This window comes from Gossypium arboreum, chromosome 11, assembly GCF_025698485.1.
Source record: "Gossypium arboreum isolate Shixiya-1 chromosome 11, ASM2569848v2, whole genome shotgun sequence".
Lineage (NCBI taxonomy): Eukaryota > Viridiplantae > Streptophyta > Magnoliopsida > Malvales > Malvaceae > Gossypium > Gossypium arboreum.
Window position 1 is genome coordinate 123,037,134 of NC_069080.1, and position 118,489 is coordinate 123,155,622.

The following is a 118,489-nucleotide window of genomic DNA, read 5'->3' on the forward strand; positions in this document are numbered from 1 at the left end:
TCAAATTCAACAGTTTGAAGCAAATGAACTAGAGGAGCAATAATATTAGCTTCAATTATAGCCTGTAAAATTCATACCATTACCCATCTTTTCATTGTACAAGTCAACGCAGATAAAACCTTAGGTTCAAAATTGATACCTGTATCTGCTCTTCATTTCTTGCTGTGATATTTGAGATTGTCGAACAAGCAACCACCTTGATGCTTCTTTCATAATTATTTGTCAATAGTTTTAAAAGGCATGGCAATGCCTGATGACTTATAACACACTGTGTAGCAACAAGGTTTGCCCATTAATGAGAAAAAAATATCATCTTTAACAACTAAATCCAAACAATCTTTAGTCCAAGTAAGAGAGGGTATAAATGTGGTTTTAGTGAGAAAACTAGTTATTAACAAAAAAAAAAAAAAGATACGATAAATGACAAAATATACATGTTTTAGTAAGATCATTTAAAAGGGAAAACTAATTAAACAAAGTGTCTAATACCTGAGTTTGCACATTATCTCCACTAAGAATATTTCTAACTGTATAAAGAGCAGAAGTTATCACTGAAGGAGAAGGGTGCCTGTAAAAGTCCAAAATTTTACGATTTGGGTCAAGAAACCAAACAAAATAGCTCAGAAATAGAATAGATTTCAGTCAATCAACAAAAAAATAGTCTAACTCACATTAAAAGTTCAACCAGACGCCCAAGTACACCTGCTTCAATAATAGTTTGGATTTTGTCATTTGTGCCATCAGAAAGATATGAGAGTGCCCTACATGCTTTAGCTAAGACGACTTCATCTTTTGAATGAATAAGACGGGCTAATGTTGGGAGTACAAGCTTAACCTGAATAGTAAATAAAGGATAACCAGTAAGACAAAAATCAAATTTAAACTAAACATTCGTAAGAGCCTCCAAGCAATAAATCTCGCTTTCTAGTTTAATGTTAGTAGTGGATAGCAATGCATTGTTTAGATATCAGACAAACAACCCACCAGATTAGATTTGAAAGATTAAGGACAATGATTTTGCCCTGTAAAGCAATAAATCTATGATATCATTTGTGTTAAATGGAAATATGCCCACAAGTTTGCATCCGAGGCTGAACTGGTGTGAAAACAAGGTCCTCGTCTTTGGAAGCTGTGAAACTATTATTGATAGTGGGAGTTTGATTGGCTTAGCATGGAAGGTACATTGGTCGAAAGTGTGTATTATTGCGTGACAGTTAGCCTTGCTTAATCTACTTTTGGTCCAAAGTAAAGGATTGTGAGGGTGTTTATGTTGTTTGGCTGATGATTTGTTTGAGTGTTTGTGGTTTGTGTAGGTATTTGGTTCGTGGGAATGCTCCCTTACTTATGATGGTTTTCTATACCGGTGTTCAAATAATTAACCGAATGATTAACCGAATCAAATTATTATTAATTTAATTAATTAAATTTTTTAATCCTTAATCGTTACTTGAATCAAAATTTTTTCAAAAAAATTAATCGAACTGAAATATTTCGATTTATTCGATCGATTAACCAAATTAACTGAAATTTATATTTTTTTTTGTTAAAACAAGTATAAAATATATCAAAAAAATAAATTGATAATATTCATTTGACTAAATTAACCGAATTAAAATTACATGTAATTTGTAGTATTAATTAATAAGTTTTGTTAATTCGGTTAATTACTCGATTTCAAACCGAATTAATCGATAACCGAACTTATAAAAAATCATTAACCGACTTCCAATCAAGTCAAATCAGTTAACCAACCGATTAACCAAATTAGATCGATTCGATCGATTAGTTTGGTTTTAACCGAAATTTGAACACTTAAGTTTTTTATAGAAAACCACCACTAGAAATACTCCCAAGCATAAGGCACCTAAGCACCAAAAATAAATTGTGAAAACAATTCTGTCTAGTGATATTTTTGAGTGTGTAGAAGATTTTAGTGATTTTTGTATAGCTAAATTCAACGACCTCGTTAGTGGGTTAACGTGCTCGAAAGTGGAGTTAAAACATTCAGATTTTAACATTTGATTGAGACAATAGCTGGAGGTATTTATATTCGATCTTTCCACTGCACTATATTATAAATTGATATTTATTCTTGCAGTTTGCTCTGTTTTAGTTTCTGACTTGTAAATTGTTGCTGCAGTTGCTTTTAATATATTCATGATTTAGCAAGTAAAAGAGCATTGTACTAGAAAAAAGGACTTAGGGTCAAACCTGATCAAAGGGGGACTTACAAAACCTTGACAGTGTCCATGTAGCATTTCTCAGCATAGAACGTGAAACAGGTTCATTCAACAGAGCCACTAAATGGAAGCAAAGCACCATGGCCAAGGACAAAATCACGACATCTAAGAGAAACAGCAGCAATATTTCCCAATGCTAGGACAGCCTGAACTTCCAAACAAAAATAAAAATGATATAAGATTACAAAACATTCATACAAGCTTTTGCCAAGTAAAATTAAATGATATTAGAATAATTTCGTTTCATATGCATACCTGCTAACGGACATAATCACTTGGGGAACCAAGTAACTCAACAAAGCGAGGTACCACTCCAGCTTGAATCACTTCCTCAATAGATGGTCTACATTCTGTGATAAATTGCAAAAGATATCAAAGTAAATAATTTAAACTTTATATCACTATTTAAATAAATTTTATTACAAAATAAACTTCTCACCATTTGAAAGGAACTTCATGAACCTGGCAACCAAATTTTCCAGCTGCAGTCAAGTAGTGGAACATGATAAGAACAACCCAATGCTCAATCAAGTCAGAAGCAGAACCAATCAACATATCATCCAAATAATTCATGAAGATGGTGATGAGGTAAAACTATGACATAAACAAAAATTAAAGAAATAAGCATGTTAATTATTCATAACAACTCTACTTTGAAATAAAGGATCCCAGTTTCACTACACTATTGCAATTACTTTTGCTTCAACTATCATGCACATCCCAACAACTAAACTGACCTTACAAGAACTGAGAAAATAAAATATCGGTAATGACAATATATATAGCAAAGAAAAGAAAAAGAAAAACACACAGATTTTACGTGGAAACTCTCTCGGGAAAAAACTATTCAAGTCACTTAATTCTAGCAAGAACCAATCAACTAAATTTTTAATTTGGAAATGTTTACAATAAAAATGGAAAACTTACCTCTTTTCGAAAACGCTCTTCGTAAATGTTCTTCCTAATCTCTATGTTATCCTCTACCTAACAGCAAGAGCATATATCATGTTAGAGCAAACAAATACTGGACCTTTATATTTAAAAAGTTAAGGATGTAATTAACTTACTTCAGCCAACACGCATTGTATGTGAGCGATTGTTTGACCATTACACTCTTCACAATAATATATATCATCATTAGGATATCTTTCTTCCTCACAAAAATCACAATAATACTTTCCAGAGTAATCTTCTACAAAAGAATCCTTTAAGATTAAAGGATGAATATGATTTTTGGATTTCACAGTATATGGTATACCAACACATCTCAAATGGAAATTGATATCACACTTTAGACAACCATAAAAGGGCTCTCTTTTACAGCTTCCATCACATACTTCACAATTGAGATTTATACTGCATGTTGAATCCCATATTGAATCAAAGAGTGATTTATGATTTCTTCCAAAATAATAAAGATCATTGAGGTGAAATTCACATTTCAATGGTCGCATGAAGGAATTAGCACATATAACATGGAGGTTAAAGTCACAATATTCACAGCTATATACAAATTCACCTGAGTGTAATTCCAAAGTGCAAGCATAACACCGTTGAAGTGAATTAGAATACGGGAGCAGGCGACTAACCAACATGTGATTTGGATGAAATGGGACTCGAATATTTTGTGGCAACCTAAGGCAAGATTCATGAAGTATATACTCACAATATCTCACAGGACAAAAATAGGCTCGACCTAAGATTTGCACTCTACAAATGTTGCATTCTCTTTTACGTTTAAGGTCATTACAATTGGTAAGGACAAGTTTATGGGGGTGGGTGAAATGGTGCAACTCAGTTACTCTACCCCTCATTTTCTCTTCTAAAACCCTAATTTTATGCGTTGTTAGAGCTGCGCATTTCATATTGTTGCGCGGAAGCGTGTGAAAGAGTAAAATTATTGTACTGAAAAATCACACCAAGTTCAATTCCCAGGAAAGAGAGGTAGATCACGAAGATCACTTAAATACCAAGTCTTTCCTAGCCAGAATATCCCTCTATCGTAATTTAATAGCACAATAAATCACTACAATCACATTCACAAAATATGCAAAACAAATAATAAAGAACACGAAATTTTAACGAGGTTCAAAAATTTTGCCTACGCCCTCGGGCACTACCAAATATATTTCACTCCAAAATTACAAGTGAAATTTACAAATAGAGAGAGAATAATGCCTTAAGTAGAGAATGGCAATTATGGATGAAGAAAGTAAGAAATGGTTAGGCCTATTTATAGTTGAGGTTCAAGGATCAACTTGCAATGTCCCTATACAATTAGGGACCAAAATTGCAATTATCCCATGCCAACTTTTAACCCAACTTGCCAACCAATATTACTTTCTACTTTCTGTGCCCACCCATTTGACTTTTCAAAGAATGGTGGGTTCCAATAATCTCCACCTTGAAGATTTGATTAGGATAATCTTATCTTCACACAATTCTTCTCGCTTTTGACAACAATACTTGATAGTGCCTTCTTCAACTGTTAAACTTGCAGATATTAATCAAGTTCAAACAATGTTTGAACTTGGTTGTCATACCACCTTGGTCATCATATCTGCGGGATTATCTGCAGTCTTGATCTTCGAAGACAAATTTTCCCTCTTCAATAATTTCCGCACAAAATGGAATCGTGCGTCGATATGTTTTGTACGTGCATGATAGACTTGATTCTTTGCTAAATGAATAGCGGTTTGACTATCACAATACACGTTAATATGCTCTGAACCAACCCCAAGGTTTTAGCCATACCTTGTAACCAAATAGCCTCCTTCTGACCTCTGTTACAGCCATGTACTCGGCTTCGTGGTTGACAATGCAACTGTAGACGTAGTGTAGACTTCCAACTTATTGGTCCTCCAAAAGTGTAAACACATAACCGGTGGTTGATCTTCGCTTGTCCAAATCACCGCATAGTCGTAATCAACGTACCAATAACACCTTTACCAAGTGTATTATCCTCGCTTGAACAAGAATCCAACATCCACGGTCTTACGAATATACCGTAGAATCCATTTCACGACTTGCCAATGTCCTTTTCGAGTGATTATGCATATACCGCTCACTATACTAACCGCTGTGAAATGTCGGGTCTTGTACACACCATTGCATACATCAAGCTACCTTTGCATTAGAATACGGAACTTGCAACATGTATTCTCGTTCCGTATTCGTCGAAGGAGATAGTTGTGCGAAAGCTTGAAATGAGAAGCCAACGGGTACTTACAGGTTTTGTCCGCTTCGTTCATGCCAAACTCTGTAGTACCTTTTTCAAATCGCTTCGAGACAAGCTAACTCTATTATGAGCTCTATCTCTCCATATTTCCATGCCGAGAATCTTTTAGCTTCTCCTAGATCTTTCATCTCAAACTCGAGATTGAGTTGAGTCTTCAATCTTTCAATCTCAACTTTGCTCTTAGATGCTATTAGCATATCATCAACATATAAGAGCAAGTATATGAAAGTTTCTTCTTGTAGCTTCGAAAATACACGCAATGATCAAATTTACTTCTTGTGTACCTTTGCCCTTTCATGAACCGATCAAATCGCTTGTACCATCGCCTCGTAGATTGCTTCAATCCATAAAGCGACTTTGTCGGTTTGCAAACCCAATTTTCTTTTCCAGCAACCTTGAATCCATCCGGTGAGTCATATAGATTTCCTCTTCCAAATCACCGTAAAAACGCGGTCTTCACATCAAGTGAACTAGTTTAAGATCATATTGCGCAACCAAGGCTAGCAAAATTGAATAGACGAATGCTTCACAACCGGAGAAAACACTTCATTGTAATCTATTCCTTCTTTACGAGCGTAACCCTTTGCTACCAATCTAGCCTTGTATCGAATTTCAATTTTATCGAAATCCTTCCTTCTTTGCATATACCCATTTGCACCCAATTGCCTTCTTTCCTTGGGTAGTGTCACCAACTCCTGTGTCTTATTTTTATGAAGAGACGCATTTCTTCATTCATTGCTTGCTTCCACTTTACACCATCGGGGTTACTTATCGCGTGTAAGTAGAAGGAACATCATCATCTGCAATTGGAAGTGCATAGGCCACTATATCATCAAAGCGAGCAGGCTTACGAATCTCTTCTTGGCCTTCTATATGCAATTGAATCTTATTCTTGTAGAGGTTCTTGGGTAGGAACCTCTTCATCATTTGTCCCTCCAATATTAGTTGGATCATCGTTAACCTTTTCAAGCTCCACCGCTGCAAAGTACTCTGGTTTTGTCATCCTTTGTGAATCCTTGTACTTCAACATGGTTGATTCATCAAAAGTCACATCTCTCTGAAAACAATTTTCCTTGTATTAGGACACCGAGACGGTATCCTTTTACTCCATCGCTTATACCCAAGAATAATGCTTTCTTTGCTCTTGGGTCTAACTTAGATTCTTTACATGATAATATGCAAGTGGAACCAAATACATGTAAAGAATCATAATCGATGTGATTTACCAGTCCACATCTCCATAGGAGTTTTTCCATTTATTGCGGTGATGGCAAGCGGTTAATTAGATGGCACGCATATGTAATCGCCTCATTAAAATTCTTTGTCCAATCCAAGATTGGACAACATACATCGAACTTTCTCCAAGATAGTTCGATTCATGCATTCTGCCACCCCATTCTGCTGTGGTGTATCCCGAACGGTGAAGTGTCGCACAATGCCCTCATCTTGGCATACTTGTAGAAATGGATCGTTTTGTACTCGGTACCATTATCCGATCGAAGTCGTTTGACCTTTCGACCGGTCGAGTCTCCACCATCTTCTTCCATTTCGAAATGCATCCAAAACTTCACTTTTCTTTTTATTAGATACACCCATACTTTTCTTGAATAATCATCAACAAAAGTAACAAAATAGTGCATACCTCCCAAAGAAGCTACTTTGGTAGGTCCCCACACATCATCGTGAACGTAGTCCGAATTCCTTTCATATTGTGAATTGTGGACCAAATTTTACCCTCTTCGCTTGCCCGAACACAATGTTCACAAATTCCATTTTGCAAGAATTTGCACCTTTCAACAAGCCTTGCTTCGCCAATGTCTCGCAAAGCTTTTTCACCAAGATGTCCCAATCGCATATGCCATAATCTGGTAGCCTCTGAATCTACATTTTTGTAAAATTGTTGATGTTGATCCAATAACTGTACTTCCATTTAAAAAGTACAAGTTATTTCTTCTTGTGCCTTTCATCACCGTCAATTGTCCAGCTACTACTTTTAGTAATCCATCTCTCAAAGTGATTGTGAGCCCTTTAGATTCTAGGGCCCCTAATGAGATGAGATTTTCTTCGTGCTAGTAATGCGTAGCGAACATCTGTCAAGACTTGGATTGAGCCGTCGTGATTCTTCAATTGGACTGTACCCACTCCCATTGTCTTACAAGCACTATCATTGCCCATAAGAACAATTCCACCTTCTAGCTCTTTAAGACTAGAAAACCAGTCCTTATTAGGACACATATGGTAAGTACATCCTGAATCCAAAATCCATTCATCCGTTTGACATGCCATTGCCATGCCAACCAAGCTAAAGTCTGACTCCTCATCATGCTCCGCTACACATGCATTAGAAATAGCCTTGCCCTTTTGTAGCTTAGGACAATTCTTTTTCCAATGCCCTTTTTCACGGCAAAAGGCACATTCATCTTTGGCGGGTCTCCCTTTGGACTTTCCCCTTCTACCAGATTTGCTGCTGTGTGAACGACCTCTTACTGTTAAGACTTCTGCGGTTGTATCTCTGTGATCTCTTTTATCTTTCTTTCGAGTCTCAGATCTATACAACGCACTATAGACTGCATCAAATGTGATCGTGTCCTTCCCATGAAGCAATGTGGTGGTAAGATGATCATATTCATCAGGAAGGGAATTCAACAACAATAATGCCTTGTCTTCATCTTTAAATTTCTCATCCAAATTTAGCAAGTCTGCTAAAATTTTATTGAATGAGTTCACATGGTCATTCATCGACATACCGGGTGCATACATGAATCGATAAAGTTTCTTTTTCATATAAAGCCTATTTTCAAGACTTTTCGTTAGAAACTTTTCTTCCAGTGTATCCCATAACTTCTTCGCTGATGTCTCCCTCATGATAGAGTACTTCTGCTCTTTGGCCAAACATAGGCGGATTGTACCACACGCTTGTCTATTGATCTTGGCCCACTCCTTGTCATCCATCTTGTCAGGTTTTTCTTCAAGGGCTATATCTAGCTCTTGCTGACATAAGACATCCAGGATCTCACATTGCCACATACCAAAATTATTGGTACCGTCAAATTTCTCTACTTCAAATTTTGCATTTGTCACAAGAGTCCTTCTTGATGACGATCTTTGCCCATTTTCTCCTCAATCCCAACTCAGATATCGTGAACAATCACTGTAAGCGGTCGTATTCCCCAAGTACGAATCTGGCTCTGGTACCAATTGTTGCGCGGAAGCGTGTGAAAGAGTAAAATTATTGTACTGAAAAATCACACCAAGTTCAATTCCCAGGAAAGAGAGGTAGATCACGAAGATCACTTAAATACCAAGTCTTTCCTAGCCAGAATATCCCTCTATCGTAATTTAATAGCACAATAAATCACTACAATCACATTCACAAAATATGCAAAACAAATAATAAAGAACACCAGAATTTTAACGAGGTTCAAAGAATTTTGCCTACGCCCTCAAGCACTACCAAATATATTTCACTCCAAAATTACAAGTGAAATTTACAAATAGAGAGAGAGAATAATGCCTTAAGTAGAGAATGGCAATTATGGATGAAGAAAGTAAGAAATGGTTAGGCCTATTTATAGTTGAGGTTCAAGGATCAACTTGCAATGTCCCTATACAATTAGGGACCAAAATTGCAATTATCCCATGCCAACTTTTAACCCAACTTGCCAACCAATATTACTTTCTACTTTCGGTGCCCACCCCATTTGACTTTTCAAAGAATGGTGGGTTCCAATACATATCAAGCTTGAAATTACACTGCTCGCAAAAGTATATGAAGCCATCACAAATGTCTCTACACTCTTCACATGAAATTAACTGATGACCCCTAAAAGTATAGAGGTTAAGAGGGTGGCTAGAATGAAAAGGGTGTTGTATCTCATATGACAACTTAGCACATTTTTCATGTAGGTAAAAATCAGGACATGTCTTGTAGAAGTAGCTTGAACCATTAAGTACCAGATGACAACCGCTGCAATAATTTTCTCCTTTTAACTCTTTAGTTACTTCATATATCTGGTGAGGGTGAATGATCGATCGAAACAAACTCTGCACATTTACAAAGAAATAAAAAGAAAAAAAAATCAAAGAATGAGCAAACTCATTTCTTAATTAAGAAATATAATTACATAAAAAGGTTGGTTTAAGTTTTTTGAGTTGTTCAAGTGATTAGTTATTAATAAAATCATTAGAGAAAAAAAAAATATTGTAACATATTCATAATAAAGTTGCAAACCAGAGTGCGGATGACATTACTCCCTTCATTCTGCTCCACAAACAAAGCTTTGTTTTCCATGGGCAGGGGTGAGGAGGATGAGACCTTTCCCAATGCAACTTTATCCTATAAAGCAAACATGTATTAATAATTATTTCATTTAGACTCGGAGAGCTTCACAAATTTAGCTCATATTTTTACTATTAACTTTTAATTTACTTTTTTACAAAGAAATATTTAAAAAATTAAAAAGAAAATCAAAAGCTATCGATAAATATTATAAATCTTATGTGTGATTACGAAAGTTCAATTAAAAGGTGAAAAATGATTATTACCTGATCAAGTACACATTGAATATGAGCTATGAATGTGCAACTTTGACAATAATACACAGGATCTTTCGGATTTCTTTCATTCTCACAAACATCACAATAATATATTTCAGAATCATCTTCTCTGATTAATTCCATCATGGTAAGTGAATGTCTGTGATATTTATGTGTAGTGGAAGATGGTACAACACATTTCAAATGGAGACTAAAGTGGCATTGCACACAGCGATAAACGTTAGCACCACCACAATGCTTGCCACATGCTTTGCAATATGAATCTTGCCCTTCGTCAGCGTTCTTATTAAAATCTTTGAAAAAAGTGAGAAGGTGATGGTGACAGTCAAGTTTTAGGGAAGGCGAGAGTTTAGCACAGTCAAAATCAAGTCTGAAGCTGCAGATCTCGCACACATAAAAAGGGGTAGAAGTAGTACACCACTTTGAACAAACATTGCAGTTAGGATATTCGTAGGTATAGGTTAAGCGAAGAGGGTGGTTAGGATGAAAAGAATGAGAAAGTGTCCTGGGTAACTTATCACTGCACGCCAGATGGAGATAGAACTTACAATATCCTGCACAACCACAGCACACTTCTGATGGCAGTAGATGTTTTTCACACCAAAAACAATCATAGTCTTCACCGCGTACCTTCCTATATTTGAAGAAGCCCAGCTCGTGACGGTGGCTGTAGTGGAAGATTGTCTTTTTCTTTCCATCTTTAAATCTCAATGGCTCTTGATCTTTAGGGAGCTGACCACTGACCGAAGAACCACATGTGAGATCAAGTCTGAAATCACATGAAGAACATCTGTATATATAACAATTAGATATATACAAACATTTATCACAAATGAAATCCAACTGATAATTCCATTGTAGTTGAAGTCGGTGTTGCAAGTGGAGGGGGTGAATAATCTCAAGAGGTAGATCACGATTCAATTTATCCGCACATGGAATGTGCTTCCAAACATCGCACAAACCACAAGTAAAGGCAGTACCAGAGATTTCCCCTCCACATTCTTCACAACGATTCTCTGTTGTCTTCCCAAGAGATATTGCGGGCAAGTGAGATGTATCATTGTAGGGAGGTATGATGATATCCATGTGAAAGCAGAAAGAAAATGTAGAAATTTAAGATTAAAGAAAGAGAAAGATAGAGAATGGGAAATAATGAAGGTAATTGTGTTATGTGAGGGAAAGATGGGAAGACGTTCAGTATGTATACATAAACCATACAATGGCAATTACTTTTAAAGAATTTTATGGAAATTGAATAAATAAAATAAAAGTTGTCATTAGGTGTAAAAGATAGCATATGATTTCAGGTTAGGAATTCAAATCCCAAATCTTTAAATTAAAATATTAAGGTTACATCTTAGCTTTGGTTTTTGCATATAAATTAATTTTAAATTTCAACCCAGAATTTATATTTTGTAAAGCAACAACTTATTAATTCATTTTATGAATGAGATGATATAATTCGATAAAAAGAAAAAATTAAAAAAATATTCATCGTCGGCTGTAAAGGACAAGCTCCATCAACATGATAAAGGTTTTAGCTTCAACATCAATAGAATATTATGACACATTAATAACTAGTTTTATCACAACTCAAGCATGATATATCTAGCGTGATTACAAGTAACTATCACATTAAGGAAATGAGTCCAAAATGGTCTAAACAGCCGGGAGGGCAAAATCCATAAAAGAACTGAGCATCCATTGAACTGGCGAGGACGATGACATAACCATCCCTAAAATTACTTCCAAAAGCAATAGTACATGCATAAGTAAGACTAAAAAACATGCCATAAGATCTTTAGTGTTGATCCGAAGAATTTATTTCAATAGGACATAAGTAAAATTTTTAAGATAATAATTTATAATTACATAAGATCTAGAGAAAAAACATGAAACTTTTCTAAATGATTTAAGTTACGTGTCAATAAATTTAAATAAATATTATTAATTCAAAAGATCTAATTTAAAAGTAAATGAAAAAATCAATAAAAACAAAAAAGTAAATGAAAAAAATTACAAACTAAAATAATTCATTTCAAAATTATGGTGGTTACATTACTATGTTTAACCAATCCACTTAAACGGTAAAAAGTAAAAATAAATGTACCAAATAACCTTAAATCCTTTTATAGGTAGGAGATATACAATTAAAATTTAAAGTCTTAATTAGGTATGAGCAAAACTCGATTCGATTCGGAAAAATCGAAAAAAATTTGAACTTCGAGTTAATTGAATTGAGTTATTCGATTCAAATCGAATAAGTAATTCAAGTTTCGAGTTTGAGTCGAATTAAATTTTACAATTCAAATAACTCAAATAATTTAAATAACATATTAGTGTAAATACCCTTTGATCCTTGTCAAATTTGAAAATGAGCAAATTAATCCTCTCTCAACAAAAATTACAAAAAAAAATTCAAAATAATTTTAAATTTTACACAATAGTAGAAGTAAGGAATGGGAGTAATCTTTGGGGGAAAGTAAAGGATAGAGTGGGCTAAATCATTTTGAGTTAAGAAGGATGGAAAAAGTTACACCTCACCTTTAGTTAAACAACATGCGAAATCTTTTGATGCCATAAATAATGTATAGAATCACGCAACTATTACTTTATGCAAAGCCATGATTCCACGTTAGGGATTCAAAGCCCAATATTAAGATTCGTATTTATAAACTTTAAAAATTTTAAGTTTTATAAAGTTGATTTTGTTAAGAATAATATAAAAATATAAAATAAAAAATTAAAATTTAAAAGGAGATTAAATTAATTAATTTTATTAATTTCAAAATTATAATATTAAATTAGTTGACATTATCGAGGGAAAACATTTTTTCAATAATTTATTTAAGAATTTAACATTTAAGCCAGTGACTAAAATAAAAGCACCCTGAAACTATAAAAGAATTATTCATAACTACTCTGCTTTGAAACAAAGGATCCCAGTTTTCACTACACTATTGCAATTACTTCTGCTTTAACTATCATGCACATGCCAACAACTAAACTGTAATCCAACCACTAAACTGACCTTACGAGATCCAATCAACTAAATTTCTAATTTGGAAATGCTTATAACAAAAATGGAAAACTTACCTCTTTCCGGGAACGCTCTTCCTGATTGTTCTTCCTAATCTCTATGTTATCCTCTACCTAACAGCAAGAGCACATATCATGTTAGAGCAAACAAATACTGGACCTTTATATTTTAAAAAGTTAAGTATGTAATTAGCTTACTCCAGCCAATACGCATTCTATGTGAGCGATTGTTTGACCATTACATTCATCACAATAATATATATAATCATTTAGATTTCTTTCTTCCTCACAAAAATTACAATAATAGTTTCCAGAATCATCTTCTATAAATGAATCCTTGAAGATTAAATGATAAATATGATATATGAATTTTACAGTATATGGCATAGGAACACATTTCAAATAAAAATTGATATCACACTTTAGACAAAGATAAAAGGGCTCTCCTACATAACTTCCATCAGGCACTTCACAATTGAAATTTCCAGAATGAGTTACAATTTCTCCTAAAATAATAAAGACCATTCAGGTAAAATTCACATTTCAATGGTCGCCTTAAGGAATTAGCACATATACCATGGAGATTTAAGTCACAATGTTCACAGCTATATACAAATTCACCTGAGAGTAATTCCATAGTGCAAGCATAACACCGTTGACGTGTAGGGAGCAGGCGACTTACCAACATGTGATTTGAATGAAATGGGACTCAAATCTTTTGTGGCAACCTAAGGCAAGATTCATGGAGTTTGTACGCACAACGTCTTTCACGGAAAAAATAGGCTGGACCTAAGGTTTGCAATTTACAAATTTTGCATGCTGTTTCATATACAGGTTCATTACAATTGGCAAGGACAAGTTTATGGGGGTGGGTGAAATGGTGCAACTCAGTTACTCTACCCGTCATTTTCTCTTCTAAGACCCCAATTTTATGAGTTGTTAGAGTTGTACATTTCACATCAAGCTTGAAATTACACTGTTCGCAAAAGTATATGAAGTCATGACAAATGTCTCTACACTCATCACATGTAATTAACTGGTTACACCAACAAGTTGAAGTATAGAGGTTAAGAGGATGGTTAGAATGAAAAGGGTGTTGTATCTCATATGACAGTTTAGCACATTTTTCATGTAGCTGAAGACCAGGACATGTCTTACAGAAGAAGCTTGAACCATTAAGTTCCAAACGACAACCCCCTGCAATAATTTTCTCCTTTTTACTCTTTAGTTACTTCATATATCTAGTGAGTGTGGATGATATGCCGAAACAAACTCTGCACATTTACAAAGAAAAAAAAAGAAAAAAAATCAGAGAATGAGCAAACTCGTATCTTAATTACATAAAAAAGTTGGGTTAAGTTTTTTGAGTACTTGTTCAAGTGATTAATTATTAATAAAATCATTAGAGAAAAAACATATTGTAACATATTCATAATAAAGTTGCAAATCATAGTGTGGATGACATTACTCCCTTCATTCTGCTCCACAAACAAAGCTTTGTTTTCCATGGACGGGGGTGAGGATGGGATCTTTCCCGATGCAACTTTATCCTATAAACCAAACATGTATTAATTTTTATTTCATCTAGACTCGGAGAGCTTCACAAATTTAGCTCATATTTCTACTATTAACTTTTAATTTACTTTTTTTTTAAAAAAATTAAAAAGAAAAATCAAAGATATCGATTTTAAATTAAAATATTAAGGTTAGATCTTAGCTTTAGTTTTTGCATATAAGCTAATTTTAAATTTCAACAGAGAATTTATCTGGGGAGAACTTATTAATTCATTTTATGAATGAGATGATATAATTCGAGTAAAATAAAAATAATAATAAACATCTATCGTCGGCGGTGAAAGATAAGCTCCATCAACACAACAAAAGCTTTAACTTTAGCATCAATAGAATATTACGACATGTTGATTACTGGTTTTATCACAACTCAAGCATGACATATTTAGTGTGATTGCAAGTAATTATCATGATAAGGAAATCAATCCCAAATGCTCTAAAACAATGGGTGGGAAAAATCCGTAAATGAACTGAGCATCCATCGAATTGACGAGGACGATGACAAAACCATCCTTAAAATTACGTCCAAAAGCAATACTACATGCATAAGTAAGACTAAAAAACATGCCATAAGAAGAGACAAAAACTTCTAAAAATAAAGACTTATTAAGCAATAAAAAACGAATAAAACTCAATACAGTACTGGTCCAAATTGACTCGTGAAATAATTTATTATTTTGAAATGTTCTCAAAAAAGAAACAAATTAATAAGTCTACGAAGAGTCATGCACTCCCCAAGAAAAATTGCTAGTGACTTGTGAAGTTTCAGCAATGGCAAGCACTCCAAGAAAGATAAGGTTGGTGGGAGGGAGAAAAAAACAAGCAGTAGCGAATTCGAAGAGTAGCATCGTCGTTGAGCAAAACAAGGGAGAAAAAGTAAACGGTTTGAAGAAAAAACAAAAATCTTTAGTGTTGATCCAAAGAAATTATTTCTATAGGACATAAGTAAAATTTTTAAAATAATAATTTATAATTACTTCAGATCTAGAGAAAGAAAAAATAAACATTTTCTAAGTGCTTGCCAGATGCTTTGCAATATGAATCTTGCCCTTCCTCAGCTTCCTTATTAAAATCTTTGAAAAAAGTGAGAAGGTGATGGTGGCAGTCAAGTTTTAGGGAAGGCGAGAGTTTAGCGCAGTCAAAATCAAGACGTAAGCTACAAATCTCGCACACATACAAAGGGTAGCAGTATCACACACCTCTGAACAAACATTACATTTACGATTTTCATAGGTATAGGTTAAGCGAAGAGGATGCTTAGGATGAAAAGAATGAGAAAGTGTCCTGGGTATCTTATCACTGCACACCTGATGGAGATAGAAATTGCACAATCTACAATCATAGCACACTTCTGATGGCAGTAGATGTTTTTCACACCAAAAACAATCAAAGACTTCTTCGCGAACCATCCTATATTTGAAGAAGCTCAGCTCGTGACAGTGGCTGTAGTGGAAGATTGTCTTTTTCTTTCCATCTTTAAATCTCAATGGCTCTTGATCTTTAGGCAGCTGACCACTGACCGAAGAAGCACACGTCAGATCAAGACTGAAATCACATGAAAAACATTTGTATCTAAAACCAGTAGATATATACAAACATTTATTACAAATGAAATCAAAATTATATTCCCATTGTAGTTGAAGTCGAAGTTGCAAGTGGAGGGGGTGAACAATCTCAAGAGGCAGATCACGATTCAGTTTATCCGCACATGAAATGTGCTTCCAAACCTCGCACAAATTACAAGTAAAGGCAGTGCCAGAGATTTCCCCTCCGCATTCTTCACAGCGATTCTCTTTAGTCTCCGTAAGATATATATGGCGGACAAGTGAGATGTATGATTGCAGGGAGGTATGATGATATCCATGTGAAAGAAGAAAGAAAATGTAGAAATTTAAGATTAAAGAAAGAGAAAGGTAAAGAATGGGAAATAATGAAGGTAAATTGTGTTATGTGAGGGAAAGTATAGTTTCTTCTGTGATGGGAATAACCATACAAAGAATTTTATGGAAAGCGAATAAATAAAATAAAATAAAAAATTCAAGCGGATAGATTGAAAGTTATCATTAAGTGTAAAAGATAGCATATGATTTCACGTTAGGAATTCAAAGCCCAAATCTTTAAATTAAAATATTTTGGTTACATCTTAGCTTTGGTTTTTGCGTATAAACTAATTTTAAATTTCAACCCAGAATTTATTCTTTAAAAAGGAGAATTTATTAATTCATTTTATAAATGGACGATATAATTTGAGTAAAGGAAAAATAATAAACATCTATCGTCTGCGGTGAAGGATAAGTTCTATCAACACGGCAAAAGTTTTAACCTCAGCATTAATAGAGCATTATGACATGTTAATAACTGGTTTTTTCACAATTCAAGCATGACATATCTAGTGTGATTGCAAGTAACTATCACGATAAGGAAATCAATCCCAAATGCTCTAAAACAGCAGGCGGGCAAAATCCGTAAATGAACTGAGCATCCATCGAATTGACGAGGATGATGACAAAATCATCCCTAAAATTACTTCCAAAAGCAATACTACATGCATAAGTAAGACTAAAAAACATGCGATAAGAATAAACAAAAACTTCTAAAAGTGAAGACTTATTAAGAAATAAAAATCAATAAAATACAGGTCCAAACTGACTCGTGAAATAATTTATTATTAAGAAATAAAAATCAACGCAATACGGGTCCAAACTGACTCGTGAAATAATTTATTATTTTGAAATATCCTAAAAAAAAAAGAAACAAATTAATAAGCCTATGAAGAGTCACATACTTTCCAAGAAAAATTGCTAGTGACTTGTGGAGTTCTAGCAATGACAAGCACTCCAAGAAAGAGAAAGTTGGTGGGAGTGAGAAAAGAGTTAGCAGTAGCCAACTCAAAGATTAGCATCATCATTGAGCAAAACAAGGGAGAAAAAGTAAATAGTTTGAAGAAAAAAATAGAAGTTTTTAGTGTTGATCCGAAAAATTTATTTTTCAAATGATATAGGACATAAGTAAAATTTTAAGATAATAATTTATAATTACATAAGATCTAGAGAAGAAAAATGAAACATTTTCTAAATGATTTAAGTTATGTGTCAATAAATTTAAATAAATATTATTAATTCAAAAGTTCTAATTTAAAAGTAAATGAAAAAATTACAAACTAAAATAATTCATTTCAAAATTAGGAAATGTTTAAACAATCCAGTTAAACGGTAAAAAGTAAAAATAAATGTACCATATAACTCCTTTTATAGGTAAGAGATATACAATTAAAATTTAAATCTATTTAAATCTACTTAAAACTTGATTCGATTCGGAAAAAATAAAAAATATTTGAATTTCGAGTTAATCGATTGAAATCGAATAAGTAATTTGAGTTTCGAGTTTGAGTTGAGTTAAATTTTACAATTCAAATAACATATTAGTGTAAATACTCCTTTAATCCTTGTCAAATTTGAAAATGAGCAAATTGATCCTCTCTTAACAAAAATTACAAAAAAAAATCAAAATATTTATAAAAATTTCAAAATTATATTTTTAAAAATTTTAAAAATTCTAAAGAACATATAGAGAAAGTTAAAAATTTAAAAAATTCTAAAATAATAATTTTGGAACCTAAATAAGTTAATTAATAATTCAACTTTATCCTACTAAAGTATCTTATTTTTTCTTATTTTGCTTTGAATTTTTTAAAATATATATGGTTTCAAATTTATATGCTTTAACAAAGAATTAATTATATAGTAATAAGATTTTAATTTGACATGTTTAATTTTTTAATTTAACTCGAATAATTTTACTCGATTCAACTCGACTCGACTCGAATTTCATTTCACTCAACTCGATTCCAAAAAAAATTCAAATCAAGTTGAATGATAAAATATGACTTTTTAACTCGATTAACTCGAAATTTTTTCACTCGATTTGATCAAATACTCACCCCTAATCTTAATGTATAATTTAGTACTTGAGTTTGACACTTTTTTAATGTGGTATTTGAGTTTTTTTTGTCCAATACGGTACCTGTATTTGACAAAGTTATACATTTTGATATCTAAAGATAACAATATTTATACATTTTGGCACCTGAAGATAACAATATTAACTTTTTAGTGTTTAATTAGAGTTTTAAGGTTGATTTGATGAAAATTAAATGCTAAAATTTAACAAATTCACAATTAAAATAAATTTATTCTATCAATTACAAAATCGTGAAAAATTCAAACATAATAATATTAACAAATTAACTTTCATCAAACCAATCCTAAAAATCAAATTAAATGGTAAAAGTTAAACACCATTATCTTTTAGTACCAAATACATAACTTTTGTCAAATACAAAATTGTACATATGTCCATTACTAAATAAATCTTAAAAGAAAATATTTTAAATATAAAATTAAATTTATGTAACATTGTGGGAGTAATAAAATCTAGTATCGTAATTTGTATAACATTTTCTTTTACAGCTTTCGCATTTAGAAAATTCTTAATAAAATTAACTTACTCATGAAAATATGTATACAACTTATTTAGGTTTATAAATGATTGAAAGCATAATTGGGTACCTAAGCTTGTCCTTTTTTTTTAATGTAGTACTGTGTTATTTTATAGTCGATGTGGTATTCACATTTGACAAAATGATACATTTTGATACTTAAAATAATGACATCATTATAATTTGACATTAAATACAAATAATTTAAATAAAATATATCATACCTAACTAATTTATCCATAACTCAACTTGATCTGTAAAAATTTAGAGTAATTTTTAATAGAAAAACTTAGGTAAACTTTCGCAATACTACAAGTAAGGAATTCGGGTATATTTTTGGACTAATCATTTTCTTTCTCTTTAAGCTTTAGTTTGGTTTGTTTTGATATAACAAAAAGGTGGAGAAAAGGTAAATTGGTTGGTAATTCATCTCTTCAATGTTGTTACCATTTTTCAAAAGCAAAATCGAGCTTTTAATTGAAATTGATTTTTAAAAATGGGAGTACTTTATTCAAAAATAAATTTACCAAAATATTTTGTTATAATTGTTAAGTTAAGTTGTAACGCCCCAATTTTCGGGAATTCTGTGAATGTTGACAAAATTTCATGCTTTGATTTTGTCATTTGTGAGTGAAATTATGAAATAGGACCTATGTGAAAATGTTTGAAAATGCGATATGCTAAATTGAAGTGGCCAAATAAATAGGAGTGCAAAATAGGAGGATTTGCATGACAAACCTCCCATTTTACATGAAGTGGCTAGCCATCATGTTGTTGTAGACAATATGAGTACTTGATATCCATAATTTATGGTACAAATTGATACAAATTGATAATAGGTTAGGTAAATGTTCCATGATAATAGGTTAGGTAAATGTTCCATGATAATGGGTTAGGTAAATGCTTCATGATAATAGGTTAGGTAAATGTTCCATGATAATGGGTTATGTAAATGTTTCATGATAATGAGTTAGATAAATGTTTCATGATAAGAATTTCATGTCTTTTGTATTAAAGAATTAAATGGATGAAATATGAAGTTTTATTAAAAGAAAAAGGGGTGAAAAGAACAAAGTTTTGTCCATCTTTGTTCATCATAGCTGAAAGTTAGAGAAGAGAAAGGAGAGGAGAAAGGTCTTGAGTATTCGGTCATTAGGAGGAGGAAAATTGAAGGTAAGTTCTTGGTACCTTGCTTCTATTTTGAGGTTCATGAGTTCTTCTTGATTCTACCTTAACTCTTGAAGTATATTTTGATTTTTAGTTGTGTTGTGAGCATTTAGTCATGAATTAAAATGAAGGAAATGGTTGTTGTTTCATGTTCTTTTGATGAAAAATGGAAGATAGGTGAAGTTGAGCCAAACAAATGAGCATGCATGTGCCTTAGATGTTAAAGGGAAAAATCAGCTAACATGTTGTGCTTTAAAATGATGAAATGGAGATTATACTTAAGTAAAATCATAGATATGTGATGATTGATTGGTGATATACATGTTTATATAACAAGCATGCAAGTTAGGTGTGAAAGAGTGATTTGGTAATAAATCTGCTTGGGACAGCAGCAGTAACGTGACTTTGGAAAATCACCATAAATTGTGGGAGATGAATTAGAAGCTGAATAAATTATGTAATTAAAGATTTTTGAGTCTAGTTTCTAATGAAATAAACAAGAACATATTTTGAATTCTGTACAATGAGAAATTTGATTCGTAATGAAGGGTGGTCAGATTAGTCAAACAGTGAAACATGGGAAACTTTGAGAAAATTCTGGTATTGATTGGCTAAACCAAAAATTCTGAAAATTTTATGGATAGAAGATATATGAGTCTATTTTCAGGGAAAATTAACGGCACTTGATTTGGAGTTTCGTAGCTCCAGTTATAAATAATTTAGTGACTGTTGCTCAGGAAGACAGCTTGCAGTGAAATTATGATTATGTGGTAAACATTGACAAAAATTTGTTAATGAGTTGTTTATTGATTTCTTATAAGCTTACTATGATCTGTAGGTGTGGTTGGCTGAATATTGTAAGGGGTTAATACGTAGTTTGTATTTGAATAGTTAGATTAACGTGTTAGTAATCCAATTGTAGGCGGTTCGTGTGTGGATCTCGTCAGCATATCATCGCAAACAGGTGTGTAACTAACACCCTATTTCTTAGTCTAGATCGGCAAAAGCCGAAATGCCGAAAATCGGTATTTTCTAGATTTGCGAGTGTGCAAATGCTCGTGAGGTAAATCGATTAATGTTTTTGGTAAGCTGCAAAATTTGGACTGCAAAGTGCATGATTTCTGTGCCCTCGATATTTTTGGGCTTAATGGGCCAAAATTGGAATGATGGGCTAACAGGCCCAATTCGGTAAGAACCCTCGGTACGTGATTCTGTTAGTACGTGAAAGGTAGGAATATGCATGAAAAACCCTAAAATAGATAAATTACTGAAATACCTTTAAAATGGAAAATTTACGCTTTACCCCTAGGAGATAAATTACCAAATACCCCTAGGTTAAATTGACCTAAATGCATGTTTGATTGTTGTTATTTACTGCATGCCATGTTGTTATTATCGATGCATGGGACCGGGATATTGACGGAGGAAGTACTGAAAGTGGCTTGTCCACGTCTTGGAGGCTTTGCCTCAATTCTTCGATAATCGAGCGACAAAGGTCAGAATCGTGGAGTGTTAAATTTGGGTGGGTTGAGCTATTCCCCACATGGAGTGTATGGTGGTACGGGTGGAGTGTAGTGGTTGGTGGGTTGAGTAGTCTCCCAAATGGCTTGCATATGTTATTGATGTTGCATGTATTTTGAAATGGGCCTATGGGCCATCTTGTTATCTGAATAAGGGCTAAGGCCCGGTTTATTGTAATCTGAAAAGGCTCGCCCAAGACCATGTTACTGAATGGGCTTAGGCCCAATGGGCTTGAGCTGACTTGGGCTTTGAATGGGTTTTCCTTACACACTGAGTTTCCCCAAACTCATCCATTTTATTTTCATCCACGCAGAAATCCCCAACCATAGTGGGCTTAGAGTCGTGAGGAATTCGAGTGGCCACCCGCTCGAAAGTTTGATTTTCTTCCGTGAACTGGACATCCTTTTAATTACGTTTGAGGTTTTGGGCTTTTAAATGTAATAAGGCCGCTTATTTATTTTGATGGTTTTATATGTTTTATTAAGATAGATAATATTTATTTTAACTGTTGAAATTGGATAGCTTTAGGCGCGTTTTCAAAAACAACAGTTGATTTCAAAATAACACGACAACAAGCAAAGCTTCCGCAATGAAAGTATTTTCCAAAATTAATCACTTTTCCTAAAATGACTTAATCAAATCGGTTTCCTAGAAATATCCATGACGTTAAGGTGTGGCAATGGCGGTATGCATGTCTAGGATTGGATCCGAAGGAGCTTGGTACTTAAGCAATCCGATGGACTCACCACCTCTTTTCCGGTTTCCTACCGGTGCATGACTTCCATTCACTTTAACCCTTAATGAATTAATCTTTTGAACATCAAGTACGATTTTCGGACTTAGAATGGAAATTTTTTTTACGTTTTGATGTGGCATGCGGATCCGCCATAACTTCGGGCGGGTTTGGGGTGCTACATAAGTTTTAATTTGATAAAAGTTTTGATATAATAAATATAATGTTTTTAATAGAACTTGTTTTTGAAATAAAATTTGATAAATTTCAAAGTGCAAATTTGTTTCAAAAATATTTTTACGAGATAAAATTTTAAATATAATCTTTCAAAACCTTACAAAATATTTTGGAACTTGTTCAAATTGATTAACAAAATTTTCAAACATTTATCGAGTGTTAAAATGCACCTAGGGATTAAAGTATTAATATCTCTGCTTGGTATCTGTACCAATTTAAGCTTCAAAGTTCAGGAATATTAACCAATCGATACCCTTTGTTAAGAATCAATACATTGACCCAAGTATCAATACCCTTTCCATGACCCCAAGTATCAATACCCTTTCCATGGTATCGGTACCAAATTGAGCTTTGATGTTCAAGAAAATTTGAGCAAAAATACAAAGTATCAGTAGCTTCATGAAAGTATCTATACCTTTAAAAAATTATCGATATCTTACCTAATATTGATACCATTTTAAAGTTTGATGTTTTAAAAAATTAAATAAGAAATTGCCCGAATATCGATACCCTCTCTAAGGTATCGATACCTCATAGCAAGTATCGACACATCCTATATATATTGTATCAATACAATAGGCTTTAACAACCACTGAATTGAGGCATTAAATACCCAAAGTATTGATACCCTCCAGAGGTATCGATACATGTTGTTGCAGGAGACATTAATGCACTAGTTTTTTACCTCATCTTCAAAAAGGAGATAAAAAATAATCTGCCAAAACGTCGAACTTGAATCAGCATAAACTAACAATAGAAAACCAAAAAAATATCATGTAGATCTCAGGCTTGCTGGACAGGTGTTTCACTCTAGGTTGCCTACGAAGTATGTGGTCCTTCCTATTCCTAGCATTGACATTCCTTGTGGGCTTCAGGTCTATTGAACATGTGTTTCACTCTAGGTTGCTTGCGGTACCCGTGGTCCCCCTTCCGTGAGCTCCTTGGATGCGTGCGAACTGGGGCCGTGACCTTCATTTGGCTCGTGTGAGCTAAACATGCGAGCTTACCTTGCGAGTTGGGTCTGCAAACTCCCATTGGTGTCCTCTCACGGTTTGCCTCGCCCTCTGTCATTTGGCGTGGCCTATCTGGGTCCCGAGTGGGTGACCTAGATGCTATCTAAGACTCGGGTTGGTGATCTATAACACCCATTTTACTTAATTAGCTTGGTTTTATGATGCGAAAAGATGATGAATTTTGCTTTGAAAGTTAAGACCTTTATTATTTTTCCTTCTTAGGCACCAAATGAGTCTTTACTATTAACCCCCACTAACTTTATTGTATTTGCTTGATTACTTGTTTATCTTAAACAAAACAAAGGCTTTTTTTTTATGTTTCTTGCATTTGATGGTTATTAAGCTATATTATGCTGGTTGATTGCATCTACGCTACTGTTTAATTGCTAAGTTAGTTAATGATTTTGCAAATAATGCACTTTTTGAAGCATTCCAATATGTATTTTTTTGATCAAAATGCTATGGAAGAAGTGGAGTTAGGGGGTTTAGAAGATGATGAACAGGATGCAAAAAGTGGGTTTCTTATTATTATTCCTTTCTCCTTTTTGTTTTCCTTCAGAAATCCATATATTGGGATGGGGATTAACAGCATAATGGTGATGAAAGGGAAAGAAAAAACCAAAGGGATAATGGATAGGGGATAAGATGGATCAACGGGTCAAAGGGGTTTGGGGAGTGCAACACGTGGTGGCGCACGAGTGGCCAGCATTGCAATGTCAGCAAAATTTTAACGCTGTTAAATTCAGGTGCCAAACTATTGGATAGAAAAAGAGTCAAGTACCAATCTGGGACAAAAAAAATCATAGGTCCCAATTCGGGAGAAGTGGACAAGTTCATGTACTAATTTATATTTAACCCTTAAATTTATTAAAATCTTTTTAAATTATTGAATTAATTTGATACTCAATTTTAGAAAATAATCAAAATTAATAAGATTAATTTATGGATAATGATCGTGCCATAGCAGAGTTTTTCAATTTTAGATTAAAAAATCTGGTTTTAGAAAAATAAAAATGTGATAATTTTTGGTTAAATTATTAAAATAGTTACTTTTAGTTCTTCAAGTTACATTTTAGTGACTTATGTTTGAAATGTTATGTTGTAATCAATTACGTTATCGTTTTGTTACAAAATGGTCACTTTGCCGCTAAGGTCTGTTACATCCCAAACGACAATCTGATGTGACAGTTAAAATGTGTTTTAAATGCCAATGTGGATATTCAGTTGGGATGAGAAAAGCTAAAAAAAATTTATGCAAATAGAATATAATTTTTTCCCTAAAACCCAATTTCCTCCGATTTAAAAAGAAGGAACAATTAGTTTTTTTTTGTTACCATTAGAGAAGAGAAGAGCAGAACGAAAGAGAAGAAGAAGGAGAAGAAATGGACACACCAACCTCTATACGAAAGAGAAGAGCACTCAATTTGATTTCTATTATTCGATTCAACAAAGATAACTATGGAAATGAATGGTTTTTTCAGTCAAAATGAAAACGAAAACGAAAAGAAAAAGGAGACTAAGGGTTCTTTTTTTCTAGTTCAAAGATTAATTTGATGCATTGGTTTTGATTATTTTAGGAAACCAAATTACCAATTTCCTTTAATTAATTTAGAAAATTCAGTTAATTAAATTTATTTAATTAAAATATCAATTAATTTGCTTGGTTGGACTTCCATGTTGGCATTTAAAACCTATTTTATCTGCCACGTTGGATTATTATGGTTTGGGAGGTAACATATCCTAACGATAGAACGACCATTTCATAACAAAACGATAACGTAAGTGACTACACATTACAAATATAAGTGACTAAATCTAACCTGAGACAAACAAAAGTGACTATTTTAATAGTTTACTCATAATTTTTTAATTCCTTTTATAAAAAAATAAAAAAAAAACCTTTTTTTTTCCTTCTTTATTTGGAAACGCTGGATGTATAGTTGTATACTAACATTGGCAAAGTGTAAAGAAGGCTTGAGGCATAAATGTAATTTTAATCTTAACTTTGTGATTTCAATAATTAAAGGTGTGATTAGTTACCATAAAATAATTATAAAAAATTCAAAGCAATAAATATAATTATTTGGTCCACATAATTTATTATCAATCGTTTTTATTCATAAGATTAGAACAAGTCTTGATTACTAATATCTGGAGATCTTCAATGAATCCCTTGGGAGATTTGACCCCTACAAAATGGAACTCTGTTGGAGTAGCACTACCAATATGTCTCGAGAACTTCCACAGCCTTTTTATAAATCTCAGTGTTGTCATGATAATGTAAATACTCTATTTTCTCTCGACCTTCTGCAGCATCTATCATTTGTGCATAGAGATTCACTCCTCCAGTAATGCCCATATTTTTATCAGCTTCTTCTACCTTGAGAATATTTTCTAGCCCCTGAAAGCAAATTGTAACAACCTCTAGATCGAAGTAACAAAGAAGATCATACAATGGCTTGATGCAACCTTGACTTACAAGGAATCTAAAATATGTGACATGCAAAGATGAGATAGTTTATCATTTATACTCTATCAAGTCATTATTCCCTTAAAATATAATATAGGAAACCATTTTTGTACCTGATCTGATCATGAGTCCCACCAGATGTAGCATTTGAGATGGCTTGTGCAGCTTGTTTCTTAATATCAAATTCAGCATTTTGAAGCAAATGAACTAAAGGAGAAATAATATTAGCTTCAATTGTAGCCTGTAAAATTCATATCATTACCATTCGTTTCATTGTACAAATCAACGCAGATAAAACTTTAGGTTCAAAATTGATACTTGTATCTACTCTTTATTTCCTATTGTGATACTTGAGATTGCCCATGAAGCAAACTTATTGATTTTCTTTTCATAATTATTTTTCAAAAGGTTTAAAAGGCATGGCAACGCCTAATGATTAATGATACACTTTGTAGCAACAAGTTTTGCCCATAAACAAGAAAATAAATCATCTTTAACAACTAAACCTAAAAAATCTTTAGTCTAATTAAGAGGGGTATAAATGTGGTTTTAGTGAGAAAATTAGTGTTGGTGTTTTGGGACACTTTATCCGGATGAAGTATGGACTTCAGTCTGGAGCTTAAACAACAATGTAATGAATCCGGATGAAGAATGAAGAAAACTTGAAAATTCAAGTAAGGAGATTTGAGCTTGAAAAAATAGAATGAAATTGAAGGCAAGAAAAGAGAGAGTATTTTTGGATGAAATTCTGATGAATTTTCATTACACTAAACTTTGGCATGAAGCCATTACATATACCAGACAATAGCTAGTCTAAATTAACAAATACATCACCTAAACATTACCTAACTCCACTTAATTTATTGGAACTAGGTGAAATTGACTTGCACACTTAGGCAAAGCAGGTAATTAGCTCTTTCACCATCAAGTTACATCAAATGTCATCCAAACATAGTTCAAAATGAACTAAATTACAAAACATTGTTAAGAGTAACAAAATGAAACCGAGATGAAATAGTAGCATTGATATCCTTAGTTGCATGTATTTCATCCGGCAATACTGCAGCAGCTACTTCTTCATATTTCATCCGCAAGACTTATGTGCATGAATTCTTACGTGCATGAATTTCTCTTTGGTTGCATGAGCTGCATGGAGGGCCATTCTCTAACACTTCTCATTGGTCTCCATGCTGCTGACTCCTAACTGTTTCTTCAATTTGATGAACCTTGACACACCAAGAGCCTTTGTGAAGATATCAGCAACCTGTTCTTCTGAATTGCAATGAATCAACTCTACCTCTCAAGCTTGTTCCATTTCCCTTATCACATGTAGCTTGATGCTAAAATGCTTTGTTCTACCATGGAAAACGGGATTCTTTGCAATTGCAACAGCAGACATGTTATCACAATAGATCTCTGTTTCTTCCCTTTAATGTATGTTCAAATCAGCTAGGATTTTCCTCAGCCAAATGGCTTGATTAACAGTAGTTGCAGCTGCAACATACTTAGCTTTCGCTGTTGATTGAGCCACTATCGATTGCTTCTTTGAACTCCAACAGAACATTGCTGAGCCTATTGTGAATGCATAACTAGAAGTGCTTTTCATATATCTTTTGAACCAGCCCAGTCACTGTCAGTATAGCCTATCAGCTTCAAATTTTTAGTTTTTCTAAAATGTATCCCATGGCTCAAAGTACCCTTGATGTACTTGAGCACTCTTTTTGCTACTTCAAAATGCTGTGTGTTGCAGCAATGCATAAATCTCGATAGCATACTTACAGTAAACATGATATTTGGTCTAGTGCCTAGACTCCTATAGGCAGATTCATTGACCTGTTCATGGTCCCTTTGGCTTGACAGCTTCATTCCAACAGCCATAGGTGTGCTTGTTGGCTTGCAATTCTCTATAGAGAACTTGCTTAAGATTTTTGCAGCAAATATCTTCTGTCCCAAGAAGATTCCACTTTGTGTTTGTAGTATCTCCACTTTGTGTTTGTGCCTTGAAATCAGCCAACATTATCTGGTCTCCTCCTATCACCAAGAGATCATCAACATAAAATGACCCAATGAGCTGTGTTTCAGCTTGTTCCTTTTTGACATATAGTGTTGGTTCACTGATGCTTCTTTTGAATCCCAAACTGATCAAGTAGCTGTCAATTCTAGCATACCAGGCTCTAAGAGCTTGTTTCAAGCCATACAAGGCTTTCTTCAGTTTGTACACTTTGTGCTCTTCACCTGGCACTTTGAATCCTTCAGGCTATTCTACATAAATTTCTTCTTCAAGGAATCCATTGAAGAAGGTTGACTTCACATCCAGTTGATGTATGATCAATTGTTTTTATGCAGCCAAAGCAATTATCAATCTGATTGTGTCAAGCCTGGCTACTGGTGCAAAAGTTTCCATGTAGTCCAGACCAAATTGTTGACTGAACCCTTTGACAACAAGTCTAGCTTTCAGCTTGTTTAAACTGCCATCAGCATTCTGTTTTGCTCGATAAACCCATTTGACACCAATGGTCTTTCTGTTGGCAAGTCTTTCAGTCAGCTCCTATGTCTGATTCTTCTGAATTATCTTAATTTCATCAATCATGGCTTGCTTCCACCCTTCATCAGCTTCAGCTTCTTCAAAACTGGTTGGCTCCACTATAGCAACTTGTGCTCTTTCATAAATTTCAGCTAAGGGTCTGGTCCCTCTAACTGGTACATCATCTATGTTCATTTCTGGATCAACTTGATCAGGTTCAATCTGACTTGCTATGAGTTCTTCAGAAACATTTTCAGCTTTATTTCTTTCTCAGTTCCACTGAGCCTTCTCATCAAACACAACATCCCTGCTCACTTGAATTTTGTTTGTTACAGGATCTAAAATCTTGTACCCTTTCTTGACCATACTGTAGCCTACTAGAATTCCAGGCACAGCCTTCTTGGACAGCTTGTCCCTTTTTACTGCTGGTATATAGCTGTAACATAGACAACCAAAGACTTTCAAATGAGCCAATGATGGCTTAAACCCGAACCAGGATTCAAATGGAGTCTTATGGTCCAATGCCTTGGTTGGTAGCCTGTTCTGAATATAAACAGCAGTGTTAACTACTTCAGCCCACATAGTCTTGGGTAAATTCTTCTGAAATAGCAAACATCTGGCCATATTCATCAAGCTTTTATTTTTCCTTTCACTTACACCATTTTGTTGAGGTGTATAAGTGTTAGTGAGCTGAGTGTTAGTGTTAGTGAGCTGAGTGTTAGTGAGTTGGTGTTTAATGCCTGCTTCATCACACAAGGTATTAAACACGGATGAAGTATACTCTGTCCGATTGTCTGACCTCAAAGTCTTCAGCTTACAACCTGTTTCAGTCTCTACAGTAGCTTTAAACTTTAAAAATACAGAAGCTACCTCTGACTTGTTCTTCTAGAAGTAAATCCAACAGTATCTTGAAAAATCATCAATGAAAAGAATGAAATACCTGCTACCATTCAATGACTGAGTCTTCATGGGGCCACACACATCAGTGTGTACTAGTTGCAGCTTATCTGAAGCTCTCCAGGTTGATTTTACAGGAAATGGCTGTCTAGCTTGTTTTCCAATCTGGCAAACCTCACAAACTTCCTCCTCTTCAACTGAGTTGATAAAGTTCTCAACCATATATTCTTTGGTTAGCTGGTCCATGGATCTGTAGTTGACATGACCAAGCCTTTGGTGCCAAAGCTTGGAATCTTTAATAGAGGCAGTGAGGGCTGAATGTGAGTCACTTGGCCAGTTGACTTCAAAGCATTTATCATTCATAGTGACTGACATGATGCTTGATCCATTTGGATCAGCAATTTGGCACTCCTTGGCCTTAAACACGACTAAATAGCCTTTCTCCAGCAATTGAGCAATGCTGAGAAGGTTCCTATCAATCTCAGGTACTAGTAATACATTTAAGATGATTTTGTTGCCTGTGGGAGTGCATATCAGCACACCCCCTTTTCCTTCAGCCTTGATAATTTGCCCATTACCAACTTTTACCTTGGTTTCGCAGCTTCTTTCCAAGGTTTTGAATATGGTTGCATATGGTGACATGTGGTTAGTGCAACCACTTTCCAAAAGCCATCCTTTTGAGCCCTTCTTCTGGCCAGCTGAGCATGACACAGTAAAGACCTGCTCTTCATGGTCACTACTGTCTTCAGCCACTTGAGCTTTAACATTTTTCTGTTGTGCTTGATTCTGCCTAGGTCTGCCTTTGTTTTTGTAAACCCTTTCGACATGTCCCTTTTTCTTGCAATGTTGACATAGAGCATCTGGTCTAAACCAGCATCTATCTTCTAGATGACCTGCTCTTTTACAGTGCCTGTAGGGTTGATCCCCTCTTCTTGCAGCATCAGGCTTAGGCCTATTTTTCCAGTTCTTTTTGCTTTTGTAGGCAGTGGTGCTCGAGGCAGCCTTGGCCTTAGCTTGAAAAGCACCTTCTTGGTGCTCCTCCATCCTGGTAGCTCTCCTTTGCTCCTGAGTATAAAGAGCATTGATGAGCTCAGTTAAGGAGATGTTTGCTAGGTCTCTCGAATCCTCAATGGATGAGATTTTTACCTCATATCTTTTAGGCAATGTTGAGAGCACCTTCTCCATGATCCTTGCCTCACTAAACTGTTCTCCAAGCAATCTTATGCTATTTACTAAAACCATAATTCTATTTGAATAATGCTTGATAGTTTCGTCTTCCTTCATCTTCAAGTTCTCGAACTCCCTTCTTAGATTCAACAACTATTGCTGCCTTTTCCTCTCAGTACCTTGGAACTCCTCCTTGAGCTTGTCCTAGGCCTGCTTTGGTGACTCACAAGCCATGATCCTTGTGAAAATTACATCAGACACTATTTTGGATGCAAGACATAGCTTTGTGTCTTTTAGTTCTTTCATCAGAATGTTGTTTAATTTGAGCCACTGTTGGGTTGGCTCTTAGAGGTGCTGGTTCAACATCTGAGTTGACAACCTCCCACAAATCAAATGCTTGTAGGTAGGTCTTCATTTTTACTACCCATATGTGGTAGCCTTCTCCATTGAACACTAGTGGTGGCATTGGTGAGAATCTTGATGAAAACATTGTGCTAAAGGATTGAAATATGATAGGTCCACTAAGAATTTGGCTCTAATACCAATTATTGGTATTTTGGGACACTTTATTCAGATGAAGTATGGACTTCAGTCTGGAGCTTAAACAACAATGTAATGAATCCGGATGAAGAATGAAGAAAACTTGAAAATTCAAGTCAAGAGATTTAAGCTTGAAAAAACAGAATGAAATTGAAGGCAAGAAAAGAGAGAGTATTTTTGGATGAAATTCTGATGAATTTTCATTACACTAAAATTTGGCATGAAGCAATTACATATACCAAACAATAGCTGGTCTAAATTAGCAAATACATCACCTAAACATTACCTAACTCCGCTTAATTCATTGGAACTAGGTGAAATTGACTTGCACACTTAGGCAAAGCTGGTAATTAGCTCTTTCACCATCAAGTTACATCAAATGTCATCCAAACATAGTTCAAAATGAGCTAAATTGCAAAACATTGTTAAGAGTAACAAAATGAAACCGAGATGAAATAGTATCATTGATATCCTTAGTTGCATGTATTTCATTCGGCAATACTGCAACAGCTACTTCTTCATATTTCATCCGGAAGACTTATGTGCATGATTCTTACGTGCATGAATTTCTATTTGGTTGCATGAGCTGTATGGAGGGTCATTTTCTAACAATTAATTATTATAAGAAAATGATATGATAAGTGGCAAAAGATACATATTCTAGTAAGATCTTTTAAAAGGAAAAGCAAATTAAATAAAGTGTCTAATACCTGAATTTGCACATCATCTCCAATAACAATACGTTTAACTGTGTAAAGAGCAGGAGATATCACCGAAGGAGAAGGGTGCCTGTGAAAGCCCAAAAAATTACGATTTGGGTCAGAAAACCAAACAAAATAGCTCAGAAATGCAATAGATTTCAGTGTCAATCAACAAAAAAATAGTCTAACTCACATTAAAAGCTCCACCAGACGCCCAAGTACACCTGATTCAATAACAGCTTGGATTTTGTCATTTGTGCCATCAGAAAGATATGATAGTGCCTGTTATAGCCCAATTTTGCCCCATGACCCATTTACAATTTTGACCCACTTAAACCCAAAATTAAACCCAATAATATCCTAAAACCCATCAGCCCACATCCATTAAAATTTAAACCCACTAAAGCTTAACCCAAAACTAAACCTAATTACCTAGCCCAAGCCCAATACCCATTACACAAAATTTTTTGAAACCCTAATCTACCCTAGCCGCCTCTGCCTTTTGACCAACTCTCTGACTCCTCTGTCACCACCCACTCCTCCACCGGCCACCGCTGCTGCTTCCAACCACCGCCCATGCCCATCCCCCAAAGCAATAAAGAAGACAAGATGATATAATAGAAAATAGGTGTAAAAGGGTTATAAAAACCCGAATCAAAAACTGTAAAAGGTTTAGCAAAAAATAAAATACATATACCACATATTCGAATACATATCCAGTGATTCCAAGGCAAGAAAAAACAGCAAATAGAGGGATCTAAACAACAAGAACCAGATTCAAGCACAAGGTGATTTTATTTTTTTAAAAAAAGAAACCGAATCTTTTTTTTTCATCAACTACAAGTCTGTATATATATATATATATATATATATTACAAAATAAAAGTAAAAAAAAAACTAAAAAAAAATTTACCTTTTCCACCACTGCTTGTGCAAATACGGCTCTGATGGTTCAAAATCGGACCATGACCGGCCATTGGCCGGAAATCCCCCTCCCCCTCCCTTCTCTCTTCCTTCTCTCTCCTTTTTTTTCTTTCTCTCCTCACCAAATGATTTTTTTTGTTAATTTTGGCCTTTATATAGCCTCCCAAAACGACGTCGTTTTGGGAGCTGCCATTTAACCCCAAAACGACGTCATTTTGATACGACCCGATCCGACCCGCCTCAGGGTCCGCGTGTTTTTGGAAAAGGGGAAATTTGCACGTACGGTCCTTCCGCCTTTTCAAGCTTTTGCAATCAAGTTTTTTTATTTTAAAATTTGCCCCAGGAAGTTGTCGCACTTTTCAATTTAGTCCCCACTGATATGTTGTGTTTTGATGGGAAGGAATATTTGCTATTTTAGTCCTCCTAGGTTATGCGCGTGTGGCAATTTGATCCTTTTTCTTTATTTCTCTTTAAAATTGCCCCAAAACTTTGTTTTTGTTCAAAATTTAGTCCTTTTTTTAGATTTTAGTTTATTTTCGTATTATCTTCGTTATTTTATTTCATTTTAAATATTATTTGATTATCATTATTATTATATTAGTGTATATTTTATTTACATACGTATGTGTATTTATATCTACATAGTATTTTTTAAAATTATTTTATTTTAATATTGTTATATTATGTTTACTTTTTTGAATTTCTATATTATTATTATTATTATTGTTACTTATTATTATTATTGTTATGTACATATTATTTATACTATACTTATTATTATTATTATTATTATTATATTTACTATTATTATTTATAAATATTAGTGTATATTTTATTATATATGTATATATATACTCTTTATGTATGGTATTTTTTAACATTATTATATTTACTATTATATTTATTATCTTTAATATATTATATTTTACTTTCCTTACCTTATTATTATGTCATACTTTCTTTTGTATTTTTGCTATTATTGTTATTATTATTATTATTTATTATATTTATATAATATTATTAATAGGTACTTTTAACATTATTATTCTAATATGTAAATGCTATATAAATATTTTAATACTATATTATGTATGTATTTTTCAACGCATATTATGTATATATTTTTAATGCTATGCGTACACTTTGTAATACTATTATTATGTATATACTTTAATACCATTAGTTATACATTTTGTACTATTTCATATATATATTTTTCTATATTATCCTTATTATTAGTATTGATATTAATGCGTTTTATTATATGTATATATACTCTCAATATTATATTTTTATATGTATACTCTTAATACCATATTATTCTTATTATTTTCGCTATTATTACTTACTTTTAATATTATTGTTATTATTTACATATATGTATAGATATTTTCATGTACTTATTATAAATGTATCATTTGCTTATTTTATTATGTACATACATTTTTCAATATTTATATATATATTATTATGTATATATACTTTAGCATTACTAATTATATGTAGCACCCCAAACCCGGCCCAGACGTTAAGCCCGAATCCGACGTGCCACATTGAAGTCAAAAACCTATGTTCCCTTTTCAGTGTTTTAAAAGCCGACTTTTGTCAAACTAACCAAGTGAATGGAAGCTGGGCACCAGGTAGGTATCCATAACAGAGGAGGTGAGCCATGAAGGCTGCTTAAGTACCAAGCTCTCTGATTGGATCCAATCCTAGACATGTCCACATCCATTGCCACACTTGGTTATAACAAGTTGATATTTCTTTGAGTGGTTATCTTTGGTAAATCAAGTATTCGTGACGCCCTAAGTCTAGCCCATTTGAATTAGTATCCATCAATTTAAAGTTGTTTAAAATAATATAATCCCAGAAAATCAAAGAAGAAAATAAAGTTAAAATGGCCTTATTACAACCCAAAAATTAAATAGTAATTAAAAATAACTTAAGAAAACTAGTCTCTTTTTCAAACCCAAAGTATTCACCATGGCCACTCTGAATCCCTCCGGCTCCAAGTCACCCACATCAAGGCTCACCGCAAGGTTAAAGAAGGGTGAGTTTGGGGAAACTCAGTGTAAGGAAAACCCATTCAAAGCCCAAGTCACTCAAGCCCATTGGGCCTAAGCCCATTCAGTAATGCAGTGATCTTGGGCGAGCCCTTTTAGATTACAATAAACTAGGCCTTAGCCCTTATTCAGATAACAAGATGGCCCATAGGCCCATTTCAAAATACATGCAACATCAATAACATATACAAGCCCATTTGGGAGACTACTCAACCCACCAACCACTACACTCCACCGTACCAGCCATACACTCTATGTGGGAATAGCTCAACCCACCCAAATTTAACACTCCACAGATTCTGACCTTCTTGCTCGATTAACAATAAATTGAGGCAAAGCCTCCAATCGTGGACAAGCCACTTTCAGTACTTCCTCCGTCAATATCCCATCCCATGCATCGATAATAACAACATGGCATGCGATAAATAACAACGATTAAACATGTATTTAGGTCAATTTAACCCTAGGGGTATTTGGTAATTTATCTCCTAGAGGTAAAACTATAAATTTTCCACTTTTAAAGGTATTTCAGTAATTTATCTATTTTAGGGTTTTTCATGCATATTCCTACCTTTCACGTACTAATGTAATCACTACTGAGGGTTCTTACTGAATTGGGCCCGTTGGCCCATCATTCCAATTTTGGCCTATTAAGCCCAAAAATACCGAGGGCACAGAAATCATGCACATTGCAGTCCAAACATTGCAGCTTACAAAAACATTAATCGATTTACCTCACGAGCATTCGCACACTCGTAAATCTACAAAATACCGGTTTTTGGCATTTCGGCTTTTCGGCTTTTGCCGATCTAGACTAAGAAAGAGGGTGTTAGTTACACACATTTTGCGACGATATCTTGATTTAGATCCACACACGAACTGCCTACAATTGGATTACTAACACGTTAGTCTAACTATTCAAATACGAACTACTTATTAACCCCTTACAATATTCGGCCAACCACTCCTACAGATCTTAGTAAGCTTATAAGAAATCAATAAGCAACTCATTAACAAATTTTTGTCAATGTTTAACACATAATTATAATTTCACTGCAAGCTGTCTTCCTGAGCAATAGTCACTAAATCATTTATAACTGGAGCTACAAAACTCCAAATCAAGTGCCATTAATTTTACCTAAAAATAGACTCATATATATTCTATCCATAAAATTTTAAGAATTTTTGGTTTAGCCAATCAATACCAGATTTTTCTCAAAGTTTCCCATGTTTCACTGTTTGACTAATCTGACTACTCTTCATTACGACTCAAATTTCTCATTGTACAAAATTCAAAATATGTTCTCGTTTATTTCATTTGAAACTAGACTCATTAAGATTTAATTACATAATTTATTCAGCTTCTAATTCATCTCCCATAATTTATGGTAATTTTCCAAAGTCACATTACTGCTGTTGTCCCAAGCAGATTTATTACCAAATCACTCTTTCACACACCTATCTTGCATGCATGTTATTTAAACATGTAAATCACCAATCAATCATCACATATCTATGATTTTTACTTAAACATAATCTCCATTTCATCATTTTAAAGCACAACATGTTAGCCGATTTTTCCCTTTAGCATCTAAGGCACATGCATGATCATTTGTTTGGCTCAACTTCACCTATCTTCCATTTTTCATCAAAAGAACATGAAACAACAACCATTTCCTTCATTTTAATTCATGACCAAATGCTCACAACACACCCAAAAATCAAAATATGCTTCAAGAGTTAAGGTAGAATTAAGAAGAACTCATGAACATCAAGATAGAAGCAAACTACCATGAACTTACCTTCAATTTTCTTCCCCAAGTGACCGAACATTCAAGAGCTTTCTCCTCTCCTTTCTTTTCTCTAACTTTCGGCTATGATGAACAAAGATGGATAAAACTTTGTTCTTTTCACCCGTTTTTCTTTTAATAAAATTTCATATTTCATCCATTTAATTCTTTAATACAAAAGACATGAAATGCCCATCATGGAACATTTACCTAACCCATTATCATAGAACATTTACCTAACCCATTATCAATTTTTATCAATTTGTACCATAAATTATGGATATCAAGTGCACATATTGTCTTCAACAACATGATGGCCAGCCACTTCATGTAAAATGGGAGGTTTGACATGCAAATCCTCCTATTTTGCACTCCTATTTATTTGGCCACTACAAATTAGCCTATAGCATTTTCAAACATTTTCACATAGGTCCTATTTCATAATTTCACCCCCTTTTTCTTATGGAACAAAAATTAACTAAAATTGTCGGGTTCTATCTTAAGCTTGGGCCTTCTAGAGGCCCACTAACATAATTAAACCTATGCCAACATTCACAGAATTCCCGAAAATTGGGGCGTTACATTATATATATTCTTACTATTTTATGTATATATTTCAAATATTATGTATAGTATATTTCTGACACTATTACTATTTACATATATATATATTTTTTGGCGTACATATTCTTAATATCATTATTATTATATATATTTATTCATTGTTTCCATTTCGTGTTTGGTTCTAATATTACGTTTAATGTCGCATATATATTTATGGTTTTAATATATTTGTCGCATTTATATTTGCTTCAATATACTTCTAGATCTGTCTTTTATTTTTATTTATTTGCTTTGCATTATTTCGAAAACCTTATTCTTGTTTTTAATAAGTAAGGCAATGTATCGGTTTAACATTAAGCCATAGATTTCATCGCTATGTTGGATGAAATTTGTCGGCTCGTGTTGAAAACGGAATACCCTTCTAAAAATCAAAAAACTAAAATTTCTCGTCTCTTCAATTGGATCACGACTAAATGATTACATTGAACTCGTATTTTTGAAAATCAAGACAACACGTGTTTATAAGATACCAATTTTGGGCGTCGCGAGGGTGCTAATACCTTCCTCGTCCGTAACCGACTCCCGAACCCTGATTTTTATCTGGCTTTTGACGTAAACCAAAATTTGGCCTTCTTTTTATTAGAAGAAAATGAATTTTCTTATCAAAAGATGATTTATTAGGTGTCCGATCACACCTAAAAAAAGATCGGTGGCGACTCCCTTTTTTTCATAAACCGAAATTCCATTTTCAAATTTTCAATAAATCGCCACAATTAGCGACCAAGCTAAAATTTTCACGTCGCTACAGCTGGCGACTCCGCTGGGGACCCATTTTTGAGAGTCGTGTCTGGAATTAAACTCGTGTTGTCAAAATTTTCAAAGTTCCTTGTTCAAATTAACATTTAGTCGTGATCCTCAAATTTTTGTTTTCAAAAAGCCATGCATTCGCATTATGTTGTAAATGTTTTCTTAACTCGTTTTGTCCTTTTATTTTTTAGCTTTAAGTTTTATGGTTTTAGTTCAGTAGTTTTTTTTTTTAAATAAAATGAAAGGTTTGTGAGTTTCTCCCACACACCGTGCACGTGCATCTTTGCATAACATGAGCTCTATACCCGGGCTTCGTCCGTTTAAGTGAAAGTAAACGTTATGCCTTCGTGACTTAACTCGTCCCTTCGCACAGGCTAGTGAATACTTTCGGGTTACATATGACTTATGCTTTCGTGAGTTAACTTGTCCCTCCGCATAGGCATAAGTAAATGTAATCCCTCGAATTGAACTCGTGAGCCCGTAAGGGACTACGACCGAGGCTTCGTACTAGTCTTAGTAGACGATAGTATGAACAATTCGAGTACCTGTATAGAACCGAAACCGCATATAATGAACCATATGAGCCACCTAATTAGAGTCATGCCGAACCTCCATCCGTTTAGTAGTCACCAAAATGAGTGCACGGGAGGAACGCCTCTTACCTTTTGCATTTTCACTTTCTATACAAGGGGATCGGGTTTGTTTAATAAACTAGATCGAGTAGTTTGATTTGTTGAATTTTCCATGTTTTTCTGCCTGTATTTAACTACTAATCAAGGTTGTTTGTCTTTGCCTTATTGTTTTTCATCATGCATTATAGGCATCATATTAGGAAGGTGTTGACTAGAGATTGGTTGCCAAAAAACGGGTTTCTAATGGAAGAGTCAATTATACAAACAACCGAGAAGAATGCTGTGGTTCGAGACTGGTCTCTAAAAACTCAGAAAGAAAAAGGGGATAGTCTAGTGGAGGGATGTATTGCCAATTTGCCCGAGCACGTAACTGTGAATGTTCACCAGAATAACCTTGAAGACTTGGTTCGGGTTTGGAATCAGTGGGACTCGGACACTAGGGGTATCTTCACTGAGAGGTATGGAGATATAGCCCACCTGATCACTATTAACATAGACGAGCGTTTGATTCAAGCCATGATCAGATTTTGGGATCCGGCTTACCAATGTTTTACCTTCAATCGAGAAGATATGACTCTGACTATAGAGGAGTACGTTGCTTTGCTTCGTGTTGAAAATGCGCAATTCTATAAAGTATATGTGAAGGAGCCTAAGCCGATGACCTTCAAGAAAAAGTTAGTGAGATTGACAGACATGACTGATGCATGGGTCGAAAAACAGATAAAGAAAAAGAATGAAGCCATTTGCATTCCATGGTCTTCCTTACGAGATTTGATTCTGAACCATCCTGACATGTTGAAAAGGGTAAATCTATTTGCTTTGGCCATTTACGGTTTGATCATCTTCTCGAAAGTCCTTGAACACATAAAAGTTGCGATGGTGGATTTCTTTGAAAGACTAAAGCAAGGAATCAACCCTGTCCCGACTATCTTGGCTGAGACCTTCAGATCCTTAAACAATTGTAGGAAAGTGGGAAAAGGACGCTTTATCGGATGCGCGCAGTTACTCAATATCTGGATTTTAAGCCATTTCTGGAAAGTAGAGCGCACACCGTACCACATGTTTTCAAAAACCTTCGCTCCATTGGAAGCCTATCTTGAGAGAGAATGGCCAAAGGATGTCACTGAAGAACATTGGGTTTCAGTTTTTCAGAACCTTCGAGCTGAAGATGTAACCTAGAGAGCACCGTGGATCTGCCCTTCGGTTCTGTTATACAAGGTTGGAAATTAAGATTGGGTACCACTATTCGGGCTATGGGGAAGAATTGGATACGCTCCGTTAATGGTCCAGAGGCAATTTTCTTCACGATAATTCATACCCGCCACTGGAGGATTAGCGCAGTCCGAGTTTGCTTTTGCGGGTGAAGGCTATATGAAGAGGGTTCGAGGCACTGCAAAATCTTGGAAGGAAGTTTATCTGATGGAGTTGGCCCTGTACACTGATACTCGCACTCAAGATTACGACGTATGGAGAATACAACGGGTGAATAGCCAGCGAGTTTCGTCAATAAGTTACGCCTTTCAGAATCCCTTCTTGAAGGAAATACCGTCCGAGTTAGAAGTGGCAAGACAAGAATTTGAACGAGAAAAGGCCAAGATGTCTCAGGACCTTAGTGCTCTTCAAGAGGAAAACTACCAATTGAAGATCGACGTTCAGATTGAAAGATCCAGAATCGAGAAAGTGCAAAAAGAGGCTGAAGTTGTAAGAAATGACTTAAGAGATCTTCATCTGGAAAATAAGAAATTAAGAGGCACAATAAAAAATAGTGGGTTGGGCAAGTTGTCGGCAGAATGGAAAGAAGAAAAAAGTAACATCAAAGGCGGGATGGAATTTTGGAAAGGAAAAGAGAAGAAAGAGGAGGAAAAGGCTGCGCGGGCCATGATAGAACTAAGGAGGAAGAACGCCAAATATGAAACTGTGTCTGCCAAACTTATGATTAGTCAGTCCGAACGTCGAGAGTTAAAAGAGAGAATACGGGAATTAGAAGATATGTTGCAAGATCGTCAACAACAGTTAGATACTCTCTTAGAGGCTTTGGAAGAAAAGAATAGTCAATATGATAGAGACATTCGTACTTACGAAGAGGGCCTCTAAGAAAAAGAAATGCAACTTAGCTATTTGATCAATGAAATTCGTGGGGTAGTCATGCGCGTGGTGCAACTATCGGAAGAAGCTGAAATTATCATTTGCCAATTCCCTCCAAGTCGAAGATCGAACATATCAGAATTCATAGCACGAGTAAAGAAATATGTAGATATAGCTAAGAAGTTTGTGTAATGGCTGAATCAAAAATGGAAAAATGTTTTGTAATGAACTCTTTTGATGAATGAAATGCCTAAATAGGGGCTATCTTGAAATCAACACCCATTTATTGCATTTATTTCATGATTGACATTCATTTTTGCATTCATTCATTCATTGCATGTACCTATCCCATAATCGCTCGCTAAGGCTAGAATCATATAATTCGCAGTCACAACACTTCAAATCTGGAATCACGCCATTCGTATAGAACGCGTCGACAGGCAAGAACAACGGAGGCTGAGTTCAATGAAAGAATCGAAAGGATGGAAAGAGTCTAAAGGGAATTGCAAGAATAACTGGCTAAGTCACAGCAAGAGACAAGAGACTTAATGGTGAGATCTCGAGAAGAATCGCTCGAACAAAGGGACCAAATAGCCAAGATGATGGAAATGATGTCAGCTCTAGTAAAAGGAAAGGGACCTATGAACCCTGACGTTGTAGAACCACAGTCACGGGTTAACCTTGATCAGGATCCTCCCCATCCTCCAGGATTTACCCCACTGCATGCCCACGCAACGGAAAGAGGGTACGCTCAATGGGAACCTACAGGCCTGGAACAACGACCTGCACCACCTGCTAATCTAGGACAAAGAATGTTCGTATCAAATCCGGGGGCTAGTCCTACGGATCCACTCGTTCCAGATTTGGACGATCCAGCAGAAATAGCCAAGTTGAAAACCGATGATCACGAGGCTCAAGAGAAGTATAGGAGCTTAGAGGAAAGACTCAAAGCGATAGAAGGCACTGAAGTCTTCTCCACACTAGGTACTAAAGAACTTAGTTTGGTGCTCGATCTAATTTTGCCTCCGAAGTTCCAGGTGCCTGATTTTGAAAAGTACGATGGGACAAGGTGTCCAAAAACGCATCCTGTCATGTTTTTCCGAAAAATGACCGGGTATGTGAACGAAGATAAGCTACTCATATATTGTTTTCAGGATAGTCTCGTAGGATCGGCTCTTCGGTGGTACAACCAGCTTAGTAGGGAAAAGATTCGATCTTGGAAAGACTTGGCGTCAGCATTCTGTGAGCAGTACAAGCATGTATCGAATATGGTGCCTGATCGAATGACTCTACAAATGATGGAAAAGAAACTAGCAGAAACTTTTAGACAGTATGCGCAAAGGTGGAGAGATATCTCGGCCCAAGTGGAGCCTCCACTAACTAAGACTGAGATAACGGTCCTTTTCATCAACACGTTAAAAGCGCCTTTCTATGACAAACTTGTGGAAAGTGCTACAAAGGATTTTTTAGATATCGTAATATCTAGAGAACTTATTGAGAATGCCATCAAAAGTGGGAGGATGGAAGGTTCAGAAAGTTCAAAAAGGGCAGCGCCCATGAAGAAGAAAGAACCAGAAGCCCATATGGTGGGAATGGGAAGCCGTTATACCCCTAATCCATATCCAAACCAACCCCGACCTCAAAATTATCCTCCTCTGAATTTCTATTATCCTCCTCAGACCCTTTACTACCAAGTACCACCTCCTTCCTACCCCGTATATGCCACGAACAACCAAAGGCCCGTCACCACATTCCCACAAAACACTCTATCCGCTCAAAGCCAACCCAGAAATGAACCAAGACCAGCAAGGCCCAATCCCGAGAGATCGCAATTTACCCCTATTCCTGTGTCGTATGGGGAACTGTACCCAAAACTCTTGGAGAAGCAATTAATATCTCCGCATTATATGGCACCCCTTAAACCTCCATACCCGAAATGGTACGATCCAAATGCTAGTTGTGCATACCATGCTGGGAACCAGGGGCATTCTACGAAGAATTGCCTTGCCTTCAAAAGGAGAGTTCAAGGACTCATCGATGCGGGCATTCTGCGATTTGATGGTACTGGTGGTACGGCCGGGAACCTATTCCCAAACCACACCGAAGGGAATGTGAGTGCAATGGGAGAGGAGGACAAACGACAAAGTAGAAGATGGGTTTCTGAAATAAGAACACCTCTGCACAAAATCTGGGAGGTGCTAGTTGAAAAGGGGTTGCTCTGACATCTTAACAGAGTATTCGAAGGAAAAAATGCAAAAGGTCAAAGTTTTTGCGAATTCCATAGAATTGAGGGGCACGACATTCAATCTTGCGAGGAGTTTAGGAGATTACTGCAAAATTTGATGGATAATAAGGAGATTGGGATTTTTTATAAAGGTAAAGAGGCCGATAGAGGAGAAATATGCGCCTCTGATGATCAATCTTAAGTTTCCCGTATAGCGTCGACCGACTGTTAATAATCTATTATGACGCGAAGAAGGAGCCGATGAAACCAAAAGTGATAATCGAAGTACCATCTCCTTTCCCCTACAAGGACAACAAAGCAGTACCATGGAAATACGACGTCAATATCGTCACACCTGAAGATGAAAAACCCAAAGCCATGATTGGAAGTGTTGGGGAAGTAGGTCATTTCACTCGTAGTGGGAGATGTTATTCAAAAGAGGTCGAACCTGTGAAGAAGAATAGTGACTTGAAATAGAAAGGAAAAGCACCGATGCACGTGACCGAAGATGAGCATAAAACTGTGCCTGAACAAGAAGCTAAAAAGCCTGTAGACGAGGAGGAAGCACAAGAATTCTTAAAATTTATCAAGCACAGTGAGTACAACGTGGTGGAACAATTGAGTAAGCAGTCAGCATGAATCTCGGTATTATCTCTACTGTTAAATTCAGAGCCACACCGGAACGCCTTGTTAAAGGTGTTGAATCAAGCTTACGTGGCAAACAATATATCCGTTGAGAAGCTTGACAGATAGGTGAATAACCTAAACACGGATAATTTCATTTCTTTTAGTGATGATGAAATACCACCCAATGGTAGAGGCTCCGTGAAAGCATTGCATATCACAACCCGCTGCAAGGGTTATATAATACCAAACGTGCTCGTCGACAATGGATCAGCACTCAACGTCATGCTTTTGGCCACACTTTCCAGGATTCCGATGGATTTGTCCTATCTAAGGTCTTGCCATTCCACAGTAAGGGCATTCGATGGAACAAGATGAGAAGTCATGGGAAAAATTGAGATCCCCTTAGAAGTGGGTCCCTATATATATGATGTCGATTTCCAAGTCATGGATATTACACCATCATACAATTGCCTTTTGGGAAGACCTTGGATCCATTCCGCTGGAGCAGTCCCATCATCCCTCCATCAAAAGGTGAAATTTATCATGGATGGCTGTTTGGTCATTGTCGAGGGAGAAGAAGATATTGTAGCATCTATTTCTACCGACGCACCATACATTGAAGTGAGTAAAGATGCTATAGAATGTTCCTTCCGATCCCTTGAATTTGTCAATGCCACATTCAATCCTTCGAGGAAACAAATTCCGTGCCAAACCGTCAAGAAATACTAGAATGGGTATCAAGATGACTGTGGGAAGAGGAGCCCGAGCAAGGAAAGGTTTGGGAAGGTATCTGCAAGGAATAGTCAGGGCCTTAAAGCCGGTACATCACAAAGCTCGATACGATTTAAGGTTCCAACCAGATGTGCGTCAAAAAAGAAAACAGTGGAAGAAGGATCAGGAGAGAAGGATTGCGAGAACTTTGGGCCGAGAAATAGAATGGGAGCCCATAACGTACCCTCTTTTGTCAAAAACATTTACATCTGCAGGAATGATATACCCCGGACAGGATAATACACAAAGCACGCTGTTATTAATTGAAAGGGGCCTTCAGAATGTTAGTATAAATGTCATTGACAAAGGAAGTAAGGCAATTAAAGATGTTTCAACGATACGCCCTTATCCTTTTGGTTTCATGTTGAACAATTAGACTACCGAGGACCTTTTTGTAGTTTATAAGTCTTCAGAGTAATGCTCAAACATTAACCTCTATTGTGTCCTTAGATATAATAGAATTCTTTTGTAAGAGCTTGCATTCACTCTTTATCATTTAAATGAATATCAATGAAGATGCATTTTGTCACGATCTTTCGCATTATCACTAACTTCATAATCATCTTCTCATTTCCTAGCCTATCTGTACATTTGCCTCATACCATGCCATAACATTTCGTTTGTTGGTTCCAATACTTAGATGCCCCTCTATAGTTTCCTTTTCCATTCAACTTTCAGGTGCTCAGATATCAATAGCATGAACAAACCCGTTATGAGTCCTGAAATCAATTTTGAGAAGGCTGTTTGTTTAGGAGAATTTGAATTCGAAGAAAATGCTGAAGACTATGTCTCGTCTCCTAACTCGCTAAGAATGGTGGAACAAGAGGATAAACAGATTTTGCCTCATCAAGAATCTGTTGAAACAATAAATTTTGGAACTGAAGAAAGGAAGTAAGAATTGAAGATTGGGACTTCTATTTCAGAGGACACCAGTCATAATTTGATTGCTTTGCTCCACGAGTACAAAGATGTATTCGCATGGTCATATCAAGACATGCCAGGATTGGATGAAGATGTAGTAGTCCATAAACTCCCATTAAAGCCAGAATGCAAACCTATTCAACAAAAGGTAAGACGGATGAGACCTGAGATGTTGTTGAAAATAAAAGAGGAAGTCAAGAAGCAAATTGATGCTGGCTTCCTACAAGCCTCCAAATATCCAGAATGGGTGGCTAACATAGTCCCGGTACCAAAGAAAGACGGCAACGTATGAATGTGCATGGATTATCGTGACCTGAACCGAGCAAGTCCTAAAGATAATTTTCCCTTACCACACATTGACACGTTGGTGGATAACACAGCAAAGCATTCATTGTTTTCTTTCATGGATGGATTCTCGAGGTATAATCAGATCAAAATGGCCCCTGAGGATATGGAGAAAACTACTTTCGTAACAATGTGGGGAACTTTCTGCTACAAGGTGATACCATTTGGGTTAAAGAATGCTGGGGCAACAAATCAGAGGGCTATGGTGATGTTATTCCATGACATGATGCATAAAGAAATAGAGGTCTACGTCAACGATATGATTGCTAAATCCCGAGGGGAAGAAGAGCATGTAGTGAACCTCAAGAAGTTGTTCGAAAGACTGAGAAAGTTCCAGCTGAAGCTCAATCCAGCCAAATGTACGTTTGGGGCTACCTCAGGAAAGTTGCTAGGCTTCATTGTCAGTGAAAGAGGTATCGAGGTTGATCCAGATAAAATAAAAGCCATTCAAGAGTTACCACCTCCACGCACGCAAAAGGAAGTTAGAGGATTTTTAGGGCGATTAAACTACATCTCCCAATTCATCACTCAACTTACTAACCAGTGTGACCCAATTTTTCAACTCCTTCGAAAACATAATCCCGAAGAATGGAATGAGGAATGCCAGATGGCCTTTGATAGGATAAAACAATATTTGTCTAGCCCTCCAGTGCTAGTACCACCAATCCCGGGAAGACCATTGATATTGTATTTGACTGTGTTCGAAAATTCAATGGGTTGCGTACTGGGGCAACACGACGAATCAAGAAAGAAAGAAAAGGCTATCTACTACCTCAGCAAAAAGTTCACTGAATGTGAGGCAATGTATTCGTCCATTGAAAAATACTGTTGCGCTCTGGTTTGGGTAGTTCGGAGGCTCAGGCAATATATGTTGTATCATACGACATGGTTAATTTCAAAGTTAGACCTAATAAAGTACATGATGGAATCACCTGCACTTTCAGGAAGAATGGCACGATGGCAAATCCTACTGTTAGAGTACGACATCATCTATGTGAGCCAAAAGTCGATAAAAGGGAGCACAATAGCTGACTTCTTAGCAACTCGAACAACAGAAGAATATGAGCCATTGAGATTTGATTTCCCAGATGAAGACTTGATGTGTATTACAGAAAAAAAATGCGAGTCATCAAAAGAAAAGTCATGGAAAATGAGCTTTGATAGCGCATCGAATGCCTTGGTGCATGGGATTGGAGCAGTCTTGGTATCGCCAGAAGGGAACCATTACCCGTTCACTGCTAGATTAAACTTCTTCTGTACTAATAACATAGCGAAATATGAGGCTTGTATCATGGGACTTCATGTGGCAATTGAACGAAGCATCAAAACTTTAGAGGTATACGGAGACTCAGCATTGGTGATTTACCAAATCCGTGGAGATTGGGAAGTGAGGGATCCGAAATTGGTTAAGTACAGTGATCTAGTAGCTGAATTGATCAAAGAATTCAAAGAAATAACTTTTCATTACTTCCCACGAGAAGAAAACCAATTGGCTAATGCTCTGGCCACTTTGGCTTCAATGTTCAAAGCAAACAGAGAAACAGAAATAATGCCTCTTCAAATGAGCATATATGAAGTCCTTGCACATTGTTTTAGCATTGAAAAAGAGCCAGATGGACGGCCATGGTTCCATGATGTCTTAGAATATATCAGGAATCAAAGGTATCCCGACCAAGCAAATGAGAACGACAAAAGAACAATCAGAAGAATGGCAGTGGGATTTGTTCTTGATGGGGACATCCTGTACAAAAGAGGAAAAAATTAGGTGCTCTTGAGATGCGTGGATGCTGTTGAAGCCAAAAAAATACTTGAAATGTCCATGAGGGGATTTGTGGGACACATGCCAATGGTTTCACTATGGCCAGAAAGATTATGAGACTCGGTTATTACTGGTTGACGATGGAAAGCGACTGCATTAGTTTTGCAAGAAAATGCCACAAATGTCAAATTTATGGCGATAATATTCATGTAGCCCCTTCGCCCCTTCATGTCATGACTTCTCCGTGGACTTTTTCTATGTGGGGCATGGATGTTATAGGGCCAATTTCCCCAAAAGCTTCTAATGGACACCGATTCATTTTTGTGGTCAATGATTACTTTACAAAATGGATAGAAGCCGCTTCGTTCGCCAATGTGACGAAGACTGCAGTTTGTAGGTTTTTGAAAAAGGAAATCATTCGTCGATATGGTTTGCCTGAAAGAATCATTTCAGATAATGTCATGAACCTGAACAACAAAATGATGAAAGAAGTGTGTGAACAATTTCAAACAAAGCATCATAACTCATCACCCTATTGCCCGAAAATGAACGGAGCTGTTGAAGCAGCCAATAAGAATATTAAGAAGATCATTGGGAAAATGACCGAGACATATAAAGACTGGCATGAAAAGCTATCATTTGCTTTGTATGCATATCACACATCTGTACGGACATCTACGGGGGCAACTCCTTTCTCTCTGGTCTATGGAATGGAAGCTGTGCTACTTATCGAAGTTGAGATCCCTTCTCTACGAGTCCTAATGGAGTCGAAATTAGAGGAAGCAGAATGGGTTCGAACACGATATGACCAGTTAAACCTCATCGAGGAAAAACGTCTAAAGGCAATTTGTCACAGACAGATGTACCAGAAGAGAATGATCGCAGCCCATGACAAGAAAGTACGGCCAAGAGAATTCCATGAAGGAGAACTCGTGTTGAGAAAGATTCTTCCGATACAAAAAGACCTGCGAGGAGAATGGGCACCAAATTGGGAAGGACCGTACGTCGTAAAAAAGGCATTCTCAGGTGGGGCTTTGATTCTCACTGAGATGGATGGGAATGAGTTACCTAATCCAGTGAATTCAGATGCTGTGAAGAAATATTATGCCTAAAAAAAAGGGATCAAGGTGAAAACCCGAAAAGAGCGTCTTGATAATAAAAAGGATCAAGGTGAAAACCCGAAAAGGGCGTCTTGATTAACACAAAAGATTAGAATGAAAACCTGAAAGGGCATTCTAATGAAACAAACTGGCTTAAAAAGCAAGGTGTTTTGAACGGTGGGTCAAACAGCGAGACTACAGTATTTGAAGCATTTCTGAAAGCTTGAAATCTTCTACGCAAGAAGCCATGCTCAAAAAGATTCTTGATTGAAGAACGGGGAAGAGTTCATGCTTTGAATATCTAGAGTATTTGTATTTGTTGAAATGCGATCCCTTATCTCTTTATGACATTTTTTTCTTACTATCATTGATTAACTTTCTTTGTTTGCTACATTTGAAATGAATAAATGTGAGGTATCCTTTTGTCCCTACCTGACCATTTTCATGCATCTAATTATGTGGTTTATTTACTTGATAAATAGTGAAATGACATACTCCAAACAAAAGAAATGTTAATCATTACCTGGATAAAAATTCGATAAGTACAAGAACCTCAAAGTAAAGTCAAAGTTCAACCAGGGGCAAAAGAGTGATATTTGAGAAATGTTGATTACTCGTGAAGCTTGAAGACGGGTACAAGGCCTGAAGAGAAAGTCGAGAATCGAAGCAATAAATGCAGATCGTCACAAGGATCATAACAAAAGGACATATGACAAGCATGCCTAAGGCGCATAGCATAATCATGTAGGCATAAAGACATTTAAAACACATGTGCATATCATGATAACATCATGCATGACATATACAGGTACTCCAATAGAGCAAGAGGGTGTGATGATTTCTGTACTGAATCAAAGGGAAAGACACTTGAGTTCCACCAGATGATAGATTTTGGTATTTTGATGTTTTATTCTCAAAATTCAACTCATATTGCGAGAAATGAGTTGAGCCTCAAGGCACGCTGAGGTAATTTCAATTTCTGTTTTTTTTCAATTTCTGTTTTTCAAATTTATGTTTTCAGAAATCAACTCATATTGCGAGAGGTGAGTTGAGCCTCAAGACACGTTGAGGTATTTTCAATTTATGTTTCAAAAATCAACTCATATTGCGAGAGGTGAGTTGAGCCTCGGCTCACATGCTGAGGTATTTTCAATTTCTATTTTTTTTAATTTATATTTTTCAAAAATCAATTCATATTGCGAGAGGTGAGTTGAGCCGCAGGTCACGCTGAGGTATTTTCAATTTCTGCTTTTCAAATTCTGCTTTTCAAAAAAATCAACTCATATTGCAAGAGGTGAGTTGAGCCTCAGGACACGCTGAGGTATTTTCAATTTCCGTTTTTCAAGTTATGCTTTTCAAAAATCAACTCATATTGCGAGAGGTGAGTTGAGTCTCAGGGCACGCTGAGGTATTTTCAATTTCTGTTTTTTCAATTTATATTTTTCAAAAATCAATTCATATTGCGAGAGGTGAGTTGAGCCTCGGGTCACATGTCGAGGTATTTTCAAAATCTGCTTTTCAAATTAAGTTTCAAAGAACCAACTCATATTGCGAGAAATGAGTTGAGCCTTGGCTCACGTGCTAAGCTATTTTCAATTTCTGTTTTTAATGTCTATTTTTTTAAAGAGTCAATTCACATTGCGAGGAATGAGTTAAGCTCAGGATCACATGCCGAGTAAAGAATAAAGATTGGAGCTAATCGAAGTTACAGTGGAGCTAATCGAAGTTGCAGTAGAACTAATCGAGGATATCAGATCTTGCCTTTCTAAAGGGGCAGAAGAGAAGACTAAAACCTTATCTCATTGAAGAGATAGAAGAGCAGATTAAAGCTATAGATCTTATCTTTCTGAGTTACAGTGATGTAGATTGAAGCCACAAATCTCATATCCTTGAAGCTACATTGGGGTAGATTGAAGCTACAAGGTGTATATTAGAAGATGCAGTGGATTGAACCAAAGCTACAAGATGCGTTGGACTGGAAAGAGACTACCTGAAGAAGAGAAGTGCCAAAGAGGTCAAAGCTCGACGAGGCCGGGCAAAATTGGTCTTTCCTAAAAGTTTTCACTCTATTCTCTTCACACGACAACAACTCTATTATCATTATACGACAATGAGTAAAGAGGGGCAGCTGTTATAGCCCAATTTTGCCGCATGACCCATTTATAATTTTGACCCACTTAAACCCAAAATTAAACCCAACAATATCCTAAAACCCATCAGCCCACATCCATTAAAATTTAAACCCACTAAAGCCTAACCCAAAACTAAACCTAATTACCTAGCCCAAGCCCAATACCCATTACACAAAATTTTTTGAAACCCTAATCTACCCTAGCCGCCTCTGCCTTTTGACCAACTCTCTGACTCCTCTGTCACCACCCACTCCTCCACCGGCCACCTGCTCTGCTGCTTCCAACCACCGCCCATGCCCATCCCCTGCAAGCAATAAAGAAGACAAGACAGATATAATAGAAAATAGGTGTAAAAGGGTTATAAAAACCCGAATCAAAAGCTGTAAAAGGTTTAGCAAAAAATATAATACATATACCACATATTCGAATACATAGCAAGTGATTCCAAGGCAAGAAAAAACAGCAAATAGAGGGATCTAAACAACAAGAACCAGATTCAAGCACAAGGTGATTTTATTTTTTAAAGAAAAGAAACTGAATCTTTTTTTTTCATCAACTACAAGTCTGTATATATATATATATATATATATATATATATATATATATATATATTACAAAATAAAACTAAAAAAAAAATTTACCTTTTAAATACCATGCAGTGCCTTTGTGGTAAACACCGATGATGGTGGTCCGGATCGGACGGTGATCGCCATTGGCCTAAATCCCCTCCCTCCTTCTCTCTTCCTTCTCTCTCCTTTTTTTTCTTTCTCTCCTCACCAAATGATTTTTTTTGTTAATTTTGGCCTTTATATAGCCTCCCAAAACGACGTCGTTTTGGGGGCTGCCATTTAACCCCAAAACGACGTCGTTTTGATACAACCCGGTCCGATCCGACCCGACCCGCCTCAGGATCCGCGTGTTTTTGAAAAGGGGAAATTTGCGCGTGCGGTCCTTCCGCCTTTTCAAGCTTTTGCAATCAAGTTTTTTTATTTTAAAATTTGCCCCAGAAGTTGTCGCACTTTTCAATTTAGTCCCCACTGATATGTTGTGTTTTGATGGGAAGGAATATTTGCTATTTTAGTCCTCCTAGGTTATGCGCGTGTGGCAATTTGATCCTTTTTCTTTATTTCTCTTTAAAATTGCCCCAAAACTTTGTTTTTGTTCAAAATTTAGTCTTTTTTTTTTAATTTTAGTTTATTTTCGTATTATCTTCGTTATTTTATTTCATTTTAAATATTATTTGATTATCATTATTATTATATTAGTGTATATTTTATTTACATACGTATGTGTATTTATATCTACATAGTATTTTTTAAAATTATTTTATTTTAATATTGTTATATTATGTTTACTTTTTTGAATTTCTATATTATTATTATTATTATTGTTACTTATTATTATTATTGTTATGTACATATTATTTATACTATAATTAATATTAATATTATTATTATTATTATATTTACTATTATTATTTATAAATATTAGTGTATATTTTATTATATATGTATATATATACTCTTTATGTATGGTATTTTTTAACATTATTTTATTTACTATTATATTTATTATCTTTAATATATTATATTTTACTTTCCTTACCTTATTTTTATGTCATACTTTCTTTTGTATTTTTCCTATTATTGTTATTGTTATTATTATTATTTATTATATTTATATAATATTATTAATAGGTACTTTTAACATATTATTTCTAATATGTAAATGCTATATAAATATTTTAATACTATATTATGTATGTATTTTTCAACGCCATATTATGTATATATTTTTAATGCTATGCGTACACTTTGTAATACTATTATTATGTATATACTTTAATACCATTAGTTATACATTTTGTACTATTTCATATATATATTTTTCTATATTATCCTTATTATTAGTATTGATATTAATGCGTTTTATTATATGTATATATACTCTTAATATTATATATTTATATGTATACTCTTAATACCATATTATTCTTATTATTTTCGCTATTATTACTTACTTTTAATATTATTGTTATTATTTACATATATGTATAGATATTTTCATGTACTTATTATAAATGTATCATTTGCTTATTTTATTATGTACATACATTTTTAATATTTATATATATATATATATATATATATTATTATGTATATATACTTTAGCATTACTAATTATATATATTCTTACTATTTTATGTATATATTTCAAATATTATGTATAGTATATTTAAACACTATTACTATTTACATATATATATATATTTTTTTAGCGTACATATTCTTAATATCATTATTATTATTATATATATTTATTCATTGTTTCAATTTCGTGTTTGATTCTAATATTACATTTAATGTCGCATATATATTTATGGTTTTAATATATTTGTCGATTTATATTTGCTTCAATATACTTCTAGATCATCTTTTATTTTTATTTATTTGCTTTGCATTATTTCGAAAACCTTATTCTTGTTTTTAATAAGTAAGGCAATGTATCGGTTTAACATTAAGCCATAGATTTCATCGCTATGTTGGATGAAATTTGTCGGCTCGTGTTGAAAACGGAATACCCTTCTAAAAACCAAAAAACTAAAATTTCTCGTCTCTTCAATTGGATCACGACTAAATGATTACATTGAACTCATATTTTTGAAAATCAAGACAACACGTGTTTATAAGATACCAATTTTGGGCGTCGCGAGGGTGCTAATACCTTCCTTGCGCGTAACCGACTCCCGAACCCTGATTTTTATCTGGCTTTTGACGTAGACCTAAATTTGGCCTTCTTTTTGTTAGAAGAAAATGAATTTTCTTATCAAAAGATATTTATTAGGTGTCTGATCACACTTAAAAAAAGATCGGTGGCGATTCCCTTTTTTTCATAAAACCGAAATTTCAATTTCAAATTTTCAATAAATCGCCACAATTAGCGACCAAGCTAAAATTTTCACGTCGCTATAGTGCCCAACATGCTTTAGCTAAGATGACTTCATCTTTTGAATGAATAAGACGGGCTAATGTAGGGAGTACAAGCTTAACCTGAACAATAAATAAAGGATAATTAGTAAGACAAAAATCAATTTAATACTGAACATTCGTAAGCCTCCAAGCAATATATCTCGCTTTCTAGTTTAATGTTAGTAGTGCATAGTTTACATATCATTTGTGTTAAATGGGAAGAATTGGGGGTTTCCATTAGAGTCTGTGAAATAGAAATATGCCCAGAAGTTTGCATCCGAGGCTGAACTGGTGTGAAAACAAGGTACCTCGTCTTTGGAAGCTGTGAAAATTATTATTTATAGTGAGATTTTGATTGGCTTAGCTTGGAAGGTACATTGGTCGAAAGTGTATATTGCGTGACAGTTAGCCTTGCTTAATCTACTTTTGGACCAAAGTATTGGATTGTGAGGGTGTTTATGTTGTTTGGCTGATGATTTGTTTGAGTGTTTGTGGTTTGTGTAGGTATTTGGTTTGTGGGAATGCTATCTTACTTATGATGGTTTTTTACACAGGTGTTCAAATAATTAACCGAATAGTTAACCGAATCGAATTAATATTAATTTAATTAATTAAAATTTTTAATCCTTTAATCGTTAATTGAATCAAAACTTTTTCAAAAAAATTAATCGAACTGAAATATTTCAATTTATTCGATCGATTAACCGAAATTTATATATTTTTTTGTTAAAACAAGTATAAAATACATCAAAAAATAAATTGATAATATTCATTTGACCAAATTAAAACTACATGTAATTTGTATTGTTAATTAACAACTTTGGTTAATTCAATTAATGACTCGATTTCTAACCGAATTAATCGATAACCGAACTTCTAAAAAATCACTAATCGACTTTCGACCGAATCAGATCGGTTGACCGACCGATTACCGACTTAGATTAATTCGATTGGTTAATTTGTTTTTAACCTAAATTTGAACAGCCCTAATTTTTATGGGGACCACCACTATAAATACTCCCAAGCATAAGGCCCCTAAACACCAAAAATAAATTTTGAAAATAATTCCATCTAGTGATGTTTTTGAGTGCTTAGAAGATTTTGGTGATTTTCATATAGACAAATTCGACGACCTCGTCGGTGGGTTAATGTGCTCGAAAGTGGAGTTAAATCGAATTTTGACATTTGATTGAGACAATGGCTGGAGGTATTTATATTCGATATTTCCGCTGCACTATATTATAAATCGATATTTATTCTTTCAGTTTGCTCTGTTTCAGTTTACTTGTCAGTAAAAAAGCATTGTACAAGAAAAAAGAAGGGACTTAGGGTCAAACCTGATCAAAGGGGGGCTTACAAAACCTTGACAGTGTCCATGTAGCATTTCTCAGCATAGAACGTGAAACAAGTTCATTCAACAGAGCCAACAAAGGAAGCAAAGCACCATGGCCAAGAACAAGATCACGACATCTAAGAGAAACAGCAGCAATATTTCCCAATGCCAGGACAGCCTGAGTTTCGAAACAAAAAAGAAAGATATAAGATTATAAAACATTCATACAAGCTTTTGCCAAGTAAAATTAAATGATATTAGAATAATTTTCATTTCATATGCATACCTGCTCACGAACATAATCACTTGGAGAACCAAGTAACTCAACAAAGCGAGGAACCACTCCAGCTTGACTCACTTCCTCAATAGGTGGTCTGGTCTACATTCTGTAATAAATTGCAAAAGATATTAAAGTAAATAATTTAAACTTTATATCACTATTTAAATAAAATTTATTACGAAATAATTTTCTCACCATTTGAAAGAAACTTCGTGAACCTGGCAACCAAATTTTCCAGCTGCAGTCAAGGAGTGGAACATCATAAGAACAGCCCAATGCTCAATCAAGTCAGAAGCAGAACCAATCAACATATCATGCAAATAATTCACGAAGATGATGACAAGGTAAAACTATGTCATAAACAACAAGCATGTTAATTATTCATAACTATTCTGCTTTGAAATAAAGGATCCCAATTTTCACTACACTATTGCAATCACTCCTGCTTCAACTATCATGCACATGCCAACAACTAAACTGTAATCCAACCACTAAACTGACCTTACGAGAACCAATCAACTAAATTTCTAATTTGGAAATGTTTACAATAAAAATGGAAAACTGACCTCTTTCCGGAAACTCTCTTCGTGATTGTTCTTCGTAATCTGTATGTTATCCTTTACCTAACAACAACATATATATCATGTTAGAGCAAACAAATATTGGACCTTTATATTTAAAAAAGTTAAATATGTAATTAACTTAACTTCAGCCAACACAAATTCTATGTGAGCGATTGTTTGACCATTACATTCTTCACAATAATATATATTATCATTAGGATTTCTTTCTTACTCACAAAAATCACAATAATAATTTCCAGAATCATCTTCTATAAAAGAATCCTTTAACATTAAAAGATGAACATGATATTTGGATTTCATAGTATATGGTATGGAAACACATTTCAAATGGAAATTGATATCACACTTTAAACAACGATAAAAGGGCTCTCCTTCAAAACTTTCATCACATACTTCACAATTGAAATAAATAAAGAGTGATTTATGATTTCTCCCAAAATAATAGAGATCATTCAGGTGAAATTCACATTTCAATGGTCGCCTTAAGGAATTAGCACATGCACATATAGCATGGAGGTTAACGTCACAATGTTCACAGCTATATGCAAATTCATCTGAGAGTAATTTCAAATTGCAAGCATAACACCGTTGACTTGTAGGGAGCAGTCGACTAACCAACATGTGATTTGGATGAAATAGGACTCGAATCTTTAGTGGCAACCTAAGGCAAGATTCATGAAGTATATATGTGCAGCGTCTGTCAGGGCAAAAATAGGCTGGACCTAAAATTTGCAATCTACAAATGTTGCATTTTCTTTTATGTTTAGGGTCATTACAGTCGGCAAGGACAAGTTTATGGCGGTGGGTGAAATGGTGCAACTCAGTTACTCTACCTGCCATTTTCTCTTCTAAAGCCCCAATTTTATGAGTTGTTAGAGCTGCACATTTCATATCAAGCTTGAAATTACACTACTCGCAAAAGTATACGAAGCCATCACAAATGTCTCTACACTCATCACATGCAGTGAAGTTAAAATCCCAAGAAGTATAGAGGTTAAAAGGGTGGCTAGAATGAAAATGGTGTCCTATCTCATATGACAAAATTAGCACATTTTTCATGTAGGTAAAAATCAGGACATGTCTTTGCAGAAGTAGCTTGAACCATTAAGTACCAGACGACAACCGCTGCAATAATTTTCTCCTTTTAACTCTTCAGTTACTTCATATATTTGGTGAGGGTGGATGATAGGTCGAAACAAACCCTGCACATTTACAAAGAAAAAAAAAATCAGAGAATGAGCAAACTCATTTCTTAATTAAGAAATATAATTACATAAAAAAGTTGGGTTAAGTTTTTTGAGTAGTTGTTCAAGTGATTAGTTATTAATAAAATCATTAGAGAAAAAACATATTGTAACATATTCATAATAAAGTTGCAAACCAGAGTGCAGATGGCATTACTCCCTTCATTCTGCTCCCCAAACAAAGCTTTCTTCCATGGGAGGGGGTGAGAAGGATGGGAACTTTCCCGATGCAACTTTATCCTATAAACCAAACATGTATTAATATTTATTTCATCTAGACTCGGAGAGCTTCACAAATTTAGCTCATATTTTTACTATTAACTTTTAATCTACTTTTTTACAAAGAAATATTTTTAAAAAAGAACAAAATTAAAAAGAAAATCAAAGACATCTATAAATATTATAAATCTTATGTCTGATTATGAAGGTTAAATTAAAGGGTGAAAAATGATCATTACTTGATCAAGTATACATTGAATATGAGCTATGAATGTGCAACTTTGATAATAATACACGGAATCTTTCGAATTTCTTTTATTCTCACAAACATCACAATAATATTTTTCAGAATCATCTTCTCTGATCAATTCTATCTTAAAAGTGGATGTCTGATATTTATATGTAGCTGAAGATTGTACAACACATTGCAATTGGAGACTAAAATGGCATTGCACACAGCGATAAACGCTAGCACCACCACAATGCTTTCCACATGCTTTGCAATATGGATCTTGCACTTCCTCAGCTTCCTTAAAACTAAAATCTTTGAAAAAAGTGAGAAGGTGATGGTGGCAGTCAAGTTTTAGGGAAGGCGAGAGTTTACGCGAGAGTTTTAGGGAAGTGAGAATTTTATGGAATGCGAATAAATAAAATAAAAGTTATCATTAGGTGTAAAAGATAGCATATGATTTCAGGTTAGGAATTCAAAACCCAAACCTTTAAATTAAAATATTAAGGTTACATCTTATCTTTGGTTTTTGCATATAAACTAATTTTAAATTTCAACCCAGAATTTATCTTTTCTAAACAGACAACTTATTAATTTATTTTATGAATGGGATGATATAATTTGAGTATAAGAAAAATTAATAAATATTCATCGTCAGCAGTAAAGGATAAGCTACATGAACACGACAAAAGCTTTAGCCTCAACATCAATAGAATATTACGACACATTGATAACTTATTTTATCACAACTTAAGCACGACATATCTAGCGTGATTGCAAGTAACTATCACAATAAGGAAATGAGTCCAAAATGGTCTAAAATGACAGGTGGGCAAAATCCGTATAACCTTAAATCCTTTTATAGGTAGGAGATATATAATTAAAATTCAAAGTCTTAATTAAAGGTGAACAAAACTCGATTCGATTAGGAAAAGTTGAAAAAAATTTAAACTTTGAGTTAATTGAATCGAGTTTTTCGATTCAAATCGAATAAGTAATTCAAGTTTGAGTTAAAATTACAAAAAAAAAATTACAGAAAAAATTCAAAATAATTTTAAAATTGGAAGTATTGCTTGGGGGAAAGCAAAGGATAGAGTGGGCTAAATGATTTGGAGTTAATAAGGATGGAAAAAGTTACACCTCACCTTTAGTTAAACGACATGCCAAATCTTTTGATGCCATAAATAACTTACGATTACTTTATGCAAAGCCATGATTCCACGTTTGGAATTCATAGCCCAATATTAAGATTCGTATTTATAAATTTTAAAAAAATTTAAGTTTTATGAAGTTGATTTTGTTGAGGATAATACGAAATTATAAAATAAAATTTTAAAATTTAAAAGGAGATTAAATTATTTAATTTTATTAATTTTAAAATTATAATAATAAATTAGTTGACATTATCGAGGAGAACATTTTTTATTATGTACTGCTTTAGTTTTTATCACTTTTTCATTTTAATTCTTAAAACTTCTTTTACCCGGATCAAGACTTCAAAAAAAATTTTTTTTTTTAATGACCAAAATGAAAACAATCTAGAAGTTGGGTGACGCAGTTAAGGATTTAACACTTAGGTGACTAAAATGAAAGCACGCTAAAAATTGGGTGACAAAATTGCAAGGGTTTTTTTAGCTGACCAAAATGAAAGTATCATAATAATTGAGTGACCAACTAGGTAATTTACCTAATAAGGTATATTATTATAAGGTTACTTTTGTCTGCACGGGCATTAATAAAATATTATCTTCACCACTCCAACTAATACTTTATTTAATTTTTTGTACATATTAATATTATGACACAAACTTTTTCACCCATATCATTTGTATCTATACTATTACTTAAGTTATTGAGTGAGTTTGTGTCACGAGTCAATCGAGCATCAACTCGGTTAGGAAAATTATAAAAAATATTTTTTAATTAAAATAAGTTATATTAGTCGAGGGTATTTTAATATTTTTATTTAAAAACAAAAAAAATGCATATGGAGAGATTTGAACTCATATAAATGGAATTGGTAAAACTTTAAATTTGCAATTCAACCACTTTATCCGTGACTCAAACTCTTGGTGTTGGTTCGCTTCAACATATTGGGTACAAGAAGGATCCTCGTTCCAGCACATGGGTAAAGGTTGCTCAATCCAAACCAAATGATGATAAAGATGACAATGTTGAAGGAGGTGATCTGGTTCCACACCTCCCAAGCCAACTCCACCACAAGACGCTAGCTAGTTTTCGGCCGAGACTTCAACTGTCCTCAGCGCAATTGGGTCATTGCGAGATGACATTGGCTCATTACGAGATGTAGTTAGTGGCATAGACGCTAGGATGACTACGATAGAGGAACATATAGCTTATCTTATGTATCAATTTCCTCCGCCGCAGCCTCCTCAAGATAGCTAGGGCTCATCTTGCATATCATGCATTTTCATGGTTTAATTAAATGGTTTACATTGTTTTCCTTTTCCTATTTATATGTTTGTTGCTTGTTTGTCGCACTTAAATGTTAACTTCGTATTTTGAGATACTTTGGAGCTTGATGTTAATTCTTTGTTCTTCATTGCTTTATATTTTTGGACTAACCATTTTCTATCTCCTTACGCTTTATTTTGGTTTGTTTTGATATAACAAAAGGAAGGAGAAAAGGTAAATTGGTTGGTAATTCATCTCTACAAATTTGTGACCATTTTTCAAAAACAAAATCGAGCCTTTAATTGAAATTGATTTTAAAAAAGGAGAGTACTTTATTCAAAAATAAATTTACCACAATGTTTTGTTATATAAAAAGGAGAGATTGTTAAGTTAAGTTTTAATTTGATAAAAGTGTTGATATAACAAATATAATGTTTTTGAATAAAACTTGTTTTTGAAATAAAATTTTTAAATTTCAAAGTAAAAATTTGTTTCAAAATATTTGTAAGAGATAAAATTTTAAATATAATCTTTCAAACACTTACAAAATATTTTGGAACTTGTTCAAATTGATTAACAAAATTTTCAAACATTTATCAAGCGTTAAAATGCTCACAGGGGATCAAAGTATCGATACCCTATATAAGGTATCTACACCTCTGCCTGGTATGGATACCAATTTAAGCTTCAAAGTTATCGATACCGATACCGTCTCCAAGGTATCGATTCCTCATAGCAAGTATCGACACATCCTATATTGTATCAATACAATAGGCTTTAACGACCACTTAATTGAGGCATTAAATACCCAAAGTATTGATACCCTCTAGAGGTATCGATACTGTCGAAACCATTTTTTATTTTGAAAAACGGGGATCGACTTTAAAACAAAGATGGAATCGCCACCGATCCTTTTTGTTTAGGTGTGATCAGATCACATAATAAAATATTTTATTTCATTAAAATATATTTTATTTCATTAAAATATTGACTTTGGCATATGAAAATCAAGAAAATGGGTTCGGGAGTACGTTACGTACGAGAAAGGATTAACACCCTCGCAACACCCAAAATTGGTACCTAATTGATTAATTTATGTCTTAATGTCAAAAAATTTGAAAAGATTTTAAAATATAATTTATTTTAAAAGCATTTGAATAACTTGAATTAGATGTTAAGATTCTCTTGTCCCAAGGAAATAAAAATATCATATCCAGCACGTTAGGGTACGACCTTTTGAGCCCTCGGAATCAAGATCATCTTTTGATTTCCAAAATTCATGCATAGAAATTTTAAAAGGATATTTAGCTATTTGGTCAACGGGAAATCGAAACTCAACACGTTAGGGCACGATTCCTCGAATGTCTAAACACGAAATATTGCCTTGTTTTTTAATTGAAGAAAAACACGGACGGAATTTTAAAAGGGTATTTGGTCAAACGGGAGATCGAAACCCAGCACGTTAGGGCACGATTTCTCGAATTTCCAAACACGAAATATTTTCTTGCTTTCGAAAGGTCCCTTTATTCACTATTTAAAATAAAAAAAGAGTTGATGATTTAATTAAAAGATAATTGATTGGACTAAAACATTTAAATGGCCATTCATAGTAAAAGAAATTTACAACATGCATAATATGAATATGAAAATAACAACGAAAACGGTAATAACAACTATAACAATAATAAATCATGCAGGTAACGGCAAAAGCATTAAGGACATACTAAAAGCACAATAGAATAAAAATAAAGTAATAAAGGATAATAATAGGAAAAAATACATGGTTAATGACAAAAACACAAAAAGGAAACAAAAGAAAACAAAAAAAATGGCAAAAGAAGAAAACAAGAAAAATAAGAAATAAAAGGAACAATTTAAATATAAAAAGGACTAAATTTAAAATAAAATATCTTTAAAAAATATATTAGAGGATATACATAAATGATAAAATAAGATATATATAATTTTAGGTAATACTAGTGTTGCAAAAGTAATTAATTTGGTAACATAATAATAAAATAAATAAGTAAAACAAAAAGAAAGTATAATAATATTATTTAATTTAATGATAAAGTAACAAAAATAACAAAGAAAGGATTAAATTGAATTTTTAAACAAAAAGTGAGGCAAATCTGAAATACGAAGGAAAGGGGAGGACTGATTTGAACACGCGAATAATATGGAGGGACTAAAAGGGAAATTCTCCCTTCTCCACCTAAACGGCGTCGTTCATATAAGGACTAAAATGTAAGCGTAGTAAATTATGGGGTAAAGATTAAAGAATAGAAAAATGCGATGGGAGCTGATTGAAATACACTGTAAAAGCGGAAGGACTCGAGCCATAAATATCCCAAAAGCCAAAAGAAATGTGTGGATCCTTCATCAATCGGGTCGGGTCGCACGGGTTTTGGCGTGAAACGACGCTGTTTAAGTGTCTAGGGGAAACAGTCAAAACGGTGCCGTTTCAAACATTTATTTAAACCAAAAAAAAATTTTAACTTCATTTCTGCCTAATGCCTTAAAAAATTTTCAAAACACTGTTTTTTCTCCTAATTAGGCCATCGAACCCAGCGAGATCCACGGTGGCCACCGGTCGCCAACAACGACCTCCGCCATGCCCGGTGGCCAAAAATCGCAAAAAAAAAGCCTCCATTTTAACTCTAGACCTAGATCTAAGGGTGAAATCCTTAAAAAGGCTCCCATTTACCACCTTGCGTACCTACTTTGAAACCCGAACAAAACTCCAATGAGTTTCTAGGGCTTTCACGACAAAGGAAAAACTCCGATGGTGGCGAAGGACAAAGGAAGCGGTAAGTTTTTCTTTTTATTATTTCCTTTATAAAATATATGTGACAATACACAAAGAAACAGAGAAATGAATCACCTTTTCGACTTGAAAATTTCAGTTTTTCTATTGATTGCTTTGTATGCGTAAAAAAAATACATAGATTATTACATGGCTTTTATAGCCGAAAATAGAGAAAAAAAAAGGAAAATACAAATTTGTTTGTTTTTCCTCTTTGTTGTGCTGTTGTTTTTGCATTTGCTTGCAGGTGCTTGGCCAGTTGTGGCGTACGGAGGAGGCGACGTGGCGCGCGGTGACACGGAGGGTACGGAGCCAGGCTATGGACGCACGGAGGTCATACATGGGGGTGTTGCCTGCAGCGCACCTAGGGAACCTAGGGTTTCTGAAAGTGTTTTAATTTTTGGGCCATTTGAGCCATGTATTTCTGGTCTAGGTTTTAGGTTTGTGTATTTGGATTAGGTTTATTGCTGGGCTTGTTTAGTTTTTGTTGCTGGGCTATGTAAGAAATGGACTGATGGACTTTAATCTATTTTGGTTTTTTTGTTTTGTTATTTAATCATTTCATGGGCCCGGGAAAATTGGGCCATTTACAGATACATGTTTTTAAATGCCAATGTTGATATGTAAGAAATGATCACTTTGTCGCTAAGATCTGTTACATCCCAAACGACAATCCGACGTGACAGTTAAAATAAGTTTTAACTGCCAATATTGATATTCAGCTAGGATGAGAAAAGTTAAATTTTTTTAGGCAAATAGAATACAAAATTTTACCCTAAAACCCAGTTTTCTTTGGTTTAAAAAGACGGAACAATTGTTTTTTTTTTTTATCATCAAAGAAGAGAAATGGACATACCAACCTCTATACATGCTTGCTATTGTGGTTGCCTACAATAAACAAATAAAAAAAGATAAAACATATCTTTTTTGTCAGTCACTTATAACAAAAAAACAAAAAGATAGACCACCTTTTTGCAAAAAAAAAAACATAATATTTGAACCTAAAACTCAAGTAAAGAACAAAAAAATCCCATTATTTACTGTAATCTATGCTTGGACCCTCCATTGAATTGATCATTTGTTCTTCCATTTTGAATAAAAAATCTAATCAATTGATGGAGCACCTAATTTGATTTCTACTATTCGATTCAACAAAGATGACGATAAAAATGGATGGTTTTTTCAGTCAAAATAAAAATGAAAATTAAAAGATAGAGGAGACCAAAAGTTATTTTTTTCAGTTCAAGGATTAATTTGATGCATTAGTTTTGATTATTTCAGGAAACCAAATTAATATTTTCCTTTAATTAATATATAAAATTCAATTAATTAACTTTATTTAATTAAAAAATCAATTAATTTACTTGGCTAGACATTCATGTTGACATTTAAAACTCATTTTAACTGTCACGTAGTACTGCCGTTTGAGAAGTAACGGATCTTAACAACAAAGCGACCATTTCTTAACAAAATGATAATGTAAGTGACTACACATTTCAAACATAAGTGACTAAATATAATCTGAGGCAAACAAAAGTAACTATTTTAATAATTTACCCATAATTTTTTAATTCCTTTTATTAAAAAAATCCTTTTACTACAAATTTACTTCTTCGGAAACATGGTTGGATGTATACTAACATCAGCAAAGTGTAAAGAAGGCTTGAGGCATAAATGTATTTTTAATTTTAACTTTGTGATTTCAATAATTAAAGCTGTGATTGGTTACCACACAATTAATTATAATACCAATATGTCTTGAGAACTTCCATAGCCTTTTCATAATTCTCGGTGCCATTATAATACTGGCAATGCTTGATATTCCCTCGACCTTCTGCAACAATGCTTGATATTCTCTCGACCTTCTGCAAAATTGATCATTTGTGCATAGAGATTCACTCCTCCAGTAATGCCCATATTTTTATCAGCTTTTCTTACCTTCAGAATATTTTCAAGCCCTTGTAAGCAAACTGTAAAAACCTCTGGATCGAAGTAGAAGAGAAGATCACACAATTGCTTGATGCAACCTTGACTTACAAGGAATCTGAAATATGTGACATGCCAAGATGAGATAGTTTATCATTCATACTCTACTAAGTCATGATTCCCTTAAAATATAATATAGGAAACCATTTTTGTACCTGATCTGATCATGAGTCCCACCAGATGTAGCATTTGAGATGGCTTTTGCAGCTTGTTCCTTAATATCAAATTCAGCATTTTGAAGCAAATCAACTAGAGGAGCAATAATATTAGCTTCAATTATAGCCTGTAAAATTCATACCATTACCCATCATTTCATTATACAAATCAACGTAAATAAAACCTTAGGTTCGAAATTGATACTTGTATCTGCTCTTCATTTCTTGCTGTGATATTTGAGATTGTCGAACAAGTAACCACCTCGATGCTCTTTCCATAATTATTTGTCAAAAGTTTTAAAAGGCATGGCAATGCCCGATGACTTATAGCACACTTTGTAGCAACAAGGTTTGCCCGTTAATGAGAAAAAAAGATCATCTTTAACAACTAAATCCAAACAATACCTGAGTTTGCACATTATCTCCGGTAACAACAATATTTCTAACTGTATAAAGAGCAGGAGTTATCACCAAAGGAGAAGGGTGCTATCAATTCTTTAAGAAAAAAGAAAAAGGAAAAACATTAAAAACCCAGAATAAAAGAACCCATAAAATATATGAATCACAACAACCCAAAGCTCGTATCCATTAAAAAGAAAAGTAAATTTAATCAGACAACAAAAATTAAACATTTTTATAACAAATTTAAACAGGAAATGAAAGAGGAAAAAGACCCAAAAAGATTTGCTTACCGACATGAATTCTTGACAGAGAGACTTTTTATTGTGATGGAAAAAAGAGAGATATGGGAAATTAGAGAGAGAGAAAATGAGAGTTTTTTAGAGAGAGATTGAAAGATATTCAATAGAATGGAATGGAATTTTTGGGAGGAAAAAGTCAAAGAGAAAAAGAGAATAGCCGGAGAGGGGATAACCAGCGTTAGTTTTAACGGATAAACGGCGAGGGGGAACAGGTGGAATTGAACCGGAGGCGTTGATGACACCGTTAAATATAACGGAACGATAAGATGAACCGGCAGACGGCTTGATGATAGATTGTTGGGTTTTCTAAGGCTAATAATTGCTTATATATAAAAATAAATAAATAAATTTGTATTTATATTTTTCTAAATAACCCTAAATAAATGGTTAATTTTATTGGTTAGGTAAAAATATAGACCTCACAAATAGGATTAGACAAAAAAATAACATATGTTTAGAAAACGGGCCACGCCTTGTGTAAATTTTTTTGATCTGAGTCTGGTCCGACCTAAATTTGCAAAAAAAAGAAAAACTGTTATTTTGCTGTCATTTTGCTATTATATTACTACTATTTTTTTGTTATTATTTGAATATTATATAACTCTTATTTTATTGTTAATTTTGTTATTATTTTAGAGACATTTGCTTGTTAAGTTACACCTATATTAGTGTTCTTTAAGTAAGACTTTTTAGTTTATTTCAATTGGTCGGAAACATTTATTTTAACGTTTTAGTATTTTTGATGTATTATATTTTTTAATTTTATATAAAAATAAAATAAAAAATTTTAATACAAACCAAGCCCAGATTTAACATCTATAATTCGAGTCGAACTTGGGTAAATTTTAAGCCCATTTTTTAGGTCGGACAGGACTCGAGCCTAGAATTTTGTTAGGGCCCATTTTGAACCTAACTCGACCTATAGGCAGATCTAATAAAAATAGTATAAGAACTCAATTGTATTTTTAAAGAAATCTTATATAATTGAATAGTATATCACATTATCTTCATTATGGTAATTTATTCTATTTTTAGACCTTCAATTTATAAATTAAAGATGAAGATAGAAAGAAGTATAATCAATATTTAAATGTAGTTTTATTTTAGGGTTACATATAAAATTAGTGTTGAAACCATCCTTCGAAATTTAAAATTTAGTAAAAAATGAGGGAATCGACTTTTGAAAAACAAATACATGGAGTCGCCACCGATCTTTTTGTTTAGGTATGATCGGATCACCTAAGAATTTAATTATTTTAATAAAACATTTTTTGATTTACTAAAACAATGATTTTGGTCTACAAACTTTGAAAAAGCAGGCTCGGGAGTCGGTTACATATAAGGAAGGATTAGCACCCTCACTACGCCCAAAATTGGTACCAAACAGATTAGATATTGTCCTTATGTCTGAAATAAAAAATGTTTTTGAAATGTGGTTCTTTTTTAATAACATTTGAGTAACCCAAGTTGGTTATCAAAAATCTTCTTGTTCCGACGTCCGAAAGTTTATAATTTGAAAATCACAAAAGGATGCTCAACCATTTAGTCCAACGAAAAACCGAAACCCAGCACAGTAGGGCATGATTCCTCGAATTTCTGAACATTGACCATTGCCTCGCCTTAGAAAAATACGAGTGAAATTACGAAGAGACATTCGATTATTTTGAACAAATGGGAAATTGCAACCCAGCACGATAGGGCACTATTCCCCGAATCGCCAAACATCGAGTATTTTTTTTGTTTTAAAGGGTTTTTAGAAAACGTGAGTGAAATTCCGAAGAATACTCGATTGTTTTGAACAAATGAGAAATCACAACCCAGCACGATAGGGCATGATTCCCGAATTGTCAAACACCGAGTATTGCGTTCGTTTTAAAGGATTTTTGGAAGACATGGGTGAAATTTTGAAGGGACTTTCGATTACTTTGAGCAAACGAGAAATTGTAACCCAATACGTTAGGGCACGATTCCACGAATTGTCAAATATTGAATATCGCCTTTGTTTTAAATAATGGTGAACTAGCTTAAAACGTCTTAATTTGATTTGAAATAAGACGAAATTAATCATAAAAAGAATTGAATTTTACGAAACCACATTTCAAAAACAAGGTGGAAAACGATGATATGAGGTAATAGGCACATACGAGATACCACGCTCGATGAATGGGAATATTAATCAACTAGCGGAATAAGCAGTTAAATATAATTAACCTAGAAATTATAACCTAATTTCAATCATGTATGAAGAGTAATTAACATACTAATAAGATGAATGCCATGCAAGGAATATATATATATATATATATATATATATATGCTATAATATAAAACAACCAACAAAGCATATGCAAAACAAAATGGAATTTAGGAGTCAAAGTGGTATAAGGTTAATAAACTCAGGCTATATAAGTTGACAAGTTTGAATAAAAACTAGGAATATATATAACTATTGAAATAAATATTAGAAAGTGAAAGTTTGAATTAAATTGTATGTAAAATAATTTAAACACAAATTCATTTAAAAGTTGACAAAGTACATGATTATTTTAATAATACATAATGCAAAAGAATAATAAAGGTACAAGAGGGACATAACACACAAAATAGATAAAAAAAAACATATGTACATGTATATCAAAATAGTATTTAAATGTGAAATTTTAAATCAATACAATATATAGTAGAATATGTTAAAAAACTTATGTACGTAAATATATATATGTACACATATAGAAGAATTTAAGAGAATTCATAAAATAATTTAGTATGAGACTAAATATGTATATATGATTAAATTATTAATTATTCATGAACAAATATATATGAAACATTCGAACAAGTGTTATATAAATATTTTAAATAATATAGTAAAAATGAACTACAAAATGGTGGTTAAAAAATATATAAAAAGGGTACTGAAATAGCTCAACAAATATATAAAAATATTATTTATCAAAAAATATATATAAAAATATTAAGCACTTTAAAGTAATAAATATTACAGATTACAAACTTTAATTAGAAATATACATGTACAGATAGATATATATATATATATATATATATATATATAGAACATTTAAAGAAATATAGTATAAATATCGAAATAACATGATATAAAAAACCTCAAACTCATTGTACAAAGAATACTATAGGTATAAAATCATGGATCTAATAATGTGTATAGATTAAGTATATGTACCAATATATAAGTAATAATAATAATAATAATAATAATAATTTAAACGATATGTAAATGTGTATACAAAACATATTAAAATAACAAAAACATATGGATTTAGTAATGTATAGATTAATATATATAGATCAAATACATGAATATTAATAGCTTGAATGGTACATAGAATATATGGATTTTCTTTTTAAGAATATATATATTAGAAAATGTGAATAGGTTCAAAAGAGGTCATATGTATAAAATAATATAAGGTTAATAATATATGAAATGAAGAAAAATAACTTTAATATAAAATATACGTATATACATATTAACATTTAAACAAGAGATTGTATAAGAATATTAAAATAGCTTAATGCAAAAAAGAAATTCAAAGTGATGACTATACAAAACAAAACAAAATTATGCATGTAAAAATATATATGTATATAGAAAATAAAAAGTATAAAAAACCGAAATATTAACATAATAAAAAAATCTTCAAAACCATTATACGAATAAGCAATTAAGAATAAAATTATAAGCTAAAAGGATTTAATTAGATTCAATCCAAAACCAAAGGGATAATTTGAAAATGAGGTAATAATAAAAGGGGCCGATAAGTAAAGTGAGCAAATGTGTAAGGGCTCAAACTAGAAATAATCCAGGCCCTAAAACGCTGCGTTACAATTCGGACCCATTTGCTAACGATTGCAAATTACAAGGGTAATTAAAATAAATAAAGAAAGAAAGAAACACAAATGAGAGCTGAATGAAACGTGGTGCAACAAAGAGGGAGTGATGCTGCAAATAATCCCTCATCGCGAAAACGCGCGGGTCATCGGGGCAGCTAGTCGGATCGGGTTGGGGCTCCACCAGACGACGTCGTTTTTGGGCCATTGAAACGGGCCTGAAACGGCGTCACATTTGACCCTTTAAAAGGGCTGAAAACCGAATCATTAGGCCAAACAAACCCTAGCCTCCCCTTTTCTCCAGCCAAACTAAGCCAAACCCCTTTGGCCATGGCCCCATCGCAGCTTACAACGGACGCCTTCGTCCCTCACCGTCGATTTACAACCCTGCGATTCCTCCTCCACGTTCGACTTCAACGAGGCGAGGAATAACCAATGGCGGATTTACGAGGTAAGGTTTCGCCCTTCTCTTTTCTTTTATTTGTTTTCGAAATAAAATAAGAAAAAGTAAAACAAAATACAAAGCAAGAGAATGACCACAAAGAGAAAGCCCGGAGATTTAGATCGAAAAAATCGCCTTCCGATATTGGTTGTTTTTTGTATTGTCTATTGTGTATTCGTGAAATATGCCTTCCTCCTTTTACAATTGATAATCTTTGTGGCTTTATAGCCGAAAAAAAAGATCCAAAGAAAATACAACAAACTTCTATGCTATATGTTTTTTCTCTTTGTCGTGCTGTCTCTTTTGCATTTGTTCGCAAGTACGAATGTACGGAGCTTGGTGGTTGTACGGTGCTGCGCTGGCGGTGAGGACGAAGGGCTGCTTGGTGGCTACTGCGGCGCCTAGCAGAAACCCTAGGGTTCTGAGTGCTTAATGTTTTTGGGCTTGTCGGGCCGTGTAACTTTGGGCTAGGTTTTAGGATTTTTTGGGCCTTATTGGGTTGATGTCACTGGGTTTTGTAACTGGACTGTTTGGTTTTATTTATTTGTTTTTAATTTTGGTTTTTGGTTGTTGGGCCCGAGCAGATTTGGCCCATTACAATTAGTACCTAAACTTATTTACCTCTATCAGATTGGTACTTATGATTTTTTTTTCTAAATTGGTATCCAAATTTTTTTTCCATCCATTAGTTTGGTACTAAGCCTAATGACATTAAAATTTTATTGACGTAGTAGCATTAGCTACTAAGATGTTGCCACGTGTCACACTCCCAAAACCCTTTTATCTTTTCTTTAATTAAAAATAAAAAAAAAACAAAAATTAAGAAAAGGAAACGATTGAGATTGCCCAAATTCAAAGCTTTTTCCCCAGAAAATATCGGCTGTAACTTTAATTTTCTTCCTCTTCTTCATCAAATTTTCAATTTTTTTTTGTTTTGCTGTTTAGTTGTCAATTAATCATTCCTTCTTGATTTAAATCCTCAATTTTTATTTTTCTTCTTCTTTTTGGTTCAAATCAAAACCCCATACCCAAAATCAAAACCCTCATTTCTCCTTCCTTCCCCTAATCTCTCACCACCCCCTCTCTCTCTCAGATCTTTCTTCGTTTCCTTCTGTATCTTTGGGGTTTTAATTTCTTCTTCATCTTATCGTTCTTTTATCTACTATATCTAGCTAGGGTTTTTTTTCATATTTTTTTTGTTATGTCGATTTTTGTAAATATGGATAAACCCGATGGCAAACTTCATAACAACTTCTTCTTATCCTCCTCAAATTTCTTTCCTCAGTTCCTTCTTTTCTTTTTTGATTTTCCTCCTATTGAGTAACTTTTTCTTATGTCTTATTGATGAGAGTATTCGAGTGTTTATACATGCTATTATAACTTATAGCATGACCCCACTCTCTTGTCTTGACTCCACTATTCATAATACTGACATTCTGCGCGGATCTCAGACTTGTTGGACACGTGTTTCACTTTAGGTTGCTTGTGGAGCATGCGGTCCTTCTTGTTCCTAGAATTGACATTCTGTGTGGGCTCCAGGCCTACTGGATACGTGTTTCACTCTAGGTTGCTTGCGGTACACGTGGTCCCCCTTCCACGAGCTCCTTGGACAAGTGCAAACTAGACTGTGACCTTCGTTTGGCTCGTGTGAGCTAAACTTGCGAGCTTGCCTTGCGAGTTGGGTCTGCAAAATCCTCTTGATGTCCTCTCACGGTTCACCTCACCCTTTGTCATTTGGCGAAGCCTATCTGGGTCACGAGTGGGTGACCTGGATCCTATTTAGGACTCGGGTTGATGATTACAATTGTATAACATCCTTTTTACTTAATTAGCTTGATTTTATGATGCGAAAAGATGATGAATTTTGCTTTAAAAGTTCCTTTATTATTTTTCCTTCTTGGGTACCAAACAAGTCTTTACTATTATCCTGGTTGATCGCGTCTATGCTACTATTTAATTGCTAAATTAGTTAATGATTTTGCAAATAATGCACTTTTTGATGCATCCCAATATGAATTTTTTGGTCAAAATGCTATGGAAGAGGTGGAGTTAGGGGTCTAGAAGATGATGAACAGGATACAAAAAGTGGGGTTTCTTATTATTATTCCTTTGTCCTTTTGGTTCTCCTTTAGAAACCCAAATATTGGGATGGGGTTTAACAACGTGATGGTGATGAAAGGGAAAGAAAAAAACCAAAGGGATAATGGATAAGTGATAAGATAGATCAACGGGTCAAAGGAGTCTTGGGAGTGTGACATGTAGCGCGTGAGTGGTCAGTGTTGCCACATCAGCAAAATTTTAACGTTGTTAAACTCAGGTTCCAAACTAGTGGACAGAAAAAAAGTTCAGGTACTAATCTAGGACAAAAAAAACCATAGTTACCAATCTAGGAGAAGTAGACAAGTTCATGTACTAATTTTATATTTAACCCTTATATTTATTAAAACATTTTTAAATTAAAGATTAATTTAAATTATTCAATTAATTTGATACTCAATTTTAGAAAATAATCAAAATTAATAGGATTAATTTATGGATAATTATCTTAGTTTTTCAATTTTAGATTAAAAACACTGATTTTAGAAAAATAAAAATAAATAAAAATGTGATAATTTTGGGGTAAACTATTAATATAGTTACTTTTGTTTGCCTCAAGTTACATTTTAGTCACTTATGTTTGAAATGTTACATTTTAGTCAATTACATTATTGTTTTGTTACGAAATGATCACTTTGCCACTAAGATCTGTTACATCCCAAATGACAGTCCAACGTAACAGTTAAAATAAGTTTTAAATAACAATGTGGATATTCTGTTGGGATGAGAAAAATTAAATTTTTTTATGCAAATAGAATACAAAATTTTACCCTGAAACTCAATTTTCTCCAGTTTAAAAAAAAGAGCAATTTTTTTTTTTGTTACCATCAAAGAAGAAGAAATGGACATACCAACCTCTATACATTGAACAAATAAACAAAAATAAAGCATGTCTTTTTTGTCAGTTACTTATAACAAAAAAACATAAAAAGATGGACCACCTTTTTGCAAAAAAATTCATAGTATTTGAACCCAAAACCCAAGTAAAGAAAAAAAAAACCATTATTTACTGTAATCAATGCTTGGATCCTCCATTGAATCAATTATTTGTTCTTCCATTTTGAATAAAAAATCCAACCAATTGATGGAGCACCCAATTTGATTTCTACCATTCGATTCAACAAAGATGACTATGAAATAGATGGTTTTTTCAGTAAAAATGAAAACGAAAATTAAAAGAAAAAGGAGACTAAAGGTTATTTTTTTCCAGTTCAATGATTAATTTGATGCATTCATTTTGATTATTTCGGGAAACCAAACTAATATTTTCCTTTAATTAATTTAGAAAATTCAATTAATTAAATTTATTTAATTAAAAAATTAATTAATTTACTTGGCTGGACATCCATGTTAGCATTTAAAACTCATTTTCACTGTCACGTTGGATTGCCATTTGGGAGGTAATAGATCTTAACGATAGAATGACCATTTCATAATAAAGCGATAATGTAAGACTACACATTTCAAACATAAGTGACTAAATATAATTTGAGGCAAACAAAAGTAACTATTTTAATAATTTACCCATAATTTTTTAATTCCTTTTATTAAAAAAAACCTTTTACTACAAATTTACTTCTTTGGAAACATGGTTGGATGTATACTAACATTAGCAAAGTGTAAAGAATACTTGAGGCATAAATGTAATTTTAATCTGAACTCGGTGATTTTAAAAATTAAAGGTGTGATTGGTTACCACACAATAATTATAAACTTGGAAATGGAAAGAAATATCTAAATATTATTTATTTTCAAATTTAAAGAATTCAATGCAATAAATATAATTATTTGGTCAATCGTTTTTATTCACAAGATTAGAGTAAGTCTTGATTACTAATATCTTAAGATCTTCAATGAATCCCTTGGATGAAACAGGTAGTTCACCCCTACAAAATGAAACTCTGCTTATAAGTGATACTTGAGATTGCCCAACAAGCAAACTTATTGATTCTCTTTTCATAATTATTTTTCAAAAGGTTTAAAAGGTATGGCAATGCCTGCTGATTAATGATACACTTTGTAGCAACAAGATTTGCCCATAAATAAGAAAATAAATCATCTTTTAACAACTAAACCTAAAAAATCTTTAATCTAATTAAGAGGGGTATAAATGTGGCTTTGGTGAGAAAACTAGTTATTAGCAAAAAAAGATATGATAAATGGCAAAAGATACATATCCTAGTAAGATCATTTAAGAATTTGCACATCATTTCTAGTAACAATATTTCTAACTGTATAAAGAGCAGAAATTGCCACTGAAGGAAAAGAGTGCCTGTGAAAGTCCAAAAATTTACGATTTGGGTCAAGAAACCAAACAATAATAGCTCAGAAATAGAATAGATTTTAGAGTCAATCAACAACAACAACAAAAAAAAGTCTAACTCACCTTAAAAGTTCCACTAGATGCCCAAGTAGACCTGCTTCAATAATAGCTTGGATGTTGTCATTTGTGCCATCAGAAAGATATGAGAGTGCCCTACATGCTTTAGCTAAGACGACTTCATCTTTTGAATGAACAAGACGGACTAGTGTAGGGAGTACAAGCTTAACCTGAGTAGTAAGTAAAGGATAATCAGTAAGACAAAAATCAATTTAAACTAAACATTCGTAAGCCTCCAAGCAATATATCTCGCTTTCTAGTTTAATGTTAGTAGTGCATAGCAATGCATAGTTTAGATATCTGACAAACAACCCACCAGATTAGATTTGAAAGATTAATGACATAAAGCAATAAATCGATGATATCATTTGTGATAAATGGAAATATGCCCAGAAGTTGGCATCCGAGGCTGAACTGGTGTGAAAACAAGATCCTTGTCTTTGGAAGCTGTGAAAATTATTATTGATAGTGGGAGTTTGATTGGCTTAGCTTGGAAGGTACATTGGTCGAAAGTGTGTATTATTGCATGACAGTTAGCCTTGCTTAATCTACTTCTGGTCCAAAGTATTGGATTGTGAGGGTGTTTATGTTGTTTGGCTGATGATTTGTTTCAGTGTTTGTGGTTTGTGTAGATATTTGGTTCGTGGGAATGCTCCCTTACTTATGATGGGTTTTTATACGGGTGTTCAAACAATTTAACTGAATGGTTGACCTAATCGAATTAATATTAACTTAACTAATTAAATTTTTAATTCTTTAATCTTTAATTGAATTAAAATTTTTCAAAAAAATTAATCTAACTAAAATATTTTGATTTAATCGATCAATTAATTGAATTAATCAAAATTTATATTTTTTGTTAAAACAAGTATAAAATATATCAAAAATAAATTGATAATATTCATTTGACCAAATTAACTGAATTAAAACTACATGTAATTTGTATTATTAATATAAGTTTTTTAATTCGGTTAATTACTCGATTTCGAACAGAATTAATCGATAACCGAACTTTCAAAAAATTATTAATTGACTTTCGATCGAATCAAATAGGTTAACCAACCGATTAACCAAATTAGATTGATTCGATCGGTTAATTTGGTTTTAACTGAAATTTGAACACTCCTAATTTTTTTTATAGGGAACCACCACTATAAATACTCCCAAGCATAAGGTCCCAAAGCACCAAATACAAAATTTGAAAACAATTCCATCCAGTGATCGAGATTTTCAAGTGCTTAAAAGATTTTAGTGATTTTCGTATAGCTAAATTCAATGACCTCATTGGTGGGTTAATGTGCTCGCAAGTGATGTTAAAACATTCGAAGACAATAGCTGAAGATATTTATATTCGAATTTTCCGCTCCACAATATTGTAAATCGATATTTATTCTTTCAGTTTGCTCTGTTTTGGTTTCTGACTTGTAAGTTGTTACTGCAGTTGTGCAGTTACTTTTAATATATTTATGATTTAACAAGTAAAAAAGCATTGTACTTGAAAAAAGAAGGGACTTAGGGTCAAACCTGATCAAAGGGGGGCTTACAAAACCTTGACAGTGTCCATGTAGCATTTTCCAGCATAGAACGTGAAACAGGTTCATTCAACAGAGCCAACAATGGAAGCAAAGCACGATGGCCAAGGACAAGATCACGACATCTAAGAGAAACAGCAGCAATATTTCCCAATACCAGGACAGCCTGAATTTCGAAACAAAAAAGAATGATATAAGATTACTAAACATTCATACAAGCTTTTGCCTCGTAAAATTAAATGATATTAGAATAATTTCATTTCGTATGCATACCTGCTCACGGACATAATCACTTGGGGAACCAAGTAACTCAACAAAGCGAAGAACCACTCCAGCTTGAATCACTTCCTCAATAGGTGGTCTACAATCTGTAATAAATTGCAAAAGATATGTAAATAATTTAAACTTTATATCACTATTTAAATAAATTTTATTACAAAATAATTTTCTCACCATTTGAAAACAACTTCATGAACCTGGCAACCAAATTTTCCAGCTGCAGTCAAGGAGTGGAACATGATAAGAACAATCCAATGCTCAATCAAGTCAGAAGCAGAACTAATCAACATATCATGCAAATAATTCACGAAGATGGTGATGAGGTAAAACTATGACATAAACAAAAATTAAAGAAATAAGCATGTTAATTATTCATAACAACTCTGCTTTGAAATAAAGGATCCCAGTTTTCACTACACTATATTGCAATTACTTCCGCTTCAACTATCATGCACATCCCAACAACTAAACTGTAATCCAACCACTAAACTGACCTTGCAAGGACCAATCAACTAAATTTCTAATTTGGAAATGTTTACAATAAAAATGGAAAACTGACCTCTTTTCGAAAACGCTCTTCGTGAATGTTCTTCCTAATCTCTATGTTATCCTCTACCAAACAGCAAGAGCATATATCATGTTAGAGCAAACAAATACTGGACCTTTATATTTAAAAAAATTAAGTACGTAATTAACTTACTTCAGTCAACACGCATTCTATGTGAGCGATTGTTTGACCATTACATTCTTCACAATAGTATATATCATCATTTGGATTTCTTTCTTCCTCACAAAAATCACAATAAAACTTTCCAGAATCATCTTCTATAAAAGAAACCTTTAAGAGTAAAGGATGAATATGATATTTTGATTTCACAGTATATGGTATACGAACACATTTCAAATGAAAATTGATATCACACTTTAGGCAACGATAAAAGGGCTCTCCTTCACAACTTCCATCACATACTTCACATTTGAAATCTTTGCCCCATATTGAATCAAAGAGTGATATATGATTTCTCCCAAAATAATAAAGATCATTAAGGTGAAATTCACATTTCAATGGTCGCCTTAAGAAATTAGCACATATAACATGGAGGTTAAAGTCACAATGTTCACAGCTATATACAAATTCACCTGAGAATAGTTCCAAAGTGCAAGCGCAAGCATAACACTGTTGACATGTAGGGAGTAGGCGACTAACCAACATGTGATTTGGATGAAATGGGACTCCAATCTTTTGTGGCAACCTAAGGCAAGATTCATGAAATATATCCCTGCAGCCTCTTTCAGGGCAAAAATAGGCTGGGCCTAAGATTTTCAAGTTACAAAAGCTGCATTTTATGTCATATACAGATTCATAACAATTGGCAAGGACAAGTTTATGGGGGTGGGTGAAATGGTGCAACTCAGTTACTCTACCCGTCATTTTATCTTCTAAAACCCCAATTTTATGAGTTGTTAGAGCTGCATATTTTATATCAAGCTTGAAATTACACTGCTCACAAAAGTATATGAAGCCATCACAAATGTCTCTACACTCATCACATGCAATAAACTGATGATGCCAAACATTTAAAGTATAGAGGTTAAGAGGGTGGCTAGAATGAAAAGGGTGTCTTATCTCATATGACAATTTAGCACATTTTTCATGTAGGTAAAAAACACATATCGTGCAGGAGTAGCCTGAACCATTAAGTACCAGACGACAACCGTTGCAATAAATTTTTTCTCCTAACTCATCAGTTATTTTATACATCCTGTGAGGGTGGGTGGTAGGTTGAAACAAACTCTGCACATTTACAAAGAAATAAAAAGAAAAAAGAAATCAGAGAATGAGCAAACTCATTTCTTAATTAAGAAATATAATTACATAAAAAAGTTGGGTTAAGTTTTTTGTGTAGTTATTCAAGTGATTAGTTATTAATAAAATCATTAGAGAAAAAAACATATTGTAACATATTCATTTAATAAAGTTGTAAACCAGAGTGTGGATGACATCACTCCCTTCATTCTGCTCCACAAACAAAGCTTTGTTTTCCATGGGCGGGGGTGAGGAGGATGGGACCTTTCCCAATGCAACTTTATCCTATAAACCAAACATGTATTAATATTTATTTCATCTAGACTCGGAGAGCTTCACAAATTTAGCTCATATTTCTAATATTAACTTTTAATTTACTTTTTTTTTACAAAGAAAATTAACAATAAGCAAAAAAAAGTTAAAAAGAAACTCGAAGACTTCGATAAATATTATAAATCTTTTGTTTGATTACGAAAGTTAAATTAAATGGTGAAAAATAATTATTACCTGATCAAGTACACATTGAATATGAACTATGAATGTGCAACTTTGACAATAATACACGGGATCTTTCGGATTTCTTTCATTCTCACAAACATCACAATAATACTTTTCAGAATCATCTTCTTTAATCAATTCCATCATGGTAAGTGGATGTATGTGATATTTATGTGTAGCTGAAGCTGGTACAACACATTTCAAATGGAGATTAAAGTCGCATTACACACAGTGATAAATGCTAGCGACACCACAATGCTTGCCACATACTTTGCAATATGGATATTGCCGTGGAAATTCCCATACACCTCCGTTATTAAAATCTTTGAAAAAAGTGAGAAGGTGATGGTGACAGTCAAGTTTTAAGGAAGGCGAGAGTTTAGCGCAGTCAAAATCAAGTCTGAAGTTGCACATCTCGCACACATACAAAGGGGTATCAGTATCACACAACTTTAAACAACCATTGCAGTTAGTAAATGGGGAGGTATAGGCTACGCGAAGAGGGTGGTTAGGATGAAAAGAATGAGAAAGTGTCCTGGGAAACTTATCACTGCACACCTGATGGAGATAGAACTTACATCCTGTACAACCATAGCACACTTCTGATGGCAGTAGATGTCTTTCACACCAAAAACAATCATAGTCTTCTTCGCGTACCTTCCTATATTTGAAGAATTCCAGATCGTGACTGTGGCTGTAGTGGAAGATTGTCTTTTTCTTTCCATCTTTAAATCTCAATGGCTCTTGATCTTTAGGCAGCTGACCACTGACCGAAGAAGCACATGTGAGATCAAGAATGGGATTACATGGAAAACATCTGTATATATAACCAGTAGATATATACAAACATTTATCACAAATGAAATCGCTATGATAACTCCATTCTAGTTGAAGTCGGTGTTGCAAGTGGAGAGGGTGAATAATCTCAAGAGGCGGATCACGATTCAGTTTATCCGCACATGAAATGTGCTTCCAAACCTTGCAATAATTACAAGTAAAGGCAGTACCAGAGATTTCCCCTCCACATTCTTCACAACGACTCTCTTCAGTCTCCCAAAGAAGTATGACGGACAAGTGAGATGTATGATTGCAGGGAGGTATGATGATATCCATGTGAAAGAAGAAAGAAAATGTAGAAATTTAAGATTAAAGAAAGAGAAAGATAGAGAATGGGAAATAATGAAGGGAATTGTGTTATGTGAGGAAAAGTATAATTTGTTGTGTGATGGGAAGACGTTCAGTATGTATACATAAACCATAGAAAGGCAATAACTTTTAAAGAATTTTATGGAAAGCGAATAAATAAAATAAAAGTTATCATTAGGAGTAAAAGATAGCATATGATTTCACGTTAGGAATTCAAAGCCCAAATCTTTAAATTAAAATATTAAGCTTACATCTTAGCTTTGGTTTTTGCATATAAACTAATTTTAAATTTCAACCCATAATTTATCCTTTCTAAATGAGAACTTATTAATTCGTTTTATGAATGGGATGATATAATTTAAGTAAAAGAAAAAATAATAAGTATTCATCGATGGCGGTAAAGGACAAGTTCAATAGAATATTACGACACGTTGATAATTGGTTTTATCACAACTCAAGCACGATATATCTTGCGTGATTGCAAGCAACTATCACAATAAGGAAATGAGTCCCAAATGGTCTAAAACGGCGGGTGGGCAAAATCTGTATAACCTTAAATCCTTTTATAGGTAGGAGATATAAAATTAAAATTTAAAGTTTTAATTAAGGGTGAGCAAAACTAGATTCGATTCGGAAAAATCGAAAAAAATATTCGAATTTCGAGTTAATTGAATCGAGTTATTCGATTCAAATCGAATAAGTAATTCGAGTTTTGAGTTTAAGTTGAGTTAAATTTTACAATTCAAATAACTCAAATAATTCAAATAACATATTAGTGTAAATACTCCTTTGATCCTTGTCAAATTTGAAAATGAACAAATTGATCCTCTCTCAACAACAATTAAAAAAAAAATTCAAAATAATTTTAAAAGTTACACCTCACCTTGAGTTAAATGATGTAATAATGTAATAATGTATAGATTCCACGTTAGTAATCTGGGTATACTTTAGCGGTAAGTAAAGGATGGAAAAAGTTACACCTCACATTTAGTTAAAAAAACATGCCAAATCTTTTGATGGCATAAATAACTTACGATTACTTAATTTATGCAAACCCATGATTCCACGTTTGGAATCCAAAGCCCCAAAACTTTAAATTTCAATATTAAGGTAACTTATTTTCTATCTTTCTTTACTTTTATTTTGGTATAGAAGTTTCGTATTTATAAATTTTAAAAGATTTTAAGTTTTATAAAGTTGATTTTGTTAAGAATGATACGAAAACATAAAATTAATTTTAAAATTTAAAAGAGATTAAATTAATTAATTTTAAAATTATAATAACAAATTAGTTGACATTATCGACCGAAAATTTTTTTAATAATTTATTTAATTGATTTTTAATGCATTGTTTTAGTTTTTATCGCTTTTTCATTTTAATTCTTAAAATTTCTTTTACCCGCATCAAGACTTCAAGAAAAGTTTTTTTTTTTCTTGACCAAAATGAAAGCAATCTAAAAGTTGGGTGATGCAGTTAGGGATTTAATACTTGGGTGGCTAAAATGAAAGCACCCTAAAAATTGGATGACAAAATTGCAAGGGTTTTTTAGGATGACCATAATGAAAGTGTCATAATAATAACTAGGTAGTGACCAAAATAGTTTAGAAACAATCATGGACCAATTCGATACAAAATAGAAAATTTGGGACAAAAATGGAAATTTTCAAAACAGGGGTCACACGGCCTTGTGCCCAGGCCGTGTGATAGAGCCCAGACCGTCTGGCTCCAAACATGGTCGTGTGGCTATTCGACACGCCTGTGTGTGTGGATCGTGTAACTCTAATTTGGATAACATGACCGTGTCGCAAGTCGTGTGCCAGCCTGTGTACCATTCAAAGTATCCTCACATGATTGTGTCGTTGGCCGTGTGTCAGCCCGTGAAAGGACTGTACTTATAATGTTTTTCAACACGCCTTGGGCACATGCCCGTATGCATCACACGACCTTGTGATAGCCCGTGTCCTAGACCATGTGTGCCCAAAAATGGCCTATTTCAAGCTTATCTCTCAACCAATTTCACAAATAATTGTACTATATGCACAAACAAGCTTTCAAAAAAAAAAAACACCATAAGCACCCTTTTCATGCCATTTCATATTAGGTCATTTAAGCACCAACTTTGAATCAACCATGCATACCACCTATAGTTGTTCAAACAAATTATATCAAAGTATAACACTTACACCCAAAAATAAATTATGAACCTTTGCAAACATAGCCAAATTACCCTATTACATGCCATATAAGCCAAGTTAAATTTAAGGGTTCTTAATAGAGTTCCTGGCGGTAAGGTTCTTATTAGAGTTCTTGTGAACGACTTATTATCAGAATTCCTGTCAATCACAACTCACAACAGATGAGAAGTGCTCAGTACAATAATACAAATTCGTTTCCACATTTCAATAACTTTTCAGAGATTAGTAAAATATAGCCTGATGAATGATAAGTGGATACGAGTACATAGTTAACCATCCAGCATACCAAATGCTTAAATAATAATTTTTGGAAAACATACATGTCCACAACGGAGTCAATTCAAGATATCAAGCACAAGTCATGCCATTTAAAGTCGTTAAACAAGGTATTAATACAATAATCACGACCTGATGAACAACTTACAGATACGAGTACACAAGTAGTCCAACCGAAACACTCCAAAAGCTCATAAGAGCTAATCCAACCAATAACACGCCAATTGCTCATGAGAGCTAATCCAACTGATAATACGCCTCGACACTAAGTGTCTAGCTCGTAGGCTATACATCTGCTCCCGTAACACGCGAGAATAGGATAGTATAACACAAGAGTTCGCAACAAATGCTGAACCTCGATATACTCGGGAAAAATATATATAAAGCACGCCACCTCAATCTCCACTCCTACCCTACATAACACGCCATCATTCAGTTGTACTCTATCTCGCGTTCATCCGGCCCAAACAAAGTAATTCAATAGACATTTTCTGAGTAATTTCATGTCATTAATATAACAATTAATATCCATTATTCCATAGCATATCATTATAAAATTCATATAGATATCAAATTACAAGCCCAACGAACTTACAGGATTGATTTATAGTAATAGTCCAGAATAGCTCAATTAATGATCGACGTTGTGTCAATTTATTATTTTTCATTTTCAATTACACGCATCAACATAATTCAAATATTATACAATTAAGGCGTATAAAACATTTAAAAATGTACTAAATTTAAACTGTATGAACTTACCAAACTAAATTGCAACAACGGCAAAGTACTTGAGCTATTTGATAATTTTCTCTTTTCCTCGGTTTTCCACTCGTTTAGGATCTAAAATAATAATTCCATTCAATTCACTAATTTAACAGCAATATTAATTCATTTTATACAATTAAGTCTTTTTTGATATTTTTACAAAATCGTCCCTAATATTTTACTTTTATACAGTTTAGTCCCTAAGCACAAAACATTCAATTTAACCATTTTTCTTCTATTTCAAGTTTAGAAAAATTGTTTGAAACCCTATTATAGCCCATGTTGTTATTTCACATCAAGTCCTTGTACTTTTACTAATTACATTTTAGACTTTAAACATTAAAATTACCGAAAAATACTTTACAAAATAGTCTCATCTAGCAACCAAGCTAAATATTCTACCATAACATTTCAAGAACATGTAAAATTCATCAATGGCATAATCCATAACATTTGACAGTTTTACAAATTTATCCCCGGATTATCTAGATTAGCTAATACGAGTTCAAAAACATAAAAATTACTAAAAATGAGCAAGAATTACCTACCCAATCAAGGTGCCCTAGCTTGATCAAAGGTTTCCTCATGTCTCCCATGGCCATTCGGCTTGTCCAACAAGAAGAAGAAAGAAAATTGATAATATCATCCTTTAAATCTTTTAATTTAACTTATTCTTTAATTATTTACAAAATTAACCTTTAATTTATAACTTATAAATCACTAAAACATGTCCAAAAATGTCCAATATATATCAACATAGTATAATTACCATTTAAGGAAGGTTTAATTACACAATTGGTCCTTCAATTAAATTAAATTCCAACTAAATAAACTTAATTACAATTTAATCCTAAACTAATTAGGACTAAATGAGAAATAGCCCACAAGTTAGTGGATTTAATCATGCCACCACCGCCTGGACTTTTTGACCATGTTTTAATTACCATATTGGTCCCTTTACTATTTTAAATCTATAGTAATTAACTTTTACCTCTTTTACAATTTAATCCTTTTAGTTTAATCAAGCAATCAATCGTAAAAATTATCGAACCAAATTTTAGTTCACCTATAATACGACTCTATAAATATTTAATAAAAATATTTACAACCCTAAATTACAAAAACAAGGTCGTAATATGTAACAGCCCGTTTTTAGTCAAATCAGAATAGTGGTTTTGGGACCATAAATTTGAGGTTGAAATATTTATTTTATTATTATCTTAATGTCTACGGCATGATAGTATGATTGTTTAAAAATTTCGTTAAGAAATTTCGACGTTTGAATGCTTAATTCGATAAAAAGGACTAAATCGCGTAAAATGTAGGTGTTCTAATAGTTAAAAGTGTCTAATAGCTATGAAACCTTAAAGTAAGGGTCCTTATGTTGTAATTAGACCATTTTTAATATGAGTGGACAAGGATGAACATCTTTTTAATGGCTTTAAAGGTTATATAATAAGGTTAATTTAGTAAATTAGCAAATAAACTAAGTAAAATATAGAAAAAGAAATTAGTCGTCTTCCTTAATGTGTTCATCCACCAAAAATAATCCAAGAAATCACCATTAATAGAGCTTCAAGGTTCGGTCTAGTTCCCTTTATGCATGTAAGTGATTTTTGACTCGGTTTTCAATGATTTCTATGTTTTCGGAGTCGTTGTAACTTAATCTAGCTAGCCCAGGGACTAATTTGCAAAATTTTTAAAGTTTTATAGTTTTACCATTGATGAATATGTGTGTATTTTGATGTTTGATGATAGAAAATGTATGGTTTTTGTTAGATAAACAACATTTGTAAAGTGATTTTTGGTAAAATTACAAATTAGGGATTTATTTGTGAAAAATGAAAATTATGTGGTAAATGTGTGAAATAATGAAAAATATGGGCTACTATGATAATAAGGGAAATTCGGCTAGCATGGATAAGGACCTAATTGCATGAATTTGTATTTTTATGAGCTAAGGACTAAATTGTAAATATGTTAAACTATTAGGGAAAAAGTGTAATTTTGTCATAATGTGATTTTTGGGCTAAATTGAATATAATTATAATTAAATAAGTTAAATTTGATATTATATAGATCAAGAAAAACGAAAATCGAGGGAAAAACAAAGTTTTGGACTAGTCGATTCATTTCGTCGTTTTTTGTGTATCGAGGTAAGTCCGTATGTTAATAAACATTAATACATTTGTGTTTTAAATTTTTTATTGTTGAATTAATTGTGAATACGATCTTACAGATATGTTCGACGAAGATTTGGTAATGTGAAATCCTGGTTGAACCTTAAGAATAGATTAAGATACGAATGACATGTCATTAGGGGTTTATGTGTTTTGGGTGCTGGTCCGTACATCCTACCAGTGGTTGAGTTATCCAACATGTGTTGTGAATTCTCTTCAACTTGTGTGAGCAACACCGTGAAGTTACGTCTTGACCATCAGCTTGTGTGAGCAGACCCATTGATAGCTCGAGAGTGAGCATTATATGAGATATGAGATTGAGATAGCTTCGGCTATGTATTTGGCACTTAGGGTGCGAGATTCCCGGGTATTCGATATTATCCCGAATGGTTCAACGGATATATCAAGATATAGATGAGTATGAGATTGATACGAGTTAGTACAGGTATGTACATGAACCATACAAGCATTGAATCAAAGAAACTTGTGAATTTCATATCTAACCTTGTGAATGAATATGTGATAGGTTTGTGGATCAATAAGAGTTATGTTATGATATGTTAATTGCTTAAATTGTGTATATATGGTAAGTTTTATTTTAAGCATACGAGCTTACTAAGCTTTATAGCTTACTATGTTTACTTTTTCGTGTTTTTTAGTGATTATCGAAGCTTGCTGAGATTTGGAAGTCGTCGGAGATCTCATCATACTATCAAGCTGTCATTTTGGTACTTTTGAACTTATGTATTTGGTTATATGGCATGTATAGGAGTTGTTGTTAATATGTTCTATATCTTGGTAATGGATTTGGCCATTTGATTTGGCTTATAAATGATGTATGTTTTGGCTAAGTGTACAGACATGTAATTTGGCTTATTTCGGTATACTTGGTGATGTGTATACATGTGGAAATGGCCTTTTTTTGGTATGTTGTGTATAATGGCTATGTGAATGCTTGTGGTGGATTGGTAGTTTGAGTATCATATAGTTGATATTTGAAATTGGCATGCTTGTGGTTTTAGGTAAAGTTATGCATAATTAAAAGTGATTATATAGATGATTTGTTAGTATGAAATAGGTATGAAATTGAATGGCTAATTGTGATACTTGTGTGTCTTGTGATTGATGATATTGAAATAGCATGAATTGGATTTGGTTTAGATGAATTTAAACGCCATTTGAAGATATGGTCATATGCAATTTGGTTTGGTGTAGGTGTATGAAATGTGGGTGAGAAAAATGGCTTGGAAAATAGCCTATTTTTGTCCACACTGGCAGAGACACAGGCGTGTGTCTCAGTCATGTGTGACACACGGTCAGATGACACGACTGTGTGTCCCCTGATGTTTATTTAGAAACCAAGTCAGTATACTCCACACGGCCTAACACACAGGCATGTGACTTGGCCATGTGGCATAAGTCAGTATACCCTACAGTTTTGGCACGGCTTAGTACACGGCCTGGCAAGCGGGCTTGTGTGGCCATTTCGAAGGGCACACAGGCTTGTGTGTTGTCTATATGACCCAAGTCAGAAAGTTACACGGGGTAGGACACGGGCTGGGAAATGGCCATATAATTTTATTTCAAATGTCCACACGGCTTGTGATACGGGCGTGTCTTTCTCACACGGCTGGGCCACACGGGCGTGTGTCCCCTGTATTTTGAAAAAATTTCTATGTTTTCTCGAAATTTCCTGAGTTATCAGTTTAGTCCCAAACCACTTCTAATATACGTTTAAAGCCTCGAGGGCTCGTATAAGGGACTATATGATTGATTGTGAATGATTTTATTTGGATATGAAAAATGTATGATTGTTTAATTACTAAGTCTGGTAATGCTCCGTAACCCTATTCTGGCGACGGATACAGTTAGGGGTGTTACATTTTACTTGATTTGGATAACCACTTGACCTTTGAACCGAACCACTTATACTTACTTTTAATTCAATTAGCTCAATTCATCAAATCAAAATTCAATATAAAAATTATTATTGACTCGTATAATTTAAATACTAATTATACAAATTTACTCATCAAATTTGTGGTCCCGAAACCACTATTTTCGACATCATTGAAACATGAACTGTTACACTTATGTCTCAAATTCCTCCACCGCAACCTCCTCAAGATAGCGACGACTCATCTTGCATATCATGCATTTTCATTGTTTAATTAGATATTTTACATTGTTTTTCTTTTGTTTGTTGCACTTAAATGTTAGCTTCGTATTTTGAGATACTTTGGAGCTTGATGTTAATTCTTTGTTCTTCATTGCTTTATATTTTTGGACTAACCATTTTCTTTCTCTTTAAGCTTTAGTTTGGTTTGTTTTGTTATAACAAAAAGGAGGAGAAAAGGTAAATTGGTTGGTAATTCATCTCTACAATTTTGTGACCATTTTTCAAAAACAAAATCGAGCCTTTAATTGAAATTTATTTTTAAAAAAGAGAGTATTTTATTCAAAAATAAATTTAGCAAAATGTTTTGTTATATCAAAAAGGGAGAGATTGTTAAGTTTTGTTAAGTTAAGTTTTAATTTGATAAAAATTGTATATAACAAATATAATGTTTTTGAATAAAACTTGTTTTTGAAATAAAATTTGATAAATTTCAAAGTAAAAATTTGTTTGAAATATTTGTAAGAGATAAAATTTTAAATATAATCTTTCAAAAACTTACAAAATATTTTGGAACTTGTTCAAATTGATTAACAAAATTTTCAAACATTTATCAAATGTTAAAATGCTCCTAGGGATTAAAGTATTGATACCCTATATAAGGTATTGGTATCTCTACCTGGTATCGGTATCTCTACCTGGTATTGGCATCAATTTAAGCTTCAAAGTTTAGGAATATTAAGCAAAAATTAAAAGTATCGATACCCTTAGTTAAGAATCAATACATTGACCCAAGTATCGATACCCTTTCCATGGTATCAATACCAAATTGAGCTTTGATGTTCAAAAAAATTTGAGCAAAAATACAAAGTATCAGTACCTTTATGAAAGTATTGATACCTTTCAAAAATTATCGATACCTTACCTAGTATTGATACCATTTTAAGTTTTGATGTTTTAAAGAATTAAATAAGAAATTGCCCGAATACCGATACCCTCTCCGAGTTATCGATACCTCATAACAAGTATCGATACAATTATATTGTATCGACACAATAGGCTATAACGACCACTGACTTGGGGCATTAAATACCCAAAATATTAATACCCTCAAAAGGTATCAATCCATGTTTTTGTAGGTGACATTAATGCACTGGTTTTTTACCTCATCAATGGCTCTATTCATTTCCTCAACAACCACAGTGATTGGAATCAAAATCAATTATGTAACAACCCATTTTTAGTGGTGTTGGAAATAGTGGTTTCGGAACCATGACTACGATAAGTAAGTTATTATTTTATTATTTATTTAATGTTTATATGGTTAATTTAAGGTAGTATTAAATTTTTGTTATGAAATTTTGAAGTTTAAATGGTTAATTAGTTAAAAAAGGCCAAATTGTAAATGATGCCAAAGTTGATTTTTAGTAGTTTAAAGGATCAAATAAATGTGAAATCTTAATAAAATGGACTTAGATGGTAATTATACCATAAAATGTGTTAGTGGATAGTTATGGACAATGTTTAGTTGAAATTTTTAATTATTAATAAGGGTAAAATGGTAAAGTAGTAATTAAACATAAAAATTAGTAAGATAAAATCATCATCTTCCTCATTTTAGCCTAGGTAAACCAAAACAACATTGAAATAGAAGGGAGAAGCTTCGGTCAAGGCATATGTTCATGCATGGTAATTTTAAGCCCCGTTTTTAATGATTTTTATGTTTTTGAGCTCGTTTTAGCTTAATCTACTTAGCCTAGTGGTTAATTTGCAAAACTATTAAAGCCTGAGGGACTTTCCATAGTTGAGTTTGAATTTTTTTAACGTTAGTTGATAGATTATTAATCTTGGTATTTAAACAAACTTACTTTGTTAAGCGGTTCTTGATGAATTTAGGGTTTAGGGACTTATTTATGAAAATAGTAAAATTTTATGGTAACATGATAAAATGATGGTTTAATTGGGCTGGTATGGGTCCTTAAGAAATTCGGTTAGCATGTATGGAATGTAGAAATAGTATTTTTACAAGTTTTGAGCTTAAGGACCAATTTGAGAAAAAGTTAAAATATGATGGGTAAATTCATAATTTTATGATAATATGAATTATGGATTGAATTGAATGCTTGATGTTAATTGAAGTACTTAATTGAATGTAATTATCTATTTAGATCAAGATAAACAACAATAGGACTTAAATCAGGAAAAAGCTAAAGTTTTGGACTGGACTTCAACTCGGTTATTGCAGCCATAGTTGTCGAGGTAAGTTCGTATAAACTATAATCTTATTAATGATAATTTGCTTATTTATATGATATATTATGTTAGTACAAACCGACTTGGTTATATGAATATATCGATGCTTTGATTAAATGATGGATAAATGATCCCGTTTGAACCTTAAGAATTCTTAAGATACGAATGGCATGTCATTAGGGATTTCATGTTTCGGGTGCTGTTTTGAATGTTCAACCGATGGCTGATGTAATAGCCCGTTTTTAGTCAAATCAGAACAGTGGTTTCGGGACCACAAATCCGAAGTCGAAATAATTATTTATTATTATTATTTTAATGTCTACAGCATGATAGTACCATTGTGTGAAATTTTTGTTAAGAAATTTTATCATTTGAATGCTTAATTTGATAAAAAGGACTAAATCGCGTAAAGTGCAAACGTGATATTCTAATAGCTAAAGGTGTCAAATAGCTATAGAACCTTAAATTTAAGGTCCTTAAGTGGTAATTAGACCATTAGTATGTTAGTGGACATTTATGAGATTGGTATTGTTGAAATTAGTATGATTAATTAAGGTTATATTTGTTAATTGATAATTAAACTTAAAATAAATAAAACAAAAGCCATTATATTCATAATCTTCTTCATCCAACTGATTTTAACAAAGAAAATAACCAATTTTAGGGTTTGAAATTCGGCAAGCTTTTCTTTTTCATTTAGGTATGCATTTTTAACTCGTTTTTAATTATTTCTATGTTTTTGAGATCGTTACAACTAGGTCTAGCTAGCCCAGGGACTATTTTGCAAAATTGTTAAAGATTTTAGATGTTTCCATTGATGAATACATGAGTATTTTTATGTTTAATGATAGATTATGAATGTTTGATGATAGTTATACAAGTTTTGTTAAGTGCTTTTTAGTGAAAATGTAAATTAGGGATTAATTTGTGAAATGTTAAAATTTTTTGGTTAAAATGTGAAATAATTGAAAAAATGGGCTGCTAGGGACTTAATTGAAATTCGGCTAGCATGGGTTTGGGTGAAATTGCATGAATTTGTGATTTTATGAAATAAGGACTAAATTGTAAAAAATGTGAAACATTAGGGCCAAATGTGTAAAAGTGTCTTAATGTGAGTTTTGGACTAAATTTAATAGAGATAATTAAGTAAGTTAATTTTGATTATATTTATATCAAGAAAGGTGAAATACGGACTTAGATCAAGGAAAGCACAAGGTTTCGAATTAGTTAACTCGTGTCATCGTTTTTACATTCGAGGTAAGTTCATATGTAATAAGTTTCATTATAAATGTATTTTAATGTGAATACGAGACTACGGATATGTTCAACAATGATTTGATGACGATTCGGCATTGGAAATCTCGGTTGAACCATAGGTTAAATAATGCATAATTGAGTTTGGTCATTTTTTATGTTTGAGTATGTGAAATTTGGTATGAAATGGATGGCATATTGGGATATTGTGTGTCTTGTATATTGTTGGTATTAAAATGGTATAAATAATGATTGGTTGAGGTTGACTTAATGCCTATTTATGTCTTGTTTTAGTGCCATTTGGTTTAGCGCAAGTGTGCACAAGTTTGGGTGGAAAAATGGCTTGGTAAATAGCCTATTTTTGTCCACATGAGCGGAGACACGGTCATGTACACGGCCGTGTGTCCCTTGGTGTTGAAATAGAAACCAAGTCAATATGCTCCACATGGCCTCACACACGGGCGTGTGACTTGGCCGTGTGGCATAAGTCAGTATGCCCTACAGGTTTAGCACGGCCTAGCACACGACCTGGCACACGAGCGTATAAGGCCATTTTTAGGGCACACGGGCGTGTGTGTTAGCCATGTGACCTAAGTTAGAGAATTATACAGGGTTGGATATGGGCTGGGACATGGCCATGTGCTCCTATTTCGAATGTCCACACGGCTTGTGACACGGGCGTGTGTCCCCTGTTTTTAGCAAAAAATTTCTAAGTGCTTCAATAGTTTCCAATGTTATCGGTTTAGTCCCAAACCATTCAGAATGCTTGTGTAGGGCTTCGTAGGCTTGTATTAGGGATGATATATATGTTGTTGAATGATGATTATTTGAAACTTGAAAATGTATGAGTAAATGTATGTGTAATTGATTTATAAGTCTGGTAATGCTTCGTAACCCTATTTTGGCATTGAATACAAGTGAGGGGTGTTACAGCTGAGGTCCTGCATTTGTTACGGATTCTTCATAGCTTGTGTAAGCAGTATAGTGTAGCTAACATTTCGACCCACAGCTCATGTGAGCAAGCTCATTTCACAGCTTGTCCGAGCACTATTGAAAAGGAAAGGTTACGATTATATGGAAAGGCACACCATGTGTAAGCATTCCCAAGTATCCAATGTAATTCTAGATAGTTCAACAGGTAAGTAAAGGTTTATAACAAGGTATGTATACAATTGGATAATTATTCATAATCTTATGAAAAATAAACTTGATGAATGCAAATGAGTTGAATGGAATTAAACGATTATGTGAAGGATGTCATGTTCATAAAGATTCATTTGTGAAATGGTTGAATTCTTATATGTAATATACATGAACTTACTAATTTGTGAATGTGGTGATGTTTATAGGATTGTATTAAACATATGAGTATGGTAATGATGCTACGCATATATCATAAAATGAGTTTATGAAGGGTAAGTTATGTTTTAGTTTATACGCGCTTACTAAGTACTAGTTACGTTTGTAGTTGTGTTGCTTTGTTTCATAGCTTATCAAAAGCTCAACCGGTTGGAAGCTTGCCAGAGATTTATCCTACTATCCAACAATTACTTCGGTAGTTTTTATGTTATTTTGGCCAAGGTTATAAATGGCATGTAAAGGGCTTTAGTGTAATGGTAGTTGTTGAATATGATAATGAACATTTTGGTATGAATATATCTTTGGAGTATGTATTTTGTATATTAGACTTATAATGTATCTTAGACTTATAATGCTTAGGCTGTAACAGCCCAATTTTGGTGAAATCGGAACAGTGGTTTCGGGACCACAAATCTGAGCTAAAAAATAAATTTTATTTTTATTTTATTTTATGGTTCGTAATATGATAGAAATGTCATGTGAAAATTTTGATAAGAAAATTTTACCGATTATGTGTTTAATTATTAGAAGGACCAAATCGTATAAAAAGAAAAAATTGAATGCTAGTAGCTAGAAGGATCAAATAGCTATGGAATTCAAAACTTAAGGTCATTATATGGTAATTAGACCATTAATAAAAAGTTAGTAGATATTTTTGGATGATTCATCCATGGAAAATTAGAAAAAGGCTAAGGACTAAATTGAAAATCAAATTTATTAAAGCTGATAAATTAGTTAACTAGAAATAAAAATCATTTTTTATCATCTTCTTCCCCAAAATATTCCATGGAAACCCTAGGAGAGAGAAAAGAAAACAAAAAATTCTTAAAGTCTCTGATTAAGTCCCAACTCGATTTTAATGCTCATATTGGACCTCGAGGGTCTATTTAAGGGACGCTATGAATAATTTCAGAAAAAGAACAGTGATTGACATGATTTATTTGTAAATGTTTTGAAAGTTTCGGTAATGCTCTGTAACCCTGTTTCGGCAACGGATACGGGTTAGGGATGTTACATAGGTAAGTTTAAGTCTTTTGGTCACCATTAAGTATTTGAAAAATATGGTCATTTTTATGTTTTTGATGATATGTGAATGGTTATAATTGATGTCATTAAGGAGTTAAATGGATTTTGTTTTGGTGCTTGAGATATGGCATATGATCTTGTTTTGATTGAAGTTGTTTTGGTTAAAATGTGATGTCTTTGAATGACATATTGGTTAGTTGAAATAGGTTGTTTGAATTGGTATGTTTATACATGTTTGAAAGATGTTTCGGGCTATTGAATGTATGCACAATTGGAGTAGATGATTAGGTAAATTTTGGCCTTAAAAGGGCTTATTTTTTAGGTTAAATTTTGGAGCACACGGCCTGGGACATGGGCTATTACATGGCCATGTAACACATACGGCCTTGTGTTTCAAGTCAGAAAGTTACATGGCCTCCAACACGGCTGTGTGACCTAACTCTGTGAGTTACACGGTTTAAGACATGGGCTGGGACATGGCCATGTGTCCCTTTGTTCGAGCATCACACGGTCTAGGCTATGTTACACGGCCTGCCCACACAATTGTGTGACCCCTATTTTAAAAAATTACTACTTTTTCCTAAATTTTTTGATTTGTTTCAAATTAGTCCCGAATTGTTTCTAAACTATTTTTAGGGCCTCAAAGGCCCGATTTAAGGCCCAAATGTATTTGTTTGATAGGTTTGTAATAAGTTTTAAGTAATTGTTATTAAATGAATATATTGTTCTAATTTGTACAGTAATGCTCCATAACCCTAATTCAGCGTCAGAGACGAGTTAGAGGTGTTACAAATTAAGGGTATAAATACAAACTTCCAAAGCCTCTACAACAATTAGAGAGATTACAAGAGATCAAGAACTATCAAGAAAGATCAAGAACTCTTTTTACCAACCTTTTGTGCTTAAATTCATCTTTTTCTTCTATACACTTGTGAGCCTTCATTGTATTTTATCAGCTCAAGTGTTTTTATTGTATGAGTGCTTAACTAGCAAACATCTTAATCTTGTAAAGATTGTTTCGTTGTTTTCTCATTTGTTTACTTTTTTGAAAGGGTTTAAATCTTAAGAGAGTTGTAAGATAAATTTAACTTTTAATATTTATTTATTTTGTCATTTTGGACCTCAATTTTTAAAATTTAGTTAAGTTGCTCTTTTTTAATCAAAAAATTGACTAAATGTTAACATTTTTACGGTTTTGATGTGACCACTAATGTAGCAGTTCACGTATAATTCATAAAAGTTCAAAATAAATAAATAAATAATATTTAAAAAATCAACAAAATTTAAAAGTTCACAAAAACTTTTAAAAAAATTATCCTTATGAGCAGTGAAGTATACATAAAATGCCATGTGAGCTTAATGTCAATACTGTTAAATAGTTAGTTTTCCGTAAAAAGTAAGCAATTTAATTAAATTTTAAGGAACTAAATTTATCTTTATACATTATTTTTGAAGTAATTAATATTTAATTGGAGTTTTATTTAAATAAAGCACAAAGGTACCTTTGATTCAAAGTAATTTCAGATTTAGCACATAATCTTATATTCGACATAATATAATATTTTAATATAGAGAGGGATTCACTTACACTTTTATAAAAAAGTTACGTGATCGATATGGAATAATCTTAAAGTGACACATATCATATAAACCAAATTTGAAAAAATTTCTAAATTCGACATTAAAAAAGTTTAGGGTAAACTATACAGATAGTCACCCAACTATAGAAAAAATTTTCATTTTAAGCACCATAAAAAGTTTGCAACTTAAACACCCACATTACATAGTTCGATCATTTTAATTACTCACGTTAAAACCACAAACAGAAATTTGAAAATTAAAATTAATGTAATTTGGTGGAAAATCAAAATTTAAAATAAAAATCCATTTCAGGTTTTGGTTTGGGATTTATTAGAATTACGAAAATGATCAAACTATGTAAGGTGAGTGCATAAATTGCAAATTTCCTTTTGGTGCCTAAAATAAGTGTTTTTTGATTAGATGACTATATGTGTAATTTACCCAAAGTTTAAGAGCCAGGAAAATTGTGCTTTGTCAATAGGCCCAGATAGGAAAACCTGAAGGAAAAAAAAAATTATTTAAAAGAAAAAAGAATAAGAGAATTACTTTGGATAACAATGGTGAGAATGTGACTGACCTACGAACAGCTTCCGTTACCTTTCTAATCTCTCACCCCTTTTCTCCTATTGAAATTTTGCAATGGCGATATCAACAATCTCTTCAACTCTGTTTCCTTCTTTAACGATCCCAAACACTTCTTCACCCAAGCCAAGGTTCACTATTTTATCTCATTCTTCACCACTCTCTTTCAACCCCTTGAAGCTCCCCAATTCTTCTCTCAAACATTCACAATCCACCACCAAGATCTTTGCTGCTCCTGAAGCTTTGGAAGATACACCTGAGGTTTGAAAATTTTCCCTATTTCTTCTTCTTCTTCTTTTTTTTTTTTTTTTTGTTCTGGAGAATTTTGGGATTTAGTTTAAAGGTTTAATTTGATAATGGGAATTGAAGAAAAAAAAACATGGGGAATTGAAGAAAAAAAAAACATGGCCGTTTCTCCTTTGGGTATGATGGGGTTGTGGTTTTAGAAGTGCATTTGGTTAATTCTTTGTTTGTTTGCTGAGAAATGTGAGGTTAAAAAAAGAACTTTTACCATTTCTGTTTTGTTATTATTGCACTCAAATTTGAAACCCTGAACACCAAAAAGTGAGCTTAGTTGAATTTGGATAATCGAAAGAAAATATGGGAATTGAAAAGAAAATAGACTTTGGCCTTGATGGGGTTGAGTTCTTGGAAGTACATATGGATAATTCTTTGTTTGTTTGCTAATAAATATGAGGAAAAGAAAGATGAACTTTTCCCATTTCTGTTTTGTTCATATGAGCCTATTTTGATTTTCTTTGGCACTCAAATTTGAAGTCCTGAACACCAAAACTGAACTTAGTTGAATTTGGTTAATTGAAAAAAGATATGGGAATTGAAAAAAAACAAGTCTTTGTTGTGTTGATGAATTTGGTTCATTGAAAAAAGATATGGGAATTGAAAAAAAACAAGTCTTTGTTGTGTTGATGGGACTGAGTTTTTAGAAGTGCATTGGGTTAAAGTCTTTGTTTGTTTGCTATGAAAAGTGAGAAGAAAATGAACCTTACCATTATATAAATTCTTTGTTTGTTTGCTATGAAATGTGAGAAAAAAAGTGAGCTTAGTTCGACATTCAATATTCCATTCTTATGATTTGTGTCTTGCAGGTTGGAGGCTCTGAGGTGCCTACTTCATCTGTTAGTGTAGAAGCAGACAAGGTATGTATTTGAAATAGTGAAACTTGTTTAAAATCGTGTTGCAGCTCAAATAAGTTCTATTTCCGGAGTTAACCTCACTGTAAAAGATATTAGATATAATATGACATATCCCCATCAATGATAATATAAGTGCTCTCCTTAATACTCCTTTGAAAATATAGGGTATGTCGTTAAAACCATTGATAGAAGGAAATTCGTCGGCTATATTCTAATATGACTCTATGGATGCTACTAGAAGGTTAGGTGACAATGTTTAAGGTTCTTTTTCTCCTTGTTGCAGTTTTGTAGCTTCTGTAAAAAGTTTAATATATGTCAAGTCATTATTAGTGGTTTTCCGGGTTTTTGTTAGTGCTCACGGACCGACCACAGGAGCCACTTTACAAACGTTAAACTATGGAGTTTATTGCTGTTCTGTCTTTGCACTTATGGTGATAATCAAGTATGCTATTGATTATATATGAGGTAATCTTAGCTTGATTGGCATCGAGATGGTCCGTAGAAGGCTTGCATAGAATTGTTTTCATTATCGAACTGTATGAGGAAGAATGAATTACGGTATACGTTTTATTGCTCTCCTCACTTTGCACATATTGTGATGATAAAAGTATGCTATTGATTATATATAATGAGTTAATCTTGGCCCGATTGGCATCTAGCTGGTCCGTGGAGGGCTTGCCTAGAAATGTTTTTGTTGTGAAAAAGTACAGGGAAGAATAAATTGGGGGTCAGTGGTTGCATCTTTTTAAGGAATGATTAACTGTAGTTTATACAGGGCTTGCCGTTAGCCATGTGGTTCCACTGATGGTTGACGAACAGCACTAGATAATAGCATTATGTCTAAATAGATTATATTTTGATCTTGCTTTCCGGTGGTTATATCGGAAATTCTTATTCGTGTTTCTTTCCACAGGCGGCACCTAAGCAGAAGATCAGAATTAAACTCAGGTCATACTGGGTCCCTTTAATCGAGGACTCTTGCAAGCAGATTTTGGATGCCGCGCGGACTACCAATGCCAAGACGATGGGACCAGTGCCATTACCGACCAAGAAGAGGATCTATTGCGTCCTGAAATCCCCACACGTGCACAAAGACGCAAGGTTCCACTTTGAGATTCGAACACACCAACGCCTCATCGATATTCTATACCCGACGGCGCAAACGATCGATTCGTTGATGCAGCTCGACCTTCCTGCCGGGGTTGATGTGGAAGTGAAGCTATGAAGAAGCAGCACTGTAGGTTAGGTAAATTTTGTGTAAGTTGCTAAAGATGTCCCTTAAAACTTTGTGCTTTGTTTCATTCCTTGTATTATTGTTATTATTTTTGTAGCACTTATCATAATTTGTTTGTTTTGCAACTTGAAGAACTTCAAGAAATGCAAATATTGAAAAGTACTGAATTTGCTAATTTGCATAAAGATGAAAGTCTTTTTTTAACTTTGCTTTGTTTTTTCCAGAAATTAAATTGAGTTTTTCAATCATTTTAAATATTTTTAAAGAAATTAATTAATAATAATTTTAAAAAATTGTAAAAGTTCAGATTTAGTGTGGAGTATTTAACTAAACTTTAAAATGTTCTATTAGCCTAGTCATCAATTAAGGTGTTAAATGCTAGTTTGAATCTAGCCTGGAGTATTTTTTAGTTACAGAGGATAAAATTATAAATGCATTTGTACTTACATGAACAAACTTGAATCCGATATGTTAAAAGAACAGATATTGTCATTATAGGACTAGTTAAAAAAAAATGATTAGACCCAAACAGTTTATATAGTAGGTACACACGTGATTGCAATTTGATTCATACTTTTTTAAGCATGAGCGATGCAAATATTTAAGTTGACATTTCACACCTAAGAGAAGTTTGTGAAAAGATCTATTAATACAATATTAATTCTTTGAAAAATTAATTAGAATATTTAGAAATTTGGAACCAACTTAAAAATTTAGCCATTGTTTAGGTATGTTGGGAGTACAAGTATCATCAGGGCCCTTATATTAGGAGTTGAATTATATTTTGTTCTCTCCACTCGAAAAATGAACAAATTAGTTCATGTGCATTAACTTAAACAGTAAATTTATTTATTTTTGTTAAAAATTCCATCCATTTAAACTATTAAAAATTGGTTTAGTTGATGAACTAACTAAACAGTAGCATGTGACATGTCACATGCACCTCATCCCAATGTACAAAAATCAATTTACCTTTTTTTTAAATAAAAAAGGTAAAATGCAATCTAACTCTTAATATATGAGTCTTTATGATACTTTTACTGTATATTGAGTGGAATTAAGATATATGTATATATATACACATACATAACTCCTATACAATGACATCTTAGGCCAATATATGGATGAACAAGAAACACAGCATGGAGCTTCATTTCACCTATGTCGTCACCTTGTCCTTCACCTTCCTTTCCATGTTGTCTGTATGGGAACTACTGGAAACAGATAAGATTTGCAGAACGGAGCTTTTTTGACTAGCGATGGCTAAAATCGACTTAATTCGAACAAAATTCGATCAAATTTTTATGATATAATATTTATTTATCCTCCAATTTTATAAAAGAATCATTTTATATTTTTATTTTTATTTTATTTTTTAATATTTAAATTTGTATTTTTTTTGTAAAATAATCTAAAATGAATGAAAAATTAACTTATTGCATACACGTGAATGACACATTAACATTTAATTAATTTTTAAATCTTAAAAATTAAAAATATATAAACTATTTTTAAAAATAAAAAATTAAAATTATTTAAAAATATTTTATATATAAATAAATTATTTTTATATTTTTAAAATTTAAATAATTAATTAAATATTTACATATTATATACACAATAATCCGCTAACATTTACCTTAAATTTTCCATTTACTTTTGTGCACAATTTTTTTCTGTCCCTAGTTCCTGCTAAAAACTGACAATAAGTAAAAAGAAAACTTTGATGATTAATGCTATATTTTATGTTTTCAGAGTCAAAAATCACGTCTTCCCCCGAAGGCCCCTCCAACTTCCTTTTTGTATGTCTTTTTCTGAGTTCCAGTGCGTTTCCCTTCTGCTCTCTCCGCTTCCAATCTTGCTCTCCACGCATTTCTCTTCTCCAAGTATTTTTCTTGGTCTTTCTTTTTGAGTCTCACTTATATATAAACACAAAGCCAGAAGCCTTCAAACCACTTCAAGCTTTTTGCTTCACAATCATCTTTACTAATGAGTTCAGCTACTAGTTTTGATTTTCTACTAAAACCCATTTTTCTTCATGGGTTTTCTGCTTCATTACACTTAGTTTTGCTGTTTTTATTTTTGAGCAGGGTTAAAAAAGTTAGTAGGGAAGGTTCAAAGGAAAAACAGGTTTTATGGTATAAGCAAACATTAGCTTGTTGTTTTGTTGTTTCAGTTTCCAATGTTGTCCTGTGCATGTTAAGTTATTTTTATTGGTATACGAATGGTTGGTCTGAGGATATGTTAGTGAGTCTTATTGATTATGCATTGAAAACACTTGCTTGGGGTGCAACATGTGTTACATGCATTGTCAATTCTCCAATCCTGGTTTTTGATAGAAACTGGATTGAATTAGATGATGAAAATTTCCGATCGTGTTAATAATTAGTAATGCTTTATGTTGCTAGAAATATTTGTATTCCGTACTTGTATCGTATACGTGTATGAAGATATAACTTTCAAAGATATTCTAAATTTAAAGAGAAACATAGAAAAATATAATATTATTCATGTTAAATGCATATCTATACTTAATATTCGCATTCAAATCCAAATAAATTTGGAATTTCTAGCTTTAACGTTCAATATATTGCTAATAAACTTTTGCAGCTGCCTTATTCTAAGGGTGAGAGAGTTTTATACATTAAAAAACTTTTAAGAGCAAAATGATAAATTTTGTAATAATTTACTTAAAATGTTAAAATTTATGAGATAAATTTAATTAAATAGTTTGAAATTAATTTAAAATATAATATAGTATTTTTAAATGGTATAACATGTTCAATCAATTTATCATAACTTAAAACCTCAAACAATTGAATTTAACCTCAATATTTATATCCTACTCACGTGTTAAATGCAATAGTTCTAAGTTTTTTTAACTATAATGTCATAACCATTTTTTTGAAAAAAACGGGAATCGACTTGGATTTTGAAAATGAAAAAAAAAAAACTGAGTCGCCACCAATCCTTTTTGATGAGGTGTGATCGGATCACCTTGATTAATCATTTTAATAAAATTTAAGATTTACTAAAACGATAATTTTTTTTGGTCTACGAAAATCAGAAAATGAGTTCGGGAGTCGGTTACGCACGAGGAAGGGTTAGCACCCTCGATACGCCCAAAATTGGTACCTAGTTGATTAATTAGTGTCTCAATGTCGAAAATTTGAAAACTTAAAATACTTTGAAATACGATCCCTCTCTTTGTAAAAAGGTTAAAGATCTTCCCGTCTCGCAATAATGAAATACCATGTCCAGTAAGTTAGGACACGATATCTCGAACTTTGAGACTGAGCTTGCCTTTTATTAATGTATTTTAACCTTTTTTTAAAAATGTTCGGTTAGTTAGTGTGAACGAGGGAAATCGAAACCCAGTAAGTTAGGGCACGTTTTCTCAAATTCTCAAACACCGAATATCGCCTTTATTTTAAAACAAATTCTTATTTCGAGATGACTAAGTATGATACCCAGTAAGTTAGGGCACAACACTTCGTACCTTCGCGAATAAGTATTTTTAAGACTCAGATATGATTCAAAAGAATATCCCGTTATGTAGGTTAAATGAGAAAAATCGAAACCCAGTGAGTTAGGGTACGATTGTCTCGGATTACCAAATACGGAATATTTACTTTTGTGAAAGAATTACTATCGGGTTGGATAAAACCTAAATTCGTAATGAAACGAAATAATAAAGAATGCATAACAAATAAAGATTGACAACCATAACAGATAAACATAAACACAAATAGGAATGATAACGATAAAAACGAAGATAAAATAAATGCGTCAAATGAATAATAAGAAAGGGAAATAATAAACAAGCTAAATGTTTGAAATTATTTTAAGAAAAACTATAAATAAAATAGATGATGAAATAATAATAATGAGAGTAAATGATAAATAAATAAAATAAATGTGCTAAAATACATATATATTAAATTAGTTAATGTAAAAAATAATAACATATAATAAATAAAAGGAAATATAATAATAATAATAATAATAATAATAATAATAATACAATAGTAATAATAATAAAAGGTATCGTAATATAATAATAATAATAATGATAGTAGTGATATTAATAATAATAATGGAAAATACTAGTACCTTAATAATAACATATGTTGATAACAATAATAATATATAAAGAATAGGAAATAATAATGCGGTAAAAGGAATAATATGCTAACAAAATAATAGTAGTAGTAATGATAATTAATGGTAATAAAAAATAATAATAATAATGTAAATAAATACAAAAAAAAAAAATATATATATATATATATATAACGTAACAAAATCAATATAAGATTAGTTAGTTTAATAATATGATGATAGCAATAGTAGTACGATGAAAATAATATTATTGGTCAAATCATAAAATTAACAAATTAAATAAGATTGACTAGAAGATGAAATAACATGGAATGTATATGATGAAAATAGGTAAGTATCATGGAAAAAAAATGAATGGAGCAACAATATAGATGAAATGTATACATGAAAAATAGTAAGTAAATAAACAATATAGATGTACGTGATGATGATGGTACAACAAGAAAAAAATAAATAAAAATAAACAAATTTTAAAGCAAAAATACGGGATAATAATAAATAAATGAATAAATAAACTGAAATTAAAATGAAATTTAAAATCTTATATAATAGTAAAATGAGTGATTGGTCAATATATAAATAGGAAAATAAATGAAATAATAAAATAAAAAAGAATAAAATATGTAAATAGACAAACTGATGAATAAATGTATATATAAAAAAAATAAGAGGGCTCAATTATAACTTAAATAAAATTAAGAAAGTAAATTGAAATAAATAAATAATAAAAGGGTTAAAGTGTAAGTAATAAAATAGTTGAAATAGGCTCAAGGACTAAAATGGAGTGCGCGTAAATGCACAAGGGCTGAAAGTGCCAATGTTCCCAACCCCCCCGAAAAAGGCACTCAAGTGGGGACTAAATTGGAGTGGCACGCAAAGTTTAGGGCAAAAATTAAAGAAATGGAATAGTATTAAATTAGAGGTGGTACAAATGGGAGGGACTGTCTGCGCAAATTCCCCTTTTAGGTGGAAATGTGCAATTCCAGCCTGTTGAGCAGGTCAACACGCGGGCTCCCACTTCCTTAATTGCATCACTTTAAATTTAATATAGCTTTTATTATACATTCATATTTTTTAAAGCTTTCAAAACCACTTTTCTAAGAAAAAAACCCCCCGAAATTCCTTTCTTTTACTCCCCAAAAATCCCCCTTTTCAGCTAGGATTTCACAAACCCATCATCGCCGTCGTTCACCATGCCGAACGGAGAGGAGGACTCCGACGACGAGCCACAAGGTGGATCCGGTAAGACTCTCTTCTCCTCTCTTTTTTTTTTTTTTTTGCCTACTTTCGTTTAATAGATTTGTAAACAAAAATAAAAAGAAATAAAAAAGAAACTAAAGAACAAAATGAAAACCAAGAGAATACGATCGAAAATCAACCTTTTTTGTTTTTTTTTTATTTCTGAAAAATCCTCGGTACAAGAATGGGGATCCTTCCTTTTACAATTTCTTTCGACCTCTATTTTTAGCCAAAAAAATCAGATAGAATCCAAAAAAATCCCCCTCCCCCGTTTTAATGAACATAAGGCTTTTATATAGCCCAAAATCCAAAGAAAAAAAATACAAAGAATTTCATTTTTTGGTGTTTTTCTTTGCTGTCCTTTTTTGTCTTCTTTTGCAGGCATAGAGTGGTGGAGGCAAGTGGGTGTGCTGGTGGCAGACAACTGGTAGTGGCGGGCCAAGGTGGGGCGGCGGCTAGGGTTCTTCTCCTCCCTTTTTTGCTGAAAATTGTTTAGGTTTGGGCTGGGCTTAGGGTTTTAGTCTGTTGGGCTAAATTGGGTTTGGTTAGGGTTAGTTTAAGTTGGGCCAAAATTGGGCCTCAACATATAATATATTGGGTGAAAATGTTATGTTATGTTTTAAATTAATACACCATATATTTAGAGATCTATTTTTTTTAGAGAAGTCTTCTAAGTGTTTGAACCTCTCAATAGGTCGGTATTGTCCTTAAATCGAGTTAGGGTTTTGTCTCTCAATTTTGCAAAGAACTCAAGTCGACGATGAGGTTCATAGAACGAGAGCACCTCATCGAATCATACAGTTGATCAAATAAGTAGCATATGTGTCCTTAAATGTCATATAAGGGGTAAGGGTTCAAACCGTGCAACGTTCACATCCCCTTCATAGGATTTCACCGTGCAATATTTTTTTAGATTTTATAAATATTTTTCTGAATTTTTTACATATTTATTTCTATTTTTTATATTTTTAATGTTTATATACATTTAATAGAAGAAATTTTTTTTATTTCCTTACTTTCCCTTCCTTGACTAAAAAAATTCTATCAAGAACAAAGCAAAAGATAATTATTTTCTTTACTTCTCTTTCCTTTCCCCTCGTTATTACTTCAATCTACTGGTAAAAAAATTGTGATATAGCAAAACTTTGTACATAAACTCTCGAGTTCAGTGGTTTTTATCTTTTTATTTAAGGTTTAAATGTAAAACCGACCTTTAAATTATAATATTTTTTCACTTAGATATTTAAAAGTTTTTTTGTCAAAAAGATACCTTTAAATTATAATACATTCTTATCTAAATGCCATACATTTTTTTAATAAATGAGATAAAAATTGATAATTTAAATACTATTTTTGAGAAAAATAAATAAATATTTAACTAAAAAACAGTACAATTTAATGAAAAATTTTGTTATTAATATTTAAAATTGCATATTGATGAATGAACATCTTGGCATGAACGAGAATGGATTTTAGAATTTGTTCATGTTGTATGATGGTGCCTTGAGGCATATTGGTTAAAAGTAGGAATGTGATATGTTTTGCCATGTTGTGCATTTTGAATAGGTTTAAAGATGGGTTAAGTGTATACTTTTGTCATAATTAGAAATTTGGTTTTGTAGCTTGTATAATAAGGTAACTATTGGAACACACGAGCTAACACACAGCCGTGTGTTTTTTTTTATAATTTGGGAGGTTCTCGGTTGACACGACCTCAACTTGTTACATGGTCTGGTCACACGCCTGTGTGGTATTGTAGAGACGGTCATTTGATTTTCACAAGATCTCAGTCTCTCACAAGGCCCAGCCACACAACTGTGTGAATGTTTGTAAGCTTTTGCATTTAGGTCCACACGGCTTAGTGAGATACATGGCCGTGTGACCCTTGTTTTGCATGTTTGCCTTTTATCTTTTAAAAAGATTACAATTTAATCTTTGTTTATTATTGGGTCAACTCTAGAGCTTATGTAAGCTCATATAAGACCCAGGAAAAGTTTCAAATGGTATTACATTATTGAAATGATTAAAGTTAATGAATGGTTTGATTCGAATTAATAGTGTAATATGATGTGATGAAATGCAACTTAATTGAATAAATATTAATATTTATAGATGATGATGGATAAAAAAATTAAATTACCTACGAATGGTCATGGTAAGTTAGTATGTGCGTATATTGAAGATTGGAACTTATATGAATATAAGCATGTTATAGTGTATTGGACAGTGTTAGAATATAAAATTTGATAATGAAATTTTACATGAGTTGCAATTGTGAGAGATTATGCATAGCGAATTATGATCCGGAAGGTTAGTATAAAATTTGAGACGAATTAATGAACTCGATTTGGAATATAGTATGCTACAATGTTAAATTCTTGAACTAGTTTATGGAACTTATTTTAATGAAAGTAAGCAATAAATGATGTTCTTGGTAGTATGCTTTCCATAGGTGTAACTATTGAGTGTTTTCATTAACTTATTCATGTTGATATTGAATTTTTAAAAATACCACTAAGTTGATTACTCAGCGTACGATTTATTTTCTGTGCGCAGGTTAGGATATATTAAAGATCTTGAATTTCGATTTCAGCGTCCAGAGAAAATCCCGAACTCAGTAATGTTGATGTATTTACGTTTTTAAATAGTTTGGCATGTACCTATCTAATTAAGTCACTGTTAATATATCTTTATGTTTATATGAACTTGAGTATCAAATTAGTATTTATTGAATTTAATTAATAGTGTTATTATATGCTCATAAGTAAGTTATTTGAAATGTGATGAGTATTCGTATCTAAATTAATTGTAGTTGCCCTGGCAACAAATGTGACACAGTGTAGCTCAGACTTGACGATTGGGTCGAGTATGGGGTGTTACACAAATAGTACAAAAACTCAAATTATATTTTAATATTTACTTTATAATTTGACTAAAAAAAATTAATAACTAACCTAACACGAAACACTATAAAATATGTACTAGTTAGTATTAAGGGTTTTTTACCTAGATAATATAAAAAAATTATGAAAATGGGGTATGTTGTAGATTATTTATGAGAATGATATACAGTACAATATTTTAATCTAAAAAGGTGACCTAAATGTTAGTCCATTTATTTTAATTCATCATAATTTGATTTTGTATATTTTCAAATTTAAAAAGTCGGTCAAATTATTTAACAATGAATTGTTGAGTTGATGATTTTATTAATTCTTTGTATATGATTTTGATAAACGAGTTGATCTTGTAGTATGTAATTTGATGATCAAATTTAATGATATTAAATAATTTTGACTAACTTTTAAATTTGAAAACATACTAAAATTAAATTATAATAAATTAAAATATATAGACTAATTTTTAATTTTTATAAAATAGAAGTATGAAATTTAAAATTATACTACAACCAAACAAAAAGTTAGCACATATGGTGTCACCTTTTTTAGATTAAAATTTTATTTTTGAAAAAAATATTTTATTTAAATATGATTTTTTATAGGTAATATCACCTTACACGTTAAGGACATTTAATTTTGTTGTAAAAATTATATTATTCTCATAAATAATTTATAAAATGCCTATAATTAGTTTTTTTATTAAAGACAATTTTCCAGTGTAAGCCGATTTTTTTATTCATGTGTTTACCCCTTGGAAGAAAAGTGTCTGACTACAAAATCCCAAGTTTTGCATTGCATGGTGTGCTGAGTTTCTGACGACCATGTGTTTGTGCTTTTTTGTTTTTTTTTTTGTTTTTTTAAAGATAAGAAGAGGGTAATTCTTTAACAGCAAAATAATTAGAATGATTTAAATTCTAATCATACTTACAGCTATAAACACTATGATCATCGGACCAGTCCGAGATTTAATCTTTTCTATTCTTTGATCACACTTGACCAAGTAATATATAATGTGAATACAAGTCAGCAATATAAACAATTTGATAAAAATATTTTTAATACATTTCATATCATATCCGAATCAATATTTATTATTTAAAGTCATCGCTACACCACAAATGAATCTTAATGGCATAATATTAATAATTTGAGAATCCAATACTTATTTAAGATATAGGGATCAATTTAAAAGTTAAGCAATAATTTAGGAATGTTAGTTGAAATTAAGTCCTTCGTCCCTTGCTCTTGCTAATTTAGTATTTTGTTATTTGTGGAAAACTCACACTAAAGTAAAAAAAGACTTCGATGATTAATGCTATATTTTATGTTTTCAGAGTCAAAAATCACGTCAAAAGACTTCGATGATTAATGCTATATTTTATGTTTTCAGAGTCAAAAATCACGTCTTCCCCCGAAGGCCCCTCCAACTACCTTTTTGTATGTCTTTTTCTGAGTTTCAGTGCGTTTCCCTTCTGCTCTCTTCGCTTCCAGTCTTGCTCTCCACGCATTTCTCTTCTCCAAGTATTTTTCTTGTCTTTCTTTTTTAGTCCCATTTATATATAAACACAAAGCCAGAAGCCTTCAAACCACTTCAAACTTTTTGCTTGACAATCATCTTTACTAATGAGTTCAGCTACTAGTTTTGATTTTCTACTAAAACCCATTTTTCTTCATGGGTTTTCTGCTTCATTACACTTAGTTTTGTTGCTTTTATTGTTAATCTTGTGGGTGGTGAGCAGGGTTAAAAAAGTTAGTAGGGAAGGTTCAAAGGAAAGACAGGTTTTATGGTATAAGCGAACATTAGCTTGTTGTTTTGTTGTTTCAGTTTCTAATGTTGTTTTGTGTTTGTTAAGTTGTTTTTATTCGTATACAAATGGTTGGTCTGAGGATAAGACGGTGAGTCTTATTGATTATGCATTGAAAACACTCGCTTGGGGTGCAGCATGTGTTTACTTACATTGTCAATTCTCCAATCCTGGTGAACAAAAGAGATTCCCTGTTGTGTTGAGAATATGGTGGGGTTTTTACTTTTCAATTTCATGTTATTGTCTTGTTATAGACATTGTTCTCTTCAAAAAACATGTTTCTTTCCCAAGCCAGTATTTAGTATCTGATGTCTTGTCTGTTGTTACTGGTTTGTTTCTATGCATTGTTGGGTTCTTTGTAAGAAGAAGATACCCTCCTTGAGGAACCCCTTTTAAATGGAGATTCTAGTGTTAGTAATGGTGTAGAGTTGAGGAAGGAAAAAGGAGGTGATACTGAAACCCCATATTCAAATGCTGGTATTTTCAGCATTCTTACATTTTCTTGGATGGGGCCTCTCATTGCTGCTGGCAATAAGAAACCATTAGACCTTGAGGACGTTCCTCAGCTAGATAACCATGATAGTGTTATTGGGGCTTTTCCAAAATTTAAAAACAGGCTTGAATCAGCTGATAGTGAGGGGAATGGTTTTACCTCACTTCAGCTGGTCAAGGCACTGTTCTTTTCAACTTGGAAAGATATTCTTTGGACAGCTTTGTTTGCATTTACGTACACGGTGGCTTCATATATCGGTCCATACCTCATCGACACTTTTGTTCAGTATCTGAATGGGCAAAGGGAATTTAAGGCTGAGGGGTATCTTCTAGTTGCTGCTTTCTTTGTTGCCAAGCTAGTGGAGTGCTTGTCCGAGAGGCGCTGGTTCTTTAAGTTGCAACAAGTTGGACTTAGGCAGAGGGCTGTATTGGTAGCAATGATATATAACAAGGGGTTAACCCTTTCATGCCAGTCGAAGCAGAGCCATACCAGTGGGGAGATCATCAATTTCATGACTGTTGATGCAGAAAGGGTGGGTGCCTTTTGTTGGTACATGCATGATCCATGGATGGTGGTTCTGCAAGTTGCTTTGGCCTTGTTGATCTTGTATAAGAACCTGGGGCTAGGATCCATTGTCACTTTCATTGCTACTGTACTTGTTATGTTGGCAAATATACCTTTGGGGAAAATGTTGCAGAAGTTTCAGGATAAGTTAATGGAATCAAAAGATACAAGGATGAAGGCAACATCTGAAATTTTGAGGAATATGAGGATTCTTAAACTGCAGGGGTGGGAAATGAAGTTCCTCTCCAAGATTGTCGGGCTCAGGAGTGTCGAGGAAGGATGGTTAAAACGATTTGTTTATACAAATGCCATGACTGCTTTCGTTTTCTTTGTTGCACCATCCTTCGTGTCTGCAGCCACTTTTGGTGCATGTAGGTTCCTAGGAGTCCCACTTGAGTCAGGGAAGATCCTATCTGCACTTGCAACATTCAGGATTCTTCAGGAGCCAATCTACAACCTTCCTGACACGATCTCAATGATAGCTCAAACAAAGGTGTCACTTGATCGAATTGCTGCCTTCCTCCGGCTCGATGACTTGCAGCCTGGTGCTATAGAGAAGCTACCCAGTGGTAGTTCCGATACAGCGATCGTGATTGCTGATGGGAACTTCTCTTGGGATATGTCATCCCCTACTGCAACACTAAAAGATATAAACTTGAAAGTTTCCCATGGCATGAGTGTTGCTGTTTGTGGTACGGTCGGCTCTGGCAAGTCAAGTTTACTTTCCTGTCTTTTGGGAGAGTTCCCAAAGATATCAGGAACTCTTAAGTTGTGTGGTACAACAGCCTATGTTGCTCAGTCACCTTGGATACAAAGTGGCAAGATTGTAGACAACATATTGTTCGGTAAGGAAATGGACAGAGACAAGTATGACGAAGTGCTTTAAGCTTGTACCCTCAAGAAGGATCTTGAAATTCTCTCTTTCGGTGATCAGACAGTTATAGGCGAGAGGGGAATCAATCTGAGTGGTGGACAAAAGCAAAGAATACAGATTGCTTGTGCTCTATACCAAGATGCCGATATCTATCCGTTTGATGATCCTTTCAGCGCAGTGGATGCTCATACCGGATCTCATTTATTTAAGGTAATATCTTCCTATGATCATATGGCATGTATTTTAAGAGTTCCTATAGTTAATTTAGTTGAAATAGTTATGTCTGAGCTCTGAGTATCTTGTTTAATCTTTTGAATGGCAGGAGGTTTTACTAAAGAATTTGAGATCAAAAACAGTGATTTATGTCACTCATCAAGTTGAGTTTTTACCAGCTGCTGACTTAATTTTGGTGAGCTATTATTTACATTATTTTCAGTATTTTCATCATATGTCTTAGATTCAAGAAATAATTTATTAACTGGATTCAACTTGTATTTACATATTTGCTAGGTGATGAAAGATGGGAGGATTGTTCAAGCTGGAAAGTATAATGATATTCTCAATTCAGGTACTGATTTTATGGAACTTGTGGGTGCATATAAGAAAGCTTTGTCGGCCCTTGATACTGTTGAAGCGAGTTCAGTTTTGGAACGAACTACCAGTGAAGGAGAATGTGATATAGGTACTACTAATGGGAAAGTGCAGAAAGAAGAAAACCAAGGTAACGAAAGCGGTAAAGTAGATGATGTCGGACCAAAAGGACAGCTTGTTCAAGAAGAACGGGAGAAAGGACAAGTCGGGTTTTCGGTCTACTGGAAGTACATCACAACAGCATATGGAGGAGCTCTTGTGCCTTTAATATTGCTTTCTCAGGTTCTCTTTGAGATTTTTCAAATAGGCAGCAACTATTTGATGACTTGGGGATCACCAATGTCAGCAGAGATAAAGCCTCCTGTTGGGAGCTTTACACTAATCATGGTCTATTTGGCTTTGGCCATTGCAAGTGCCATTTGTGTCTTTGCCAGATCCGTGCTTCTTGGTACAGCTGGATATAAAACAGCCACTCTTCTCTTTAAAAAGATGCATCTTTGCATTTTCCGCGCTCCTATGTCTTTCTTTGATTCTACACCGAGTGGAAGAATCCTCAACAGAGTAAGCATCTAATGTTTTTCCTGTATGGATACAAAAGATTCAATTTATCTTCATGTTTGATGGCCTTTTTCCCCTAGTTTGTAATGTATTGTAAACTTTTTTGCTGCCTCTTATAGGCTTCTACAGATCAAAGTGAAGTAGATATGGACATCGCGCACCAAGTCGCCACATTTTCTTTCTCAGTTATCCAGCCATTTGGAATCATTGCAGTCATGTCTCAAGTTTCTTGTCAGATCTTTATCATTTTCATTCCAGTGATTGCTACCTGCATTTGGTATCAGGTAACTCTTGCCGAATTGTGGCTATGCAATGCATGAAATCATGAACTTCTTACAATGCAGCAACATATCGAAAATCTCAAATTTTCTACTTTGTAAAACTCATTTAATCATTGCCTTATTGCTGAACAAAGGAATGCTCGTAAACTTGTAATCTCGCAGCAATATTACATATCTTCTGCACGAGAACTTTCGCGGCTGGTTGGAGTATGCCAAGCTCCAGTAATACAGAATTTTGCTGAAACAATTTTTGGAGCAACAACTATAAGGAGCTTTGATCAAGAAACAAGGTTCCAAGACACAAACATGGCACTGACCGACTCGTATTCTCGTCCAAAATTTTATGTCGTTGGTGCAATGGAATGGCTGAGCTTCCGCCTTGACTTATTGTCTTCTGTTACTTTTGCCTTCTCTTTATTCATTTTAATCTCTTTACCGGAGGGAGTTATTGATCCTGGAAAGTAAATGCAGATTCATATTGGCACCTTTGTTGACTACTAGATAACAAATGTTCTAGGAGAATGATTTGATGCATTTTTCGTTCGTTTAGCTATTGCCGGGTTAGCTGTGACGTTTGGACTCAATCTAAATATATTGCAAGCTTGGGTGGTATGGACTATGTGCAATATGGAGAATAAAATTATATCTGTTGAGAGAATACTTCAATACTGTAGTATTCCTAGTGAGCCTGCCCTTGTGGTGGAAACGAATCGCCCAGACCATTGTTGGCCGTACCACGGAGAAGTTCATATTCGTGATCTGCAGGTAAGGCAGTGTGCCAGTGTTGTGGTGTTCTATGATTCTGTTTCCAATGCATTTGCCGTGTTACAGGCCAATTTTGAGCCCTTTACAAAAACCCAAACCTCATTTTACAAAACCCAATTACTTAAATACTAACCCAAACCCGGTTGACCCATTAAACCCACTAATCCCTAAAACCCAACAGCCCAATTACCCCTAACCCTAATCAGCTTTAACCCGAGACCCTGGCTCCCACTTGCCTCTGCCTTCTGACACCAGCTTCTGCAGCACCGCCCCGGTCATGTCCTCCACCCACCGAACCTGCAAGCAATAGATAAAGATAGGACAGAAAATATAGAAAATCAAGTTGAAAGGCTATAAAAGACATAAAAAAAAAAAAAACAAATAGGGAGTTCGACAAGTTCAAACAAAAATGAAAAAACATTCTATTTTGAGAGCAAAAACAACAATCCAATCAGTGTCCAAGTAAAAAGAATATCACAAAACCCAATCCAATACCAGAGATTGAAGAACCGAAAATATAAAAGCATAAGGTGATCTCTTTTTTTTTCTTATTTTAGATTCGTTTTCTAGGCTTATTTTCCACATATATATACTAAAACATATAAAATATAAAAAATATTTAAAAAATATTTAAAAGGTATATATATTTATATCTAGTATTTTTAAAAATTATTTTATTTTAATATTATTATATTATGTTTACTTTTTTTTGAATTTTTATATTATTATTATTATTATTGTTACTTATTATTATTACTTTTATGTATATATTATTTATACTATATTTAATTTTATTATTATTATTATTATATTTACTATTGTTATTTATAAATATTAGTGTATATTTTTATTATATATGTATATATATATACTCTTTATGTATGGTATTTTTTAACATTATTATGTTTACTATTTTATTTATACCATACTCTTTATGTATGGTATTTTTTTTCTCTGGATTTTGACGTAGACTTAAAATCGGTCTTCTTTTTGTTTTAAAAATAAATTCATTAGGTGTCCGATCACACCTATAAAAGGATCGGTGGCGACTCTTTTTTTTATTTATTCAAATCAAACTTCAGTTTTCAAATTTTCACTAAATTGCCACAATTAGCGACCAAGCCAAGCTAAAATATTTACGTCGCTATAGGCCATATTAAATCAACAATGATGGTCTCGATGTAGGTACGGTATGCTCCACACATGCCACTCGTGTTGCGAGGCCTGACCTGCAAATTTCCTGGAGGGTTGAAAACGGGTATTGTAGGGAGAACAGGCAGTGGTAAATCAACTCTCATACAGACACTTTTCCGGATCGTTGAACCTGCAGCAGGGCAGATCATAATCGATGGTGTAAACATCTCATCGATCGGGTTGCATGATTTGCGTTCACGACTCAGCATCATCCCTCAAGAGCGTACCATGTTCGAAGGGACTATACGAAGCAACTTGGACCCTCTTGAAGAATACACAGATGAACAGATTTGGGAGGTAGGTTCATTTTAGTAAAACACTGTCTTTTATGATCTGTAATCCAAGTCTAACATCCATAATTATTGTGTTTTAAAGGCATTGGATAAATGCCAACTCGGGGATGGAGTTCGAAACAAGGCCGGCCGGCTCGATTCTTCAGGTTCGATCCTTCTATATTATAACACAAATGAATTTGTCTTCTTTTGCATAAGTTATACTTTGTATGATCATTGTTGTGCAGTTAGTGAGAATGGAGAGAATTGGAGCATGGGGCAAAGGCAGTTGGTGTGCCTTGGGCGTGTTCTATTGAAGAAAAGTAAGATCTTAGTGCTCGACGAAGCGACCGCATCGGTGGATACCGCCACCGACAACCTAATACAGACGACGTTAAGGGAGCACTTCTCCGATTGTACGGTCATAACAATCACTCACCGAATAACTTCGGTTCTGGATAGCGACATGGTTCTGCTTCTAAGTCATGGTTAGTAGTACAGTATGCTATGCTCGTTAAGATGGATTCTTTGAAGTTCATTTCATTTGAATAGAAAAAAAAACATTTGTTTTTGCAGGAGCTATAGAAGAATATGATAGTCCATCAAGTTTGCTGGAAAACAAGTCTTCATCATTTGCACAGCTTGTAGCAGAGTACACTGTGAGATCAAATTCTAGTTTTTGATAGAAACTGGATTGAATTAGATGATGAAAATTCCCGAGTGTTAATAATTAGTAATGTTTTATGTTACTAGAAATATTCGTATCTGTGTTCCATACTTGTATCAAACACGTGTATGAAGATATAACTTTCAAAATCTTCTAAATTTAAAGAGAAATTTATAAAAAGTAACATTACTCGTGTTAAATGCATATCTATACTTGATATTCACATCTAAATTTGAATAAATTTAAATGTTCAATAAATTCAAATGATTATCATTTTCTTTACTTTTCTTTTCTTTTCTCTCGTTTTATCCCAATCTAAACATAAAGTTAATATGATAGATAAAAAGATTGTGATATAGTAAAACTTTGTACATAAATTCTCGAGTTTAGTGGTTTTTATTTTTTATTAATATTTAAATGTAAAACTTATGTTTAAATTATAATACTTTTTCCACTTAAATATTTGAAGTTTTTTGTCAAAAGTAATACTAAAACTATTAATTTCGTCTCATTTTACCCCCAAAACACAATACTAATAAATAAGAACATGACATGTAGTACATTCTTATCTAAAGGTCATACATTTTTTTAAGTAAACGAGATAAAAATTGATAATTTAAATACTATTTTTGAGAAAAATAAATAAATATTTAACTAAAAAACAGTACAATTTAATGGTAAAATTTATTATTAACACTTAAAATTGCGTCTATCATGTTATCATTTATTTGTGATTTCTAATTGGATTATCAAATCACTATATCACTTACTTTATCATGCATATATCTATTTGAATATTTATTTAATTCAATCACACGAATTATTTAAAATTTTCTAATTAATTTGACTTGACTCAATTGGATATTTATCTTTTATTTTTTACGTAGTTTGAGCTCGATATGAACCCTAATATGTGAAGCTGGAAGGTGAGTTTTGTTTACTTGTTATGTATCCTTTTAGTGGAGAGATTAAGAATATGAGCACAATGATATGATCAATAAATCGATGACGACACATCATTTAAAATGAAGTTAAATGGATTTAGTTTTATTCATTTTAGATAATATATTATCACATGATTTACTAATGTTATATATCATTGTTTCAGATATTAAGACTTAATTAAAACTTCAATTTCCAATGCATTATAATTCTTTTATATATTATTATATGTAAATTTTGATTTTGTCATCTGAAATTTTAAACTTAATATTTATAGGTTAAGTTTATGTAATGTAATAATCATCCTATTTAGTAATGCATGGACTAAATTAATCTATTTAATAATAGAAGGTAAAATTTGATCAAGTCCCTATAATACAGGGTGCTTTTGGCATAGCGGACCCCAACGGGAGGCCCACACGATGGGCTATTTGCTCAGTGGTAGAGTGCCCCCCAATAATTGCATCGTTGTGCCTGGGCTATGAGGGCTCTCAGCCACATGGATAGTTCAATATGCTCATCAGCGTCTGATCTTAAAATGTGGATCATTCAAGGCACATCAGCATGGCGTACTTCTCTTATTTGAACCGGGATTTGAAACCAAACTTCTCCTCATGAGGATAGACGGGGTGATTCAGGTGAGATCCAATGTAAATCCAACTTTCTATTCGCTCATGGGATTTGGGCGGTCCCAAGGAATCATTCAAGTGCATTTACATTTTTTTCTCCTCTACTTGAGTTCTGAAGCTTGAATCAAATGAAAGTTTTTATACGTTAATCAAATGCTTAAAGATATATATATATATATATATTTAAAAATCACCTTAAAAACATAATCACATTGAACTAATTAACAACATTATAAAAGATTATCAAATCCGGAATTATTCACAACCTTGGCCTATTATTATATGATTAATTGATCTCCAACTTGAAGTTTAATTAGTGTCAACCCTCCTGCAGGACATCTCTGGAACATGAAGTGAGACATCATGCAACAACATTAGACTGTGCCATGCCTGAAATACTGAAAAACTCTCATGTAATGAAAATGGCAAAGTAACTAAAGCAATCTATGAACTGAAGTGAAAGAAACCTTGAGGCTACACCCACCTCTTCCTTTGAACATGAGACAAAACATTGAGAACTGTGTGATCAATGGCTATGGTATCCCTTCAAAGACCAAGGTCCTCATTTAATGCATGGGACATATAAAGGGATCCTTGTTGCTGGGGAAAAGGTGAAGTTATCACGTGTATATATTGAAGATTAATTCGAATATATTGTACTGGACAATATTAGAATATAAAATTTGATAATGAGATAACACGAGTTGTAATTGTGAGAGATTATGCATAGCAAATTATGATCCAAAAGGTTGGTATGAAATTGGAACGAATTAATCAATTCGATTGGGAATATAGTATGCTACAATGTTATACTCTTGAGCTAGTTTATGGAACTTATTTTAATGAACTTAAGCGGAATAAATGATGTTCTTGGTAGTATGCTTTGCCTAGGTGTAATTATTGAGTATTTTCATTAACTTAACTTATTCATGTTGATATATTGAATTTGTAGAAATACCACTGAGTTGATTACTCAGCGTACGACTTATTTTTCGTGCACAGGTTAGGATATATTAAAGATCCTAAATTTCGGTTTCAGTATCCAGAGAACATCTTGAACTCAACAATGTTGATGTATTTACGTTTTTGAATAGTTTGGCATGTACCTATTTAGTTAAGTCATTATATCTTTATATTTATATGAATTTGAGTATCAAATTATTATTTATTGAATTTAATTAATAGTGTTATTATATGCTCATAAGTAAGTTATTTGAAATGTGACGTGTATTCGTATCTAAATTAATTGTAGTTGTCCTGACAACGAATGTGACATATTGTAGCTCAGACCCGGCGATCGGGTCAGATATGGAATGTTACACAAAGAGTACAAAAACTTGACTTATATTTTAATATTTACTTTATAATTTGACTGAAAAATACTTAATAATTACCTAACATGAAGCACTATAAAATACGAACTAGTTAGTATTAAGGTTTTTTCATCTAGATAATACAAAAAATAATAATTACGAAAATAGGGCATATTGTAGATTATTTATGAGAATGATATACAGTTTAGATGCCTCCTAGTAGCAACACCTATAAAAATAAAATAATAAATTAAAAAATAATATTTTAATCTAAAAATTGTGACCTAAATGTTAGTCCATTTATTTTAATTCATCATAATTTGATCTATTTAATAATAAATTGTTGAGTTAATGATTTTATTAATTCTTTGTATATAGATTTGATAAACGGTTGGTTTTGTAGTAAGTAATTTGATAATCAAATTTAATGGCAGTAAATAATTTTGCCTAACTTTTAAATTCAAAAACATAATAAGATCAAATTATAATAAATTAAAATACATGGATTAACTTCTAATTTCCATAAAATAAAGGTATGAAATTCAAAATTATAATACAACCACCCCCAAATTTTAAAAAAAAAACAAAAAGTTAGCACATTGGGTCACTTTTTTAGATTAAAATATTATTTTTATATTTATTCTTATTTAAATAAAAATTTTTAAAGCTAATACCACTTTACTCAAAACAATATTTAATTTTATTATAAAATATATTATTCTCGTAAATAATATGCAACATGCACATTTTCGAAATTAAATTTTTTTATTAAAGACAATTTTCCAGTGTAAGTCCATTTTTTTATTCATGTGTTTACCCCTTGGAAGACAAGTGTCTGACTGCAGAATCCCAAGTTTTGCATTGCATGGTGTGCTGAGTTGCTGACGACCATGTTTTTGGCCTTTTCTCTTTCCCTTATTTTTTTTATTACAAAAATTAACATGATTAGCACTTTAAAACAATAAATATTTCGATAATCAAACCAATACATAAGATTTGGCTTTTTCTGTTCTTTTATCACCCTCCACCAAGTGACATATAATATGAATACGAGTCAACAACATAAATAATAGTTGAAAAGTGTTCAATTTAGTCCTTGACTTGCATTTCAAATTCATCTCCAAAGTTTAAATTGTTTTAATTAAGTCACAAAAATATAAATATCATATCTATTAAGTTATTCCATTAAATCAGTTATTAACTTAAACATTAAAGGTAGCTCAAATCTACAGTAGTATATTAAAACCCCATAGGTCGAATTATAAAACCTTGAATCTATATATTAAAAAAAAGTAATTCTCTTAAATTCTATTGATGTTTTTAAAAATATATATTAGATGTAAGTATTAATGTATAATCACATATGCATTTACAATTTTATAAAAATATTTTAAATATATATCATGTTATATCCGAATTAATATTTATTATTTAAAATGATAGTTACACCGACAAATAAATCTTAATGACA

The 118,489-nt window shown here is 33.1% G+C and overlaps 3 protein-coding genes, 2 long non-coding RNA genes and 1 pseudogene across 7 annotated transcripts; 3 read left to right on the forward strand and 3 right to left on the reverse strand.

The window, feature by feature from the left end:
- Window positions 1–26,033: 26,033 nt before the first annotated feature.
- On the reverse strand, window positions 26,034–62,784 carry LOC108477917 (importin subunit alpha-like). Its single transcript, XM_053021370.1, has 12 exons — window positions 62,699–62,784; window positions 57,406–57,508; window positions 57,137–57,226; window positions 56,007–56,063; window positions 55,659–55,790; window positions 55,447–55,539; window positions 55,165–55,338; window positions 53,834–53,908; window positions 32,308–32,396; window positions 32,124–32,202; window positions 26,399–26,526; window positions 26,034–26,301 (listed from the first exon to the last, which is right to left on the reverse strand). Exons 1-12 carry the CDS (start codon window positions 62,782–62,784, stop codon window positions 26,034–26,036), a joined length of 1,374 nt encoding a protein of 457 aa, XP_052877330.1.
- Window positions 62,785–64,480: 1,696 nt separating this feature from the next.
- On the reverse strand, window positions 64,481–65,911 carry LOC128284203 (uncharacterized). 3 transcript variants are annotated; one of them, XR_008274565.1, is made up of 5 exons: window positions 65,771–65,911; window positions 65,484–65,573; window positions 65,079–65,206; window positions 64,876–64,981; window positions 64,481–64,802 (listed from the first exon to the last, which is right to left on the reverse strand). It is a non-coding gene; the product is annotated as an uncharacterized LOC128284203 (long non-coding RNA). The 3 variants fall into 3 exon arrangements; XR_008274564.1 differs by having other exon boundaries at window positions 65,284–65,573; XR_008274563.1 differs by having other exon boundaries at window positions 65,079–65,573.
- A 12,353-nt stretch (window positions 65,912–78,264) lies between these two features.
- LOC128283430 (uncharacterized) lies at window positions 78,265–79,902 on the reverse strand. Its single transcript, XM_053020834.1, has 2 exons — window positions 78,694–79,902; window positions 78,265–78,471 (listed from the first exon to the last, which is right to left on the reverse strand). Exon 1 carries the CDS (start codon window positions 79,795–79,797, stop codon window positions 78,907–78,909), a length of 891 nt encoding a protein of 296 aa, XP_052876794.1. The 5' UTR covers window positions 79,798–79,902; the 3' UTR covers window positions 78,265–78,471; window positions 78,694–78,906.
- Window positions 79,903–95,331: 15,429 nt separating this feature from the next.
- On the forward strand, window positions 95,332–98,013 carry LOC108477100 (30S ribosomal protein S10, chloroplastic-like). The gene is made up of 3 exons (XM_017779554.2): window positions 95,332–95,682; window positions 96,528–96,578; window positions 97,489–98,013. The coding sequence occupies exons 1-3, from the start codon at window positions 95,479–95,481 to the stop codon at window positions 97,798–97,800; spliced, it is 567 nt and encodes a 188-aa protein (XP_017635043.1). The 5' UTR covers window positions 95,332–95,478; the 3' UTR covers window positions 97,801–98,013.
- A 4,932-nt stretch (window positions 98,014–102,945) lies between these two features.
- Window positions 102,946–103,821, forward strand: LOC128283713 (uncharacterized). The gene is made up of 2 exons (XR_008274123.1): window positions 102,946–103,173; window positions 103,552–103,821. It is a non-coding gene; the product is annotated as an uncharacterized LOC128283713 (long non-coding RNA).
- A 3,872-nt stretch (window positions 103,822–107,693) lies between these two features.
- Window positions 107,694–114,223, forward strand: LOC108478686 (ABC transporter C family member 3-like; annotated as a pseudogene).
- The last annotated feature ends 4,266 nt before the right edge of the window (window positions 114,224–118,489 follow it).

What these genes read in the sequence shown, in the direction of transcription:
- LOC108477917 (XM_053021370.1), bottom strand. Translation starts at nt 62,784, where the DNA reads ATGGAGGCTTTTTTTTTGCGATTTTTGGCCACCGGGCATGGCGGAGGT. An exon ending in GAGATGATGTGCAAATTCAG is followed by an intron (nt 26,527 to 32,123) that starts GTATTAGACACT and finishes TGAATTTTACAG; the next exon opens with GCTACAATTGAAGCTAATAT. An exon ending in GGGACTCATGATCAGATCAG is followed by an intron (nt 26,302 to 26,398) that starts GTACAAAAATGG and finishes CACATATTTTAG; the next exon opens with ATTCCTTGTAAGTCAAGGTT.
- LOC128283430 (XM_053020834.1), bottom strand. Translation starts at nt 79,797, where the DNA reads ATGGATATCATCATACCTCCCTGCAATCATACATCTCACTTGTCCGTC.
- LOC108477100 (XM_017779554.2), top strand. Translation starts at nt 95,479, where the DNA reads ATGGCGATATCAACAATCTCTTCAACTCTGTTTCCTTCTTTAACGATC. An exon ending in CTTTGGAAGATACACCTGAG is followed by an intron (nt 95,683 to 96,527) that starts GTTTGAAAATTT and finishes TGTGTCTTGCAG; the next exon opens with GTTGGAGGCTCTGAGGTGCC. An exon ending in TTAGTGTAGAAGCAGACAAG is followed by an intron (nt 96,579 to 97,488) that starts GTATGTATTTGA and finishes TTCTTTCCACAG; the next exon opens with GCGGCACCTAAGCAGAAGAT.